The 144179-nt window shown below is 41.1% G+C and overlaps 1 non-coding gene across 1 annotated transcript; it reads right to left on the bottom strand.

Annotated features, from left to right (window-relative positions):
• Window positions 1-70844: 70844 nt before the first annotated feature.
• TRNAS-GGA lies at window positions 70845-70917 on the bottom strand. The gene has a single exon. It is a non-coding gene; the product is annotated as a tRNA-Ser (tRNA).
• Window positions 70918-144179: the final 73262 nt, after the last annotated feature.

Below are 144179 nucleotides of genomic sequence, written 5' to 3'. Positions count from 1 at the left end.
ATTCCTAGGTTGGGAAGATCTGCTGGAGAAGGGATAGGGTACCTACTCCAGTATTCGGGGGCTTCCCTTGTAGCTCAGCTCGTAAAGAGTCAGCCTGCAATGTGGGAGACCTGGGTTTGATCCCTGGATTGGGAAGATCCCTTTGAGAAGGGAAAGGCTACCCACTCCAGTATTCTGGGCTGGAGAATTCCATGGACTGTATAGTCCATGGGTTCACAAAGTGTCAGACACAACTAAGAGACTTTCACTTCACAGTGGAGAGGAGGGTGGTGGGAGAATTGGTTTTGATTTAGGAAAGTGTTAGATATGCTATCTTGTTAGATTTTTAGCCTAAAAGTTGATTAAAAGAGAAACCAACATTTCAAAAATTTAAGGCAATTTTTGTGCTGTGCTTAGTCACTCAGTTGTGTCAGACTCTTTGTGGCCCCATGTAGCTCATAAGGCTCCTCTATCCATGGGGATTCTCCAGGCAAGAATCCTGGAGTGGGTTGCCATGTTCTCCTCCAGGGGATCTTCCCAACCCAGGGATTGAACCCAGGTCTCCCACATTGCAGGTGGATTATTTGCTGCATGGTAAAAAATACTGCTAGGTAGTGATAAGTGAACATCTGGAGGTTACTCTGGAGGTGACAGACTGAAAAACTAAGCAGAGAACAACCAACTTATACAGATTTTTAAGCCTGCTAGACATTAAATATGAGCCAGGAACAAAAATACAAAATCAGGTGGAAACGTCAAACCAGAAGGTGAGAGATCAGATTGCATGGAACTGGGACACTTCACAGATGGGTGAGATGTTGGTTGCTGAACCATCATGACTAGAAACTCAATTTCTTCAGTTTAATCATGCATGTGAGATGAGAAGGAATTCATAATCCACCTTTGAACGTGAACCTCTGGAAAGTGAGTAATAGTGAAGAGAAATAATGATTAAGATGAATGCTAAACTGGGATGGAGCAGGTAGACAGAGAAGAAGTCAGCACAGCTCCACACAAGAGAATTCATAGCTCCTTCTACCACTCCTTGGATTTTCCACTGTTCCTGCCAATTCTCACTGTAGCGCTTCCGCTATACTGATCAACAATGACTGTCCCAGGAAAGGATTATCACCAAAAAATGGATTGAGGAAAGAGAACTGACTCTGAGTGAATAAGAACAAAGAAAAACTTGTGGGGTAGCACTGCATCTGCATCATTGGACACAGACACCCTGAGAAAGAGTGCCCCAAGCTACAGGGAGTGGGCAAAGCAGCCAGAGAGTGAGTAAAGGGGGAGACAGAGCCCAGAAAAACCCCAGAGATGCGGTCGAGGTGACACCAGAGACTGCCCAGACCTCCTTCAAGCATCTACCCAAAAAGCACACCTGGGATCCCTTGAAGTCCAGCTGCACCATGCATCTTCTACATCAAGGCATTTCTATGAGGTTGTCCTTTCTACAGCTGTGGAACCTCACAAAAGTCTCAGGAATTAGAGCACCAGAAACAACTTAAAGGTAGAGGAGGGTGAAGGCTTGAGAAACCTCTGGTTGAAAATTTGTATGAGAAGCAGTCAGACACTTAGATGCAACTGATAAAGTGCCTGATGTGCAGAGATGGGTTCTTAGAAATCTAAAAAAGCTAAAAAGTTTAAGAAAATGGTATGGGGAGGGAGGAGGGAGGAGGGTTCAGGATGGGGAACACGTATATACCTGTGGTGGATTCCTGTTGATATATGGCAAAAGCAATACAATATTGTAAAGTTAAAAAATAAAATAAAGGAAAAAAAAAAGAAAAGCAAAATTTTGTACAAGAATGTCTTTTTGGTAATTGATGTGGCTCAGTTCAGTTCAGTTCAATTCAGTCGCTCAGTCGTGTCCGACTCTTTGCAACCCCATGAATCGCAGCACGCCAGGCCTCCCTGTCCATCACCAACTGCCGGAGTTCACTCAGACTCACGTCCATCGAGTCAGTGATACCATCCAGCCATCTCATCCTCTGTCGTCCCCTTTTCCTCCTGCCCCCAATCCCTCCCAGTATCAGAGTCTTTTCCAATGAGTCAACTCTTCACATGAGGTGGCCAAAGTACTGGAGTTTCAGCTTTAACACCATTCCTTCCAAAGAAATCCCAGGGCTGATCTCCTTTAGAATGGACTGGTTGGATCTCCTTGCAGTCCAAGGGACTCTCAAGAGTCTTCTCCAACACCACAGTTCAAAAGCATCAATTCTTCAGTGCTCAGCTTTCTTCACAGTCCAACTCCCACATCCATACAATAGTAAGTGGCAGAAATTATGGTATGTCACTTTCACCATAACGTAATAAAAGACCGCAGTTTCTGTCTTGGGTTCTCCCTTGCTCTCTCCCACAAAATAAAAAAAAGTTGAAAGTGATTGCCTCTGAAAGATAGAAAGCATGAGGCAGAGATTGTTAGATTTCTTTTTTCTGTGGGAGAAGGGTGGTTATATTTGGCTCTTTAAGCCACACATCTATACTACACACACACACACACACATATATATATATATATATATATATATATATACTACAAATAAACTTTAAAAAGTGAAAGATATTTGTGTGTCAGCTAAATGATTGAATTAGTAATTAATCAAGAAGAACTTAGCTATAAGAGAATCTATGATTTGCAATGAATATGTAAGAAGCCCCCAGAACAGTGCCTGGAGTATAGGAGGTGCTTAGCTATTGTTAGTTCCCCAAATCTAGAAGATTCAAATATATCCTGCTTCTACTGGGAGTGTTTTTTGTTGAGGATGTGCTTTCAATTTTGACGTGAATATTTGCTTTAGTTTTCTGCTTTGCTTTTGTGTTTGTATGCATATGTGTATCAGTGTGTTACACCACTGTCAATCAAAAAAAGACTTAATTTTGTTATTGAAGCATGACATACATAACATACATACTGTAAAGTACACAAATCTTAGGTGCACAACTTGATGAACTTTTGCGAAGTGAACACACTCACATAATCAGTACTCTGATCAAGAAACAACATTACCCGGAGCCCTACCAAATAACTGTTCCCTCATCTTCTCCAAGGCAACTAGGGTTCTAAATCTCGAACCGAATACATATGTGTTCTTTTGTGTCTAGACTTCCCCTCCCTCAGTTATTTACTTACCTGGTTCATCAATTGCCAGTTACCGCAATTTATTTATCTATTCTACTGTTGATGGATTAAAAGCACTGCTGTGAATATGCTTGTCCGTATCTTTTGGTACATTTCTGTTGGACAGTTACCTGTGTGGAAAGCTACTATGCCATAGGCAATATACTTCATAGTCAGCATTCATAGATATCACCAAGTAGTCTTTCAAAGAGATTTTCCCCAATAGGTAGTCCCAAGAGCTCTATATGAAAGTGGATATGCACCTCAGTTTTTACTATCATCAGCTTAAAAATAGCATGGACCTTGTTGAATTGTAGCTTACCATAGTTTAATTTGCATTTTCTTTTTGACTAATAAGTAGAGAAAATTTTCTTAAATTTTATGGTATTATTTTTTGATTTGGCATTCATAGTTCTTCTTGAATCCATGATTTAGTATCTTTATTTACATTTGGAAAATTCTCAAACCCTCCCATTTCAAATAATACTTTTATAATTCTCTTTTTTCTTTCCTCCTGGAACTTCAATTCTTAGAAGTTAAAAATTTCTACCTTGTCTCATGTCTCACTCTCTTTCGTGTATTTTCTATTCTCTTTGTCTCCTTGTGCTTCATTTTCAGTATTTTTTTTCTGATTTAACTTATTCACTTTCTCTTAAGATGTTAAGCCCATTTGATGAGCTCTTGATATCAGTTATTGTATTTTTTGGTTTTAGGAATTCCATGTTTAAAATATTTTCCAGTTTACAGAAAATATTTCATCTCATTTCATCTCTAGAACATATTCAGCATCATATTTTTCAAGTCTATAGCTAGCAATTTCAGTTTCTGCTTACATTTTCTCGTTTCCAGTCAATTGATTTTCAATATATAATTGTATCCTTATATGCCTATTCTTTTAAATAATATTTTTACTTTGGAATACGTATAGGTGCACAGAGAAGTTTTACAGGTAATACAGAGAATTCTCATATATTCCTTATTCAGTTTCAGCTTCTCCCAATGTTTTCATCTTAGATCTTCATGGTATAAAATTGTCAAAGCTAAGACACCAATGTGGTACATTATTATCAGCTGAATTCTAGACTTTATCTGGCTATTTTTGGTAGCATGCCAGGCCTTTTAAATGATAAATTGTAAAGATATTTAAAACTCTGAATGTTACTATCTTTCTTCTGTGAAAACTTACTTTTCCTTCTCCTAGAAGGCTGCTAGGCTAGGGGAAGGTCATTCCATTCCATGCAGGAGTGGAAATAATCAGAATATGGATTTCAATTCTCTTAAGGGATGACTTATTTTTGCTTTGCTTTATTTGTTGGAATAGCCTTTTGGAGACCCAAGTAAAGCTTTAGGCATAGCTCTATCAAAGCTATGCCCCCTTAATGGTTCATGAACTTCATTTTCTTTCCCTCCATATATGTGAGACTCAAAAGTTCTGTCCTGCTTCTCAGCCTTTCAGCTGCCACTTTCACTTTCAGAATTAGTGGTCAACTTGAGGGGAAAAGTGGCCCCATATACGCACGTCTTACCTGCCTTGGCATCTTTCATTTGGATCTTGAATTTGCAAGTTCTCACTGTCTTGGTTACTTTTTGATGCTTTCAAGTGGAAAAAAAAAATATATATATATATATATATTTATATATAACATTTTTAATCCAACTTTTCTCACTGTTGTGGAGGGAAGATCTGCTCAAAATAACTTACTCTGTCATTGCTAGAAGTTAAATTGTAAAAACATATTTTTAATTAAAAAAGTTTCTGGTAAAATACACATACCATAAAATTTACCATTTTAACCCTGTTTAAATGTATAGTTCAGTAGCACTAAGTACATTCATGTTGTTACGCTATCATCACTATCATCCATCCACAGAACTCTTGTTACTTTGCAAAACTAAAACTCTGAATCCATCAGTTTGCAATCCCCATTCCCCCTTCCCCCTTTCTCCCACCCCCCACCCCCCAACAACCCTTCTACTTGGTGTCTCGATGAGTCTGACTACTCCAAGTACTTTCTGTTCTAGTCTTTTGGTGGCTGGCTTATTTCACTTAGTGGAATGTTCTCAAGATTCATCCATGTTGTATCATATGTCAAAATTTCCTTCTTTCTTAAAGGCTGAATAATATTCTATTGTATGTACTTGCCTTATTTTGTTTATTCTTTTATCTGTCAATGGTCACTTGGTTTGCTTCCAACTTTTGGCTCTTATGAATAATGCTACTAAGAACATGGGGGTACAAATATCTGCTCGAGTGTCTGCTCTCAGTTCTTTTGGGTACATACCCAGAACTGAAATTGCCACATCATATGGTAAATCTCTCTTTACTTTTGTGAGGAACTACTATATTGTTTTCCACTGTGACTGTACCAGTTTATATGCCCACCAACATTGCACAAAGATTCCATTTTCTCCACAGTGTTTCTAACACTTATTTCCTTTCCTCTTCTTTCTTTCTTCCTTCCTTTCTAAATATAGATTAGCCATCCTAATGGATGTGAGATGGTATCTTATTGCGGTTTGAGCAAAATGTGACTCAATCCAAGCTTGTTCCACTCGCTGCATGACAGCCCAATAATTCAGGAGATGAGTTGTTAGGGCAAGGAATGATGACTTTATTCTGAAAGCCAGCACACCAAGAAGATGGTGTACCAGTATCCCAAGAAATTACCTTGCTGGGATTAGAATTCAGGTCTCTTTCATACTAAAAAGAATTGGACCATAAAGAAAGCTGAGCTCCAAGGAATTGATGCTTTTGAACTGTGGTGTTGGAGAAGACTCTTGAGAGCCTCTTGGACTCCAAGGAGATCAAACCTATCAATCCTAAAGGAAATTAATCCTGAATATTCATTGGAAGGACTGATGCTGAAGCTGAAGCTCCAATACTTTGGCCAACTGATGCAAAGAGCTGACTCATTGGAAAAGACCCTCATGCTGGGAAAGACTGAAGGCAGGAGGAGAAGGGAATGACAGAGGATGAGATGGTTGATTGGCATTGCCAACTCGATGGACACGAGTTTGAGCAAGCTCCAGGAGTTGATGATGGACAGGGAACCCTGGTGTGCTGCAGTCCATGGGGTCACAAAGAGTCAGACGTGACTGAGCGACTAAACTTATACTAAAAGGGGAGGGAGTGTGGTTGGTTGTTGCAAACTTCTTGGTGTCAGAATCATTTGTTCCTACAGGTATACAGGTAGGTCAGGGCTCGATGTTCCTATAAACCTCCAACAAGACAAATGTTATTCTCTGTTCTGCAATTTTTTATCTCTGTGTGAATGGATAAGTGTTATACCTTTAAATGTCAGAGCCTTGAGAATGGGCTATCGTGTATATTTCAGGTCAGGAGCAACATTCTTAATTTGAAGCAAAAATAATAGAATACAAAGGTTAAAGTAAAAGAGACAGATCCAATATGAAGTCAGATTTGTTTTTACCTTTTACAAAACCACTGTTGATGTTTTATTTTTTTATATTTCCAGTTTGGACTTTATATCTATAGATTAACTTTAAATGGAACATATATGTGTTTCCATAAACAGTGTGCAGCAGAGTCTTAGCTTGAGCTGGGCTGGGAATTTTACTTGTCAGTGTCTTCCAGGTGAACAAATGTGACAATTTTGCTAGAAGTCTCCTTGTCTCAATGATATGAAGCCTCAGTTGAGGTTTCAGGTTGGCCCAATGCTGTCTGTCTCTCATTTCAGCTCCAGGCCCAGCCTCTTGGACTCCCATCTAGATCCTAAGAAAAAACTCACATTAAGTACAAACTAAAAAAGTGATTTTGATTAAGATCTGTTTATAACATTGCTTTGTGTCCTCTTTGAAGAGTAAATGAACACATCCAGCAAGAAAGGAAGTCACCTGGCTCTGAGAGCAGCTTTCAATACAGGAGCAACTCTGATTGTGAGACACAGAACACATGGTCAGAGACTGAGGGGACCCTGCCCATGTGCTTCCTCTCCTTGCAAGGAAGCTGCCTGGCTTTCACAGGGCAGTGGGTCTGGTAGGAACTGCCCTTTATGACGCAGGTGACAGCAAGGCCTGGGAGCTGTCAAGAAAGATCTGACTAACTTGTTAATAAGCTCATTCGAGCCACCCTGGATTATCTCAGAAATATTTAGGGGAACTTTTTTTATGGAAAATAAATACAGAGTGAGGAACAGAGAACTGTTGGGTAAAATTGTTGTTAACGTGACTTCATTTGTGCCCCAAAGCTGGTTAAGTATCAGGAAACTTAAGATTCATACAGGTAAAAGTGTTTGGATCTCATTGCTAAATGCTTGCTAACTGGAGTCTGCTGGGTTTAGCAACTATTTGAGAAAATCTATGTTCTCTCCTTTGCACACATTTCTGAGATATAAATCAACTGCATTTCTGGAGGCCATTTCTTCCACAGCATTTCATACTTTGTTATACTAAAACAACAACAACAATCCCCCAATGTTCATATATTTTCAGGAAGTGATGTCATATGCACATGATGGTAAAATTAGCCTCAGGGTTTTACTTTATTGAAACAAAACAAAAGAAAGCTTTGTCACAAATTACTTACAAACTTATGTTGTTGTCATGTAACTGTATAGGCAACAATTTCAGCAGAAAAACAATAATTGTATGTAGTTATGCCTGAGTACCAGCACAAGCCCTGTATTATCAATAATAATGGTAATCAAACTAGCTTACTGTTAGGCCCTTAAAAGTTCTTGGTTTAGAGGTAATGCCTACGCTAACTATCTAAACACACTTTGAAACAAGCCAAACTTTAATGACCTGTGAATAGTGGGGAAAATGGTGATGTTGGTTGTGGTGATGGTGGAGGTGGTGGTATGAGTGTATGTATGTATTCAAGTTACAAGAAATACTTTTTAATATTGGACAAAAGCATGTAACTATAGACATGCACACACTTTTATTAAGAACTTAGAATATGGATGTGTTCAGTTCAGTTCAGTTCAGTTGCTCAGTAGTGTCTGACTCTTTGTGACCCCATGAATTGCAGCATGCCAGGCCTCCCTGTCCATCACCAACTCCCGGAGTTCACTCAAACTCTTGTCCATCGAGTCAGTGATGCCATCCAGCCGTCTCATCCTCTGTCGTCCCCTTCTCCTCCTGTCCCCAATCCCTCCCGGCATCAGGGTCTTATCCAATGAGTCAACTCTTTGCATGAGGTAGCCAAAGTATTAGAGTTTCAGCTTTAGCATCAGTCCTTCCAAAGAACACCCAGGATTGATCTCCATTAGAATGGACTGGTTGGATCTCCTTGCAGTCCAAGGGACTCTCAAGAGTTTTCTCCAACACCACAGTTCAAAAGCATCAATTCTTTGGCACTCAGTCTTCTTCACAGTCCAACTTTCACATCCATACATGACCACTGGAAAAACCATAGCCTTGACTAGATGGACCTTTGTTGGCAGAGTAATGTCTCTGCTTTTGTAGGGTACAGTTTTTGCCCTCAGTGAATATAGAATCTAGTTAGATCTGGCACAGTGGGAAAATAGACCTGCCTAAGACTGGGAAAAAAAGGTGGATTATAATTTGAAGTACTGGATGAGATGGGGCTCCGCTAACCCTCAGGAACAGTTAGCAAGAATGCCAGCACCAAAGATCAAAGCAACAAAGTGGAAAACTAAACCTGGTTATGTTGAGATGCTCCCAGAAAGCCAGAGGAAGAATCTGTGAGAAAAATCTCCAGTTGCCTTGGCAAGTAAATGGCCAGAAGATTTCTCAGGGAAAAGTAGAGAGATGACCTTTAAAAGTAGGACAACTGGGTTGAAATTTATGCATTAAGTCTCCTCTGTACCAAAAATTATAGCTTTTAAAATTTCCTATTACTGGATTCGTCTTTCTCTTGGAGTCTTCTGACTAATATAAACTTACCAAATTGAAAGTAACCCAATCTCTATTGGTTTAACTCAAGTTCAATTCAAGGTCACAATCTCTATCAGGACAGTGCCCTTCCTTTTTCTCCCTACTATGAATTCCCAAACTGGAGGTTCTGTGCAGGTGGGGAAGGGGTCTTCCCACTGCTTCCTGGCGATAAGAGCTAGAAAAACCAGATGTTTGAATGCTATCTGCTTGATCACAGCTTTCTAATACCTGGGGGCTAGAGGATGAGGAAATGGTGCCATCTGGTTCTAATGGGCACTGGCATAGGTAGTTGAAGCCTGTATGATTAGGATAAGCTGTGGTCTCTTCTCTTATCATGAATGAGGTGGCACAATTGATTGCTCTGGGGAACTTGTTCATCTCCTCAAGTTGATTAGGCCCAAGTTGGCTCTTTCTTATTCTGTAGATTCAGCAAGGACTTGCCAAGTCTACAACATAGTCCCAAGTGTGGACATACCACCAAAGAGTCCCAGTGGTCTGCACACACCAAAGAGTCCCGATGTTCTCTTTGTTCCATTTGTGATAGTTCACCTTGGGAAGCTATCTGGCCTTTCTCCTCAGCCGCCTTTTGTGCACCATGAGAAATGGAGTATTTCCTGTCATATCAGTAAAGAAGGATGTCATAGTGTCACAGTGATCAGCTATTGCAGTCCTCCAGTGTGAGTTCCTGAGCCCTAAAGACACTCCAGAAGAATACCTGTGATCTGGCAGCCACTGGCATCTCCCTACAGTGAGCCCAAGGGAGCTCAGGATGTGTAAAACACAGGATACTGGCCCCAGATAGCTGAGATGCATACAAAAGGAATGATTTCAGTGAACCCAGACTCTTGCATCTTTCCAACACAGAAAAACATTTTTTTTTGAGGGGGGAGGGGATACATTCCATTGATGTTCACCCTTTCTTTCTTTCTTCAAGCAGTGGTACAGATGAGATAGAATATCAACGAGGCTCTATTTCCCAAGGGCTCTTCCCAAGTAATTATTTTTCTAACTGAAAAATTTTTTAAGAAATATAAATAATTTCTAGGCATGAATGAATAGTTTTTGTTTTAAAAATGAGTCTAAACCCCAGAATACTGTTGCCTGAAAATCTTCCTACACACTGAGTTATATTTTCTTTTTAAGTACAAGCCAAACAGAAGACAACTGGAATTCCTGAAATCTGTCCATAAATAACAACAGTTCCTCTGAAATTTATGTCTCAGTCCTGAGTATTTCCACGCTATCCATCATCACAGGCATGAATAGAATGTTGTGGAGGTAAAAGATGGTATTATAATGAATTGAGAATGGTAATCAGATTGTAGGGCCCTGATGTGCCTTATAGCCAACAATTTAAATATATTCAAGAAATATTTATTATATGCCACACATTGAGCAAGGAGGATATGCAAAGGTGACTTTATAATATTTTGAAATGATTAAGTGTTAAAACCATCACTTACTAATACACAAATATTTGGACCTGTGTTACATTAACTTTGTTTTTTAAAATTGTACAATAGAAAGAAGAAGATAGAAATTCTTCTAATCTTGGTGAGGGAAGAGACCGCACGCATTGTATTAATAATAACCCACCAAAAACATTTGTATAGATCTTTTTATTTCACAAAGTGTATTTACATGTACTTTAAAAAATTAACCTCAAAATAAAGAACTCTGGCAATATTAAATACATTTCAAATAGAAAGTGGACCATTGGTATGGTACCATCAAAGTCACAGATTCAGAGTAGGGAATCAATTTCCAATTCTAAGGAATAAAGTCTCCCTTTGATTTTTTTTTCCCATGTCATGCTGGCCTTTTTAGTGTGTATGCCTTGTTCTTATTTCAGTCATTGGAATATGTACTCTTTGAACCCATTCATAAGAGCAGTTAAAGAAAAGGGGATTTGACCCAATAAATCATAAGTATGTGAACTTCCAAACCAAGGAGAATTTTCTTCCCATGAACCAGAGAATACATTTTAATACTCCTCCATCAACAGCAAGATGTTACTACCGATTCATAGGACTTTATTATAGAACTGTACTTACTGCATTGTACTGTAGTACCAGGTTGTAAAGAGGTTTGAAAGAGTGTAAGTAACAGAGGAGGCAAAGGAAAAAAGGGAAGAAGGAACAGAAGCGGAGGCCAAAATTCCATACTGAAGAATGGGAGAAAAACAAATCAAGTGTGTGAGTGAAGGAAAGGCCAGATCAGGGATAAAGGTCAAAGGACATTCAGCTTTTTTTAGAAAGGATTCAATAATTTTTTCAAATGAAAAATGTATAATCATGTAGCTTGTAAATTTAAAAATTATCTAAATAGAAAACTTTAGACACAAATATGCTAAATATTAATGATTAACTCAAAATCATTAAAATATGAGCTATTATTATTAATATTATTTGACTTTTTGCACTTTCCCTACCAGACCAAACTGAAAAAGAGCAGGACCCTATATGGTCCTTTCTCCTCCATGCCCCCATGCTCTCTTCCTGCCTTTGGTCAAATAATAAGCTTAATCAGAGAAGTGAGAAAATGCAGAAGCAAACCATCAAAAGAGACCAAATAATAATAGTTTAGTCAGTAAATATAGTCAAGGACCTTTAGTTCCTTTGCAAGGGCCATAGATAATATTTTGAGCTATATGCTGTGGGCTGTCTTACTGAAACCCCCTCCAGGTGGAGAAATTAACTACATGATGACCAGACTGTAGCCATGGTATGCATTTGTGTGCTCAGTCGCTCAGTTGAGTCTGACTCTTTGCAACCCCACTGACTATAACCCACCAGAGTCCTCTGTCCATGGAATTTTGTAGGCAATAATACTAGACTGGGTTGCCATTTCCTACTGCAGGGGATCTTCCTGGCCAAGGATCAAACCTACATCTCTTGCATCAGCAGGCAGATTCTTTACCACATACCACCTGGGAAGCCATGCCATAAGCTGCTATAATTCCGAGAACTGGCCTCAAGAAAATGGGAACAAACCAACCCTGGAACTGAAGATTTGTGTGTGTGTGTGTGTATGTGTGTTAGTCACTCAGTCATGTCTGACTCTTTTCGACCCCATGAACTGTAGCTGGCCAGGCTCATCTGTCCATAGAATTCTCCAGGCAACAATACTGGGATAGGTTGCCATTCTCTTCTCCAAGGGATCGTTCCAACCCAGGGATTGAACCTGGGTCTCCCACATTGCAGACAGATTCTTTACCATCTGAGCCACCAGGGAAGCTTGGAACTGAAGATTAACTAAACTTAAAATAATGAAAATGATGCTGGTCAAACTACCAATGACCAATTACAAAATAACTATCAGAGGTGACTGTGCTGTTTCTGCATGTAGCCCCCTCCTTCCATCTATACATCTCTGACACTCCCCTTTTAAAGCTCTTGCTCACTGATTGCTGGAAGAGGTGGAGTCGGCCTTAGGACAGGCATCCACTCCCATCCCCCTTTGCAGGATCCAAAATAAGGCAAACTTGCCTTTTCACCAACCTGGCCTCTTTACTGGCTTTTTGACTGGTGAGCAGCTGGACCCTACTTGTGGTTACAAAATGAAGCCAAACCAAAATAAGACCAAATGGAATCTGATGAACTTCTTTCTGGCTCTATTAGTGACAGCTGCCAACATCATCCCTTCTTGGGAAAAATCATTGTATTTAGTTAATACTCAAAGTAATCACTCACAGCCATGTCTGTATCATAAGTCAACAAAATTTGTTGAATACCCACTGTGTGTAACTTGTGCTGAATCAAGAAGATTTAGGAAGTTCTTTGCAAAGCTCTTTGAAATTTCTAATCTTTAAAACAAAGCTATTTTTTCCTTTTGTTGGGAAGTGCTTGAATGCCTTTGGTTCATTTCTGGTCTTTGGAAAGTAGAACATAGTATTAGTGAATGTAGGAAAACACATTCATGCACCCTGCAAAGTTAGTGTTGAAGCTGGTCGTTTTCCAAATAAACAACTGAACTGAACTTTATTAAGATGAAAGACTTATTACAGTTAACTCCAAGAATTATTTGATTCTGTCTAGGTTCATGTTTTAATTGATTTAAATACTATGTGATATCAAATTCCTGTTTCTCAAGTTCAAAGAGAAGTGGATGATCCAGAGAGATAAATGTTAATGATAAGAAAAGGACAAATTCAATACTCCAAGACTATCCAAATAAAAACACAATGTATTTTGATCTTTTGCCTACTCATGAAGGAATTTAATCTCTAATAACATAAAGTTTTTGGCCCAGGACTTTTAGAGAGGCGGAGTTGATCATTTACAGAAGATGGTTGTGAATGATTTATACTTGTAAAAATAACTTGTAGCTCATTATTTATTCTTAAATAATAAACTCATATTTATTTAAGACCAAGTCAGATGGATGATAGTGGCACAAGATTTACTTGCTTACTTAAAAGTAGTTGAAAACCTTTTGTTTTTTGGCCTTTTTATGCATTTTGCAAGCTGAGAGAGCCTATTTCAGTGCCTCTAGTCATTATGGTACCCCACTCCAGTGCTTTTGCCTGGAGAATCCCATGGACGGGAGAGCCTGGTGGGCTGCAGTCCATGGGGTCACTAAGAGTCAGACATGACTGAGCAACTTCACTTTCACTTTTCACTTTCATGCATTGGAGAAGGAAATGGCACCCCACTCCAGTGTTCTTGCCTAGAGAATCCCAGGGACCAGGGAGCCTGGTGGGCTGCCGTCTATGGGGTCACACAGAGTTGGACACGACTGAAGCAACTTAACAGCAGCAGCAGCAGTCATTATTTTGTGTTTTTATATGGGAGAAGATTAACTTTTGAAAAAAAAAAACAGTTGAATACGGATCATTCTATTGCCATTGACTATCAATACAGTATGGGCATGACCCCATCCTAGAAGCAGAGTGTTGAAGAATGAGGGCATTGGAGTTAGACCCACTTAGTCCTACTTGGGCAAAGCTCTTTCCTCTCTGAGCCTATTTCTTGCCTCTGTAAAATGGAAATTGAAGTAGCCACTTCATAAACTAATTGTAAGAATTAAATGAGATGATGTAAGCCAGTTCCATAATGCACATTTAGTTCTCAATGAAGGGCTTAGATGTTTCATTACTGACACAAGTAACTTATTCAAAGCTGATCAATTCCCCCAGTGTCCTTGCTGAGAGTGTATCTAAAGCCACCTCCCATGTCTCCTTCATGTGCTCATTCAAAGCACACTGCTCAAATCTCTTATTGTGGATGTCATCATCCACAGTTTCACTCATCACTCTTTTCTTTCATCTCTACCAGATTTTTATCCCTTTTAAAACAACCCCTTCATTATAAAGATATTTGAGAAAGAGTGTATACTATTAGTGATTAATCTTTTCTTTTATAGATTACGCTTTTGGTGTTGTACCTAAGAAATATTTGCCTGGCCCAAAGTTACAAATGATTTCTTTTAGAAGTTTTATAGTTCTAGATTTTACATTTAGGTCTATAATTCACTTTGAGTTAATTTTTGAATATGGTGAAGTATGGATCAACATTAATTTTTATACACGTGCTAGCCATTTGTTCTAGCACTGCTACTGCCACTGCTAAGTCGCTTCAGTCGTGTCCAACTCTGTGTGACCCCATAGACGGCAGCCCACTAGGCTCCTCTGCCCCTGGGATTCTCCAGGCAAGAATACTGGAGTGGGGTGCCATTGCCTTCTTCGGTTCCAGCACTAGATAGTGCTATGTAAAAGACTATTGCTTTTCCTCTGAATTATCCTTGTACTTTTCAAAAATCAGTTGTCCATATATGTATATGTCTATTTCTAGATTATCTGTTCTATTCCATCATTCTACTTGTCTATCTTGACAACAGTACTATAGCTTCTTGATTATTATAACTTTACCCTAGGTCTTGAAGTCAGGTAGTAAAAGTTCTTTAACTTTATTCCCTTTTTTTCAAAGTTGTTTTGGCTATTTTAGGTCCTTTTTATTTTTCATTTGAATTTTAGAATCAACTGGTCAATTTCCATAAATAAAATTCTGCTCAGATTTTGACTGGGAATGCTTTGACTATTCAGATCAATTTTGGAAAGAATTGCTATCCTAACGCCAAGTGTGCCAATCCATAAACATGGTATATCTCTCCATTTATTTAAATCATCTTCAATTTCTCTCAGTAATGTTTGCTAGATTGAAGAATTCAGATCTTGCATGTCTTTTGTCATAATTATCCCTAAGTATTTTAATCTTTTTGATGCCATTGTAAATTAAATTTTTTAAATTTTCATTTTCAGATTGCTTTCACTGTAAAGAAATAAAACAGATTCTTACACATTGATCTTTTGTCCTATCACATTGCTAAATGCAACTGTTTAGTTCAGATAATTTTTTTTTTTGTTTTTTGAATTCTGTAAGATTTTCTGTACAGATGTGGTCTGTGAAAGTTATATTTCTTTCTTTCCATTCTGGAACCAATGCATTTGCTAAACCCTCTGTACTACAATATTGAATAGAAATGTTTAGACTAGACATACTTGCCTTGCTCCTTGCATTTAAAGTAGGTTTTGCAAAGTCAGCATATATAGTTGGCTCTTACTTTTTCCCAATATGATAAGCTCTAGATTTTAATGGGAGAAGGCAATGGCACCCCACTCCAGTACTGTTGCCTGGAAAATCCCATGGATGGAGGAGCCTGGTAGGCTGCAGTCCATGGGGTCGCTAAGAGTCAGACACGACTGAGCAACTTCACTTTCACTTTCCACTTTCATGCATTGGAGAAGGAAATGGCAACCCACTCCAGTGTTCTTGCCTGGAGAATCCCATGGACGGAGAAGCCTGGTAGGCTGCAGTCCATGGGGTCGCACAGAGTCGGACATGATTGAAGCGACTTAGCAGCAGCAGCAGCAGATTTTAATGAGGATGTCTAGACCACTTCCAGTAAATGCTATCATTGATATATTTGGATTTAAAGCAAAACTCTTTCTATTTGCTTTATGTTGTGCTATATGTTATTTGTTTTCTTTTCACTTTCTTTTGGATTCAGTATTTTTATGATTTCATTTTATCTCCTGTATTAGTTTTATTTTTTATTTTGTATATTTTTGGATGACTGGTATCTTAAGGAGGCAAAGCAAAAAAATCTACTTTCAATGGCATAAGTCTATCCATGAAATCACCCCTATAAATTAAAATCCTGTAACTATAAAAGAGATATCCCCTTTGTTTACTTAGCTATAATTCTTTGTTGTCATATTTTAGTGTTTGACTTAAGGTTTATAGTACATCTTTAACTTACTATAGTCTACCTTCAAGTGATATATAATATTACATATAGTACAACCACTTTACAAGAGTATACTAACATTTATCCCCTCCTAGCCATTGTACTACTATTTTCATACATTTTTATTTTACATATATTATAAACCACATAATATGTTATTTTTATCTTTCTTTAGTCAATTATATTTTAAAGATATTTAAGTAATTTAAAAAATCTCATATATACCCACATAATTACCCACATATATACATAATTCTGAGTATAGTTTTGTTAGAAATACCACTTCTAGTATTATTTTCCTAGTTATTAAAGGATTTCCTACAAAATTTCTCATAATACAGGTTTACTGGCAAAAATTCTCTTAGCTTTTGTGTTCTAAAAATGTTTTGCCCTCATTTTGAACATATATTTTCATTGAATATAAATTCTAGATTGGCAGTTTTTTCCTTTTGGCGCTTTAACAGTGTTACTCTACTGTGTTTTGTCTTTTGTTGTTTCTAGTGAGAAATTTGCTGTCATCATTTTGTCCCTGGCTATTTTTAATATTTATTCTATATTTCTAATTTAAGCAGTTAATGCTGATGTGTCTAGGTGGTTTTCTTCATGTTTCCTGTGCTTGGGGTTCGTTGAACTTCTTGGATTTGCGAATTCATATTTTTTAAAAAATCAAATTTGGAATATTTTTGGATTTATTTACTCAACTATTTTTCCTGTCATCCATCCTTTAGAATACTCCAATTACATATACACAGACTAAGTGAACTTTTTCCATAGCTCACTGATGCTCTGTTAATTTTTTTAGTGTCTTTTTCTTTGTTTTTACTTTGGGTAGTTTCAAGTTTACCAGTCTTTTTTTTTTTTTTTTTCCTGTATCCAATCTGATATAAAATCTAACCTGTGTATTTTTCATTCATCTCAAATATTTCAGTTTTATTTCTACATATTTGAATTGGATTTTCCTTATATTTCTTTGTCTATATTTAATATTTTCAACCTTTGCCTAGTTCTTAAATATATGGAATACAGTTTTAATAATTATTTTAATATCCTTGATATCTTTGTCTACAAATTCTGTTATTTCTGGGTCTGTTTCGATTATCTATTTTTTCTCCTCAATATATGTTATATTTTCCTGTCTCTTTGCATGCTTGGTGATTTTTTATGGTATGTAAGACATTGCAAATTGTACCTTATTGGGTCCTAGAAGTTTTTCTGTTCTTGTGAACATTCTCAAGCTTATTCTGGGATTCAGTCAAGTTACTCACAAACAGCTTGGTCCTTTTAGGTCTTGTTTTAAGCTTTGCTAAATCAAGTCTAATCAGTCTATGGTTAATTTTGTTCTTCCACTGAGATAGGACCTGTCTAAGTCCTCTCCACAATGCTCCATGAGTTATTAGGGTTTTTCTTTGTTTGTCTGTTGTTTTACTCTGTTTAGCAGAAACAGAAATTTCTCCCCATCTATGAACTCTGGATTTTTCTTTCTGATTTTTTCAATTGAGTACTTCTCTGATTTCAGATAGTTTTCTTGTACACATGCATAATCAGTACTGAGCTGAAAAGTCAAAGGAACTATTGAAAGTAATCAGGAGCTCTTTCTCTATGAAGTTCCCTCCTCGCTGGTATTTTCTTTCTGTGAACTCCAGACAACTTGGCCTCACTAGATCCCTGCCTAATATCTTCTCAACTCAGAGCCTTGGATTCTTTTCCATGCACCACAACAAGAAACTCTCCAGACAGTAAGCAGGGGCCATCAAAGAAATCATCTTTGCTTCCCAGCTCTTAGATTACTGTCTTTTTTTTGCCTAAAAGTCCTGAAAACAATTTTTACATATGTTTTAAAATACATTTTTTATGCTTCAGGTTGATGGGTAAATTCTATCCTTGTGTTTCATCACTCGCTATGGCCTTGGGTTTCCTGCTTTGGGATAAGTTGGTACTTTCAAGGATATCGGGGGGGAAAAAAAAAAAACTTCCACATTTTTCACTTCCTTCCTCAACTCATAAAGTCTTCATGTAAATTTATGTTTATCTAATAAATTAATAAAGAGTTTAGCTTTATGATATTTACTATGTGGATTAATACATTTTTATCAGGAGCAGGAGGCAAAAGATTCACTATGGTGCCTCCATTCATTTATCCTCTTTAAATGGTGGATAAATTACAGCTTACAATCTAGTTATGCAGATTGATGCACTATCATATCTAATTTTAACTAAATGATACCTTTGAAAATGGATAATTAATTCAACAAAGTTTTGCAAAGGCACCATGGAGGAGATAATACTAAAAGTAAAAGCGTAAGAAAATATTTTAAAAAGAAGGAAGTTACTACACTTCTTCTGTTTCTCCTTTGAGTGTTACATATACATAACAATAAAAAATTTGAGTTGCCTAATGCAAATGTTCCCAAAGGAGATGGACAGAGGCGAGGCTCTGCCTTCTTGTTTCAGATTTCATACTGTGAACAAGTTTCCTTTCAGTGGATTATCTACTGCCATGTTTTTCTTATTTTTGTGCATTTGTTGCTGATTTTACTATGCTGAACTGCTATCAGCTGGTCCTAAGTGCAAGAAGACTGTTATGTGACTTCCAGAGAAAACAAGTGTGAGATAAGCTTTGTTAAGGCATAAATTACGGTGCTGTTTAAACAGTGTTCAGTGTGCTCAGTCGTGTCTGACTAGTTGTGGCCCCATGGACTGCAGCTCGAGAGGCTCCTGGGTTCATGGAATTTTCTAGGCAAGAATATTGGAGTAGGGTGCCATTTACTCCTACAGGGGACTTCCTAACCCAGGGATTGAACCTATGTCTTTTGCATCTTCTGCATTTGCGGGCAGATTCTATACTACTAGGGCCACCTGGGAAGCCCTGTTTAAACAGAAACACACATACAATAGGTTGATAAAAATATTGTGACTAAAGGCTCATAAGAATCTAACTGTGTATTTCTCCTAGGTGCTAGAGTTTAATATTTGCTAGTTTAGTGTTTTGTGACTTAATAGAATATAATTACTGCAAATAATGTGAACTGACCTCATATAAAAGGAAAATCTCACAAATGTAACAAGATTTTATGAAAACCTTAAATATTATCAAGAAGTTTATTGAAAATTAGATTGAGTGCACTAAAGTTACCAAATGATCTGCTTACAAGAATATAAGCTCTCAAGAACAATTGACTCACGATTTGGCAATCTTCATAGTAATAACTGATTCAGAAAAAAATCATCAATGGATGCTAATACTATGGATGACTATCTCCTGAGGAACAGAATTTTGACTTAGTTTCTAAGTCTCTCTCCACACAATGTTATTAAACACAAAAGGAAAAGTAAAGAGTAAGTTTACAGTAGTGAGACATGGCAGACACCACCTTAATCAAGTGATCAAAGCTAATATCATCAAATGGAACAAAATAACATCATGCTCCTCTTGATAGGATGTATTGAAAAGGACAAAGAATCACTTTAATGATATTTCTCCTAAAAATGTATATCCCTGATCCTAATCAGGAAGAAACAAATTCAAATTGTTTGAATTTTTCAAAAATATCAAGGTCACAAGGAAGAAAGTAAGACTAAGGAACTGGCCCACAGTAGAAGAGACAGAGACATGTGAAGTCACTGCAGTGTATGACTCTGAATGAGATCCTGGGTAGAATTATTATTTTATTTTATTTTTTGCTAAAAAAAGGGACATTATTGTTATGAAAGTGAAAGTCACTCAGCCATGACTCTTTGTGAGCCCATGAACTGTAGCCCACCAGACTCCTCTGTCCATGGAATTCTCCAGGCCAGAATACTGGAGTGGGTAGCCTTTCCCTCCTCCAGGGGATTTTCCCAACCCAGGGATGGAATCCAGGTTTCCCACACTGCAGGCAGATTCTTTACTGTCTGAGCCATCAGGGAACCCAACAAAGGCAGGCTCCTCTGGGATAATTGGTGAAATTTGAATAAGGCTTGCAGGTTAGGTAATACTGTTCTATCAGTATTAAGTTCCTGGTTTTGAGCATTGCACTATGACTTTGGAAGAGAATGGTCTAGTTCATTGGGAATATGCACTGAAGAATTTAGATGTATTTAGTTTTAGTTTAGTGTCTAACTCTGCGAATCCATGGACTGTGGCCCACCAGGCTCTTCTGCCCATGAGATTTTCCAGGCAAGATTACTGGAGTGATTCCCTTCTCCAGGGGAACTTTGGGAGCCTCATATCTGCAATTTACTCTTGGACAGTTCATAAAAAAACAATGTAAGGGTATTTAGAAAGACTGATAAAGCAAACATGTAAAATGATAATAATTGGGAGAAATCTATATGAAGATTATACAAGAGTTCTTTGTATTGTTCTCACAACTATTTCACAATAAAAATTAAAAAATAAATAAATAAATGGACCTTAACATGTCACTTAACCGATAGTTTAGGGGAAATTTTTGTATTTACTCTGGTCCTATGAAGGTAAGTGGCATTTTAAACAATAAGTGGTTAGAGATGCTTTTTAAATTAAAACTTTTGTCACAGAAAGAGACTTTGGGAATAGATACTTGAAAATATTTCTTAGTATCATGACTCTTTAAAAACTTTGTGAGTATCCCCCATAAAAAACACTGTATTTGCACATTTGAATGAAAACGTGGTAATAAAATTTTCTATCCTGTTGAAAAGTCTTCCAAATAGGGTGTTCCAATAGAATTCTGCTCTAGATAATATTTTTGCATAACAAATGGCTTCAAAACTAAGTAGCTTAAAATAACTTATGAGTATTTCCGACAGTTCTTCATGTAGACAGCCTCAACTGGTTGGTTATCACTTGGAGGTTTCACACACAACTGAAAGTCCATGCTGAGCAGGACTGAAGTCACCTGAAGATTTCTTATTCACATGTTTGGTATCTGGGCTAGGTTGGCTAGAATATTTGGGGGCCAGCCAGGCATCTCTTTCCTTCTCTGTCCATGCAGATTGTTTGGGCTTCCTCAACCTGGGAGTCTCTGGGTAGTCAAAACTTCACATATGATGGCTGGTTGTCCCTAGAGCCAGTGTTCTAAGAGATGCAGATAAAATCCAAGAGGCTTATGATGGCCAAGTCTCATAAGCCAAGTAGCTTTACTTTTACTGTATTTTGCTGGCTAAAGCAGTCACAAACCAGCCAAGATTCAAGGGAATGAAAGCATAGATTCCTTATCACAACAGGGCAATGACTTGCATCTACAAGAAGGGAAGGATTTGATGGTGCCCATATCTTGGAGAGAAGCTACCAAACTTTTGAGTCTAATTTGTTAAAATACAGAAACTGTGACCAGTTCTGATTACTTCAAAAGTAAAACATATTGATATAAGGGGAATAGCTGACATTTAAGCATTTATTTCAGAAATAGCTGATAATGTTTTTTGAGATAGTGAAGAAGAATTGCTGTGTTGGTATGCAATTATGTCCATAATGAGATGCAAAAATGCAAATATGGAGGTGCGTGCCAGTTCTTCAAAGTGCCTTTCGTCAGAATTGCAGGCACCTTGAGACATTGATAGATACCATGTCACTACGCAGAGTTGGAGGGCTGATAGCTTTTAAAGAAGCATCTATAATATGATATCTCTAGATGCTAATTAGCAGGAACCTTTAGTGATGATAAATGTAGGGGTCATTTGTTTTGTGTTGGTAAATTTTGAAAACTTCATTGAACCAATTGTATCAATAGGATTTGTCGGTAGAAGCGGCAAACATCTTTATTCTCCTTAACATGCCATATCAAGTGCATTGTATATTCATAAGTGTATCCATTAGAAGGCTACCTTGCAGGATTGATTTTTCAAAGTTCATTTAAAATGTAAATAAGAGTATAACCCATTAACTGACTCCATCAAGTACTTAAAAACTATTTGATATCTTTTCATTATATTATTTCCATCTTTGTATTCCATGCTTTTGTAAATAAGAAAAATCAAAGAGATTATGGCTATGAAAAAAAAAAAAAACAAAAGTAAAACATATTGATATAAGGGGAAATGGACATTTTCCAGTTAAGCTTTAAGGAAAGACTATGATCAGTTGGTGGATGACATTTAAAAATGAATATCATTTTTCAGTCAGTACAGCCGACTATATACTACTTCCCTTTGAGTCCACCTTTGTGGCCTAACATCTTCATCTAGAACCAGAGTTTTTAACATTATGAAAGTGAAAGCCACTCAGTCCTGTCTGACTCTTCTATACAGTCCATGGAATTCTCCAGGCCAGAATACTGGAGTGGGTAGCCTTTCCCTTCTCCAGGGGATCTTCACAACCCAGGTATCAAACCCAGCTCTCCCACATTGCAGGCGGACTCTTTACCACCTGAGCCACCAGGGAAGCCCAAGAATACTGGAATGGGTAGCCTATCCATTCTCCAGGGGATCTTCCAGCCCAGGAATTGAACCAGGATGTCCTGCGTAGCAGGCAGATTCCTTACCAGGTGAGCTACCAGGGAAGTCCTTGAAGTGTTGTATCATAAGTCAAAATTTTAAAAAGGAATGTACTTGATCCCTTTCTTCTCACTAAATACGGCTATTAACAATAGTTTTATTGGAAAAAAACCTTTTAATTGGCTTGTAATATTTAGCTATAACTATTTAGCAGTAGCTTTTAAAATTAAAAACATGCAAACTGCTTGACCTAACAATTCTACATCTAGGTATGACTATAGAGAAACACACATATGCATCAGAGGCTTTGTACAGGACGTCCATTGAGGCATCATTTGTAGCAGGGAAAGAAGTGAAAACCATCTAAATGTATAGGGAAAAATTATAGTAAGTCATGGTAAATAGATACAGTGGATAGTTCACAGTAGTTTCAAAGAAGGAGGTAAATTTACATGTACTGATATGGAAACATCATTAAAGTTATTTAAATTAAAAATCAAAGAGTATGATACAATGCCATATATGCAAAAGAATATAATACAATTAAGTCATGTCTTTTTATAGCTATAATTGTTGTTTATTGTTTAGTCTTTGTGACCCCATGGACTGTAGCCCTCCAGGCTCCTCTGTCCATGGGATTTCCAAGGCAAGAATACTAGAATGGGTTGCCATTTCCTTCTCCAATTTATAGTTGTATATAACTATAAATAGTTGTATTTGTTTATAAATATTTGCATTGCTACATAAGTGAAGTCCCTCAGTCATGTCCGACTCTTTGCAACCCTATGGACTGTAGCCTACCAGGCTCCTCTGTCCATGGGATTTTCCAGGCAAGAGTACTAGAGTGGGTTGCCGTTTTCTTCTCCAGGTATTATATAAGCATAGAAAAATACCTAGAAGGATATATGCCACACTTAATTCACAGGAGAGTGGATCAAACAGGACTGTGGAATTTTCTGTACTTTACAAATATTTTGTAAGAATGCATGAATATAAAGAATGCATAATTTGATATATATAAAATACTTGTAAAAAGACTGTGAGTCACTTATCTGGATTTTTGAAGGAAGGGTGCATTGAAATTGACACATTCACAATTAGTCATGTAATTGTGGTCAGAAGGAGGAAACAGAGAAGTGAGCTTTTCATTGTTTTTTCTCAGACTACATTTCACCCATTACCTTCAGTGTAGTAAGGAGAACTTCTTTTTTATTTTTTTGGTTAACAAATGGTGGGGAGAGATTTTCTGAAAACATTTACTGTAGTCAGCAGCACAAATAGAAAATCGAAGAACTCATGCATTTTGTTCCTTTCAAAACTCACCATCAATAAGTGTTTATACAATTTAAAAAAATTATCAATTAATCTCAATCATGAAAGAGAGTTTCCTTTTTGCTACTGTAATTTCCTTGAGAAAAAAAAAGGAGAAGTAGTATGGCAGATTATTAAATTCGTATCGTATATTACTCCTAAGTGAGAATCACTTTTCAAAAGTACTGCATGTAATTGTGTCTTGATATATAACTTCACTACATGCCTTGAAGTCATTGGCAGTTCTCCAAAGAGACCAAACAGAACTTCAAATGTTATTTCAGAACACTGAGGGAAAGAGGAGAAGTGAGATTGATTTCGTTTTAAATGACTGGAGCCAGATTCTGCATAGGCTAGTCTTCCCATGCTTTTCTTTGCCAATTAGGGAGCATCACCTGGATGGAAGAGTGTGCCCCTCTAACAAAGGGTGGGAGAAGGGGTGCTTCTCCAACAGCTGCTTGTGTGTCAGCCCAAGTTACAGACAGGAGCAGCTGTGCTGAGTGAGAAAGCCCTGCTCAGATCTAACAGGAAGGCAAGTGACCCCTGAGATTGCAGAAAAGCAATTTGATCCCCCTCTGTAAAGTGATGGTCTTTGCAGTTTTTACAAGCCTGAAGAAAGACCCCATTCTCAAAATCTGCCCTTCAGGGGTGCTGTATGGCTCTGACACAAACTAGATGAAAATCCTGAGTCACAGAAGGAATCCCTTCCACATGGCAGGTGCTTAAGGGTTTGTGGCTGTGGGGTTTGGCTTTTGGTGCCTGGAAGATGAGAGGGAAGAGGCAAAACGTGCTTGCTCTGCCCAGTTTCCATACAAAACCAGAAATACAGACCCAGAGAGCTGGGAGCTGGGTGAGTGGTCATCCATCAGCCTGATGGTATTTCCACAAGAAAATCTTTCCCAAACCACAGGGTGACCCTATGTAATGAGCAGAAAGCAGTGAAGAGCTGGGAGGGAGGAGAAGGCAGGTTTCAAGCCCCTAGCAGTCCAGGCCATAGAGAAAAAGGATTCCTAATGAAAATGCTTTCATCCTAACCAGTTATCCTGGTGATTCAGGGCCTCTGCTCCAAGGGAGGAGGCAGGCATGTGGCTAAGAGCCCGTGATGAAACAGTATCCCTACTAATACAGAAGCCACGTTCATGGAAACGCTGGATAGGTTTACCTCATCCAGACATAAAGGGATCACTATGATACAGCCACCGGGCAGGCACTCCCTGTTAACTGTCCCTTTAGATTTTCTTTAGGCAGATACAAACACGTGTGAATGTAGACCATTGTCTCTCTTTTTATTTACTCAATGGTAGGAATTTATGGGTTTGTAGATTGTGCTAGTGGTAAAGAACCCACCTGCCAACGCAGGTGACAGAGGTGCAGGTTTGATCCCTGGTGGGAAAGATCCTCTGGAGGAGAGAACACAGTAATCCACTCTAGTGTTCTTGCCTAGAGAATCCCATGGACAGAGGAGCTAGGTAGGCTGCAGTCCAAGCGATCACAAAGAGTCGGACACGACTGAAGTGACTTAGCATGCACAGGAAATTATAGACAGCTTCATTTCTTTTTCTTGTTAATTTCATAACTTTCCATTGTATGGATGTGTAAGTCAGTTCAGTTGCTCACTTGTGTCCAACTCTTTGTGACCCCATGAACCGCAGGACACCAGGCCTCCCTGTCCATCACCAACTCCTGGAGTCCACCCAAACCCATGTCCATTGAGTCAGGGATGCCATCCAACATCTCATCCTCCATCGTCTCCTTCTCCTCCTGCCCTCAATCTTTCCTAGCATCAGGGTCTTTTCAAATGTCAGCTCTTTGCATCAGGTAGCCAAAGTGTTGGAGTTTCAGCTTCAACATAAGTCATTCCAATAAACACCCAGGACTGATCTCCTTTAGAATGGACTGATTGGATCTCCTTGCAATCCAAGGGATTCTCAAGAGTCTTCTCCAACACCACAGTTCAAAAGCATCAATTCTTCAGCACTCAGCTTTCTTTATAGTCCAACTCTCACATCCATACATGACTACTGGAAAAACCATAGCTTTGACTAGATGGACCTTTGTTGGCAAAGTAATGTCTCTGCTTTTAAATATACTGTTTAGGTTGGTCATAGCTTTTCTTCCAAGGAGCAGGCATCTTTTAATTTCATGGCTGGAGTTACCATCTGCAGTGATTTTGGAGCCCAAGAAAAGAAAGTCTGTTCCTGTTTCCAATGTTTCCCCATCTATTTGCCACCAAGTGATGGGACCAGATGCCATGACCTTAGTTTTTTGAATGCTGAGTTTTAAGCCAGCTTTTTCACTCTCCTCTTTCACTTTCATCAAGAGGCTCTTTATTGCCTGTTCACTTTCTGCCATAAGGGTGGTGTCATCTGCATATCTGAGGTTATTGATATTTCTCCCAGCAATCTTGATTCCAGCTTGTGCTTCATCCAGTCTGGCATTTCGCATGATGTACTCTGCGTATGTTAAATAAGCAAGGTGATATTCAGCCTTGATGTACTCCTTTTCCTATTTGAAACCAGTCTGTTGTTCCATGTCCAGTTCTAACTGTTGCTTCTTGACCTGCAGACAGATTTCTCAGGAGGCAGGTAGGGTGGTTTGGTGTTCCCATCTTTTTAAGAATTTTCCACAGTTTGTTGTGGTCTATGCAGTTAAAGACTTTGGTGTAATCAATAAAGCAGATGTTTCTCTGGAATTCTCTTGTTTTTTTTTCTATGATCCATCAGATGTTGGCAATTTGATCTCTGGTTCCTCTGCCTTTTCTAAATCCAGCTTGAACATCTGGAATTTCACAGTTCATGTACTGTTGAAGCCTGGCTTGGAGAATTTTGAGCATTACTTTCTAGTGTGTGAGATGAGTGCAATTGTGTGGTAGTTTGAACATTCTTTGGCATGGTCCTTCTTTAAGATTGGAATGAAAACTGACCTTTTCCAGTCCTGTGGCCACTGCTGAGTTTTCCAAATTTGCTGCCATATTGAGTGCAGCACTTTAATAGGATCATCTTTTAGGATTTGAAATAGCTCAACTGGAATTTCATCACCTCCACTAGCTTTGTTCGTAGTGATACTTCCTAAGGCCCACTTGACTTCACATTCCAGGATGTCTGGCTCTAGGTGAGTGATCTTGCCACCTCTTCTGAATATCCTGCTTCTGCTAGGTCCATACCATTTCTGTGCTTTTTTTGAGCCCATCTTTGCATGAAATGTTCCCTTGGTATCTCTAATTTCTTGAAGAGATCTCTAGTCTTTCCCATTCTATTGTTTCCCTCCATTTCTTTGCATTGATCGCTGAGGAAGGCTTTCTTATCTCTCCTTGCTATTCTTTGGAACTCTGCATTCAAATGGGTATATCTTTTCTTTTCTCCTTTGTTTTTCACTTCTCTTCTTTTCACAGCTATCTGTAAGGCCTCTCCAGACAGCCATTTTGCTTTTTTGCATTTCTTTTTCTTGGGGATGATCTTGAGACCTGTCTCCTGTACAATGTCGCAAACCTCTGTCCATAGTTCATCAGGCACTCTGTCTCAGATCTAGTCCCTTAAATCTATTTCTCACTCCCACTGTATAGTCATAGGGATTTGATTTAGGTCATACCTGAATGGTCTAGTGGTTTTCCCCACTTTCTTCAATTTAAGTCTGAATTTGGCAATAAGGTGTTCATGATCTGAGCCACAGTCTGTTCCCGGTCTTGTTTTTGGTCACTGTGTAGAGCTTCTCCATCTTTGGCTGCAAAGAATACAATCAAGCTGATTTCAGTGTTGACCATCTGATGATATCCATGTGGAGAGTCTTCTCTTGTGTTGTTGGAAGAGAGTGTTTGCTATGACCAGTGCATTCTCTTGGCAAAACTTTATTAACCTTTGCCTTGCTTCATTCTGTACTCCAAGGCCAAATTTGCCTGCTACTCCAGGTGTTTCTTGACTTCCTACTTTTGCATTCCAGTCCCCTATAATGAAAAGGACATCTTTTGGGGGTGTTAGTTCCAAAAGGTCTTGTAGGTCTGCATAGAACCATTCAACTTCACCTTCTTCAGCGTTACTTGTCGGGGCATAGACTTGGATTACCGTGATAGTGAATGGTTTGCCTTGGAAATGAACAGACATCATTCTGTCATTTTTGAGACTCATACAAGTACTGCATTTTGGACTCTTTTGTTGACTATGATGGATACTCCATTTCTTCTAAGGGATTCCTGCCCACAGTAGTAGATATAGTGGTCATCTGAGTTAAGCATTAGTTTAAATAGCAGGCTGTTGATGGACATTAAATTGTTCCTCGTCTTTTGTGATTATCAACAATGCAGCCAAAAATAACACTGTACATATGTCAATTCAATTCATTCTTACACAAGTTTTATATATAATAGATTTCCAAAAGTGGAGTTATAGGGCCAAAAGGTGGATTCTGGAGATGTGGCTAAATTATTTTAGATGCCCATAAGCTATCTAAGAGAACTTCCCATATTCTCACCAACAGTGTATTTTTTGTGGTTTTGCCTTTTTATAGGTGAAAACTAGTATCTCATTGTAGTTTTAATTTTATTTTCCTTGTTAGAACTGAGGTTGAATATCTTTTTATATGTTTAAGAGCTATTTGTACCTCCTTTTCTATAAATGATCCAGTGCATAAAATCCTATCCATATCCTTTGCCCATATTTCTTTTGAATTGTTTTTTCCTTATAAATGTTGGCTATTGAATCCACCCAGTGATTTAGTTTTAATTTTTGGTTATTATATTTTTCATTTTTAGAATTTTCCCATTTATTTCTTCATTGCATCTTCTATTTTATGTGACTTTCTATTTTTCATTCATTTCAAGCATTCATAATTACTTTAAAACTGAAACATTTTTGTAATAGCTGTTTTAGAATTCTCACAAGATAATTCCAATATCTGTCATCTCAATGCTGATGTCCGTTGAGTGCCATTTTTTCTCTTAAGCTGAGATTTTCATGGTTCTCAATGTGAAAAGATTTGGATTGGGTCCTAGACATTTGGGGGCTTCCCTGATGGCTCAGTGGGTAAAGAATCTGCCTGCAATGCAGAAGACACAGGAAATGCAGGTTTGATCCCTCAGTCAGGAAGATGCCCTGGAGGAGGAAATGGCAACCCACTCCAGTATTCTTGCCTGAAAAATCCGATGGACAGAGGAGCCTGTTAGGTTACAGTCCATGGGGGTCTCAAAGAGTTGGATATGACTGAGCATGTTCATTGGCTAAACATTTTGAGCATTATGCTATGTGACTCTGGTTTCTACTTGAATCTTAACAGGCAGTCAACTTGTTTAGGTTCCCTATGTATATCCTGGTCTACTTTGTGAGTTGTAGTTCAAATATCAGTTTCATGTTCAAAGGCTTGGCAGTGCTACTCTGGGCTGCCCACTGGGTCCTCCCCTGAGATCAAACTGAACCCGAATCATGTTTCAGACCAGTGTTCAGTTTTTCTGATCTTTTAAACCTTTGTTGTGTTGCTTCTTATCTGTTTTCTGTACAGGTCACTGAGGGTTCTGCCCAAGATTCTAGATTCAGAAAATTACTTTCCCTAGTTCTCTATTTTTCATAATCTTCCAGTGTGTTCTAGTTAGGAGTGGGGTTGGGAGTGCCTACTAATTGTATTAATAGAAGCAGGGATGGTTAAGTGGGCTTCACCCATGGCTTCCACCTGTAGCACCTGACGCGGAGGGGGAATGGCAAGTCTTTGGGGGAATTGTTTGCCTACAGAAGGGCAGGTATGGCCAAAGTGTTTTTGCCCTGCTGGAAATACTCGTTCTACATCTAAAACAGGATGGACTAACCTGGGTGAGTTGAAGGCTTTCAAGCCTTTATGAACCACAATACCATCATAAACCACAGTTATCTAGATAGTAATTCTTGGATTAGTCCCCACATTTATCTCCTGTGGACAAATATTAATGCTCAGAAGCAGCTGGTTAAGTCCCTAAGAAGGAAATACTTAAATAAGCACCTCATAATATTCAAGGTCCTCTCCCACTACATCCTAAAATTTCACATTATTATGCCTCTTCTAATATCCTGCTTCTAAATTACCCTCCTTCAAGCCTGCCAGTCAAGAAAAGGGACCTGTTGTTGAGCCAGCTGAGTCTCAGACCTTAACCTCCCTGCTAGTGCTTGACGTCTACCCCTGCAGGACTTAATTATGTTCTCAGTCAAGGCCTTCACTTGGAACCCTTTCTTTTTTCCCTCTGTCTAGGTTCTCTTGTCTCATACTCACATCTCTTCCCTTTTAACAAACAAACAACACCATGTAAACAATAGGCAACAGGAACAGCAAACAAAACTATCCTTCTCTTTACTGCTCTCCTCTGGTTATCACCAGCTTTTCTTTCCAGTCCAGTTTGTTTTTTTTTTTTTTCCCAAAAATTTAACTCATGTATTAAAATTTTTATTTTAATTTTTCCCATTTTATTGAGCTGTAGTTGATATATACCATTGCATAGTTTAAGCTGTACACTTAATGATTTTAATTATATACATTGTGAAATGATGACCTCTATAAATTTTAGTTAGCCTTAGCACCTGTCATCTCATATAGATAAAAAAGCAAGCAAAAATTGTATTTTCCTTGTGATGACAACTCAAGGTTTACTCTCTTAACTACTTTTCTATATATCACACAGCAGTTTTAACTAAAGTCATCATGTTGTACATTACATCTCTAGTACTTATTTTTTTAACTGGAAGTTTGTATCTTTTGGCCACTTACTTTCCTCCAATTTCTCTCCTTCTCCCACACTCTGCTCCCTTGCCTCTGGTAGCCACAAATTGAATCTCCAATCCTTTTCTAGTATGAGTGTTTTTTTGTTTGTTTGTTTGTTTTTGTTGTTAGATTCCATGTATAAGTGACATCACACGGTATTTGTTTTTTTCTATCAGACTTAATTTCACTGAGAATAATGCCCTCAAGGTCCTTTATTGTTACAAATGGTAAGTTTGTTTTTTTTTAATGTCCATCCAAGTTTCTTAAGAAAATAATCTGGGTCCTTATATCCCATTTCCCAGCTTTGATAAACTCCCCCACATCATTAAAAATTCCTTATCAAGATCCTCAGCAACCTGAACATTGTCACATCCAGAGAGAACATTCTGGTCCCATGAGACTTCTTGCTCTTTCTTAAAACTCTCAAACCTTTGGCTCGTGACAGTCCTGTATTTTTCCTCCTATCTTTGTAATGGTCCTTGATCTCCATCAAATTTTCTGCAAACCATCCCTTTAACATGAATGATGGTAGAATAATGGCACTATTTTTGTAATAATAACCAACTCCAATCTTTATTGAGCTCTTGTACTAGGATCTAGGCCAGGTACTCAGAATGTATTATCACATCAAATATCACATATTCTCACATAAAAATCCATATAAAACCCCATTGTGGAAATGCAGACCCTGAGAGATGTTAGGTTATTTGCCCAGGTTCATGCAGCTATTTCATGGAAAAAAGATTTGCATATTGATTGCTCAAGGGGTGCCTCTTCAGCCAGTTTCTCTATTCACTTTCTATCTTCTCCTTAAATTATTTTGTCCATTTTCATGGTCTTTAATGAGTGATATATGAAAAGTTTTTCTCATACTAAGCTTCCAACTCCTATACTAAGGTTCCTCCCACACTTTGCTTAGAAACCTCTAACTCACAGTGTATCTATCTGAATTACTGTATTCCTCCTTCCATCGTATTCCTCCTTGTATTTTAGGTCTTTGGAAGTGAGATAGCCAGCTGCTACCTGACTGTACAAGAGACACAGAGACCATTTTTGATTCCTCCTCTTTCCTTTATCCTTCATTTATCATGAAGTCTACTAAATTTGCTTCCTGTTGCTAGAATCCAGCTTTTCTTCTTTACCCCAATGAGTACTCTCAGATTCTGTCTGTTGTCTTTTAATTATGGCAATCTATTCCTACCAGGTCTCTTCCCTCCCATTTTCTCTCTTTTAAGTCAATAAGCTGTACTCCAAGAGTCTTTCCCCCAACACTGAACTATAAAAATGACAATTCTGGCATCTGCTGCTATATAACAACCACATGAAATCTTAGAGGTCTAAGACAAAACTTATTATTGCTTAAATTCTGTAAGTTGATGAGAGCAATTCTCATCTGGGGTCTCTCATGAAGTTGATTCTAATGGTGGCTGGGACTCTAACAGAGTCTTCTAAAGGCTTGACCTGGCTGGATATTCATGATGGCAGTCCATGTGTTGCATTTTGGCAAGAATCTCGGCTGGGCTGATGACCAGATCGACCTACAAATGCCACCTCCTTGTGGACTGGGCTTCTGACAGCATGGGTTTGCTTTCGAGAAGAGATGTCGGGTCAAGAGAGTACCAAGAGATTAGGCAGAAGCTGTCAGACTTCTTAAGACTTACCCTTGGAATGTTGCTGCCATTACCTTTTCTTAGTCAAAAAGTTGCTTTGACTAGCCCAAGATTCAAGAGGAGGGGAATTAGACCCTCCCTTTGAATATGGGGTCTCACTGGCAGCTCAACTGGTAAAGAATCTGCCTGCAATGCAGGAGACCTCGGTTCAATTCCTGGGTCTGGAAGATCCACTGGAGAAGAGATAAGCTACCCACTCCAGTATTCTTGGGTTTCCCTGGGGGCTCAGCTGGTAAAGAATCCACCTGCAAGTGGGAGACCTGGATTCTATCCCTGGGTTGGGAAAATCCCATGGAGAAGGGAATGGATACCCACTCCAGTATTCTGACCTGGAGAACTCCATGAACTGTATAGTCCATGGGGTCACAAAGAGTCGGATACAACTCAGTGACTTTCACTTTCACTTTGAAAATGGGGAGTTGGGCACAGAGAGATAACTCACTGAGGTGGTTATTATGGAGACTATTTTGCTCGATAATCATATCATTTTCATGTGTTGAACTCTTTCATTATTTCCAGTGAGTAGGAGATGAAGTTCAAGCTTTCTTAAATACCATTCATAGACTTTTCAGGGTTTACAAACATCCATTTCTCCAACATTTTTTCCTTGCACTCTCAGCCTCTCACAATTATTTGCAAATCTCTTCACCCTACTTGTTCCATAGACCTAAATGGCTATTCTGTCCTGTGATCCACCTTAAAATCCTTACCTACCCTTACCATTTGGCCTAGACTGACCTATGTTTCCCAGAATTCCTTTTGCTTTATGTTTCAGGTTAGGGTTGGCCACAGAGAGTCTCTTGTAGCATATTTGGAGGGAGGAAGTGAAGGAGCTGCCATGATGTAGGTCACAGGTTGGTGCTTCTCTGCTAGCTTGTCTTGTTGCTTTAGGGGCAGCAGAGTCAGGCCTGAAATCATTCCTCTTTTTCTGTATCCTCCTTCATCCTCTCTGCCTCTTGGGGTGGTTTTGTGATGGAGGGCACCACCTCGTCCCCCAGGACAGCAACACCATTAAAGTCAGAGGCAACAAGCGTTGACATGGATTTGTCTGTCCCCTTGGGTTCCAGCTTATCTGCACTTCTCTGCTATCTTCCCTGAGACAGTACTCCTTTATAGAGACTGACTGCCCAGCTCCCACAATTTTGTAAGGTAAAAATTCTGTTAAAAAAAAAAACACAACTATACACATATGCATACATGTATATATATACATATATGTGTGTATATATATATATGCACACACACATATACATTAACATACATATGTATACCAAAAACATATATCACCACCTAGTGATTCTGTTTATCTGATCACACTATGACTGATGTGGGTGAAAGAAGGTTTTGGGGCAAAATTTAAGACATGTCAAAAACAATGGCAAGCCACCTGGCTTTCCTAAAAACTGTTGCTGTGATAAAAATATAACCCATGAGAGCACCATGATAGCTTATCTCACAGGAGAGCATAAGAGTTCACAGTGAGCCTTTGAAGGCTGAGAGTCTGGATTTCAAGGTTGTTTCCTCACTTTCTAGCTATGTTCATTAGGCAAACTTGAAACCTCAGTTTACTCATGAGTGAAATAAAGGGAGGGCTTCCCTGGTGGCTCAGCAGTAAAGAAACCGCTTGCCAGTGCAGGAGACACGGGTTTGATCCCTGGGTTGGGAAGATCCCTGAAGAAGGAAATGGCAATATTCTTGCCTGGGAAATCCCATGGACAGAGAAGCCAGGTGGGCTACACTCCATGGGGTCACAAAACAGTCATACACTACTTAGCAACCAAACAACAACAATATCTACTTCATGAGTTTATGAAGGATTAAGAGATAATCCACATAAAGTTCTCAGTATGTGACTACTATGTAATTAGCACTTACACCAAGTTAGCTAACTTTAATTATGTAAAATATGTAAATACTTGAAGATATCACATTTGACCTTAATTTATATTCCACTGATTTACATTTATGCCCATAATTCATAAACTGCATGATACTCCACAAACTGAAGATTAGAGATTATAGTGCAATGTAGAGATAATGAATATAAATATTTTGAGACCATCCCTAGTCATTGATGAGGTAAACAGTTTATAGTAATAAATATATTTATAGATAAAAATACAAAGAAGAGAAATAATGTCAGAAATGCTAAGATGATACAATGGATAATTACTATGATGTAGTCAGCTTGTGCTCATAATGTAAACTCAGTTATGTGACCTCTTCATTCTTTTTGTTCTTTCAGAAATTTCCCTTTAGCCCTAGAGTTTTAAATTCTTCCTACTTTAAAACTTGAATCAATCCATGAATTTAAAACTGCTTTGTACATTATAAACTTTATGTTTTGTCTCTTCTCTCTGTATTAACTTTTTAGGAAATCATTTAAGAAGGCAGACAAAGCCATGGATGGCATGCAGAGCCAGCTGAAATATCGATCCTTCTAGAAGGCATCTATGATCTACCAAAAACTTGGAAAAATGAGGAAATGAACACACACCCTAGAAGCCCCATAGGCTCTCTGCAATGCTATTTGCAGGGAGTGTGCAAAACAATGAGAGATGGTTTTGGAATGATTTGACTTTTCTATTCTTCTTCCCTTTTAGAATATTTGATTTTTTTCTTTTTTGAGTTCTCCTTGTTTATGAATTGAAAATGCTTTTGTTTATTAAGCTAATTAAATTATTTTAAGAACATAAACAATGTGAGATAAGGGACTCAAACATTGTGAGTCTCTCTGTCTCTCTCTGTGCTAACAAACGGTCCATGTCATAATAAAACAAGTCTATTTCTAAATAAGGCAAAAATGACTGGGTCTTGTCTGGTGAAGCAGGACACCAAACACAGCATCCCACTGTTTCTGCTGCCCTGGCTGCACCCTGGGAACTTCATGAAACCCAGTATTATGCATCGGAGACCAAAGGTCAGTTCCCAGACAACAAAAGACAATGCCCTTGATATGTGCTTATCACCCTTCAGTGAACGGGGAAGGCTCTAACTTGTGAGAATTTAAAGCAGGCCCTTCCCCATATCTGCCTAAGACTGTGATGATCTTGTACCTGTTCTTACCTTATGAGCCTATACACACCTTGGGAGAACTCCACAGTTTGCGTTCCCAACATGCATATAAGAGGCATTCAACATTAACTGTATTCTATGAAACAGAGAAACAATTTTGCAATTTTTGTTTTGGAAATGAAACTTCAGTTTAAATATAATCTCACACAAAACTCCAGTTTATGAGATAAAGCAAAGCCAGCCCTAGCCGGGGCCACATCACTTTCTTCCCTCTAGAGGGGGAAGTCCTTAGGAAACCCTAGAACAGTGACCTGAAGATCAAAGAAGAGATGAAAATTCTTGCAGTTCTAAATGCTGCTTTCTGAAAAACCCAATGTAATATTCTTCAAGCCCAAGAGAAGATGAGGGAATGTACGTACCTTAGGCAGAGACAGAAAATGTTCATTCCGCTTGGTGCATCTCTGAGGGTGACTGATGGTGCTGAGCCTGTTGCCTGACAGATTCTGCACCCCACCCAGCACAAATGGCAGCTCCGAGGCTACCTCCTGAGGATGCAAATCTCCAAGCACAGGGCTCAGGGACCTGAAACACTCCTGTCCCATCCTGCCTGCATCTATCATCCCTTCTTAGACACAGCCTCTGACCATGGCCTGATTCACCCCAGCTCCAGGGAAGTCCCAGGAAGAATTTTGTTTACCTAGACTCTAGGAGCACAGTGGAAACTGGGTAAATCAACATTTTTTAGGGACGTGAAGGGAACTAGTGTTCAAGTTGCTACCTTGGGGCACATACCCTCAGATTAAAAATAAAGTAGGTACACCTTAGAATATAGTCGCTCCTCAAGGAACTCATGGTGTCATTGGAAAGGCTTGTGGTATCCTGTGCTCCAGGCTTGTCTTGAGGGCCAATGGTGTCACGCCCATTGAAGTATTATTTGGTGCAAGAATGAGCTTCTAACTATGCCTGAGATGACTGATCATTGTGAGCATGTGGTCATGATGTATAAGGCATGATCTAGCCTGTTTGTCTTAGTATTTAAAGTAAATTTCTGGAATTCAAGGAAAATTCTGTGTCATAATCTTAAAAATGAAATTCAGGGAGGAAGGATAATATTCTCTTGCTGTTAAGGGAGGACGAGGTTCCAGGAAGCAATGTCTCTGGAGGCGGAGTCCCTCTTCTGTGGAGTCCAGTTGCTGTCCTTTGCTCCCTGTTGTCCTGGGTGATGTGTCAGTGAGAGGGTGAGAGGGAGTGTGCTTGACTGGGTCTGAGCCACAAAGCTGAGTTCGTGAAGGAGATGCATCGTTCCTGACTTTTGGCTCTCACCCATTCCTTTCCTGGAGTTCACTGGTAACTACTGAAAGTTAAATATCCATGAGCAGACACAATCTCTGGTGAGTTCAGCTGTAGCTAGGGGGATTAGCTTCCAGATGTCTGGCATGGTACCCATAACTTCCTGTTTGGATGATAGATTATGTGAACACCCAGATCACGTCCCTTATACAGCTAGAGAGCTGACCTGTTGCATGGATAGTTGAGTGACTTTTTTTAATAATGAATATTTACAATTTATATGAGGCAAAATAACGTCTATTGCTTTGCATTCTAGCTCAAAACTGTGTCTACTGTGCTTTCTCAATTCTTCAAGAACCCTCATGTTGGAAAATACAGAACATGTTGGTCATTTTTTTTTTTTTTAAGAAACTCTTTAAGCAGGCACTCATTTGCAAAGATCCTTCAGATAAGAGAGAACAGAGGCTCTGGAAAGGGCCACTTTCCAGAACTTTCTCTTGCATCATCTTAGCCATCATGCAGAACTATTGTCTTCTTTGTGATGTTGGCAGAGAAGCATTTCAACAGGTGTCCCCTGTGCTCACCTCAGGTATGGAAAGCAGGGCTCTCCCAGGACAGGGAGAGAGGAGGAAGGGAATGGGTGACCCTGGTCATTCTGACCTGTCCCCAGCTCTCCTTTCTGGTTCCACGTTGGTCTCCTCAGCACCATCACCCCTTCTCATCCTGTCTTTTCCCCTCTTTCTGTCTTCTTGTTCCAGACTTAGCCACCATGTTGGGCCAGGAGAAGATGGTCTCAGTGTGCTTCCACTGTCTTCCACAACTAAATATTGGTTTCTTCTTTTGTTTTCTTTATGAATCAAGGTTCTAGAGAGGTTGGTTGGAGGGGAACACAAAGTTCCAGATTCATGAAGGCAAGGAGTGCTGGTGGGTGCAGGGCCGAAGTTCCCTGGGGATGGAAAGACTCCTCTTCATTCTCAGTGCCCGCTTTCAAGAAGACTGAGAGGCAAAGCTGTGAAACTTCATCTTGCTTCTCAGAGAGCTGAGAGGGCTGGCAGCAGCTGTGGTCAGAAATCTGCCGGTTGATGCTAAGGGAAAGGAGGGAGAGCCGTAACAGTGAGGGTAGGGGTGGAGGGCGCATGGTAAAGTGTCTGGGGAAATTGCTGAATTCTTAATTTTAGCCCTTGGAACACCCCGTCGGGCTTCCTGGCTATTTTACAGCATCTTATTCCACGCCCAATCCCTGCCTTCCCTCCCTCTGCTGCTGCTGCTGCTAAGTCGCTTCAGTCGTGTCCGACTCTGTGCGGCCCCATAGACGGCAGCCCACCAGGCTCCACCATCCCTGGGATTCTCCAGGCAACAACACTGGAGTGGGTTGCCATTTCCTTCTCCAATGCATGAAAGTGAAAAGTGAAAGTGAAGTCGCTCAGTCATGTCCAACTCCTAGCGACCCCATGGACTGCAGCCCACCAGGCTCCTCCGTCCATTGTATTTTCCAGGCAAGAGTACTGTTGCCATTCCCTCCCTCTACCTTTCCCTAGAACAAAGGACACTTAGGGCTATTTTAACGGTGAAGTCCTACCTGCTCCTTCCAACCCCACCGTTTCTGGTCATCAAGTAGAAGCGGCTCTTGCGATAGCATCAGGCCAAAGTGTCTCAGGTTAAAGCTGACCCCAAACCATCATATAGCACAACCCAGGCCGAGATAAGTGGGGAAGCCGTTTAAACCGGAGAAAGCACTACTACAAGTCCTCAGCCCTCTCTGAATTTTCGGTGCTGCCACCTGCTTGCTCCAGAGGCCTGGGTGCTCCCCGGGCAGAGAGGCCCAGGGGCTCATGTTCACAGCTGCTGCCGCAGTGATGCAGAAACCCAGGTCCTGCCAGGCGTGCTGGGAGCAATAGCTCACAAAACAGATTGTAAAGCCCTGGGCTGGGACTCGCTCTCCTGCGACTTGGCACTTACGTAGCTTTTTCCACTGGCAGGGACGGAGCAGGAGGCAAGGCTGCCCCCTCAGATGATCACCGCCCTCCCCAAACCAGGCTTGTGAGGCCCCAGTCCTGTGCCCCTCATTCTTCAATCCTGCCCAGGCCGCGGCGGGGGATGGGGTGGGGGCGGTGAACTGAGGGTGGGGGAAGGGGTTTGAGTAGAACTGCGCTTGACACCGAGGCAGCCGGTTGGAGGCCATCCTTGGGACTCCTTCCAAGTGTGAAATGACTTAAATCTGGGGGTCCGTCCCAGGAGGCCCAGAAGCACGATGCTGGTGCCCAGCCAGCGGCCGTCCTGCACCGGGTGTGAATCTGTCCCCTTCCCCCACCCCGGGCCGCCTGGTCAATATCAGGCTGTCTGAGGCTGGAATTGCCTCGTGTCCCCTGGGCGTCTGACTTGCAGCGAGTGCACGTTTCCGGCCTGCGGGGGATGGGCCGCGAGCCAGCGCGCGCGGAGGTTGGTGGGGGTGGTTCCCCCGGCCCCCCGAAGCAGCAGCTGTGATGACTTCATGACTCTCAAATGGCCCTGGGGCCCGGGGAACAGGGCCGGGATTGTCTTTGCAGGCTGCAAGCGCACGTGTGAAAGAACTGCGTCAGACTGGACCCCCTGCCGCAGGAGTTTTTGAAAATTGCTCTCATCTTTAGCAAAAACTCCCCGAATGCCCCTGCCATGCTCCTCCAAGCCCTTGCAATACGCTGAGTCCGGTGAGGTCCTTCTCAGCCAGGAGCCACGAGGAGGGAATGATCAGCACCAAACCACCTTTATGTGGGTTTTCAGGTTTTAGGGGAAGTAATGACAGTGGGCACCCACTCCAGTGTTGTTGCCTGGAGAATCCCAGGGACGGGGAAGCCTGGTGGGCTGCCGTCTATGGGGTCGCACAGAGTCGGACACGACTGAAGCGACTTAGCAGCAGCAGCAGCAGCAGCAGCAATGATAGTTGGCGGGCTTCCTTAGTAGCTCAGCTGGTCAAGAATTTGCCTGTGATGCAGCAGACCCCGGTTTGATTCTTGGGTCAGGAAGATCCCTTGGAGAAGGCATAGGCTACCAACTCTAGAATTCTTGGGCTTCCTTGGTGGCTCACACGGGAAAGAATCCGCCTGCAATGCAGGAGAACTGGGTTCGATCCCTGGGTTAGGAAGATCCCCTGGAGGATGGCATGGCAACCCACTCCATTATTCTTGCCTAGAGAATCCCCATGGACAAAGGAGCCTGGTGGGCTACAGTCCATGGGGTCACAAAGAGCTGGACACGACCAAGCAACTAAGCACAGCACAGCACAATAATAGTTTTCATTTGAATCTGCCAGTGAACCTGTCTGTATTAGAGCAATCCTGAGAAAGAGAATCAAGCAGCTCTGTTTTTCTTAGTCACTTGTCTGCCCTGCCCACTGGAAGAGTCAGGGTGAGTGACGTGACCACAAGACCCCCTGAATCCTAGTTCACCGATGTGGAGATGGTGAGAAAATTGATACTGAGACCTCATGTGGTGTGATTGTCAAGCTACCTGTCATTTCCGTGTGGTGACGGTGGTCCTGGCCATGAGTGGATGGAGGAGCTTGTGCCCACAGATCACCAGGTATGATTATGTTCATTGCAGAATTGTTTGTGATGGCGACAGGCTGAATTTCTAAGTGTCTGTCAAAGAGAATGGAGAAACAAGATGTGGTGTGTTTAGATAACAGCATTTTATACAACGGTTAAATCACCAGTCTGGGACAGAGCTCAAAAAGGAGGAAAAAAAAAAAAAACCCAACAAATTGCAGAATGATAACTACAGTATGAAACCATTTATGTAAACAGCTAGAGAGAAAGCAGGAAAACCCTCATGAGGCCAGAATGTGCTTTCTGTTCTGTGCTGAGTAGAGACCTGGAAGCCTGGACCCCCCCCAAAAACCCTATATGTCTATGCAAGGGTGAGTGGGACTGAAATCTGGAAAGGTGGTCAAAGATTCCTTTAAGTAAATGTTCTAATGTTTAAGGGCAGAATGATTTCATTTATTTCTTATCTAATTAAAAATTAATTATAAAATAGGGGAAAATGAGGTGTTAGTGGTTTACAAACTTAATCCGTCCAGATTTAGCAGATGTGGAGCTTTGCGTTTTTGACCTATTTGTGGGTAATTAGTGGTCAGTTCTTTTTTTCTTTCTTTTTGCTGAGATGTAGCAAATTGATATAATTAACAGGTGCTGTGGGTTGTGTTTTCATACATCATCAGGCGACTGTGTCAAGTGACACTCAAGGACATCCTTTCTAAGTAGTTTGTCTGCAGACTGTGGCCTTGCTGAACCACAGAGGCATCATCCCGGCATGATAGGCACCGGTGCAGCACCAACTGCTCTAACTTGGCCGGGAGAAGGGGAGGGGCAAGGTAACCTGGTAACCTGCATATTGCACGTAGTCCCAACATTTCCCTTTGCACCTTTCACTTGGAAAATCTTGCAAGCAGATATAAGTCAGCAGTGCCAACACCATGTTGGATAGTCACTTTACTCAGGGGGTTAAGTGAATAATTTAGTTAAGAATAAACCCATATAAACCCACAGGTGGTGATTACTCTAAATCACGGATATTCGAATACAAGATACAGTTGTGTGAGTGCATAAATTAATAGTATACAAATTTAAAGATAATAAAAGGAAAACATGCTTTTGTCAGAAAACAACCTTCAAAGTTAGGAAAGAAATTATGAACTTATTAGGAAATACTTACTGTGTATTATAATAGAATCAATCATATTAGTTGTGTTCAAAGATACTGTTTTCCTTAATTATAGTAGTTTAATTCACTTAGTAGAAAATTTAGCAGTTAAAGAAAAATATAAACAAAATTACAAACAGACAAAAATTAAGCAGTCGATAATTGGATTTGGTTATGGATGTTTTCTTCTAGATTTTTCTATTATTAATATGAATAATAAAAATAAAATAATAAAATAAAGAAAGAAAGAAAATAAATAAAATAAATTAAAAAAATAATAAAAATCTTCATCCTCTTGGTGATATTGTTTTGCAGACCATTTTTAGCTTGCTGTTACTAATAGTTGAAAGTCCATCACCAAGAGGAGTTGCCTTAATACACATTTCTGCCTTGGTGACCACTGATCTGATTTGTCACTACAATTTTCCTTTTTCAAAATGTCATATAATGGCATGCATGCTCAGTTACTTAGTTCTGTCCGACTCTTTTTTGACCCCATAGATTGTAGCCCACAAGGGTCCTCTGTCCATGGGATTTCCCCAGGCAAGAATACTGGAGTGGTTGGTTACCATTACCTCCTCCAGGGGATCTTCCCAACCCAGGGATTGAACCTGCATCTCCTATAGCTCCTGCATTGGCAGGCAGATTCTTTACCACTGAGCCACCTGGGAATTAGCCTTTGTGCCCACCTTCTTTTACTTATCATTATAATTTTGAGTTCTTCCATGTTGTTGCATATATCAGAAATTTCTTTCTTTTTTAATTTATTTTTTAGATTTAGTTTTTCTTAAATTTAGTTTTAATTGGATGATAAGTGCTTTACAATGTTGTGTTGGTTTCTGCCACACGTCAGTGTGAATCAGCCATAATTATACATATATCCCCTCCCTCTTGATTTATTTCTTTTTATTGCTGCATAAAATTTCCCTGTATGAGTCTACCACAACTTGTTTATCCAAATATCATTTTGGGGATTTGCTGAGCTTTTGAAATCTGTCTTTTGAACTCTTTCATCCATTTTGGAATGTTCTTGGAGACTATTTTTTTCAAAATTGCTTCTGTCCAAATCTCAGTCTCCCCTCTCCTGCTGGTACGAAAGTTGCAGTGGTTTCTATGCTTGCTTTGGTTCCCACACCTTTAATGCTCTGTTCTGTTTTTTCCATTCTTTTTCACTCTGTGCTTCAATTTGAATCTTTTTCTATTGACTTTTAGCTATGCTACTTTTTTTAGATCCTTGAATACTCATGATGATATTGCCATAAAGCTTGTGCAAATAAAACCTGAAAATTTATTCCTATTCCATGACAAACGATGTCACATCAGTTTCGTGTGTATATCATACTGATTTGATATGTATCAATATATACAGTTTTAAGTGATCACCACAGAAAGTCTAGCTACCTACCACCTGTCACTTTATAAAGTTTTTACAATGGTATTGACTATATTCCCCATGGTCCATATACATCTTCATGACTCATTTATTAATGAGATTTGTACCTCTTAATACCCTTTACCCTTTTCACCCCCTACACTTTCTCTGATGATCATCAGTTTGTTCTCTGTCCTATTTGTGCATTTATTTTGTTTCCTTTTTATTTTCACTGGCTTGTTCCTTTTTATTGATAGAATCCCATTGTATGGGATATGCCACATTATGTTTATTCATTCTCCAATCAAAAGGCATTAGATTGCTTCCATTGTTGAAATTCTATAAACAATTTTGCTAGGAACATTCATGTATATACACATTTTTTTAAAAATATGTTTTAAAAATTGTACAATGTTGTATTGGTTTCTCCCATACAACAATGTAAATCAGCCGTAATTATACATATATCCCCTCCCTCCCTAGCATCCCTTCCCTCCCCCCATCCCATCCCTCCAGGTCATTCTTAGATTCCCCATATAATGAGATCATACAGTAACTGTCTTTCTCTGTGTGACTTATTTTACTTAGCATAGTGCCTTTATATATATATAAAAGCATCATATGCCTTGCCTTCTGAGTGCTAACCTAAGTCATTATTTTGCTGGCATTTTACTTAACTGTGGAATTGTTTGTCTGTCTTCTGTAGATCATAAGCTTCACAGGGCAGGGGTTGTATCTTTTTGTTTATTATTGTTTCTCCTGTAGTCTGTATTTCTGAAACATCTGTAGCCTGATTCCTGAAACGTCATAGGATCTTGCTGCTGCTGCTGCTAAGTCGCTTCAGTCGTGTCCGACTCTGTGCGACCCCAGAGACGGCAGCCCACCAGGTTCCCCCATCCCTGGGACTCTCCAGGCAAGAACACTGGAGTGGGTTGCCATTTCCTTCTTCAATGCATGAAAGTGAAAAGTGAAAGTGAAGTTGCTCAGTCGTGTCCGACCCTCAGCGAACCCATGGACTGCAGCCCTCCAGGCTCCTCCGTCCATGGGATTTTCCAGGCAAGAGTACTGGAGTGGGGTGCCATTGCCTTTTCCGTCATAGGATCTTAATATTTTTGAAATCAATATGGAATTTGTACCTTCCTGGTTACTTGAAGTCCTGTCTCCTGAGATCGTGGAGGTCTCCTTGTCATTGCTTGGAGTACATCATCAATGCATGGACACCAGGCCTCCCACCCTCAGTGATGGTCTTTATGGTAGCATTTACTATGGACTGCTTTAGTTGACTTCAGAGGTGAAGAGCTCTTACCCAAGGGCATGTCAGAATCTGTGATAGCATGGATGGATGGAAAACCAAGTTGAAAGCAGAAAAACAGTTTGAACATAACTGTTGTAGACAGCTTTTGGACTCATGGGAAACTGCTGGCTCTCTTGGCTGAATTCTTGGGTATAGACTCTAATTTTGTGGGTTGACCTAACAATTCTCATTTCTGGGAAAACAACAGAGCCCACTGTCTGTTCTCCTAGATTGCAAAGGATCTTCTGCCATTTGTGACTCCCATTAAGTTGCCACTATGCCTTACTTTCACTACTGTGCTCTGGGAGAAGGAGATTCATTTGGCCTTCCTTCCTTTCTTTCTTTCTTTCTCTTTGTCTCTTTTTCTTTCCCCTCTCTTTGTATATCTTCTTTCCTGGCAAAGACAAAAATACATAACTCCAAACAGTGAAATTAGTATTTCAGTCTGGGGAGCTTCACAAATACATTCCAGAGGGCATCAGTTTGGACTGGCCAAGAAAGTTGAAGTAGGATTTTCTTTTTTTTTCTTTCTTTCCTTTTCTTTCCTTCTTCTTTTCTTTCTTTCATTCTGCCTGTGCTAGATCCTCGTTGCTGTGCATGGGCTTTCTCTAGTTGCTGCGAGTAGGGGCTACTCTGCATTGCAGCATGCAGGCGTCTTATTGTGGTGGCTTCTTTTGTTGTGGAGCACAGGTTCCAGGGCTCATGGGCTTCAGTATTTATGGCATGTGGGCTCAGGAGTTGCAGCTCAGGGGCTCTAGAGCTTGGGCTCAGTAGTTGTGGTACATGGGCTTAGTAGACCCAAGGAATGTGAAATCTTCCAGGACCAGGGGTCAAACCTGTGTCCCCTGCATTTGCAGGCAGACTCCTAATCACTGGACCACTACGAAAGTCCCTGAAGCAGAATTTTCTACATAATATATCTAACTGCACAGAAAAGTGGGAAATTTTCCATTTTTTTCATATCCATATACATGGACATTTATGAATCTGCAGATATTAAATAATAAAAATAAGGAGAAAAAGAGATGAATAAGCATAGCTGACATTTACTTACCACATGCATTATCCCATTTAATATTCCTACAAATCTGAACAGGAAGGTGTTGCTATTATTCATTTATAGAGAAGGGAACTAGATCCTCAATGGGAAACATCTCTGTAACTCTGAGAGGAACATCTTGGAAGGTACAGCTGATACTTCTTTAATTTATATTAACCCTTATTTTTATGGAAATGGCATGTTAGCAAATTTAACTTGCCAATGCATTTCTCTGACCATTTCGTCTATTTTGAAAACCTCCCATGATCCCCTATTTTCTAACCAAAGCCAGCAACTTCCCAGGCACATGCTGTTCTAGTGCACACTGAGAATCCAACTTATTTTCCCATGGAATGCGTCTTCTCCTGGACCATCTTTCGGTTTTTCAGTGACCTTGGATGGTGCTGTGCTGTGCTCAGTCGCTCAGTCGTGTCTGACTCTTTGCGACCTTATGGACTACAGGCTGCCAGGCTCCTCTGTCCATGGAATTTTCAGGCAAGAATACTGGAGTGGATTGCCATTTCCTCTTCTAGGAGATCTTCCTGACTTAGGGATTGAACCTGCATCTTCTGCATTGGTAGGTGGATTCTTCACCACTGAGCCACCATATGCTCACCTATAAAATAGAATTTAAGTACCTAAGTCTTGTTCCTCGGACCTTAGTTTATGCATTCCTGGCTATTTGAAAGTTTGATGGAACCAGGCAGGAAACGGAAATGAAAGAAGCCAGAAGCAGTGAAGTGACAGGTGATAACTGACCTTCCACAGAGAAGGGAGGGCAGGAGCACAACCCACTGAACAGTGTGCATGTGGCCAAAGAAGAGAGCAGATTCCAGCTCCAGCTGAATGTTGTGAAATGTAGGCTCCCCATGATGGAGGTTGTGCTATCCCAGGAGAATTTTGAAGCCTGGATTTTCATTTCAATTATTTTTATTTTTAAAGAATGGCAACTAATGCATATTTAAAACTCTGTGTGGGTGAACACTGTGTGAGCCAAGCAAAACACACTCACAAACTGAATTTGGCCCATGGAACAGCTGGTTTGTGACTTTTACTCTGTATAAGATCTCTGCTCCCTTTTTCTGCAATAAAATGACACAAAATTATTGACTATAAACTTCTTATTTTAGGGAGTAGTATACCAGTTCTTTTTATTCATTTTTAGGATCTAATATAAACAAATACTACATACATACCCACACATTTGCATGTATACATATATACAAATATAAACTGCGGCCATGCCCACATTTGGCCATTTCTAGATTCATCCCTGTGTGACCAGCCTTCTGACTGCTTTTCTTTTCCACCTTCTCTCAAGAACCACATGCAGTGAGACAGTGATCAGCACTCTTCAATCCCAGGCTACCCACACCAGTGGTGATTGATTTAAACTATTTTTTATGGAGTCTGCTTGCATGTGGTATACCTGGTGGTGGTTTCTAGGTATCCGTGTGTTTGCTCCTAGTATGGTTAAAAATATCTGCAGAGAAAGATGAAAATTCTATCATAGGGTGAGCTCATTTGCAGCCACATGGGTAAGAAACTGACAAGGCTGGAAAACTGGGTAGAGGAAAAAATGTTGATATCCTCTGTAATGACATCTATAACCTTAATCTTGTTATAAATAGAGCTCTGATTGAATCTGGTAAAGTGCTCATTCTGTAGGTGTGGGAATTGCTATTGGAGTGTACACTTTTTGGGAAATGGACAACTAAGAGTCTGATGTGGCTCTTACCACAGCTGAGTTCGTGTTGAATCCCTCTCACCCACCCACTCTCACTTCATACCTCCTGTGAAGCCCCCTCTGAGTGTCTCACCCTTCCTACCTGTGGAGGGTTACTCACTCCCGTTTCTGTAGTGCACACCTGGTGTGATGGCAGCACCCTGTGGAAATGCTACAGGAGCATAAAGTCTGCTTGTCCATCCCACTCTTGGGCATGCAACCATGTGAGATCTAGGGGTGGTGTTATCTGTGAATTCCAGTTCCTTGCAATAGTGCTCAGGAGACATTGATAAACTGGAGTGAACCGTATGTGAACACATCCTGGAAACTGAGATACTGGGTAGAATAACAACTAGAATCATCTATCCATGGGATGGGCAAGCTTTGACACCTGAGCTCTGCATCACTGGGAGTGTTCAGATAGAAATTAGATGACTGTTCTAGAAAGTATTTCTGTATGGAGTTAGGAGGGCTGACTGACAGCCTCACCCAGTTCCCTTTTAACTGTGAGATTTAACAAGGCTTTTAGATTTCCCAGCTATTTGTTCTAGTTCCTGGGATGGTGGAGTTAGTGGAGCAGATACTGTGGATGCTTTGCTCTGATTCTGCTCCCCACCCCCAGCTTTACACACAGGCAGGACTGCCACCTGCCAGTACCTGCATTTCACTCTCTAGGGAGTTTGTCTGGCCTCTGCGGCCCACAGACACTGCAGACCTGCAGACACTCAGGTTAAATACCCCAGCTCCCTTGCCTTTCAGATGGGATACTGCTACCCTGGCTCTTCACCAGGGATGTCAAGTTCCAGTGTCCATATTGGAAATGAACCTGATGACACATGCTTTACTGCCTTTCTTCCTTCCTGTCTCCTTTCCTGGTGATTCCCAGGGTCACCTCCCAAATACATGCCTTGCAGTTGAATTCTTGCCATGGTGTCTTCTTTTGAGTAAAACCAAAATGATAGTTGGAATCTCAGCACGTTCCTTCTATGGGCTAATTCAAGAGACACCCACATTTTTTTCCCAAAGTGGAATTCAGTGCAACAAGAAGCAGCTCCCAGGCAAATGCCTCAGAAGTCACAGGGACTTGGGCTGTGGCTAGAAACGCAGAGGCTGGACTACAACTGTGTTGTTTCAGATGCTAATTTACAGCTCCCACACCTCAAAGCTGAGGCAAAGTCTAGCACCAAAGCAAACAGTGTGATTGAAACTCCCCACGGTGCCTGACAAGGTTGGCCAGCAGTTCTGTGTGGGCCACCTTTGCTAGCGGCTCTCATGATGTGACATGGTATGATTTCCAAATGGCTCATGGCTGAACAACAGCAACAAGGTTCAGGAGTCTCCAGGGATAATTATGTGGGAACTAGGTAGGAAGACATGTGAGAGGTAAATTAAAATCCTCATGGATCGTCTTGAACTCGGAGGCAATTAATATGCTGTGGCAGATTTTATGGTTACGAAACACCCACATAACAGCAGGGGGTGGGGTTTTACAGGATCCCTCATAATGACCACGCTATTAAACATCCTCAAGCAGGAACTGGATCCCCTCAAAACTGCAACCCCCCCTTCCCCACTGCCCCACTTGAGATTTCTCCAGGCAAAAAGTGTAACTACAGGCAAGTACATGATGCCATCCTCAAAGCAAATCCATCCCGGAGACTGGCAAGTCTCATAAGTAATACTGACCCCGCATACCCCCAGCCTGAGGATGACCACATGAGCAGCTGAGCCAGGGAACACAGCAATGAGGAAAGCCGGTCCACAGGCGGCAGTGAGCCGCAAAGCTTGACCAGCGTGAAAGTTCTAGCTTGGCCTGTTTTCTGCTGACAAAATCTGTGATCAGAACGGAGAAGAATATGTGAGTGGTAGAATGAGAGGGGTTCCTTTCAATCCCCTCAGCTAAAGAGGGTCTGCTGCTCTTCTGAAAGCAGAACTCCAAGAGATTCCAACGAAAGCCTCGATGCCACAAGCTGAGCATGAGGTCAATGGCACAGTGCCTGCTTCAACTTGACCAGAGGACTTTCCAAGTCAAACCATGCTTTTACATACATTGGAAAAGGGGTCTCTGTCTACCTGGTTATGGGAGTTGAGACAATTGTGGAATAAAAATCAGTAGGCGAAAATAGTTTCAGTGGTTCCATGTCTACATGTGCAACCTGGGAAAGAGTCCATTTGTTAAGGGAGGAAAAAAAAAACAAAAAAACTTTCATTTTATTGCTGCTGCTGCTGTGTCATTTCAGTTGTGTCCGACTCTTTGTGACCCTATGGACTGCAGCCAGCCAGGTTCCTCTGTCTGTGGGGATTCTCCAGGCAAGAATACTGGAATAGGTTGCCATACCCTCCTCCAGAGGATCTTCCTGACCCAGGGATCAAACCCAGGTCTGCATTGGCAGGCAGCTTCTTTATCACAGGCACCACCAGAGTACCACTGAGCTAGGTCAAGATTAACTCAGTGTCTGGGCTGAGTCTTTGGCTGACACCTCTTATTTCATGGTATATAAGAATCCAGATGGCAAATAGGCATAAACCTAATTGTTAACCTTGTTAACAATTGTTAAGGTAATTCTGTACCTTATCCCATCAGATTTAGGGACCCATCTGCTCTCCACTCTCCCCAAAATCCTGTGTGCCAGGTCTTTTCAATTCCAAGCCTGTCTAAATAAATCTCATGCTTGGAAAGGATTTGCAGGTATTATGACCTTTTTCAAGGTCACTAGAAGAATCTAAAACTCCTACCACATGGCCCCCAGAAGACATCTGGATAGAAGTTAAGTCAGTGCTTTGATGATCACATCAACCAGCCAGTCTTATCTCCTCAGATCCAAGCCCATTCACCTCAGACAGTTCAATTCAAAACTTCAGGGCTGTGTACAAAGCAGGACCCTCTCTTACCATCAGGTTTCAGAAGCATGCTCATTAACTTTGAACTCGGCTAACCCACTGAGTGGGCTTCCCTGGTAGCTCAGCTGGTGAAGAATCTGCCTGCAATGCAGGAGACCCTGGTTCAATTCCTGGGTTGGGAGGATCCCCTGGAGAAGAGATAGGCTACCCACTCCAGTATTCTCAAACTTCCCTGGTGGTTCAGATGGTAAAGAATTCTCCTGCAATTAGAGAGACCTGCGTTTGATTCCTGGGTTGGGAAGATTCCCCTGGAGCAGGGCATGGCAACTCACTCCAGTATTCTTGCCTGGAGAATCCCCATGGGCAGAGGAGCCTGGCGGGCTACAATCCATGGGGTTGCAAAGAGTCAGACATGACTGAGTGACTAAGCCCAGCATCTGCTGAGCATTAACTCAAGGTCACATTCATAACCTTCTCATCCCCACTGCAATGCAGCACTTAATAATCACTTGTTTCAGGGGAAAAAAAAAACAACCCTGTGAGGGCCACAGTCAGTTGTCCCAGTTCCATCATCTATCCAGGAACAGATTTAGAAAGAGTAAAGCTGGAAACCCTGCTCTGAGCCCCTAGTTCTTTCCATTACACATGTCTGAGCAATAATTAAATTGGAATGACAGCAGAGAGGAAAAAATCTAATGTACCGATAACTTCATTTTCCTGGCTGCTGTTAAAAAGCAAACGAGTATAATTTGAGCAATAAATCATTTTTTTAATATATGAACATCTGACTTTTTTCCTTCTCGCCTACGACAGACTCCTATCTCTTTCTTGATGAGGCTGCGCTCCTTTCTCTGCTAGACTTCTTTTCTCCTAATGCATTTCAAGTCTCACAGCCATGTGTGCTGAAGTGGAGGAAAAGATAGGCAGTATTGCTTCTCAGATGTCCCCAGAAACCCAATATCTTGTATTCACTGCTCACTGCACTGAAATGGAACTTCTAGCTGCAACAGAGCACCCACCAGAAACTCATCAGACTCAGACATCTGCAACCTTTCACATTCAAAGTGTCTAATTTTTCTTGCTTTCCGTTAGGTACTTTTATTTTTTTCTGTAAGCATTAGGAGGGTTTGAATAAGATGGTCCTAGCTGACAAGGTCAGGGATGAAGGAATATTTGATGCTGATTTAAAACAAATGATAACACAGTGAGGAAATATGAACTATTAAAAAAAAGTTTATTATCCACTTAGGAGATATAGGAAATTTAGATTTCTATTCTCAGTATGATGATTTTGTTATAGGATTTGAAACTCAGAGCCTTAACTCAGCTTATGATCACTGAAATTTCAAAGGGACGACCCTTCATCTGAGCCACACTAGATATTTTACGGCAAAGCTGTTCAAAACAGAATGCATGTGAGCTGAAAGGGAAAGTAAGAAAAAGTGTTAGTCACTCTGTCGTGTTTGACTCTTTGCAACTCCATGGACTGTAGCCCGCCAGGTGCCAAGCTTTATTCAATGGAATTCTCCAGGAAAGAATCCTCGAATGGATAGCCATTCCCTTCTCCAGGGGATTTTTCCCAACCCAGGGATCAAATCCAGGTTTCCTGCATTTCAGGAAGATTCTTTACCATCTGAGCCACCAGGGAGATCTCAAAGCAGGGTGTCGTCAAATCCTGGACAGTGAGCTACAGGGAAAGAAGATATGCTTAAGAAAGACTTTGGAAGGGTATGTTTCCTCAGCTCCTTCTACTCTGGGGGGAGACGTTATAGGAGTAATTCTCACACAACATTAAATTCTTATTTGGAATATCCCACAAACTCCCAACATTTGCCTATGTGGTTCGTTGATTTGTGCATAAAGCCAGGTCACATTTTTAAATCCCTCAAGAAGCATTTCTCAGGCTGCAAATCCAGGACATGCTAAGTAGTAAGTAATTTTCATCATACAAATGGATGGGTTCTGTTATCTGAACAAATAGACTATACATTCTAGAGATTTATATTTTTGCTAAATGTCTTAACCAATAATGTTATTTCTTGCATTAGTATTATTTTAAAATAAAAGCAAGTTTGACACGAATGAATTCTGTAACCAGTTCAGGAAATGCCTGAATAGGGGAACTCACTGCTTCCCCAGAAAGAGGCAAACACCTACCTCACCCGGATCCTGGGTACTGCCCCTGGGTTGAATCTGGACCAACCCTGATTGACAGGCTGTCCCTGTGGCTTCTTGTGACTTCTTCACTCTTCCTGGATTATAATCCATCTGCAAACCTGATTATATAGATTCTTACACAAAGGTAAGAGATATCAAATGAAAGTTTTATAACTTTAGCATTTTGATGCCTTTTTCCTTTTAAGATTTTTGTTCAAATACTGCAGAAATACTGCAAAAGCCAGGAGAGGATAGCAAGTTAGGGCAGCATTCTCTTACTGTCGTCTGGTTTTTGTCCCAGGAACCAGGTCAGCTTCCGTTTGGTATCACTCTGCTCAGCTAACACTGTCTAGACCAAAGCCCAGGCCAAGCGTTCCCCTCACAAGGTTCCTGCTGTATTTCCTCCACCTAATGCAGTTAGTCAATAAGTGCCCAGTTGTAGCGAATCTCTTATTACTCCCACTTACTCCTTTTCACGTGGGCTTTTACATCCACAGACATTTCATGAAAGATAAATCATAGAGAACAGCACAGTGACACAGCTATCAGCCAAAATGCTCAGCAGCCTTTCTCATTCTGTGGCTGACCTGGATTCTTAGGTGACTCAGCATCAGTGTAGCCTAGGGGGCCTGGGGACTGACCAAAAGGTAAATGTATGCCTTCAAAACCAACTACAAATGTGGTTTATTTATACCCCAGACATTTAAAAGTCCCCAGAGTTCCAAAAAAATCACACTTTTAATTAAGGACATTTCCTTTTATGAGTTCCTGAAGGTAATGGCATCGTGCACAGAGATTTAATAGTTTGGGGGATTTTGTTTAAGTGCTGATCGTTCACTTACACAGTTGAAGCCTATTTCATGGATAAATGTCTTCAGTTTTCAGATAGTTTTCATCATGACTGCCTTTCTTCTAAAGCAACAATTAAAGAAAAATCTGCTGATGTGAATTTAAGGATTTATAGGTGTCTGATGAGAGTTCCAATAATTATCAATATGCATTTAGTGAAAACCTGGTTATGCTGTCCAGCTTGGGAACTACTGGCCATATGGGGCTATTTGAAATGAACTTTGAGCACACACACACATACACATACGTAATGAACTTAAATTGAAATAAATGAAATGAAAGTCTCTTTTGTCACACCAGCTTCATTTCAAGTGCTCAGTAGCCACATATGGCTCGGAGAAGGCAATGGCACCCCACTCCAGTACTCTTGCTTGGAAAATCCCGTGGACAGTGGAGCCTGGTAGGCTGCAGTCCATGGGGTTGCTAAGAGTCAGACACGACTGAGCAACTTCCTTTTCACTTTTCACTTTCATGCATTGGAGAAGGAAATGGCAACCCACTCCAATGTTCTTGCCTGGAGAGTCCCAGGGACAGGGGAGCCTGGTGGCCTGCTATCTATGGGGTCACACAGAGTCGGACACAACTGAAGTGACTTAGCAGCAGCAGCAGCAGCCACCTATGGCTAGTGGCTGCAATATTGGATATACAGATAGACCATATCCACCATTATAAAAAGTTCTGTTGGGTGGCACTGAGTCCTAAAGCATGAGTGCAGATGGACTGCACAGTGGATACTCTACAGATACAGAAAGTTGTCAGCCTCTGGAAGGTGGGCACCATCTTGTTAAAGAGATGAACTGTGAAAAGTGATGTTCTGTATGACCATACTATCAAGGTGGAACAGGGGTGATAAGTCAATGCCAAAGTGAGGCATGACATTCAAAGCTGAACAGTCCTGGTCAGGATGGTAGAACTTTGTCCATATACAACAAGCAAATCAAGGCTAAGAAATGAGTGATGCCAAGGTCTGTGGGAGCAAGAGAATGAAAGAGAAAATGTGCACATGTGCTCAGTCACTCAGTCTTGTCCAACTCTTTGTGACCTCATGGACTGCAGCCCGCCAGGCTCCTCTGTCCATAGAATTTTCCAGGCAAGAATACCAGAGTGGGTTGCTATTTCTTACTCCAGGAGATTTTCCTGACCCAGGGATTGAACTCAGATCTCCTGCATGGGCAGGAGGATTCTTTACCACTAAGCCACCTGAGGAGTCATAAAGAGGAAACATATAAGCACAATTGTGAGGGGATCTAGAATTCTCAAGGAGTGTTCATTTATTGATACTGTAGCAAATTACTACAAACTTTCTCACTTAAAACAATACAAATTTATTGTTACAGTTCTGGAGGTCAGAAGTCTCACTGGGCTATAATGAAGCTGTTTCTTATGGAGCCTTTAGCTTTCTTGCCTTTCCTAGCTTCTAGAGGCCACTTGCATTGCTTGACTGCTTGGCCCCTTCCTCCATCTTCAAAGCCAGCAGCACAGCATGACTCTTATCCTTATTTCCATCATCAAATCTCCTTCTCTGATGCTTACTTATAAGGACTCTTCTGATTACATTGCACCCACCAGATAATCTGGGATCACTCCCCATCTGAAGCTCCATGGCCTTAATCACATCTGCAAAGTCCTTTTTGCCATGTGAGGTAACATATCCACAGCTTTGAGGAGAGCATTATTCTGCCCACCGTAAGTGTGAAAACACCAAAGGGTCTGCATGGAGCCCTGTGACCTCACACATATTTATAATTCAGAGGTTGCCAAGTTTCAAACCACAAGAAGCAATTTATTAATTTATATTCCACCTACTTCCAGAAATGAGTTAAATTTATAAAAACATATACATACAAGATAGAGCTTCAAATGTAAATAAGATGAAAAGAAAGAGATGGACTAAGTAACTATGATGGAAAGAATGAGATTAAGAAATATGCTCTGTATTGACCTCATTTCCTCCCTTGTGGGAATCTTAAAGGCAGAAGACTTTGAATGTAGCCTCTAAGAGTATGTTCTAAATGTTACCAAGTGATTCAGACAAGGGGTATAACCAGAAATTCCAAATAATCACACCCTGAAGGTAAAAATATAGAGACGGGAACTGTGGGCATAGAGCAGGCTATGTCTTCAATGTAGCAGAATGGAATGACACCTCCTTTTCCTTTAAGATTTGGGAAGGTAGAGCCTCAGTAAGAAGTGATACAACCTGTAGGGCTTCTGACAGTTCAATTCTATTTCAGACGCTGACCTCAAGGATATGTAGAACTTAGAGTTCATCAAGCTTTTATACCTTAAAAAGTTGTTTATTAATTTATGTCCCCAGCTCCAAAACTGAGTTAGCTGATTATGACAATGTGTATAATATAAGGTATGGCATTAAATATAATTTGACTAAAGGAGAATCAGGAAAAAGAATACAATAAGGGAAGGAATGAGGCTTAAAACAACATGCTGTATGGTGACTTAAACCTATTTTGAGGATTGAAGATACGGTCCTAACCCAATCATTTATACAATTGGCAATGTTTTTGAGACGGAAAACAAAAGATGTCACTGAGAAAAGCTCTAGTTAGTTTTGCTACTAAAGCAAGACAGAAAATTCCTCCTGGAGTTTTCACAAACAGGACATACTGAATGATGTCCTCAATAACATCCTATACTTGGATGTTAGAGTTTTTAAAGACTTTTTCTAATAATGACCCTTTATTTAGGCTTTTGAAATCCTCAAAGCATAATTCATTAAAAAACCAATTTTTCACAGATTCCATAAAGTGAAATCTGTGTGCTTGGTTTCTTTCTGATGTTCCTGAGTCAGGAGGATAGTTAAGAATACCTAGAAAAACAAATTAACACTGAGCCTTCAAACAGTTTTGAATGTTTCTTTCTATTGGACTTTTGAGTAAGTGCTGGACCCACATGGATGTGATATCATATTCTCCAGCTAATACCTGGGGTGTATTATTTCATGTTACCAACTCAATATAAAGACAATCTCGCCAGGCCTGAATAATGCATTCCACTTCTGTCTGCAAGAAAGCTGGGACAGTCCCATTGACACAGCTTCTCAGAATGTAACTAAAACTCTTCTCCAGGCCATGGGAAACCATCAGACAACTGAGAACTTAAAAAGTATAGCATGTCAAAGAGATCTGCCCTGCCGGACACCCCTTAGTGCCCTTGAGACAGACTGTATCAGTCAACACACTTGCGTCTATTTTGCACTGGAGTCAATGGATAATCCAGATGGTTAAGATAGGTAATGAATGACAGGAGCAGTGCTTTGAGATGTGGATATCCCAGATCCCCCTGTGAAGCCGCTCAACCCCTCAGCACCTCATGTTGGATGATAGTTTAGAGTCAATTGCATATTGCTGAAAACAAACCCATCTTTCCACTCAATATAAAGAGAGCCTCACCAGTATAAAGACAGCTTCCTCTCTCTTCTCATTCCCATCCTGTTTCCTCTCCTCCCCCACTTCTCTTTCTTCTTCTCTTGGCCCTCCCTTTTTCCATTTGCTCAGCACACTGACAATCAATGAACACTTAGGAGTCCTGAAGGCCAAGACATTTTTCCAAATAGTTTTCAAAGGGAACTGCTTTAAAAAGTGCTGCTTCAGGAGTACACTTCAAGGTGGGCTGTGGTGTGCCGTATACAGTCAGAGCAAATTTTTAACTCAAGTATATCAATAACCTCAGATATGCAGATGACACCACCCTTATGGCAGAAAGTGAAGAGGAACTAAATAGCCTCTTGATGAAGGTGAAAGAGGAGAGTGAAAAAGTTGGCTTAAAACTCAACATTCAGAAAACAAAGATCATGGCATCTGGGCCCATCACTTCATGGGAAATAGATGGGGAAACAGTGGAAACAGTGTCAGACTTTATTTTTTTTGGCTCCAAAATCACCGCAGATGGTGACTGCAGCCATGAAATTCAAAGACGCTTACTCCTTGGAAGGAAAGTTATGACCAACCTAGATAGCATATTCAAAAGCAGAGACATTACTTTGCCAACAAAGGTCCATCTAGTCAAGGCTATGGTTTTTCCTGTGGTCATGTATGGATGTGAGAGTTGGACTGTGAAGAAAGCTGAGCACCAACGAATTGATGCTTATCAACTGTGGTGTTGGAGAAGACTCTTGAGAGTCCCTTGGACTGCAAGGAGATCCAACCAGTCCATTCTGAAGGAGATCAGCCCTGGGATTTCTTTGGAAAGAATGATGCTAAAGCTGAAACTCCAGTACTTTGGCCACCACATGCAAAGAGTTGACTCATTGGAAAAGACTCTGATGCTGGGTTGGATTGGGGGCAGGAGGAGAAGGGGACGACAGAGGATGAGATGGCTGGATGGCATCACTGACTCAATGGACGTGAGTCTGAGTAAACTCCCGGAGTTGGTGATGGACAAGGAGGCCTGGCGTGCTGCGATTCATGGGGTCGCAAAGAGTCGGACACGACTGAGCGACTGAACTGAACTGAACTGAACTGATATAAGGTAACACATCGCATCCCATATTTTATCTCCCTAGTGATCTATACATGAAATGCAAGGAAGAGCAGCCAGATTATGAAGCTCAGCAATGGCTCAGTGAATGAACATGTCCTTGTTCTGAAATATTTCGCTACTGTAACAAAAGGGCAGCACAGTAGAGCTACCTGGATGGGGTTCGTACCAGGCTAGATATCAGATGCCTTCAATTGCCCACAAACACCAGTGCTTCGAACACCGACCTATGTGGCCAAGGACACCGATCTGTGTCCCCTTATTCAGGCCAGCTAATGACCTTTAATGAGGTCATGAGCCTGCCTTTATCCCCAACCTCCAGAGCCTGGAAACAGTGTAAACACCGCACTGACCTTGGCTCGTAGAATGCTGCAGGGGGCCTGTAAAATCTTGGAGTGCATATTTGGTTATCTTTCTTGATTCACAGGCCAGATAATATGATTTGTGAGCTCAGAGAATCATGGAAAGAGAAAACTGGGGAAGTGCAGAGGTGAGTCTGTCAGGAGAAGTGAGTAGTCTTTGTTATGCATCAAGTGCGAGAAACACCTCAAGTTCTGAGTGCGAACGACAGACCTTGCTGGCAAGGGGGCCTAAGGCAGCCCAACACTTGCGGGATCTTTTCAGAAAGTTTCAGCCTTCCCTATAGTCCCTGGGAGAATCTTTTCTACTACTTCTCCTCTCCTGAGCAATTTAAGAACAACATATTCACTTGATTTATAATGTGAGGGCCTGGTGAAACTGGGGATGAAGTGTCTTGAGGGAAAGAAAATAATGTTTTTCAAGTGCCTTGACTAATATGTTCAGACTTGGTTTAGACGGGTGTGTGTAATTTGTTTGCTTCCATCCCGAGATCACAATAGTGTCTCTGTCTTGTGGGCAGTACAGCGGGGCAGGAGGAGAGCCCGTGCATAAAGCACGCAATGCTGATTCCTCAGAACAGACATTCTCAACTGGGGAAGAAGCAGTGGCTGGGTTGGGTCCATCTGCTGTGTGGATGGCACTCGGTGGCCTTGCAGCCCTGGCCAGGACACACACGTGCAATCCCAGTGCACTATTGGGTTGCTTGTTCTGGCAGGGGGCAAAGGGGTGTTTGTATTTTATGACCACTGAGATAAGTCATTACTCAGTTCACCCTAAAGGGGAGAAAAGTCCCTTCATTCCTTCTGGAGAAATGAGGTTCTTAGACACTATTAATGGGAATGTAGATTTATACAAGTATTTTGTAAAATAATTTGGAAATAAGGAGCACTGAGCTAATTAAAGTGGCTTCCCTCTGGAGAAGGTGAGAGGAGATGGGATGGGAAAAAGTCATACACCATAAACTTTGCATGTATTTGTAATATATTTGAAAATTAAAAAATGACATAATATTGGGATTTGCTAAACTGAGCCACCAGGGATATCAATTCATTCTGTTTTTGTTCAACTGCTAAGTCATCAGACTCTTTGAGACCCAGTGGACTGCAGCACTTGGATGTGGGGTGTCCCCTTTTGGTGGGATCCAACATTCTCCTGTCGATGGTTGTTTAGCAGCGAGTTGTAAGCCTGGAGTTCTCACAAGAGAAGATGAGTGCACGTCCTTCTACTCCACCGTCATTCCTTCAAGGTTCAACTCAAAAGGCACCTCCTCCAGGCAGCTTCTCCAAAAGGCATCTCCCCCCAAACACACACTGAACACAGACTGTATAGTGAGATGGTTGCACAAGACTTATTCATGAAACCAGTGCTTTCTGCTGTTCCCGAGCTTGCAGCCAGAGCTAGGCCATGCAGGATGGGTTTCCAAGTTTGGGGAAGTGACCAAGCACAAGGCTCAGCATGGACATCACCAGATGGTTAACATCAAAATCAGGTTGATTATATTCTTTGCAGCCAAAGATGGAGAGCTATATACAGTCAGCAAAAACAAGATCAGAAGCGTACTGTGTCTCAGATGATGAACTCCTTATTGCCAAATTCAGACTTAAATTGAAGAAAGTAGGGAAAAACACTAGACCATTCAGTTCAGTTCAGTCACTCGGTCATGTCCGACTCTGTGACCCCGTGGACTGCAGCAGACCAGGCCTCCCTGTCCATCACCAACTCCCGGAGTTTACTGAAACTCATGGCCATTGAGTCTGTGATGCCATCCAACCATCTTATTCTCTGTCATCCCCTTCTTCTCTTGCCTTCAATCGTTCCCAGCATCAGGGTCTTTTCAAATCAGTCAGTTCTTCACATCAGGTGGCCAAAGTATTGGAGTTTCAGCTTCAACATCAGTCCTTCCAATGAACACTCAGGACTGATCTCCCTTAGGATGCACTGGTTTGATCTCCTTGCAGTCCAAGGGACTCTCAAAAGTCTTCTCCAACACCACAGTTCAAAAGCATCAATTCTTTGGTGTTCAGCTTTCTTTATAGTCCAACTTTCCCATCCATACAGGACTATTGGAAAAACCAGAGCCTTGACTAGATGGATCTTTGTTGGCAAAGTAATGTCTCTGCATTTTAATATGCTATGATCTAAATCAAGTCTGTTACGATTATACAGTGGAAATGACAAGTAAATTCAAAGGATTAGATATAATAGAGTGCCTGAAGAACTATGGATGGAGGTTCATGACATTGTAAAGGAGGCAGTGATCAAGACCATCCCTAAGGAAAAGATATGCAAAAAGGCAAAATGGTTGTCTGAGGAGGCCTTAAAAATAGCTGAGAAAAGAAGAGAATGAAAGGCAAAGGAGAAAAGAAAAGATATACCCATTTGGGTGCAGAATTCCAAAGAATCGCAAGGAGAGATAAGAAAGCCTTCTTCAGTGATCAGTGCAAAGAAATAGAGGAAAACAATAGAATGGGAAAGACTAGAGACCTCTTCAAGAAAATTAGAGATACCACGGGAACATTTTGTGCAAAGATGGGCACAATAAAGGACAGAAATGGTATGGACCTAACAGAAGCAGAAGACATTAAGAAGAGGTGGCAAGAATACACAGAAGAACTATACAAAAAAGATCTTCATGACCCAGATAGCCACAATGGTGTGATCACTCACCTAGAGTCAGACATCCTGGAATGCAAAGTCAAGTGGAACTTAGGAAGCATCACTATAAATAAAGCTAGTGGAGGTAATGTAATTCCAGTTGATCTGTTTAAAATCCTAAAAGATGATGCTATTGAAGTGCTGCACTCAACATGTCAGCAAATTTGGAAAATTCAGCAATGGCCACAGGACCGGAAAAGTCAGTTTTCATTCCAATTCCAAAGAAAGGCAATGCCAAAGAATGTTCAAACTACAACACAATTGCAGTCATCTCACATACTAGCAAAGTAATGCTCAAAATTCTCCAAGCCAGGTTTCAACAGTACGTGAACCATGAACTTTCAGATATTCAAGCTGGATTTAGAAAAGGCAGAGGAACCAGAGATCAAATTGCCAACATCTGATGGATTAGAAAAAACAAAAGAATTCCAGAAAAACATCTATTTCTGCTTTATTGACTATGCCAAAGCCTTTGACTGTGTAGGTCACAACAAACTGTGGAAAATCCTTCAAGAGATGGGAATACTGGACTACCTTACCTGCCTCCTAAGAAGTCTGTATTCAGATCAAGAAGCAGCAGTTAGAACTGGGCATGAAACAACAGACTGGTTCCAAATTGGGAAAGGAGTACATCAAGATTGTATATTGTCACCCTGCTTATTTAAATTATATGCAGAGTACATCATACAAAATGCCATGCTGGATGAAGCACAAGCTGGAAGCAAGATTTCCAGGAGAAATATCAATAACCTCAGATATGCAGATAACACCACCCTTGTGGCAGAAAGCAAAGAAGAACTGAAGAGCCTCTTGATGAAAGTGAAAGAGGAGAGTGAAAAAGCTGGCTTAAAACTCAGCATTCAAAAAACTGAGATCATGGCATCCAGTCCCATTACTTCATGGCAAATAGATGGGGAAACAATGGAAACAGGGACAGACTTTCTTTTTTGGGGCTCCAAAATCACTGCAGATGGTGACTTCAGCCATGAAATTAAAAGACACTTGCTCCTTGGAAGAAAAGCTATGACCAACCTAGACAGCATATTAAAAAGCATTACTTTGCCAACATTGAGACATTTACTTTGAGACATTACTTTGCCAACAAAGGTCCATCTAATCAAAGCTATGATTTTTCCAGTAGTCATGTATGGATGTGAGAGTTGGACTATAAATAAAGCTGAGCACTGAAGAATTGATGCTTTTAAACTGTGGTGTTGGAGAAGACTCTTCAGAGTCCCTTAGACTGCTAGGAGATCAAACCAGTCAATGCTAAAGGAAATCAGTCCTGAATATTCATTGGAAGGACTGATGCTAAAGCTGAAACTCCAAATGCTTTGGTCACCTGATGTGAAGAAATGACTCACTGGAAAAGACCCTGATGCTGGGAAAGATTGAAGGTGAGGAGGGAAGGGGACGACAGAGGATGAGATGGTTGGATGGCATCACCAACTCAATGGGCGTGAGTTTGAGTAAACTCCAGGAGTTAGTAGTGGACAGGGAAGCCTGGTGTGCTGCAGTCCATGGGGTCACAAAGAATTGGACACGAGTAAGCGACTAAACTGAAGTGAACTGGATTGCAGCACACCACGCTCTTCTGTCCTCTACCATCTCCTGGAGTTTGCTCAAATTCATGTCCATTGAGTTGGTGATGCTATCTAACCATCTCATCCTCCGCCTCCTCTTTCTCCTTTTGCCTTTGATCTTTCCCAGCATCCTGCTCTTTTCCAGTTAGTTGTCTCTTCACATCAGGGCCAAAGTATTGAAGCTTCAGAAACAGACCTTCCAATGAATATTCAGGGTTAGTTTCCTTTAGGAGTGACAATTTATTCATTGTATTACTTTCTATTCTCATTTCTATATGTGAAATACTTGTGTTATTTAAATAGCTAAAAAAATTAAATACGAAGTTAAAAAGAGGCCTCAGAGATCATATGGTACAGTGGTCCTCAAACTCTGGTGAACATTCAGGCACCTGCAGGGCTGCTAAACCACAGATCTTGGGGACCCACCTCAGAGTCTCTGACATGGTTGGTATGGAGTTGGACCTGGGAATCTGCATTCCTAACAAGCTCCCAGGAAGCGTTGGTCCTGCTGATCCACTTTGAGAACCACTGATCTAGCCCAGGTCTTTCATTCTGGAGATAAGGACCTCATGATGAGAAAAGAGGAGTCATTTCATTTTTTTTTTTTCTCCAGAAAATCCTTATAGGATACATGCTGTGTGCCAGCAACAGCACCAGGACTGATGATCAGATCTCAGCAAGATAGCCACGCTCTCTGCAATCCTGATGATTTTGCTCAGTTGAGAGGGAGGGAGAGGTGGTGATCAAAAAGTAAACAAATAAGTATACAAGATAACTTCAGACAACAGCAAGTTCTGAGAAGAAAATCAAGTAGGGTGATATCAAAGGGAGAGTTGAGAGGGCAGGGGTATTGTTGTGTGAATAGTCATCTCAGGTCTCTTTGAGGAGGTGACATTTAAGCTGAGTTGGAAGGATTAGAAAGAAGATCTGGGGGAAGTAAGCTCCAAGCAGAAGATAGAGAAAGTTCGAAGAGTGAGGCAAGACAGAAATAATGAAACCCCAGGGATTAGCAAACATGTGAAAAGAAGTTTAACACCTTTAGTTATTAGAGAAATAACTCATGGCTTATTAGTAAATAACCACTTAACTGATATTAGAGAAATCTCGCTGTGGTCATATCATAGCAACCAAAAGGCAGAGTAGACTGTGAAGTCAGAGAGGTAGGTGAGGAACAAGGAAAGGGGTGTTGATTTTCTTCTCCATGGTGGCCCTGGAAAATCTGACTTCCAAGGTTATAGGTTTGCCTCTCAATCAATCATGGTGCCCAGTTCCTCTCACCAACCCACACTGCATGGCAAAAAACACAAATTAAATGCAGACCAAAAAAAAAAAAAAAACAACACAGCAACCCCTTCTCCAAACTTAATGTCACTGTATTGTTCTTCTTGTGATCTGATACAGTAAATCAAATACATTTTTAAAGAGAATCCCTTAGTGCTTATTCACTCAGTCATGTTCAACTCTTTGTGACTTCATGGACTGTAGCTCTCCAGGTTCCTCTGTCCGTGGAATTTTTCAGGCAAGAATATTGGAGTTTGGGGTTGCAATTTCCGCCTCCAGGGGATCTTCCCACTCCAGGGATTGAACCTGCATCTCCTGTGTCTCCTGCATTGCTGGCAGATTCTTTACCCACTGAGCTATCCCTTCTGTATCTAAAACATTTTCAGGAGAGTGTCAGAACAATGGCCAGAGATATTAAATTGAAAATAAAATATATGTTTCTCCTGTGTAGGGGTGTTTTCTCTCTCTTGAGAACTAAGGAAACAAATTGTATCTCTTGTTAGTCAAAAATAACAGGTGTACAATGACTCAGTCTTCTATAGATCATCAAAATGTCAAATGTGAATTTTATTGAAAAATTTCTACTTACCTTCATGCATGTATTAAGCCTCTACTTTCCTTAGGATTTGCATCTTTAACTGACAGATATGTGTCATACTCAGTTTTCTCCCGAGAATATGAAGATATGATTCAAACCACAGTCTTAGCCAATTAGATATTTTAAAATGGTTATCAATGTCTTTCATGAGCAAATTTCTCTTTGATTTCTATGTTTTTATTTTGCAACTAATATTGTTGACCCAAAGAAGATGCTTGAAAAGTGCTTAATGGTTATATCAGTTGTTGAATCTGTTTCAGGGGTTATATTTTTATTAATTGTTCTTATTAAAATTTAAGTTTTCAGTCAACATTCTTGTTTACTGGTCATCAACTGTATCTCAAATCTATTGGAATACAGCAGCAAAATGAATAAAACCATTGTTATGGAGTTCACTTTCTAGCTAAGATAGCATAATGAACAAATAAATCTATTATATCAGGTGGTGGTGAGTATGAAAGGAAAATAAAGCAGACAGAAAATAAAGTAGACAAAAATATAAGGGTGTGTGTGTGATGAATCACAAGCTGGAATCAAGATAGCTGGAAGAAATAACAGCTTCAGATATGCAGATGATATAGTCTAATGGCAGAAAATGAAGAGGAACTAAAAAGCCTCTTGATGAGGGTGAAAGAGGAGAGTGAAAAAGCTAGCTTGAAAGTCAACATTCAGAAAACTAAAATCATGGCATCCAGTCACATTGCTTCATGGCAAATAGAAGGAGAAAAAGTAGAAGAAGTGACAGATTTTATTTTCTTGGACTCCAAAATCACTATGGACAGCGACTGCAGCCATGAAATTAAAGGATGTTTGCTTCTTGGAAGGAAAGCTATGACAAACTTAGACAGCATGTTAAAAAGCAGAAATAGCACTTTGTCAGCAAAGGACAACATAGTCAAAGCTATGGTTTTTCCAGTAGTCAAGTACGATGTGAGAGCTGGACTATATAGAAGGCTGAACCTGAAGAATTGTTTTCTTCAAGGTTGAAGAATTGATGCTTTCAAATTGTGGCACTGGAGAAGACTCTTGAGAGTCCCTTGGACAGCAAGGAGATCAAACCAGTCGTAAGGAAAATCAATCCTGAATATTCATTGGAAGGACTGTTGCTGAAGTTGAAGCTCCAATGCTTTGGCTACCTGATGCTAAGAGCTAATTCATTGTAGAAGACAATGAATTTGGGAAAGATTGATGGCAAAAGTAGAAAGGAGTGGCAGAGGATGAGATGATTAGTTAGCATCACCAACTCAATGGACATGAATTTGAGGCAATTCCAGGAGATAGTAGAGGACAGAGGAGCCTGGCATGCTGTAGTCTACAGGGTTGCAAAGAGTCGGACACAACTTAGTGACTGAACAACAACACCATGCAACTACTTTCAGTAGCACAGAGAGGAAAGTTCTTGTTCTTGACTAATTTGACATTTAAGCAAGGTTCTGAATGAAGTTATATGGACAGATATCTGGGAGAAGCAAGAATGAATGTCCCAAGGCTAGCCAGATTAGCTGGAGGTGAGTGAGTGAGGGGAGAGCCATGGGGAACCAGATAGAGAAGCAGTAGGGAAGTCAGATCAGGTAGGGCTGTATACACTATGGTGAAAAGTTTGGATTTTATTCTGAGACAGATAGAGCTCTTAGTAGATTTTGGTCAAAGAAATAATATGTCCAACTTAGATCTTTTAAAAATTATCTTTCTATGTATTTTTTAAATTTACTTTTTAATCAATATATGGTATTATAAGTTATAGGTGTTATAATGTTTCACAATTTTTAAAGGTTATGCTTCATTTATAGTTGTTATACCATATTGGTTATATTCCCCACGTTGTACAATGTATCCTTGGGGCTTATTTTATGCACAATAGTTTTTTCCTCTAATCTCCTGACCCTGGATTGCCCCACCCTCCAACCCACTCATTGGTAACCACTAGTTTGTTCTCTGTACCTGTGAGCCTGCTTCTTTTTTGTTATACTTACTAGTTTGTTGTATTTTTTAGATTTTACACAGAAGTGATGTCATACATTGTTTCTCTTTCCCTGTCTGACGTATTTGACCTAGCATAATAGCCAAGTCCATCCATGTTCCTGTCAATAATGAAATTTCCTTCTTTTTATGGCTGAGTAATATTCCACTGTATATACACACCACATCTTCTTTACCCATTCATCTGTTGATGGACAGTTAGGTTGCTTCCATATATTGGCAATTGCAAATAATGCAGCTATGAACACTGGGGTGCATGTATCTTATCAAATTCATGTGTTTTTTCAGGTATATTCCCAGGAGTGAAATCGCTGCAGCCACTGTGGAAAATGGACATTTCTCAAAACTAAAAGTAGAATTACTTAAAAGCACTTTCTTATCTGTGTTAAAAAAAGACACACATATTGGAAGGGAAGCAAAAGGATAAAGTCAGGGAGAAGATTGGGATAAAGTCAGGGATAAAGTCATTAGAAGGTTGCTGCAATTATCTTGGCAAGAGATGAAAGAAGCAGAAGAGCAGGGTTGAGAGGTGGCCAAATTCTGGATGCATTCTAAAGATGGAGCCATGAGTATTGGATAATATATTGGATGATGAATCTGAGAGAAAATCATCAAGGAAAGAAAACTTCAAGGATTTGCTTTTCGGCAATTAGAAAGATCGAATTTCACTTATCTAGATGAAGAAGCAAGGGAAATGGGGAAAATAGCAAGTTTGGGTGCATAATCAAGAGTTAGATAGACATCTAAGAAGGCAGGAAAATAAGTCCGGAGCTCAGGGTAATGATGCAGGCTGCAGATAGATATTTAAGAGCCATCAGGGTATAAATGGTGTTCACTAGAAGACATTATGTAGTGAGTGTAGAGTAGAGGCAGTTTGAGGGCTGGACTCTGGAACACTCCAACATTTGCTTTAGGGAAATGAGAAGAACTCAGTAAACAATATAAGAAGGAGGAGGCAGTGATGTAAGAAGAAAACTAGATGTAAATGGTGCTCAAGTGGGCCTTAGGAAGCATCACTATGAACAAAGCTAGTGGAGGTGATGGAATTCCAGTTGAGCTATTTCAAATCCTGAGAGATGATGCTGTGAAAGTGCTGCACTCAATAGGCCAGCAAATTTGGAAAACTCAGCAGTGGCCACAGGACTGGAAAAGGTCAGTTTTCATTCCAATTCCAAAGAAGGACAATACCAAAGAATGTTCAAACTACCACACAATTGCACTCATCTCACACACTAGAAAGTAATGCTCAAAATTCTCCAAGCCAGCTGCAACAGTACGTGTACCGTGAACTTCCAGATGTTCAAGCTGGATTTAGAAAAGGCAGAGGAACCAGAGATCAAATTGCCAACATCTGATGAATCATAGAAAAAACAAGAGAATTCCAGAAAAACATCTACTTCTGCTTTATTGATTACACCAAAGCCTTGGACTGTGTAGATGACAACAAACTGTGGAAAATTCTTAAAGAGATGGGAACACCAAACCACCCTACCTGCCTCATGAGAAATCTGTCTGCAGATCAAGAAGCAACAGTTAGAACTGGACATGAAACAACAGACTGGTTCCAAATAGGGAAGGGAGTATGTCAAAGCTGTATATTGTCACCTTGCTTATTTAACTTACATGCAGAGTACATCATGCGAAATGCCAGGCTGGATGAAGCACAGGCTGGAATCAAGATTGCCAGGAAAAATATCAATAACCTTAGATATGCAGATGACACCACCCCTATGGCAGAAAGTGAACAGGAAATAAAGAGCCTTTTGATGAAAGTGAAAAAGGACAGTGAAAAAGCTGGCTTAAAACTCAGCATTCAAAAAACTAAGGTCATGGCATCTGGTCCCATCACTTGGTGGCAAATAGATGGGGAAACATTGGAAATAGGAACAGACTTTCTTTTCTTGGGCTCCAAAATCACTGCAGATGGTGACTCCAGCCATGAAATTAAAAGGCACTTGCTCCTTGGAAGAAAAGCTATGACCAATCTAAACAGTATATTTAAAAGCAGAGACATTTCTTTGCCAACAAAGATTTATCTAGTCTAAGCTATGGTTTTTCCAGTAGTCATGTATGGATGTGAGAGTTGGACTATAAAGAAAGCTGAGCACCGAAGAGCTGATGCTTTTGAACTGTGGTGTTGGAGAAGACTCTTGAAAGTCCCTTGGACTGCAAGGAGATCAAACCAGTCAATCCTAAAGGAAATCAGTCCTGAATATTCATTGGAAGGACTGATGCTGAAGCTGAAACTCCAATGCTTTGGTCACCTGATGTAAAGAACTGACTCATTGGAAAAGACCCTAATGATGGAAAATATTGAAGGTGGGAGGAGAAGGGGATGACAGAGGATGATGAGATGGTTGGATGGCATCACTGACTCCATGGACATGGGTTTGAGCAAGCTCCAGGATTTAGTGAAGGACAGGGAAGCCTGGCATGCTGTAGTCCACGGGGTTGGAAAGAGTCAGACATGACTGAGCAGCTGGACTGAAATGGTGCCCTGGAAGCCAAGTGAAAAAAAAAATTGCTTCCAGAAGAGAATGATCAACTGGAATAAATTCTGCTGATGGAACAAGAAAGAAGACTAAGAAATCAACATTGGATTGAATTAATAGGCATTTTCATGGAGTGGATAGAGACAAAAACATGATTAGAAAGTGTTCAAGAGAGAGTTATGGAGTCAATGAATTTAGAAAATTATTTGGAGAATTTTTGCTGAAATGGGGTAGAGAAATGTGGCAAGTAGTGGGTGGGGGAGGTGATGTCAGGAATTAATTACATGATGCTCCTTGGAATAATCAAAGTGATAAAGCAATGGACAGTTTTGAGACAGGAGGGCAAAACTGTAGGAGCAAAGCCTTTGATGACTTTGGAGAGGATGAATTCAAGTGTCTGAGGGAGGAGCAGCCTTAAGAAGGTGCAGGGACAGTCACTTATAGGAACAGGAGGGGGATCAGGTATATGGGTCCAGATGCAAGCAAGTTGGCAGATTTGGAGGTGGGAACTTTTTGAGTTTTTCTATTACTGATTCTAGGTTTTCTTGAAATAAGAAGGTCTTTACCTAAGGGAAAGGAATGGGGAATACACTTTGGTGGTTTAAGGACAGAAAAAATGAACGTGAAAGTGATGTCACTCAGTCGTGTCCGACTCTTTGCAACCCCATGGACTGTAGCCTACCAGGCTCCTCTGCCCATGGGATTTTCCAGGCAAGGGTACTGGAGTGGGTTGCCATTTCCTTCTCCAGGGGATCTTCCCAACCCAGGGATCGAACCCAGGTCTCCCACATCGCAGGGAGATGCTTTACCATGTGAGCCACCAGGGAAGCCTAAGGATAGAAAAGAAATTATAAAATAATAGATTTGAAGACTGATAGTGAGAATTGACCAGGGAAATGTGTAGAATTTCTGGTCAGCACTCGGGGTCCATTGAGATTTGGTTGAGAATTTAGATCATGATCAGACAGTAGGCACAACATATCTGGATTCAATCAGAGGGTGTGTAGATGAGGGTGGGGATGGAGGGAGAGCTCATAGGAGGTAGGAAGGAGGGAGACTAAGAAATGAAATTATTGAAAAATTCTCTGTGTGGATATTAAAATCCTCAAGAATTGTATTAGAAGTAGCAGCAAAGAGAATGACAGTAAAACAAGAGAAAACTAAACTCTTAAAGAAATGAAGGAGAGTGATCAGGGGGTGTGAAGATGTACATAGTCTTATGGCCTGAACTTCAGAGAGGCTGAGATGGTGGTAGGAGTTAGGATGGAAGGAGGATAAATGGCCCAGAAGACAAGGAACAAGGAGGACACAGGTGTTACCCCTCCCTCATCCAGTGGTACACGGAGGATGGAGGGGTGGGGAATTTAAAAATTAATAAGTCAATAAAAAAAATCACCCCCTGAGAAGGTTGTGAGGGATGCAGTATCTTCAGAGGAGAACCATGTATCCATCATGTAAAGTCAATTCTCATTTTACTTGGTAGTGATGGCCTATAAAGTTGCTGTGAACACTGAATTAGCAAATACCATTGCTCTTAGAAAAAATGCAAGTCCCTGGCTGCAAGTTTTTTTTTATCAACTGCTCAATATATAACTGTGTTTTCTGTGTGTTTCTGTTTAAAGACACTGTATTTAATACATATTGTGGTTTCATTCACATTAAAGTCATGGCCAACCACTGTGAACCTCATGCTGATTGAAGTTGATCTAATGCACATATATTCTCTGTAGGGCATGTAACAACCTCCTTGCTCTTAGGAACACCAGAAAGCACTTCATTGCTATGCTGGAACCATTTTAAACAATAGAATTATTGATACAAACCATAAAAATGTGAAAGACAGTGGCACTAAATGGACCACAAAACACTTGCTTATAGTATGAAAGCTGAAGCAAGAAGGCAGGATATTGCCTTGTTTGACTCTGACCTCACTATCTCTGTCATTTCCTGTGGTCTGGCCACCTGGCCTCCTTGCTGTTTCTCAAACTCTCTAGTCCATTCCTACCTCAGGGGCTTTGCACTGGTCATCTTCCACATGAAACTCTATTTCCTGGGATATTCACACAGCTAACGCCCTCGCATTCTTAAGTCTGTGCTCCACCTTCTCAGGGAAGCCTACTGTGACCACCCTGTTTAATATTGTAACTAGTCCTTACCACTTTGTAGCCTTGTAGGATGCTTGGTCCTGCCCCAAAGTTAATAAGATGTTTGGTCCACACCAAATTGTCCTGGATATTTGGCTCTTTTCAAAATGTCTGTAAGACATTTGATCCGTACCAGACAGTCCTTGATATTTGTCCCGTCCAAACCCATTTGTTGCTGTTTAGTTGCTAAGTCATGTCCAACTCTTTGTGACACCATGGACTGTAGCCTGCCAGGCCTCTATCAGATTTCCCAGGCAAGAATACTGGGGTAGGTTGCATTTCCATCCCCAGGGGATCTTCCTGACTCAGGGATTGAACCCATGTCCCCTGCATTGGCAGGTGGATTCCTTATCCCTGATATGCCTGGAAAGCCCCTGGAACCATTTGGTATGGACACAATACATTCATGGACATCCATACATTTGGCATGGGCCAGAAGTCTTATTGATATCTTGGATAGGATAGAACAGAAATGCCTGTTAACGCTTCCTGGTAGTTCTGATCTCTTTTGCCTTGTTACACTTTTTCTTACAGTGCTTAAATGTTCTAACATACTCTGAGTGAGTGAAGTCACTCAGTCGTGTCCGACTCTTTTCGACCCCATGGACTGTAGCCTACCAGGCTCCTCCCTCCATGGGATTCTCCAGGCAAGGGTACTGGAGTGGGTTGCCATTTCCTTCTCCAGGGGATCTTCCTGACTCAGGGATTGAACCTGGGTTTCCTGCATTCCAGGCAGAAGCTTTAACCTCTGAGCCACCAGGGAAGCCTAACATACTAACAGACATAGTATGTCTAACATACTCTATAATTTACTAAATTGGGTTGGCCAAAAAAGTCTAGGGTTTTTCTGTAAATGTTACCTGAACAAAGTTTTTGGCCAATCCAGTATTAATTGTTTATTGTTAATCTACCCCCAGTAGCCTATAACATCCATGGGGGGCAGAGATTGTATTTATTCTGTACACTGATCTCCCTCAAGTATCTAAACTAGTGACTGCCACTGTGCTCACTGAATATCTGTTGAGTAAATACTTTAATTGCTGTGTGACAGTAATCCATTCTGGAGTTATAGAAAGTACAAATGGCCTACACATTTCAGAAATCTTTGTTCCTATCTTGGTGTTGTACAAATGAAATTTACCGCCTGGTAGGGACCTCTGTGAGGAGCAGTTTGACTGGGATGGGCATGTGGGGAATATCTGAGATGACAGCAATGTTTTCTGTTTTGATATGGGTGATATTTGGAAGAAAATTCATTGAGCTGTAAGATCCGTGTATTTTAATATATTTAATACAACGTGAACAACAGATTGGTTCCAAATAGGAAAAGGAGTACGTCAAGGCTATATATTATCACCCTGCTTATTTAACTTATATGCAGAGTACATCATGAGAAATGCTGGACTGGAGGAAACAAAAGCTGGAATCAAGATTGCCGGGAGAAATATCAATAACCTCAGATATGCACATGATACCACCCTTATGGCAGAAAGTGAGGAGGAACTAAAAAGCCTCTTGATGAAAGTGAAAGTGGATAGTGAAAAAGTTGGCTTAAAGCTCAACATTCAGAAAATGAAGATCATGGCATCTGGGCCCATCACTTCATGGGAAATAGATGGGGAAACAGGGGAAACAGTGTCAGACTTTTTTTGGGGGGGCTCCAAAATCACTGCAGATGGTGACTGCAGCCATGAAATTAAAAGACATTTACTCCTTGGAAGGAAAGTTATGACCAACCTAGATAGCATATTCAAAAGCAGAGACATTACTTTGCCAACAAAATTTCGTCTAGTCAAGGCTATGGTTTTTTCTGTGGTCGTGTATGGATGTGAGAGTTGGACTGTGAAGAAGGCTGAGCGCCAAAGAATTGATGCCTTTGAACTGTTGTGTTGGAGAAGACTATTGAGAGTCCCTTGGACTGCAAGGAGATCCAACCAGTCCATTCTGAAAGAGATCAGCCCTGGGATTTCTTTGGAGGGAATGATGCTGAAGCTGAAACTCCAGTACTTTGGCCACCTCATGTGAAGAGTTGACTCATTGGAAAAGGCTCTGATGCTGGAAGGGATTGGGGGCAGGAGGAGAAGGGGACGACAGAGGATGAGATGGCTGGATGGCATCACTGACTCGATGGACGTGAGTCTGAGTGAACTCTGGGAGTTGGTGATGGACAGGGAGGCCTGGAATGCTGCGATTCATGGGGTCTCGAAGAGTCGGACACGACTGAGCGACTGAACTGAACTGATACTTCAATAAAAGAAAATAAAATCCACGTAAAATTGAGGAACACTAAGGAGACCTCCCTATGAATAATTCTCATTTTGTCATCTTATGGGAGACAGATATGGGAGGCTTCCTAAATCCACATAAGGAGGAAGATAAAAAAATCCTTGATCACAGCATTTTTTTTTTTTACTGGCCTTGGTACTTAAGACCTGATTATATTTTCTCTTTTTGTCCAATTCCAAGTAAAACTAATGGTCTTCCAAGTCATTAAGTAAGCTCTTATATTTTGTTCTGACTTTGGCTCAATGAGATCTGTGCGTGTCTTTGTGTATGTGTACAGGAGCCTTTATACGTGCTCAGTAGTATGGACAGCAAGCCAGTTATTTTATGCTATTGTCATTTCCCTGGCCTTAAAAGAAATGAGTTTATTTAGATTTCTAGAAATGAAACTGCCTCTTTGACATGTTATAGCTGTTTAAAGTCCTTTGGGATTTAAGTTTTTCACAAATGTTTGCCCTGTATGTGAAAACTGCAGGGAAGAGAAAAGCAAAAACAGCTTTAAAAGAAGGAAACACATATAAAGGTTAGATTTTTAAATTCATTTCCATCTATTTCTGGGAGTCCTGTATGTTCTCCATCATCCTTATCTGTGAACATTTTCTAGGCTTAAAAATTTCTACTTTTTAAAATTTTCTTTTAACCCATTCAATGTAAAAGTAAAATAACATCTAGTTACAGCCACCACATTCTTTCCATTGTTCAACACTATGGCCCAAAATTCCATAAGAGCTTTTCATTGTTGAAGATCATTTTCAGTTTTCTTACCTGTAGACTCAGATGCAGTAAGTGTTGGGAAAAAGGAACTTCAGAGAGACCCATGACCAAGCAGTCACTTGGCAATTCTCCTTACTCCGTGTTTGGTGCCTAGAAAATGTGGTTAAGGCAGAGAACAGAGGCTGGAGGCAGGAATAAATTTCTCAGCTGAACTTACACTTGGAATGCACTTTAATTAAAACACTAGAGTGATCTAGGTTAGATTTCCCTTTCTAGAGGAAAACTTATGTGCTCTTGTCCTCATCTGCTTTTGAGAATATTGTGTTAGTCAAATAGGGAGCAATATTGTTGTTCAGTCATGTCCAACTCTTTGCAACCCTATGGACTGCAGCTCACCAGGCTTCCCTATCCTTCACTGTCTCCCAGAGCTTGCTCAAACTCACGTTCATTGAGCTAGTGATGCCATCCAACCATCTCATCCTCTGTCGTCCCCTTCTCCTTCTGCCCTCAATCTTTCTCACCATCAGGGTCTTTTCCAATGAGTCAGTTCTTTGCATCTGATGTCCAAAGCTTCAGCATGTTGGAGCTTCAGCTTCAGCTTCAGATGTTGGAGCTTCAGCTTCAGCATCAGTCCTTCCAATGCTTTTGAGAATATTGTGTTAGTCCAATAGGGAGCAATGAGTGTGGGAAAACTTGGATGTGCCTCTCATCAATCATTTTGCGTTAATCTCCTCTGAACTTGACCATACTCCTCTTTGGCCCATTTATGAATAAAAATAAATTCTACTTCTCTCTTGATAATTCATGGTAGTCTTCCAGAAGCCTTGATTAGGGCTGGGGCAGCAAGATGACGAATTGTTTCCTTCACGTGGTAGCAGCAGGGAAATGAGGTCCATGCTGTCACCGCCTCCCTCGGGCTGTTCTCAGCACATGGATCTACAGTTCACACACAGAACTGTTCCAAAAAAGAGGTTGATGCCTGCTTTCCATGCTCTCGCTCCTCAAAAAAAGAGGAAGGGGGAAAAAAAGAAAACTAGAATCTTATTATCTAAAGGCTCTTTTTTTTTTTTTTTTCACTCACTCTGCTTTATTTTGAGGTACTTCACTAGCTCCCACTAATATTTCTGTGTTGAGCTCACTTACTTAATAAAAACACCTTCGCAGAAGTATGTTCAGTGCCATAGAGGTAGTAGAAGGACCTGCACTTCTCCCAGAGAGTTCCAGAAAATTTTTGCCTGGAGGGTGATAAACATGCACAGCCTTCCTGGGGTCCAGGAGCCAATAGATCCCCAGCAGTGAATTACTACCCAAGTCCCATGGAAGGGGCAGCCCCATGGGCAGAGATGCTCACACGCTGACATTTTATAGGCTTTTGTGGAGGGAAAATGATTTGCAAGTGTTTGACAGCAAAAGCTCTGTGTAACCCTTTTGAAAGTCTGCTTTAGACTCCTAAAACCTCCATGTCTATGAGAACGCACAACCTTTATGCAGCCGATGCTTACCAAGAGCTCTGTGGTGCTCTGCGTGTACAGGTTGAGCCCAAAGACTGAGAATCGGGGTTTTATATTCTGTAGCCATGAACCTTGGCTGGAGCCTTAGAGAACTGGGGTCAAATCCAGAGAAAAGCAGGCAGAGCCTCTTAAAGATGAATTTACTAGGTTTCTTTCTGTTGCCTTGGGCTGGTCACCACACATGCACAGTGGGGAGGTCAGTGGACGATGGCTCAGGTGTGTTCTCCCAGAGTGAACAGTCTTTGAGAACAGGTGGCTATTTTAAGCAGGTTCAGGCTCAAAGTGAATATGTTCCATCAATTGTTTAACACAAGATGATGGAAATAAGCTAAGTACAAAGATCACTCAGGTCTCCACGCCTATGGGAATCCTGGTAATGACTGCAAGACTTTAACCAGAGCACACTTGTCCTGCTCAGCAGCCAGAGTCCAGGGTTAGAGCTGGAGAAGCTAGTAGAAACTCACACCGATACATCACTACTAAGTTAGATAATAGGGAAATTTAAAAGAAAAACTGATTTCACAGACTGATAATGTAGATTAAAAATATTTAGTAAACCAGTTCCTTCATTATAGAAAGGGGGACACTGGGTCAGTGACTTAGGTTTTCCTACCTGACAGTTGCCCAGCTCTTCCGGGGACAGAGATGAGACCAGCACCTGGGTCTTCCAGACTCTTGTTAAAGGGGCTTTACCCCCATCAATCATTTGATCCAAACATCCTGCAGAGACTTCCTGATCCCCAGAAGCTAGCATCCCTGATGAATAGAAATATGTCCTGTCCATTTTGCCTTCACCTTGACCTTCAGGCTGCCTTTGTAACCTCTTTTCCCCTTCAAATGTTCTTTAAATTTGGGAGGTTGCAGGTGGGGAGGTGTAGAGGGGCAAGGAGAAAAGAGTTTAGAGCATTTTTGAGCTGTAAAGGAGGGTCTAGAATATGCCGCTTGTTTCTTGGCCTCCTTTATAGATGAGCAAAAAAGAGGAATCTTTCTAAAAAGAACTTTCAAATGTCAGTCAGTCAGTTCAGTCGCTCAGTCGTGTCTGACTCTTTGCGACCCCATGAATCGCAGCACGCCAGGCCTCCCTGTCTATCACCAGCTCCCAGAGTTCACTCAGACTCACGTCCATCAAGTCAGTGATGCCATCCAGCCATCTCATCCTCTGTCGTCCCCTTCTCCTCCTGCCCCCAATACCTCCCAGCATCAGAGTCTTTTCCAATGAGTCAACTCTTCGCATGAGGTGGCCAAAGTACTGGAGTTTCAGCTTTAGCATCAGTCCTTCCAAAGAAATCCCAGGCTGATCTCCTTCAGAATGGACTGGTTGGATCTCCTTGCTGTCCAAGGGACTCTCAAGAGTCTTCTCCAACACCACAGTTCAAAAGCATCAATTCTTCGGTGCTCAGCTTTCTTCACAGTCCAATTCTCACATCCATACATGACCACTGGAAAAACCATAGCCTTGACTAGATGGACCTTTGTTAGGAAAGTAATGTCTCTGCTTTTCAACATGCTATCTAGGTTGGTCATAACTTTCCTTCCAAGGAGTAAGCGTCTTTTAATTTCATGGCTTTCAAATGTAGGTTCTGATTTAGTAAGGTCTGGGGTAGGGCCTGAGAGTCTGCCCTTCTACCAAGGTCCAGGGTGATTCTGACCCACAGAGCACTCTTTTGAGCCTTTAGGGAATGGAGAAAGTGGTCAGCTTCACTATGTAACTTGTTAGTGGTTACTCCAGTGACTGTGTTGCTAAGTTGCTTCAGTCATTTCTGACTCTGTGCGACCCCATAGACTGCAGCCCACCAGGCTCCCCCATCCCTGGGGTTCTCCAGGCAAGAACACTGGAGTGGGTTGTCATTTCCTTTTGCAGATGGTTCAGACCAATGCCACTTTAAGCATGCTTCTTATAGTCACACTATTATTTTTCTCATCTATAAAAATTACAGTTTTATGCAATTCATGATTCTTTTGGCTAGCCAGTGGGGATAACAGAGTCTTCATAGAGGCCTATATCCCCAAAGTAGAGCAGTATATGGGAGAAATGTAGAATTGTAAGCCCGGAGACCCTTGATGAGCCAGCTTTGTGACCAAAGGAAACACCTCAGGACTCAGTTGTCTTTCCCAAAATGAGAAATGGCCCAGATCATCTTTAAGATTGCTTCCTTTTTAAGACACCTTTCTTCTGGGCACACATGAAAAAACAGTAAAAGTAATACCACGTGCCAGGAACTATTTTGAAATCTTTACATGTAGTAATTCATTTCACCTTTACTACAACCTCTGTTGTCATCCCCACTTAACAGATAAAGAAGCTGAGGCCTGGAGAGGCTCATGGTTGTACAGTTACAAGGGGAAGACCCAGGTAACATGGCTTCAGTCTGTGCTCTCACTGAGCCAGCTAACAGTGATGGTTCAACCCTCAGGAGTTTCTAGTTATAGATCACCTTCATGTGTATTATTTGAACCAAGTAGCCATATTGAAAGTTGTCATAATTACCATCATTATCTCCATCTTACACGTGAAAAAAACCAAGATTCACATGAGTAGCAAATGGAGAAGCCAGGATTTAAAAGGAGTTTATCAGAGTCTGTCCTTTGCAAAGGATGTGCAAAGCAGCCTCTCAAACCTGCAGCTCTATGACCACCAAACTCATTCTGAGACATGGGAAAGCTCAGTCTCTTCAGCTGATCAGCCTGGCAGCGATGGAGTTCAGCAAGAATTTCTAACAATTGGTGGCTTGTATTAAAAACTAAATTGATTGTCTGAATAGATTTATCATGCACTAAACCTGCTTCCCTGGAGGCTCAGATGGTAAAGCATCTACCTGCAATGCCAGAGACCTGGGTTCAATCCCTGGATCAGGAAGATCCCCTGGAGAAGGAAATGGCAACCCACTCCAGTACTCTTGCCTGAAAAATCCCATGGATGGAGAAGCCTGGTAGGTTACAGTCCATGGGGTCACAAAGAGTCCCACAAGACTGAGCGACTTCACTTTCACTTTCACAAACCTGCTAATATAGATGTAATTACTTAGGGGCTCCCTACTTAGGCAATATCATTTATAAATAATGTTTTTTTTATCTCCATAGAAGAGATCCCTTCTAGTTCTAACAGTCCACCACTAGGAACATAATGTCCCTAGTTTAAATAAGTATAGTGATTTGAAGTTGTGATGTTTTATTTCTGTCGTATATCAATGGTCTGTTTGAAGCCAAGTTCTTGAATGGGAAGAGACCCCATAATTACATGCATTTCTATGGGAGTATTTGTCCAGCTTCCTCATTTCTCTCGAGGTTGTATTCTTCCAAGACATATGGGATGAGGGAGAAAATGCTGGAATTTGTAGGCTCACCCTGTTTATTTAACTTCTATGCAGAGTACATCATGAGAAACGCTGGACTGGAAGAAACACAAGCTGGAATCAAGATTGCCGGGAGAAATATCAATAACCTCAGATAGGCAGATGACACCACCCTTAAGGCAGAAAGTGAAGAGGAACTCAAAAGCCTCTTGATGAAAGTGAAAGTGGATAGTGAAAAAGTTGGCTTAAAGCTCAACATTCAGAAAACAAAGATCATGGCATCTGGTCCCATCTCTTCATGGGAAATAGATGGGGAAACAGTGGAAACAGTGTCAAACTTTATTTTTCTGGGCTCCAAAATCACTACAGATAGTGACTGCAGCCATGAAATTCAAAGACACTTACTCCTTGGAAGGAAAGTTATGACCAACCTAGATAGCATATTCAAAAGCAGAGACATTACTTTGACAACAAAGGTTCATCTAGTCAAGGCTATGGTTTTTCCTGTTGTCATGTATGGATGTGAGAGTTGGACTGTGAAGAAGGCTGAGCACCGAAGAATTGATGTTTTTGAACTGTGGTGTTGGAGAAGACTCTTGAGCGTCCCTTGGACTGCAAGGACATCCAACCAGTCCATTCTGAAGGAGATCAGCCCTGGGATTTCTTTGGAAGGAATGATGCTAAAGCTGAAACTCCAGTACTTTGGCCACCTCATGCGAAGAGTTGACTCATTGGAAAAGACTCTGATACTGCGAGGGATTGGGGGCAGGAGGAGAAGGGGACGACAGAGGATGAGATGGCTGGATGGCATCACTGACTCAATGGACGTGAGTCTGAGTGAACTCTGGGAGTTGGTGATGGACAGGGAGGCCTGGCGTGCTGCGATTCATGGGGTCGCAAAGAGTCGGACACGACTGAGCGACTGATCTGATCTGAGCATTCCAATGACTGGAAATATTCTGAAGTTACACATTTTTAGTTCTGTAACCCAAGTTGCACACCCTAATTTGGGGAAATAATCCCATGAGAGCACCACTGGTCCCTTAACTGTGAATTATTCCAGTAATGATCTGCAGTCATTACAGTCTCTGGTTGGGCCACAGCAAATGGACATCTCAAGGGGACGACTCTCACAATTAAGTTGTTTCTTCAAAAAAGGAAAAAAAACTTTGAATGTCAACACTTTCCTACTTGGAAACCTTCCAAGAATGTTTGGATGTCCCTTTCAGGAAAATGCCTCGTGAGATCTTTCTTAATGATATTTTGCATATATATGACTGAGAGCGTCTTTACAACTGATGTATATTTCAGTCAACCTCATTTTGTCCTCGCGGGAACTGAGAAAAGTGGGTACCCCCTCCCTTCTGTAGTGGGGGAATTAAGGCTCCTGGCAACCAGGGATCGCTTGCAGTGTGACACCATCAGAACTGCAGACCAGGCCTCCTGGTTTCTTGTCCAGGCCTTTCTTCACTCCACTGAAGCCATGAGTCTAACTTCCTGCAAATGTCCTGTGAAAATGTCCATATGAAATACATGCTTTTTTCTAGGTCTGTTTACTTCTGACCCTGTGGAAAGAGTTGAGAGACATTAGTAACTTCTTTTTGTGTTTTCTCAAGTCCCTGGGAAGAAATGACTGTATGTGCAGTGCTTCTTGTCTGGGCCCTGGAAGAAATCCAGAGCTGTCACTGTGTTTTCCATTTGGCATGTTTTCAAGAATCTCTTTGCTGCTTCCTGGAGGTGGTCCCACAGAACTCCATAGAGCGCCCCTGACAGGTTGACCGAGGCAGGAATGCAGACATCGGAGAGCCTCAAAATAGAAAAGGCTGGTGGGGTGTGCAGGTGCACCCCACTATGTACAACTCACTCGAGGACGGGGAAGGGGCCTGGAGACAGACAACATTCTCAAAGCAGATAACTGCCTGCTGCTTTGTCACGCAGCTTTTACTTACTTATTTACTTTGAAAACTTTAAAAAAAATTGAAGTATAACTGATTTACAATATTATGTTAGTTTCAGGTGTACAGCACAAAGTGATTCATATATATATAATCTATGTATATATGGATCTTTTGTCATGAAACTTTTAAATAATGAATGAATCCAGTGAATTTTTAAAATATAATTCAACTTTTGGAGAAAAATTTACCTTGACTTTCTTGAAACAGTCATAGGCCATAGGTTTGAAAAGCAACACTAATAAGAAGCAAGAAGACTTCTGAAAGAAGACTAACGGTGAATGAGCCTCTGTAGGGCAGAGTTTGAGCTGCCTCACATGTCCCCAAGGACTTCGCTGGTGGCTCAGATGGTAAAGAATCTGCCTGAAATACGGGAGACCTGGCTTCCATTCCTAGGTTGGGAAGATCCCCTGGAGAAGGGCATGGCAACCCATTCCAATATTCTTGCCTGGAGAATCCCCATGGACAGCATGCCTGGTGCACTACAGTCTATGGGGTCACAAAGAGTCAGGCACCACTGAGTGACTGAGCACAGCACAGCACAGCACAGCACATGCCCCCACATTCACAGTACTTCTAAGACCCAGTCAGAAAAGATCAAGATGATGATAGGAGTCCCAGCTTTGCAGAAGCTTCAGAAAAACCTACATTTACAAAGGGGTTTGCAATAGAGGCTGCTGTTTATGGTCTTTCTGAAGCAAGCCAAGGAATTGAAACTTCGGAAGGCAATTAATGGGTGAGTTCTAAATAGACAAGGATGATTCAATCACTGTTAACTCAATTTTAAAATGCACCTAGAGTCTGTACAATTCTCCCAACTTTAAGTCAATCAAAATGAAAAAGAAAAGGCCTCTCCTAGGCATTTGTACTCAGAAGAGCCTAAGTTTGAATAAATGTTGTGTATGAACCATGTTGCTGATAATTTGAGCACATGCTTGGTCCCTCCCCTATTTTCCCTCTTTATGTGTGTGTGTTAGTTGCCTAGCTGTGTCCAACTCTTTGTGACCTCATGGACGGCAACTCGCCAGACTCTTCTGTCCATGGGATTATTCAGGCAGGATTACTGGAGTGGGTTGCCATGTCCTTCTCTGGGGGATGTTCTCGACCCAGGGATCAAACCCGGGTCTTCTGCATTGCAGGCAGATTCTTTTTTGCTTCATATGTTGACAATCTTTTAAAAGCCATTGGGAGGCCTTGTCATTGAAGGATTCCTGTAGGCAACCCCAGAACTGTGGAGCTGGAAGGGAATCTAGCAACCACAGAATGCCTTTCACAAATGAGGAAAACTGGTGGTAGGCAGACAGGGCCCAGTCTTCAGGGGCTAGGGCCTTCTTAGCTGACCCTCCCCTCTATTCTGCCCTCAGGAAGAAGATGGTCTTCAGAATCCCCTATATAAGAGTAAGCCCCCAAGGAGAGCCCTTGGCCAACTGCAAATGCAGGCGCCCAGGTGACAAGGAAGTTCCTTCCATGTGTCTCTTCCATTAAGCCAGATGGTCTCTGTATTACTTCCCTATGGTTGTCCTAACAAAGTATGGCTAACTGGGTGGCTTCAGACAGCAGAAATTTACTCTCTCACAGTTGGAAAGGCCAGAAGTAGAAAATCAAAGTATCAGCAGAGAAGCACTCCCTCCAAAGACTCTGAAGGGGAACCTTTTCTTGCTTCTAAAACTTCCAGTGGCTCCAGGAGTTTCCTGGCTTGTGGCTGCATAAATCCAGTCTCTGTCTCCACGGTAACATGGCCTTCTCCTCTGTGACTGTACCTTCTCCTATTCTTTCCCTTACAGGAACATTTGTCATTGGATTTCAGGCCAACTCACCTAATCCAAGGTGATTTTCTCATCTTAAGATCTTTAGCTGAATTACAATCAGCAAATATCCTTTTTCCAATTAAAGTCACTTTCTCAGATTCCAGGGTTAGGACATGGGAATATTTTTGAGGGCCACCATTTAACTCACTAGAGTATTCATGTAAATACACTCTCAGGAATAGCCTTATGTCCTCAGTGTAAATATGATAATGTCTATATTTGTCTTTCCCAGGGTGAGTTTCTTGTACCTGGTTTTAAAGACTTATTTTCTAAAATTAGTTTCATGAGGAGCTGATTTTGGTAATTTGGTAATTTGGCAGAGCAAAGTTAAGCAGTAAGCAGCTTTTGTTTCTTTGTTTACATATGGGACTTCTCAAGACCTTTAAGAAGTCTGATGGACATCATGACTTTCCGCTGGGATGTGATGCGTGGCATTTCCCAGGTGAGTATGTTTTGTCTGACTTTCCCAGAAAGCAAAGCTTAACCCAAGGCTCAAGTGCAAGCTTTCCACTGGGGACTGTTTTCCAAAGAGGCAGAGTGAAGGAGAGGGCTTGTCACAGACAATGGGCAGTGCCAGGGGTGTCCTGGATCTTGGCCATCTCTGAAACTGTTGGTGGCCTGACCCCAGGAGACAGCTCAAAGAGCTGGAGGAAATGTATCTGGGTCCTTCTACTAGGGAAAGGGAGTGGGCAGCAGTTATCCACTGGCTTCTACCACCATTAGTCAAGGTGTCCCTCTCCCAGGCTCTGCTTTTCTAAATGCCTAGGAGGTCCTCGCTGCGTTCCCTGTCTTTGGGTAAGTGCAGCAGCAGCCCTGCAGGAAGTGGGTCAGAACCAGAAGGGAACACATCACAGTCACTGGCTTGGGATCAGCTAAAGCCAAGAGAATCTGAAGGTGCACTTGAGACGTGTCTGATTTCCTTCTGAACCTGTTAATAGGAGAATATCCCACAAAACAACTGCTTCATGGAAGGCTCTTTGAGAAACAAACTTCAGTGTTAAATTGCTCTGAAATGTTATTTTATTAGTGAATTTGCTTAATGCTACTTTATGCTTCCTGGCATCATCATGTATTTCCTCAATTCTGTATTTGGGGGTCTCTGTCAATCATCAGGCTTGACAAAATACATTACCATGCCTTTTAAAACGCTAAGTCAAGAGAGAATTCATTCTTGAAAGAAACGGTTTAAGCATACTGGAAAGCACATTCCTGGAGCTGATTTAATTTTAACTTAATTTGTATTCATATCTGCTGACTGCATGCTGTGAAAACTGGAAGATTTCTTAGGGTATGGGGTATTTCCATTCTAGCTTATTTGGCTGATGCGGTAAATACCAATAGAGAAGGGAAAAGAATACACAGCAGTTTCTTATCTAGCTCCGTGGCAGGGAAAAAGAGAAGAGAAGCAAAAGAGCACTGCCATGTGCAAACTTGGGGACAGTTTCATTAAACAAAAGGGTTAGAGAATAGAAGTGTGTTCCTTTGAAATGACTGTAATCTGCTGAATGTTGAGGCCAAGAGGGAAGTAATGATGGAGAACCAGTGGCAAAGGTATTCATTTTCTCTGATGATGGAGGGTGTATAGTCACCTTTGCAAGAAGAGATTCAGACATTTCAGAGGAGCTGCTTTTCAAGAGACCCACTCCACTTACTGGAGTTTGTTTTATGGATGGTTTGTTGGCATGAAGGAGCTGTGGATCACAGTGAGCCTGTGCCCACACCATGGCAGCACACAAGAAGCATGCCATCCAAACAAAGCCAGCAAAGGAAGAATTATTGGGAAACCCCAAGATGGCAATATCAGTTCAATCTGGCTTTGAAACAAGCTGAAACCATGGGCATAGAGAGGGGAAGAAGCAGGATGGGCTGGTGGAGGATGGGGCAAAATTATGTGGGCCTAAGTGTGGAAAAAAGCCTCTTATTTTTCAGATTCCAGAAATGTTCTTTTGGAAGCAGTATGGCAAAAACAAAAGAAACCAGATTTTTCATGCAGTTGACTTAAACTGAATTTCTGGATCCTTTGCTTCTGAGCCTTGAGATATTCATTTAACTTCTATGCCTCAGTTTTCTAATCTGTAAGGACAGAATAATGTTGTGTCATTTAGTAGCAAATAACAGAATACCTTATTCAATCTAGTTTATACAGTACAGGAGTACTTCCAGGCAAGAAGGCTCTGGACATTCCTCTAAACATATAGCAAATAATGGATAAGAAAAAGTCATAGTTGAGGCTCAAAACCAAATAAATCTACCTAAAGACCACAAATGAAAAAATGATACAAAGTGCTTCAGGCCCAGAAAAAGGCAGTATTGGCCAGGAGTTTGGCCTGGGTAGCATTACTACATGGAAAAAAAAAAGAAAGAAAGAAAATATAGAAGTCATAAAATTGTATGCATCTAACTATATAGCCTCAAAATACAAAAAGCAAAAACTGATATAATTATAAGGGAAATTTGACTAATCCCCTAAAACCCACTGGGTCATTTTAATGTGTATAAAAAAATGATGATTGATTGAGCAACTTCAAATGGATATGAATATAGAAAATATGGGTAGGAAAATAAAAAGAATGTATGCTATTTTCAATTACACATAAGATGTTTATAAAAAGTTGCTATGTATGTGTCACAAGGAAATTGTCTGCAAATTTCAAATAGAAAATATCATATGAATAATGTTTTTCTAATTTAAAGTAATTAAAGTAAAAATTAACAAAAAAGAGAATAAAAATAAATACGTGCATTGGGAAACTTAAAAATGTGCTGCCAAATGATTCATGGCTGTATTAGATTCTTATACAGTAATTAACAAACACACTGTAACAAATTATCACAAACCTGGTGGCACAACCCAACAGAAATATATTTTATCACTGTTCTGGAGACCAGAAGTTTGAAATTTGCATCATTGGACTGAAATCAATTTTGTTTGGACCGTGTTTCCTTTAGAAGCTATATGGGAGAATTCGTTTCTTGAATCTTCCAGTTTCTGGTGGCTCTGGACATTCCAAGGCTTTTGGTTACAGCACTCCAATCATTGCCTTTGTAGTCACATTACCTCCTCTCTTTCTGCCACTGTGAAATCTCCACTTCCATCTTGGAAAGATATATGTGATGGCATTTAGGGTCCACCTGATGTCTTTGAGGGGCTATTATTCAGTCTACTACATGGATGAAAGAGAAAAATTATAGTGAGAATTGTGAATGACAAATCATGTGTATCAAGACTAGTGGAATGCAGCAAAAATCATACCTACAGGCAAACTTATAGCCTAATGCAGATTCTTTATCGACTAAGCTGCCAGGGAAGCCCAAGAATACTGGAGTGGGTAGCTTATCCCTTCTCCAGGGGATCTTCCCAAGCTAGGAATCAAACTGGGGTCTCCTGCATTACAGGCAGATTCTTTACCAACTGAGCTACCAGGGAAGCCCATGTGAATATATTTTTTTTAAAAAGAATGTTTTAAAACAACTTGATTCAATTCAACAAGTTGAATCAGGAATCAAAATAATTCCTGCCAAAAGCAATGAGCCCAGACAGTTTTACTGGCAAGATTTTGGAAATGTCAAGAAGCAAGCATGTCCCATCTTGTACAGATCTTTTCAGAGCCTAGATCTAAAAGGGTCATCTACCCACATAATTTTATCAGGCCAGTAGTACTTTGATATACTAGATAGAATAGTACAAGAAAAAACAATTATAGACCAATCTCACTTATAATCATGAATGCAAAAATCCCAAATAAAATACAACAAATTGAATTCAGTAATTATTAAAAATATACAATGACAAAGTAAGGTTTATCCCAATAATTATGTCTGGATCAATACTAGAAGATCTCTTAGTGCAATACATATCATTCATAGATTAAAGGAGAAAAATTGTATGATCATCTCAATAGATGCCCCAAAAGCATGAAGTAGAAATTCTTCTTCATTCCTGATTAAAAAATTAAAAGCATTTAGCAAAGAAGGACTGAAAAGAAGCCCCCTTTATCTGATAAGGGTGCCCATCAAGCACTAACAGGAAACATCATCTACATTAATAGAATTTTAGAAGTTTCCCAACTCAGATTGAGGAGAGACTTGCACTGTTGCTTCTTTGGCATGTCCACATTTGGGTGGCTTATGTCAGTTTCCCATTTTCCTTTAGAGTGTTTAGGTATGCATATGCAGATGGTGAAGCTCCCCAGGTGGCTCAGTGGGCAAAGAATCCTCTGCTTGCAGTGAAGGAGATGCAGAAGACATGGGTTCAATCCCTGAATTGGGAAGATCCCTAGAGAAGGGAATGACAACCCACTCCAGTATTCTTGCCTGTAGAATCCCATGGACAGAGGAACCTGGTACATTCCACAGGATCGCAGAGTCTACACGACTAAAGCGACTGAGCATGTGCACATGCATGCAGATGGTAAATAGGCTTGTCTTCCTCCATTGTCATAGAGTCTCAGCCAAGGATTTGGTAGTCCAGCTAGCTCATATTTCTCCACAGTCCCACATTATGCTGTGTCTTCATGTGACTAGGTTCTCTGCAATGGACCACAAAACGAAGGGATATGTATTTTATGTCAGTCTGCATCTTAAGACTTGGGTGTGCCCCTTCCAAACTCTCTGTCCCCTCCCAATGGCTGGCACCAGGAAGTGACAGTGACCTAGCTTCAGCCTTATAGATGATGATTGTCCTAGCAATGATGGAGATATAGGAAGGAATGAACTATGTTCTCTGATAGATCTTGTGGAACAGAACTTCCCCTCCTGTCTGGAATGCTCACCTCAGAGTTAAGTGATAAAAAAAATAAATAACAGTATATATTCTTGAAACTGCTGAAGCTTTGTGTATTTTTGTTCCAGCAGTTTGGCCTTACCATAACCAGCAACATGGGAACAATAAACACCACATCTGGATGGCAGTCAAGGATATTGTATCTCATGGTGCTACAGGTCTTCAACAATGTCTTTACATTTGTTTTTCTTTTAAAAAAGCTGAAGGAAGTATGTCTCTTTAAGATGCTGGGCTGTTGATCTTCTGATCTACTGATATTTGTTATGTAACTTCCTATTCTTTCCCAAGGATGAGAAATGCTGGGCTGGATGAGTTACAAGCTGGAATCAAGATAGGTGGGAGAAACATCAGCAACCTCAGATATGTGGATGATACCACTCTAATGGAAGAAAGTGAAGAGGATCTGAGGAGCTTCTTGATGAGGGTGAAGGAGGAGAATGAAAGAGCTGGCTTAAAACTAAATATTAAAAAAAATAAGATGATGGCATCTGGCCCCATAGCTTCATGGCAAATAGAAGGGGAAAATGCAGAAGTAGTGACAGATTTCTTCTTCTTGGGCTCTAAAATCACAGTGGATGAAATCAGAAGGTGATTGCTTCTTGGCAAGAAAGCTATGACAAACCTAGACAGTGTGTTGAAAAGCAGAGACATTACTCTGCTGACAAAGGTCCATATAGTCAAGGCTATGGTCTTCCCAATGGTCACATACAGTTGTGAGAGCTGGACTGTGAAGAAGGCAGAGTGCCAAAGAATTTATGCCTTTGAACTGTGGTGCTTAAGAAGACTCCTGAAAGTCCCTTGGACAACAAGGAGATCAGTTCAGTTCAGTTCAGTAGCTCATTCATGTCCGACTCTTTGCAACCCCATGAACCGCAGCACACCAGGCCTCCCTGTCCATCACCAACTCCCAGAGTCCACCCAAACCCATGGCCATTGTGTCGGTGATGCCATCCAACCATCTCATCCTCTGTCATCCCCTTCTCCTCCTGCCCTCAATCTTTCCGAGCATCAGGGTCATTTCAAATGAGTCAGCTCTCCACATCAGGTGGCCAAAGTATTGGAGTTTCAGCTTCAACATCAGTCCCTCCAATGAACACTCAGGACTGATCTCCTTTAGGATGGACTGGTTGGATCTCCTTGTAGTCCAAGGGACTTTGAAGAGTCTTCTCCAACACCACAGTTCAAAAGCATCAGTTCTTCTGTGCGTAGCTTTCTTTATAGTCCAACTCTCACATCCATACATGACTGCTGGAAAAACCATAGCCTTGGCTAGATGGACCTTTGTTGGCAAAGTAATGTCTCTGCTTTTTAATATGCTGTCTAGGTTGGTAATAACTTTCCTTCCAAGGAGCAAGTGTCTTTTAATTTCATGGCTGCAATTACCATCTGCAGTGATTTTGGAGCCTAGAAAAATAAAGTCAGCCACTGTTTCTCCATCTATTTGCCATGAAATGATGGGACCAGATTCCATGATCTTAGTTTTCTGAATGTTGAGCTTCAAGCCAATTTTTTAACTCCCCTCTTTCACTTTCATTAAGAGGCTCTTTAGTTCTTCTTCACTTTCTGCCATAAGGGTGGTGTCATCTGCATATCTGAGGTTATTGATATTTCTCCCGGCAATCTTGTTTCCAGCTTGTGTTTCTTCCAGTCCAGCGTTTCTCATGATGTACTCTGCATAGAAGTTAAATAAACGGGGTGACAATATACAGCCTTGACGTACTCCTTTTCCTATTTGGAACCAGTCTGTTGCTCCATGTCAAGTTCTAATTGTTGCTTCCTGACCTGCATAGAGGTTTCTCAAGAGGCAGGTCAGGTGGTTTGGTATTCCCATCTCTTTCAGAATTTTCCAGTTTATTGTGATCCACACAGTCAAAGGCTTTGACATAGTCAATAAAGCAGAAATGGATGTTTTTCTGGAACTCTCTTGCTTTTTCAGTGATCCAGCGGATGTTGGCAATTTGATCTCTGGTTCCTCTGCCTTTTCTAAAACTTGCTTGAACACCTGGAAGTTCACGGTTCACATATTGCTGAAGCCTGGCTTGGAGAATTTTGAGCATTACTTTACTAGCGTGTGAAATGAGTGCAATTGTGCAGTAGTTTGAGCATTCTTTCAAACCAGTCAATTTTAAGGGAAATCAATCCTGAATATCCGTTGGAAGGACTGATGCTGAAGCTGAAGCTCCAGTATTTTGGTCATCTGATGCAAACGCTGAAGAAGTTTGATGCTGGGAAAGACTGAAGGCAGAAGGAGAAGAGGGGATCAGAGGAGAAGACAGTTGGATGGCATCACTAATGCAACGGGCACGAACTTGGGCAAATTTTGGGAGATGGTGAGGGACAGGGAGGCCTGGTGTGCTGCACTCCATGGGGTCGCAAAGAGTCAGACACGACTGGGCAACTGAACAACAAATTCTTTTCTGAGAAGGTTTGAAATATGCAATAATAAAATTGAAAGAAAGAAAGCCATTAAGGGAATTTATTTGCTACATGTATATCTTGACTTTAGGATAATCCCAGTTTAATCACTCAGTAATATAACCAGGAATGGTTTAATCTTCAGCTTTGGTCTGCCCTACTCTGCATTTTGGCTTCTTCTAAAATGCCTCTCCTGGACCCAAAATAATGACTCTTTTTTTCTCAAATTCATACAGCCCCATTCATTACAAGCAGAAAAGACCATCTTTACCCCCAAGTGGTAAACATCCATCAAACATTTGTTGAGATTTTATTCTTTGCCAAGTAGCAATGCCAACCCACTCCAGTACTCTTGCCTGGAAAATCCCATGGACGGAGGAGCCTGGTGGGCTGCAGTCCATGGGGTTGCGAAGAGTCAGACACGACTGAGTGACTTCACTTTCACTTTTCACTTTCATTCATTGAAGAAGGAAATGGCAACCCACTCCAGTGTTCTTGCCTGGAGAATCCCAGGAACAGGGGAGCCTGGTGGGCTGCCGTCTCTGGGGTCACACAGAGTCGGACACGACTGAAGCGACTTAGCAGCAGCAGCAGTGACACAGAAATGACTCAGACATAATGGCTTAAGTGAAAAAGTTTGAAACAATCATCTGTACATCCAAAAAGTATTTGCACTTCTTTGGGCATAAAGATTGTCTTTTAAAATGCTCATATTATGTAATTTTTAACATGTATTTGATAGTTGACATAGACATGGCTTCCACTCTTCCTTACCTAGGTACTTATGTCCACGAACATGAGATGTTCACACTTTTTTTAGTCATCCCTATGCTTTGAAAAGCCTTTCATTTCTTTACTAGGCCAAGTATTACTGTTTTTCAAAGTCCTCCAGTACATCTTTCTAGGGAGTATCAAGAAATAAGATCCACAGCAAGTGCCTGGGATGGTTTATCCCCAGCTACAATGTCATTATGAATTAGATCAGTGGATATCACCTCAAGCAAGTTCACTTTCCCCTCCTTTGTGTTCCCATAGCATTCTCTTTATGTCATCAGTACACTACTCAGGGGCATAGACACAACTAACTGTAACACGGCATGATTTCTCATACACTGGATTTGTGTATTGAGGTTACGTCCTCTTAAGTATTCACCTCAAGTTTCAGTCTTCTTGCTCCTAACAGACACCTGTGGCAGAGAGTGGTAATTGCCTACTCAATATTAATTCTCTTCTTCAACAATAGACTTATGTTGAATATGTCATTATGCTTTATTAATACAACTATGTGTCCTATTCCTTCCTTCTACATAAAAGTGGTAAATGTGCAAGTGGATTTTTTTGGATAGGATTTTCAGGAAAAAATTTTTAAAAGGAGCCCACTCACCTGTGAGGCAAACACCCTTCTCCCCCTTCCTTTGTCTTTCTGTTCAGAATTTGAATATGACGGTTGAAGTACCAGCAGCCATCTTGTGACCAGGAGTCAACCTTGAAGATATAAGTCATGTGTTAAGGGTAGTGAACAGAAACATAGAAAGTGCAGAAAGATAGAATAACCACACAACCACCATTTTATTGCTGGGCCATCTACTCCTAGACTTTTTATGTGAAAGAAAAACACACCTCTATCATTTTTAAGCCACTGCCATTTTAGGTTTATATTACTAGTAGCTGAACTTCATCCTAACTGTTATAATGTTTGATAAATGTTTACAATTACAGTAACAAAGTATAATTTTCAGAAACGTATTCAACACAGGCAGCCTAAACCAGAGGTAGCAAATCATCAGGTTGCAGGCTGAATCCAAAAACAAGTCAGGCTTTTTGGTTTTTTTTTAAGATGCATTAATTGCCAACATCAGAAAGCTGAGTAATTTCATATAAACATTTGGATTTCTTCTTATTTAAAATTTAGAAGGTTTAACAACATGGGTCCCACATTCCTACCTGGCATCAATCAATGACTGATGACTGCTCCCTTGGAATGGGGCCAAGGGTCTTTATTTCAGCTTCATCTCCACCTACCTAGCTCCTCTCACCTAGGGGAGCTGCCTAGCCCCTACAGGCAAGAAAATGTGTGACTCCAGATCCTAGCTAATGTCAAGTTTCAGGCTAGATTCAGCCTCTGATCAAAGGCATCCTGTATCATTAGAAATCTACCTTTCTTTCCATAAACAGAATCTATGTGAAGCCTGGCAGTGGGCACTCCTCCCGTCATGCAGGTGAAGGGCTAGGATTATATTTGATAAAAAGCTTTTTAGTGCTCACATTAGTAAGGTCAGTGCAAAGCTAGTTGTGAATCAGAATCTTCCAGGAAAAAAAATTTTTTTGAAATGAAGCTTCCGAACTCCACCAGGGATTTTCTGAGCCAAAATTTCCAGGGGTGCGACTAAGAACCTAAAAGGTCAGTGGACCTGCAGACCACGGTGTGGCAGCAATGGAACCATTTGGTGCGCAGTTGACATCTTCAGTGTATCACAAGCACCAGCACCAGAGCCTCATGACTAATAGGGCCATTGGGGTCATTCCTGAGTGGTCTATCATTCAGCTATCTATCTATCTAGTTCTTTCTCATAGAAGAAGAATAAAGAGAAGAGGAAAAGTGAATTTTAAAAAAAAAAGGTAAGAGAAGAGGAAGGTGAAAATAGAAGCAGGAAAGAGAAGAAGCAATCAGCAGAAAATAATCAACCAGATGGGGAGGAGACACTAAACAAGGTCCCAGAACTGTCAGAGAACCCTTTGATGATTACACCAAAAGGAGGGAAAAGACACGGAGATCACAAGCAGTCGTTCCCTACAGCTGAAGCCCTCTGAAATCAGCAGAGGTTGATTTCAAAGATTTCAACATCTCAGGGTCCTTTCCACCGATGTTTATTGAGTGACTAATGTAGGTGATGGGCTAGATCAATGAACAGCATGAGTCACTCTGTTCATGTCTCACTTAGGGCCCCAAGGACAGACTGACAATAATCTCATCAACAGGTAAACTTGTGATGTTGAATGGAGTTAAACTTATTCTTTAAGAATCTGAGATCAGATCGATGTTAAGTTTATAGAATCCAAGAAAAATGATTCCTTCATCGTATTGCAGTTTAACTGCCACACAATGCTTCAGAAGGGTAGAGAGTTTTTGTGCTTAAGTGTCAGCTTTCAGGCAAAACCAGGCATGTTGTAGACAGATGCAAGTTTTGGACCGGACTAAACAATTTTGTCAAGACTGCCAGTCTTAAAACTCAGTCATGTCTTGTTTTCATGCATGTGTTTTTCAGCCTCCCCTTTTACAATATCCCATTTCTTCACAGAACTTTCTGGAATTAGTGAGAGTTGACTCCATGATATAAAAGACTGGATGGTAAATAAGGGATTTACTAAATAGTCTTGCAGTAGAATAGCCAAAGTGGACTATTAGGTAAGTGATCACTTCTCTCCATGCATATCTCATCATTTTCTAGGTCTTTGGATAAAAAAAGATTTAAGAGATAACGTATTTAAGACATAAGAGCACTGGGAAAAATGGGTATGGAGTGTGTGAATATTCAATACAATAAGCATTTCAGCACCCGGATGTTTAAAACAAAATGATAGTTCCAAGTCAGCCATCTAGCACGTTGCTTCAGTGATCACAAGAGAAACAGAGAAAGAAAGGGTAAAAACTCCATTTAAGGTCAAAAGCGGTGAGGAGAAAACATTTTAGAATGAAAAACAAATATCCAGTCTTCTGTGCATCTTTGTATGACTTACTATTTAAGCAACAGTGGGAAAATTTTAAACCACTTATGTGGAGATCTTTGGTCAGTAATGAACTTTATGTTCACAAGGGAAATCTCTTTTCCCCAACCTGATGTTTTATGGCCTAAGTCATGATAACTCATTTTTTTCCCCCTAGAAATGTTAGTTTCAAAAGTATATGGGATTCTATCTGTGTTTCCCTAAAATATGGGACCTCCACAAAATCCAGAATTTTATATTTCTCAACAATCTGACATGAAAACTAAATGCATAAAAAGTTTGACCTTGTACAAGGACAATCTCTCTTAAAGGACCTCTCTTATAGATGAGGGAAAAAAATAAAAACTGAAACACAGTAAGGAAAAAAACTTTCCTCTGGATATTATCACTTTTCAAAGTGCTGAAATTCCCAAACACTGATGGTTTATCTGTCATCTTTCTCCCCCAAAAATATTTCTCTTCTAGCTTGAAACCAAATATGAGAAATTAAAGGAGATCATCCTCTCTCTTCCTCTTAGTGTGTGTGTATGTGTGTGCGTGTATACTTGAGAGAGTTCAAGAAGTCTGCCATTAAAGATAGGTCAATGGCACTTCTCTTTAAACCAAGTGTCATTATTCTAAGGAGAAGTCTTGCCAGTCTAGTAAGACCGACACCCGAGCTCAGCACCTCACCTGGACAAAGATGATCCTTCTGCCTTGGTCTCAGTCCAAACTCTCCATCTACAATGGCCCATTTGAGTCCTTGTGCCTTCATGGTTGTACCGAATTTCTCCACACAGGACACAGGTAGTTCAAATCAGAGAAGAAAGGATCCCTTCTGTGAGCTCAGAATTTTTCCTTATTTCAAACTTTATGGGATGCCAAAGCCCCAGGTCGCATACTCCAGGGTAGCCAGAGAGAGTGTTTTTTTGTTGTTGTTCTGCAGGCAGCAAGACAATGCCTGTAATTTCAGTAAATCACTCATTTTCCCTTCTCAAAGGGGAAACTGAGTTTAAAGTCTTATGTATTTCAGGTCTCACAGGCAAAAGCTGCACCCGGGAATAAAGGAACCTATTTTGGGAGGCTCCCATGAACTCTCTGGGGTCACAAGCATGCTTTAGGAAGTGATTGTTCCCTGGACAGTAGCCAAAGGCAGGGCTCCCAAAGTGTCCAAGAGCTCTCGAGGCTGGGAACGGGGGAGAGGACAATCTAAGAGGGCTGGACAACATGCATCTGGGGAGACTGAGCTATATGGGGGTCACCTGGGGGTCAGAGCACATCATGTGGCTGTCGGGGGAATGGAAGGGGTTTCTGGAACAGAATTTGAATTTTAGATGCTTGACTGCTACAGGGAAGATCTCTGTTCAATCTCATGTAATAAGAAAGAAGCAGTATGTTTATAAGTACTTTGTTGTATAAGTATTCTTTACTTACCTGGGCACTGTAATTTAGATTTTGATTTGTAAAAATTAAAAGAAATGTGTATATTGTGTCCAAATCTTTTGGAAAATTTCTTCCATTATGGAAGCTGGTTTCCTTGGATGGAAAAAAAAAAGCCATGTCTGAGGAGCTCAGGGAACTTTCGCAGCATGTGTTGCAGGCCCCGACAGTACAGAGCAGGGCAAGACACGGAGAGCAAGACATGCGCACATCCCTTAGCAGCAAGGAAGGTGGCCTTAGGGACTTCTGGCATCTTTGTTTTAGTTGCTGCCTACCTGTCACTCACTTTCTCCTTTCTTTCCCTATGCTTGTACTCAATTTTCATTTCATTTAAAATAAAAATTAGAAATATGATGGCCAATATGATCAATAGTCCTAAGGAATTAAAGTTCCTTGGGAACAACTGTCAACTGATGACTAGCTAGAGTTGATGTATAATGCTCCAGCTTCCCAGTCCCTCAAGCGGTGGTTCCACACTGGCTCCTGGAGTTTCCCCAGCAGGATTAAGCTCCAGGGGCCCCCAGTGTAAACATTTAATAACACTCTCTGTGCTTCCCCTCCCTGTGTCAATTCTCTGCTCCCTTTCTAGTGTATCATGTTTTCACCTCCCAAACAAACTGCACTTGAATTTTTATCTCAGCATCATCATCTGGAGGGACCCAGGGTAAAATGCATATATTCTGGGCCCTGAAACATCGACACAAATCCTCAGGTAATAACCATTCCACCCGGGTTTGCTTGTTCACGAGTGCCTAATGCAGTTCTGCATTGTCTTCACAAAGATCTGAGTTACGGGCTTTGCTGAGTACAGTCTGATCTAGATTTTGGAATGGTAACTATCACCATTTTGCTAGAATTTAGCTTCAGCATAACCATGTAAACAAGAAAATGGCTCTGTGAAGGGAAATCAAGATGGGAGACTCTTTTCATGAAAGAATTGGTGAGAAGGCCAGGAGTCTAAGAGAACCATCTTTTCACCTACCATGGGTTCATTTTCCTCTTCCTTGTCCTGGTCAACCCTGCTCTTCTGGGTATCTCTCACATTCTTGCCCTGCTCTGGATTTTCATACTTTGTTTCAGGATCTGAAAAAGTCCCCATCACTCCCCGTGGCCATTTTTGATGTTACTAGCTGCAGCAGCCCACAGGATGGCCAACACCCTGACTATTTATTCAATACTATTCATTGACGCTGTTTATGAGCACCTTGGAGCTGTGTTATTCAATGATTATTTTTAATCCTTACAATATCCTGTGAGGTTTTGACTTGCATGCTCACTCACTCTCTGCCTCTCCCAAGGCCATCTCTTGGAAGATGAGGTTCTTGCAGAGGACAATGGAAAGTCATGGAACCATTGCTCAAAAACATGTGAGTCACATGATGAAGGAGCCAGGAGGAAATCCACCCCTTAGAGGCAAAGACCAACTTACCAATTGCCAATGTCACTCAGATCATCCTCACAGGAAGTGCAACAGAGGGGTAACTTTGATGATGACCAGAGACAAAAAGCAATTGTATGTTTTCAGAAAGGGGTGACAGTTGTGTATTTCAGGTATGATAATCTAGCCAGTGGTCACTCTGCAACCCCATGAACTCTGGCCCACCAGGTTCCTCTGTCCATGGGAATTCTCCAGGCAAGAATACTGGAGTGGGTTGCCATGCCCTCCTCCAGGGGATCTTCCCAACCCAGGGATCAAACCCAGGTCTCCTGCATTACAGGTGGATTCTTTACCATTGAGCCACCAGGGAAGTCCAAGAATACTGGAATGGGTAGCCTATCCCTTAACCAAGGGATCTTCCCAACCCAGGAATTGAATTGAACCAGGTCTCCTGCATTGCAGGCAGATCCTTTACCAGCTGAGCTACCGGGGAAGCCCTAATGATAATTACCAATTTCTGAATATCCACTTTGTGCCAAGGCCCATACCAGATATTCTTATGTTGTCTCTAACCCATGTTTTCACCACCAACTGGGAAAGAAGGACATTTCCTTCTCCCTCCCACCTCTCTCTTTTCCAGTTTGTTTCTCCCCTCTCCCCCTTTCTTCTTTTCTCCTTTCCTCCTGTCCTTTCTATTCCTTCTTTCCCTCTTACTTTCTTTTGCTCTCCCTTCTCCCTTCCCTCCTGCTTCCTTCCTTCTTTCTTTTTTCTTCCACAGCTGAGACTACCAAGACTCTGAGAGGTTGAGTTATTTGATCATGGTCACAGCTACACCATAACTGAGCTGTGACTTGAGCCCAGATGTGTCTGATTCCAAAATCCATACACTCTCCCTTGTATTCCTTGGAAGATATAAAGCTTTTAAAAATATGCACAGATGTCTGGAAAATGCTTTAAAGAAGGTGAACATCTAAGCATAGGCTGTTCTAAAACAGAAAGTTACAGAAGTTCTTTAATGGTTAAGTATTAAAAACATCAATTACTGGCATTTCTGCATTTGAAGTTTTAGGTAATGAATTACAATAGTTGTTGAGAACTTATTGAAGCGATGAAATTTAAAAAATGACATTTTCTCTTCATTTATGGACCACTTATAAATTCACCCACTCACGAAGTATTATAGATCAAATACTACATGTTAGTTTTCTTATAATAATTGACTGTTGTTTTACATCTGAAATATTCCGAGTTGAACTTCCAACAATGTATCCAAAAAAGTAGTCATTTCTCAAAGAATTATAGCCACATGAGGAGTAGTTGGCTGAGAATTTCATCCCTTGCCATCATGGGTTTGACATTCCTAACTCAGGACTGTACAAATACAGATTTGTTTGAAGCTTTCCGGGTACAGCACTGCTATTCATTTTTCTTTGTTGGTCACCATCTACAGGTAGCGGGCAACTCAATAGCTTAGAGATAGCTGGTCACTCTTTAGTCTTTTATACTGTAAAACTTAGTCCAGTGCAGTTTAAATCCTAAGACTCAGAACTCCCTTCCAGCTGGCACCGAGGAGACTTGAAAGCAGCTCGTAGACCTTACGTGTGGCAAGCAGGGCAAGACCTCTCCCTCCCTCTCTTCCTCCCTCTCTGCCTCCCACCTCCTCTCTCAATTCCACACTCCCTCCACGATGGTCCCACTAAGAGAGCAGAGAGGGTCTGTTTCTCGTCTTTGTGTCCTGGGGACCTCTCCTTCTTCCCTACCCTTTAATTTGTTTGTTCCAAGTAGTACCTGGATCTCCTTTCTAAAACTCTGAGCCTTCAGGCTGAATGGAGGAATGGGTTGCAGGGGAGGAAAACGCATAAACAAAACAAAGCAGACTACCCAGAGGGAAAATTCACTGGAAGGTATTTCAAAACCACAGTGCCCAGGACATTTATTTTTCCACATCTTCCCTCTTCTCCTTGAATTTAAGAAGCTTGTCTGTGTTTCTCACCACCCTCCTCTGGCACAGAGCTTAGCTTCAAGCAGGCACTCAATGAATGTTTGTTAAATGAATGAAAATCAGTGTGAAATACCAGTGTGGTCTCAGGTCTTTGATGAAAGTGTACAGTCAAGGGAAAATGGTCAATGAACAAGGCAAAACTTCCTGCTTTCAATGAAAAAGTACTGAGCATCAACGATGCACCAGGTAACGCTGCTCAGGTTCAGTTAGACACAGTGAAGTATCAGGAATGTTTTCTGTCCTGAGTGGGTCATACATTATTGGGAGAGGCAATGTAATGAATCTTAGTGGGTTTTTTTTTTTTTTTTTTTACTTGCACAAATCCTAACATAGAGATAAGGTATGAAAAATGTTATAATAAAGATAATGAGATGGTTACATGGGGCAGGTACCAGATTTTGTGAGCAAGAGTAGAAATTCCATCAGTAACGTGGGGAATGCATGGGGATGCCTTGTCCCCAGTCACGATGGAGGTGAGGAAAGCCATGATGGGTGGTGTTGCCTTAAACATTCACATGTCAGGAACGAATAGGGTATGTTGTTTTCCTCACCTGGAAAATTCTACCTAGTAAGTGGGCTTGTATCAGTTTGCAAGGTGGCTATACAATCATGGTGTCGTGAAGAGTCAGACACAACTGAGCAGCTAAGCATAGCATGGCATACAATTATGGAAGGGCTATGCATATTTAGAAACATTGCAAAAGACAGTATACAATTTTTTCATTGTTGGGTAATGAGTGGTGATATTTCTCATTGGAATAATTTAATTTTTCAGAGGTTTAAAGCTCAAGTTGGTGATGGACAGGGAAGCCTGGAGTGCTGCAGTCCATGGGGTTACAGAGTCAGACACGACTGAACGACTGAACTGAACTGAAATGAGAGAAATTAAGTAGTTTTGCTTGACATTCTCTGCTTACTCTCTACACCAATGGTCGTTCTGCTGGAGCAGGAAGAAGTGGAGTAACTAGAAATAGCTGCTGCTTGAGCAAATTTTATACCTCATGGGAACTGCTCTGATAGGTCCCCATTTGACAAAAGACTTGGATTCTAAATGGTTTCTCTGCTTGAAAACACAACAGTAAATGGAAATGAAAGAAAAATTAGTTGTCAGCATACTAAAAAGAATCTGTACACCAACGATGCTCCATGTAGTAGCTACTATGCACTTAACGGCTGTTGAGTACCTGAAACGTATCCAGTGCAAGCTGAGATGTGCTGTGGGTGCAAAATACTCCTTGCATTTTGAAGACATAATTCTACCAAAAATGTAAAATATCTCATTACTGATTTTCAATATTGATTACATGTTAAAATAATAATATTTTTATTATATTGGGTTAAATAAATATATCACTAAATTAAATTTCCCTGTTTTTCTTTTTAAAAATATGGATACTAGAAAATTTAAAGTTACATATGTAGCTTTGTGTTATTATCTATTTTTCTGTGCTACCTTAGACTGTTATGTTTGGAACACTCCTCCCTTTTCTTTTTTAACAGGAATTGGGAAAGTTTTTATTCAAAGTAACTGACCTGCTTAAAAAGAAAATCATAACCACGTGGGATTAGAAAAGTAACTTAACTCCATTTTCTTCTGTTTTGTTTTGGTGAGAGAAAGATATCTGAAATGTCATGCTCAACTGATTTTAAAATTACAAACAAGGAATATAAAAAGCTTTTCCAAAAAAATCAAATAAAGACTCAAAATCCACTTCAATTTATGCAATGGCCAATTAGAGGAAGAGAGAGGAGAGAGACAGGGAGGGTGGAGAGAAGAAGGCTGACGAGGAGGAAGAAGCTTGGACTCTTCCCTTGAACTATTAATTCTACACTCATATTTCCAAAAACCTGAAGGAGACAAGATATAGATATGAGACAACGAAGTATCTTCTTTGTTCATAAGCTGATCATCCATGTTAATTACGGTCATTCAGATGAATTATCCTAACTGACGTACAGTGACCGAACCAGAGTCTGTTCGGGCTTTGTCCTGTTCTGTTTCTCCTCTGAGCTCAGTGGATTTCTCCAGTCAGGCACACAGAGTGCCTGGGTCCATTCAGCTTTCCCTCAGCATAGCAGGTTTGATCTGAGAGTCTCTCCAGCTGCAGGGACTCCCACAGAAAGCAGGCACAATAGAAATGAACTGCTAGCCTGCCCCCTCCTTGCTGTCTCGGCCCAGGGAAGAGGGCAAAAGGACTTGCCAGGTTTCACTTCCCTGTGCCAGGGAAGCCCCTGGCGCCCAGCCTTGGAAGGAGGCCTCCTGAGGCTTGATGGTGCTCACACTGCAGCTCAAAATGAGAGAGGGAAGTCAGGGGTCTTCAACTTCAGGATTTCTTCCTCCATCAGAAGGCAGGTCAGGGGTGATGCTGGGAACTGGGCAGGCACTGCTGGCTCTCCCTTGGCATCTCCTTTGCCAGAGATCGCCAGCCTATGTCCCCATTGCTATAATGCATGCATTCTAAGTCGCTTCAGTCGTGTCTGCCTCTGTGAGACCCTATGGACTGTAGCCCGCCAGGCTCCTCTGCCCATGGGATTCTCCAGGCAAGAATACTGGAGTGGGTTGCCGTGCCCTCCTCTAGGAGATCTTTCCCATCCAGGGATCGAACCTGTGTCTCTTACGTCTCTTGCATTGGCAGGTGGGTTCTTTACCACTAGCACCACCTGGGAAGCCCATTTATGCAATATCCAAAAGCAACTGATAAAATCTCTTGTCAGAGGCCCCGAGCAATGGTTTCCACTCCAGAGGCCAGGAAGTGAATTATAAAGCATCCACTTAATTTCAACACTGTTATTGCGGCTGTATATAAACAATGCTTTAATTTTTGGTATCCTACAAAGCAAACTGAAACAAACAATAGCTTGAGCAAATAAACAAAGAAATCATTGACTTTGAGATGAAATGGATCCATGTGGTTTTCTTTTGATTCAAACTTCACTTTTTGCAGATGAGAAAGCTGCAGTAGCCAAGGTGTGAGTGGTGCTCCCAAGCCACATGGTCAGCTGACATGGTGTTTCCTCCTGTTGCTCCCTTCAACCCTCAGGGCTTCCCAGCTGCTCACAGGCACTGCAGGGTAGTTTGGGTGGGGTGGGAAGGGTGGGAAATTCTGGAAATCCAGGTCTCTTAGCTTTCTGATCTCCATATGCCAGTAAGGTTTATTCTACCCTGGAGTTGAACTTATACCTGACTCTTCCTGACCAACCTAACTTACCATGGTCAATCCATTTTCATTTTCTTTTCTAGGCATATTAACTGCTGTCCACAGCATGCTAAATATTTGCCATGTTGGATGTTACTGAACCATCCTGTAGATGATTCCTTTACCACATGAGATAGATGCATAGAGGCTTGGATCCCAAACCTGTGTATGTCAGTTGTCTTTATTATTATAACTGTCTAATTATATCAGAGGTAATCTAAATAAGTGAAAGATGAATTTAGTAAGAGAATTTTCTCTATGAAAATTAAATGCTTTGAATAATTATAGGAGAACTATAAAGTTTAAGGGAAAAAAATCCTAAAAATCTCAAAGGATTTTGTGTGCTGATTGTGTCATTGGTTTTAATTTAGGACAGTGCTCCCTTTTAAAAGAAATGAAAACTGGTAAGGATAGAATATGTTTAATTGCTATGACTCATGTATGAAAGATAATGGAAAATAGTGAAAGTTGCTCAATCGTGTCCGACATTTTGTGACCCCATGGACTATACAGTCCATGGAATTCTCCAAGTCAGAATACTAGAGTGGGTAGCCTTTCCCTTCTCCAGGGGATCTTCCCAACCCAAGGATCGAACCGGGGTTTCCCGCATTGCATCTGGATTCTTTACCAGCTTAGCACAAGGGAAGCATGAAAGATAATGCAGAATTTCAATTAGATGTCCCCAATTCAAAGAATAACCCTTGGTCCTATATCAAATGTTGGCCAATAAATGTAATGCACACATTTTGATTTAAAATAAATTATTCAAAGCATGTATCACTTTTTAGTGAGTCTCCATCTTAATCGACTTTTCTGATTGATCTACCATATATCTGCCATATCAAGAAATTAGAGAATACTTCATTGTAGAAATGAGGAAGAGAGAAGGACATATATGTATGTCAAATGATAAAAAGTTAAGATCCTTTGCATGTCCTACATGAATAAAGCAACCATTTTCATTCTCAGAAGTCCTAATAAAGTACTTTCCCAAATGTACTTTGCCTTAGGCTTTTTGCTGTGCTCAATCTCTCAGTCATGTCCTACTCTTTGCTACCCCAAGACTGCAGCCCACCAGACTCCTCTGTCCATAGGATTTTTCAGGCAGGAATACTGGAGTGGGTTGCCATTTCCTACTTCAAAGGATCTTCCCGACCCAAGGGATTGAACCCATGTCTCTTATGTCTCCTGCATTGCAGATGGTTGGGTTGGGAAGAACCCCTGGAGAAGGGAACGGCTACCCACTCCAGTATTCTTGCCTGAAAAATCCCATGGACAGAGGAGCCCGGTGGGCTACAGTCCGTGGGGTCGCAAAGAGTCAGACATGACTGAGCAACTTTCATTTCTTTAACACTGTGCCACCTTAAGCTAAGATATTTTAAGAACTAGTAATAGAGAATAAGTTTTGCTCCACATATTAAGTGCTTGTTGTTTTGTTTCTTTTTGTCTAAGACCAGCCTAAGTGCCTGTAACATATAAAATCTCTGCTACCTGCCAGACCAACCCTCCTGCTATTGCAGCCAATAAAGTTTTCTTTCTTCTCATCTATTTTCTGCTGAGCTTATTCTACGACCCTTGACAAAAAAGTAGTAAATAATAATAACAGCTGATCAAGTGATGTCTTGAAGAGTTAGTGGCCAACATCTTATCATTTAGCCAGATTTTAAGTCCTGGACCAGAGTTCCCTTATCTCTCCTTATAAGGATCTTCCACTAATAGGAAAGTGATAACCCCCACCCAGACAAAACCAGGCCCCTTCAGTCTTTTAGCAAGATGCTGCACTTAAAAAAAAAAAAAAGTCCAGCATTCCTTAAATGTATTTTGGAGCTTTACTGAAGTCTTTCAAACTCAGCAGAATACAAAACCTCTCTCTCATTTTCTCAAAGCCCCTCTCATCATAATAGGAAAAGCTGCCCATCTGCCCCCTTCTCCCTTCTCACGACTCCCAGTCAAGCACGAGCACTGAACCTGGGCTTCTCGGGTTCTGTGCTCCACTACTTTCACTAGCTCTGAGTAAGAATCCATTGTTTTCTTGTCTTCCAGCAACTTTCTACTCTTCCTATTTTAAATCAAGCAAGTCAAGATTGATACCTTCAACAACCCCCCCACCCCCCACAACTAATGTGCCCACTTCCATGATCTGCATAACAAAGCTCAGGTACAGACATTATTCTTTTAAATGCCAAAAAGTGGGAGAGTTTTTTAGTCCCTGTGGTGTTTGGGATTGAGTTCAGTATAATTTACATGAAGGGCAACGAATCTGATATTATTTAAAGTCCTACCTCTTAACTCTTGGCAACCGTCAAACTAAGGTTTTCTGCGTGTGTGATCTTGAGCAGGTCATAGAAGCTCCCTGAGTGTGAATTTCCTCAGCCTTAAATAGAACAATAGCTCCTCACAGGCTGTCATGATTAAATAAGATACTCATTCACAGATAAATAGATTGTAAAAGCACTTTCTTACATCATGAATCCGTAGAATAGCAGATACAAGACTCCCCAAAAGGAATTATAACTCATTGAAGGTAATGTTCTGAAGTGTTCTCTGAGAAGGTGGGCTCATAGAATTATATAAAACTACCCTAGTTGAAGATGATAATTCAGTCTCAACTATTTTTCAAATGTTAAGGAATAAAAAATGTCAAAGGTAAAACCGCAACTCATATAAAGTTAAAAAGAATGCATGGCTAAAACTTTCATGTAACTATTAATTAATGAGGGAACCAGTCAGATGGGAAAACCAGTTTAAAGGAAAATCTAAAGTGTGGAACATGTGGCATTATCAGAATAATGAAACACAAGGATATTAGACTGAGATGTCTCTCCTACCTCTGCACCTATGTAAGCAAACTAGACCCTAAGCCAAAGTCAATTCCTAGAAATGCCTCAAAGTTAAGAAATTGAAACTTAAGAACAAATATTTAGGAAAGCCCAAATAAGGCAACCACTTAAGTTATAGCCAATCAAATGATGTTCCTTGCTTTGATTCCATGTCTTCTTCATAAAAGTCTTTCCCCTAGCTCCAGCTGGTGAAGTGCCTCAAACCACTTTTGGTGGGAAGTGCTGTTTGCTCAAATAAACTCTTGTAAATTTTAATGTGTTTATTTTTTAGTAGTTCATAGGTGGTCAGAAATGGTCAAAATAAATCTGCATCATTGTTGCAAAACTGGTTTCTTGTTGGAAAAGTGGGGAGATAAATCAATTCTATATCCACTGGACACCATACAGTCCATTCTCAGTATTTGCTGATTTGTTGTTTAGTCGTTAAGTCGTGTCCAACTCTTTGCAACCCTGTGGACTGCAGCATGCCAGGCTTCCCTGTCCTTCACTATCTCCCTGAGTTTGCTCAAACTCACATCCATTGAGTTGGTGGTGACATCCAACCATCTCATCCTTTGTTGCCTCTTCTCCTGCCCTCAATCTTTGCCAGCATCAGGGTCTTTCCAATTAGTCAGCTCTTTTAGGCATGAGCTATAATACTGTGGACTTTTAATTCAATGTTAACAAAATAACAACTATATTAAAGAAGCTGCCTTTAACAGAAACACACAGAAGTCAAGGTTATGTGTTGATTGGTTGATGAAAATATTGTGATCAGAATGTCGCAGGAGCCTAACCTTGTATTTTCCCGGAAAGCCATGGCTCTGTATTCACTAATTCAGTGTTCATGGCCACTTTATAGAACACAACTACCGTGACTAATGAGACTTGACTGTATTTGTTTTTCGAGAAGAATCATTTGCATTAGCATTAATTGTCTGCAGATTACAAGTTGTAGGATAGCTCCAAGACAATAAAAGACATAGCTAACCCAGAGGGTTACCTATACAGAACACCCAGTGATATTTTTCACCATTTCAAAGTCTTTCACGTTTTTTGGGGGGACATAGGAAAAAATTGGCTACTTCAATTTTTTCAATTAAACAAGATAAACAGTGGTCATCAGACTAAAATATAAGTTCTTTTAACATTTCCACTTATGTAATAAAGTTAAAGTTTATTAATAAAATTAATAAAGACTTTATTCTCTAACATTTAAAAATAATGTGACCCCACTCATAATACCATTTGTATATGTCAGTCATAAGAGATGGATGGAGTCATTGCAGGTAAAGGTGAAGGAAGGTAGAAGGGGGACAAATTCAACCCTGGAACTTCTCGAGGAAGCAAATAGAAGACAGGCATTTTGCAGAAGAGGAAACATAAATGCTAATAAGTTAAATAATACTAAAGAGGGCACAGACAGATAAATGGGCTGAATCCAGTTCTTCTAGATCCAAAACCCAGAATTATTTCTACCCCCAAACACCCTCTGTATTTTATCAAATATTTGGAAACCACTTGTCTCACCTCTTTCCCTGGGTTGAGGTAAAGCTGGAAAGTTTATTATCTCAACATATTTACAAAGCTGTATTTGTTTGTTGATTTTCCCCCATAGTCTTAATTTTGTTTGTTTTTTCGCTTGAAAGCAAAAGCAGAGGAAAGGAGCATTGCTGGGCTTGACTCTGAGAAGTAAAACAAGCTACAAGGCTAAAGAATCTGAGAAGTACATAGAGGAACAGAAGCTGAAAGTCTGAGAGCATGGCAAGTTCTCAAAAATCATATGTGGTTAGACATTTTTTAAACTGTTTCTGCATTTCCTATCTGTATCTTAGAAGCCAAACTAAAATAGAACTATCTCAAGAAGCCAAAGTGAAGAAACAGTTTACATAACTGTCAGTTCTTTTGACTTCTGGATTAGTGACAGGTGGTCAGTAGTTGAAACAATCACTCATAAGTTACAATACCAGCATTTCAGTCTCAGCTCTCAGTTTTTAGCATATCTGTCTGTGTACTCATCAAAATTATTCTTAAGTCTCTATAGCACTACCTGGTTAGACAGATGGATAGATAGATGTGTGCTCAGTTGCTAAGTTGTGTCTAACTCTTTGCAACCCCATAGACTGTAGCCCACCAGACTCAGACTCTGTCCACGGGATTTCCTAGGCAAGAATACTGGAGTGGGTTGCCATTTTCTTCTCCATGGAGATTGGTAGATAGATAGATCAAATACAAATATACTACCCAGATACATAAATACATAAGCACACAGATGCAGAGACAATAGTGCCAAATGGATCTTGAAGTTTATCTAACCCTCATTTACATGACATACATCACATTAGAGGACCTGCTGTTGCTGCAAGGGTAATCAATAGATCCAAATTTTCATATATATATAATATACAAATATTACTTATTACAATAATTTTAATTCATTTCAAAAAGTACATGGCAAGAAAATAAACCAAAATGACTGGGTACTCAAGGCAGAGGAAAATCACTCATTCCATAAAGGAAACCATAGAAACTTCCTAAATTCAAATTCTCTTGTATATTTGAATTATTCTGCATTTGGTGTCATAAAGAAAATCAAAGGCATCTGCAACTATATTGCCAGGCTCTAATGCGCTATGGTGGCTTTTTGCTTACTTAGGCTTTTTACTTCTCTATTAATAATCTAGGTTAGATAGAGTTGACTGCAAAACACATTTCTGTGTGATTTGGAAGGCAGGAGTGAAGCGAGGGCCATTACACCCACAAGGCCACAGCAGGGGACCCAACTGTAGCTCCACCTGTGGGTGCAGATCTGCTTGTTCCCCACAGTGTCAGAGGCCGCAGCTGGGCCTCCGATGCCTCGGCTCGTGCTCCTCTCCTCCTCCCTGCTCTGTGGCCTCAGCCAAGTACGTGTGTAGTTTGGCATAGAAGGTGCCAACTTCTTCCTACATGTCGCCCACATTGTTGAGGTTGGAAGTGGGGAGAGAGAGGCAGGTCAGAGTTGTCCTCATGAATTCCAGTTTGCCCTTGGTCTTCTGCACTTGACACCCAGTTTTTCCATCCCAACTTCAAGTCATCCTGACCTGCAGCCCTTTTAGGTCCATATTGGACACAGAGCAACGTCCTCTTAAAGACTCCTTCAGCAGCTCACACTATTGTGGAAGGCCTGAACCTTAGTCCATATCACTCATAGTGGCTCTGCTTCCCTAACTGCACCCTGATAGAGACACATCGTTTAAGAGCAAGAATAACTGTAAGTCAGGGGACTGGATGCTCACCCTGGCTTCACAGCCACCTGGTTGTACACTTGGCACATCACCCAACTTCTCTGTAACTCTGTTTTGTTGGATCAGATGACTGTTAGCGTCAGCCTCAGCTCAAGCTTTGAGGCAATCAGTAAAACGCCACCATAGCATTTACAACTTACTGAGACATTATACTCACTCATAGTCTTACACATAGTAAAAACCTCGGAGATTGCTTCAGGCAAATGAGCCCATCTAAGATGCCTTTTTAAACTTGACTTTGTTTACTGACATTGGAGTAGACTTTTGTCATAATTTTTTCAAATATTCATCAAGATGCGGTAAGGGCAAACGATAGCATGTCATATGACTAATTTCAAAAATTCCCACCGCATATGTGTCTGTAACACGGCCAAGAACATTAGTTGTCCTGAGAGTTGGGTTGTCTTGAATACCTATAAATGTCTGATTTGCAGGAATCCTGGGACTGTGATGCAGGACACATATATGCTGAATTAGTGGTGGATGGGAGCAACAGAATGACGATGAGTCATTGGGTAGCCCTCCTTTCTTTGCCCTGCACATTTCTGATAGTTTCCTAGGACATCTGTCTTATCAGAGTCATCAGGAGCAAGCATTTCCCAGGAGCTCTTTCATTTTTATGCATCAAACAGCAGAGAAGAAACACAAAGTTGGAGTAAAAAGCATATTGAAATGACTGCAGGATGGAATAGGGGCCCTCTGACAACTCTTTTCAATAGGGTGAATTCTAGCAAGAGTTCCCTTCATCCCTTAGTAAAAGGTGGCATGGTGAAAACATGGTGTTGAGAGACTAGATTTCTTACCACTATCTCTGTACCATGATACATCATCAAAGAAACAACGATCATGTTGATAAGAGCTATTAGAATAATGTTATCTTGCATTTCCAAGGAGCCTGTTTCTGAGCTGCTTTTGTGCTCTTTCTCTCCCTTACCCCATTTAATAACACAAATGTCTATAATCCAAATGCACCTGTGTTTAGAAACATAAGGTTCATTATGAGAACAGAGCATTGATCTCCTCCAGATCGTTCCTCCATCATGGACAATGGCCACATACATAGCTGCAGAGCCAGCAGCCCCAGAAATAACCTCTTCGATGGCAGATGCATTCTTGGGCTTCAAAATCCTATACCAGTAGGAGCAAATTATAGGCTTAAGGGATTTATTTCTTATTACATGAGGAATGCAGGCACACTGTTTCTTTTCTACTAGTGATAGGTCAACAATGGATTTCATTTAAAACACAAATATCTCATTTAATAGAAAGGATGAGAAAAGGGGGCAGGGAACAGGGTATTTAGTTGACTCTGCAAGGGGTTGGAGGAGTCTAGGAAGCATCTCTTAAGGGTCTGATTTGGTATAAAGCAAGAATGAAATACTTTTTACTTCCCAGGTATTTAGTTCAAGAGTTAGGCAAATATATTGTACATTGTCCTCAGTCATGTCCAGCTCTTTGCAACCCCATGGACTGTAGCACCTCCACACTCCTCTGTTTATGGAATTTTCCAGGCAAGAATACTGGAGCAGGTGTTATTTCCTACTCCAGGGGATCTTCCTGACTCAGGGATTGAACCACCTACATTGACAGGCAGATTCTTTACCACTGAGCCACGTGGGAAGCCCCAGGCAAATATATTAGAGACATTTAATTAGTAGCAGTCACTGGAGCCGTTCTTGAGGAACTTTTAGCCTGGTGAAGAACGGTTTCCTCATCCATTTCACTTATCTCTCTCTGCCATCCTTAGCTTATAGCTAAGTCTTTAGGGTGGCCTTTCGTGTTACCAGAAAAGGTTCCTAATTTTGATGGGACAATTCCCAACACAGTCTGTTGGCAAGATACAGAGGGCTCAGAAACTAGGCATGGGTCGTAGAGAGTGAATGGTAAGGTATGTATTTCAAGACACTTGGGTTCAGTGTGTTACCTCATCCATTCAACAGTAATTGAGTGCCTACTAGATAGACAGTCCATCCTAAAGAAAATCAGTCCTGAATATTCTCTGGAAGGACTGATGCTGAAGGTGAAGCTCCAATACTGTGGGTACCTGATGCAAAGAACTGACTCATTGGGAAAGACCCTGATGCTAGGAAAGATTGAAGGCAGAAGGAAAATGGGGTGACAGAGGATGAGATGGTTGATGGCATCACCGACCTGATGGACATGAGTTTGAGCAAGCTCCGGAAGTTGGTGGTGGACAGGGAAGCTAGAGTGCTGCAGTCCATGGGGTCACAAAGAGTCAGACACGACTGAGCGACTGAACTGACTGACTGAGAGAGATGGACCTGCTTATACTCCAGGAAGGCAAACAGACAGCCCACAAATAAAGTAGAAAATAGCAAACAGTTATAAGTACGATGAGCAGCATAAGTACGATGAAGCAAATATAACAAGGGAAGTGACCAGATGAATGAAGGCCGATTTAGCTAGGATGGTCTAGGAAGCCTTCTTTGGGGAAATAAAGCTGAAAACTGAATGGCAAATAGAATTTGGACATATTAAGATCTCAGGGAAGGTCCTCCAGGTAGAGGGAGTTGAGTGTTTGAAGGCCCAAAGAGGAGAAGCCATTTGGCCTGTTGATGACACAGAGAAGAGGTAGTGTGTCTGGGATACGAATTGGCATCAGAGAGAGAAAAAAAGTTGTGTAAAGTCTAATAGACCTGCTACTATGGAATTGTCCTTTTAATTTATTTCTGTATTTCTTATACTTTTGTACATAAAAGTCACCTGGAGTACTTGTTAAAACACAGATTGCTGGGATTCATAACAAGATTCTTTAGTGCATCTGGAGAGGAAATGAGAGTCTTCATTTCTCCAAATTCCCAGATAGCTCAATGGTGCCTGCCCACTGACCATACTTAAAAAAAAAAAAAAAAAATTGTTGATATATAATTCTTATACCATACAATTTACTCAATTTTAGCACAGAATTCATTTTTAGTATATTGATAGATATGCACAAACCACAGTCAAGTCTAGAACATTTTCATTTACACAGTGGGGAACCTTGTCTTCTTCAACTATCACTTCCCTCTTCTCCACACATCATCCACACCTCCTCAGCTCTATGCAATCACTAATGTATTTTCTGTATCAATTCTGAACATTTCATATAAATCAGTTCAGTTCAGTCGCTCAGTCATGTCCGACTCTGCAACCCCATGAACCACAGCACTCCAGGCCTCCCTGTCCATCACCAACTCCCGAAGTTCACCCAAACCCATGTCCATCGAGTTGGTGATGTCATCCAACCATCCCATCCGCTGTTGTCCCCTTCTCCTCCTGCCCTCAATCTTTCCCAGCATCAGGGTCTTTTCAAATGAGTCAGCTCTTCACATTAGGTGGCCAAAATATTGGAGATGCAGCTTCAACATCAATCCTTCCAATGAACACCTAGGACTGATCTCCTTTAGGATGGACTGGTTGGATCTCCTTGCAGTCCAAGGGGCTCTCAAGAGTCTTCTCTAACACCACAGTTCAAAGCATCAATTCTTTGGTGCTCAGTTTTCTTCAGAGTCCAACTCTCACATCCATACACGACCACTGGAAAAACCAAAGCCTTGACTAGATGGACCTTTAATGTGTGGTCTTTTGTGACTAGCTTCTTTCACTTGACAGAAACTCTTCAAAATTCATCTATATCGTAGCATATGTCAGAGCTTCTTTTCTTTTTATGGCCAAAAAACATTCCAGCTGTACTAGCTGGGTTTCGAAGAGGCAGAGGAACCAGAGATCAAATTGTCAACAGTCATTGGGTCATAGCGAAAGCAAGAGAATTCCGGAAAAACATCTATTTCTGCTTTATTGACAGCACTAAAGCCTTTGATTGTGTGGATCATAACAAACAGTGGAAAATTCTTACAGAGATAGGAATACCAGACCACCTTATCTGTCTCCTGAGAAACCTGTATGCAGGTCAAGAAGCAACAGTTAGAACTGGAAGTGGAACAACTGACTGGTTCAACATTGGGAAAGGAGTACAACAAGGCTGTATATTGTCACCCTGCTTATTTAACTTATATGCAGAATACATCACGAGAAATGCTGGGCTGGATAAATCATAAGCTGGAATCAAGATTGCTGGGAGAAATATCAGTAACCTCAGATATGCAGATGATACCACCGTAATGGCAGAAAGTAAAGAGGAACTAAAGAGCCTCTTGATGAGGGTGAAAGAGGAGAGTAAAAAAGCTGGCTTGAAACCAACATCCAAAAAACTAAGATCATGGCATCCAGTCCCATCACTTCATGGAAAATAAAAGAGGGAAAAGTGGAGGAAGTGAAGGATTTTATTTCCTTGGGCTCCAAAATCACATGGACGGTGACTGCAGCCATGAAATTAAAGGATGCTTGCTCCTTAGAAGGAAAGCTATGACAAATTTAGACAGCATATTAAAAGCAGAGATATCACTTTGCCAACAAAGGATGACATAGTCAAAGCTATGGTTTTTCCAGTAGTCAGGTACAGATGTGAGAGATGGACTATATTGAAGGCTGAGTGCTGAAGAATTGGTGCTTTCAAATTGTGGTACTAGAGAAGACTCTTTAGAGTCCCTTGGACAGCAAGGAGATCAAACCAGTCAATTCTAAGGAAAATCAGTCCTGAATATTCATTGGAATGACTGTTCCAATGCTTTGGCTCAAATGGTGCCTGCCCACCGTTACTGGGAAAGATTGAAGGCAGAAGGAGAAGAAGATGATAGTGGATGAGATGGTTGGATGGCATCACCGACTCGATGGAGATGAATTTGCTGCTGCTGCTAAGTCGCTTCAGTCATGTCTGACTCTGTGCAACCCCATAGATGGCAGCCCACCAGGCTCCCCCGTCCCTGGGATTCTCCAGGCAAGAACACCGGAGTGGGTTGCCGTTTCCTTCTCCAATGCATGAAAATGAAAAGAGAAAGTGAAGTCGCTCAGTCATGTCTGACTCTTAGCGACCCCATGGACTGTAGCCTACCAGGCTCCTCCATCCATGGAATTTTCCAGGCAAGAGTACTGGAGTGGGGTGCCATTGCCTTCTCTGGGAGATGAATTTGAGCAAAACCCAAAGATAGTGGGAGAACGTGGAGGACAGGGAAGCCTGGTGTGCTGCAGTCCATGGGGTCCCAAGGTGACGGACAAAACTTAGCAACTGAGCAACAACCACAATTTGGGATTTGAGCCTCTGGGAAAATAATAGTGCTATTAATTGAAATGAGAGAATTGTTTTCAGAGATTTCTGGGATTCCATTGTTTCTGTGGAAAATAGGAAGGTGTTTATCCAAAAATATATTTCCTACCAATAAATGTTTTGTTGAATGTCTATTAATTCTATTAATTCTGTTTTTTCCTACTACACCGTTCAACCAATTCTGAATGTTGCTGTAATTTGTGTTTGCTATGGTATTTGAGAATATTTGATTTTGCTAAATGTCTCCCTCTTCACTGAACCCACAGTAGGCAAGCTGGAAGAAGATGCTAGAAGCTGTAGAAACTGCAAACATTTATTCTCTTCTGGCTGGTGCAGCAGCAAGGTAGCAGCAGCAGATATGCTACATTCTCTTGTAGTTGACCCCACAGACACAGCTATAGGGGTTTTTCAGGTGGTGCATATATAGGTCATGAGCCACACGTGCAGTGCTATAAATGATCTCAGCTGTTACATCATTATTTACAAAATGTGGGGAGAGAGCAAGAGGATATGAGGTGAGAGAGCCTGACCACCACCATCTTGGCTAATTTGTTCTTTCCCTACACTATAGGGCTTCCCTCATAGCTCAGTTGGTAAAGAATCCACCTGCAATGCGGAAGACCCCAGTTCAATTCCTGGTAGGGAAGATCCCCTGGAGAAGGGAAAGGCTACCCACTCCTGTATTCTGGCCTGGAGAATTCTATGGACTGTACAGTCCATGGGGTTGCAAAGAGTCGGACACGACTGAGTGACTCTCACTACACTATAGAAGACAAGAAAATCAATGGGATGGATGTATGGGCTCATGAGGAATATATGGAACTCATGAAATGTGTTAAATATAGGTAAGGTGGCAATCTGGGATATATATACAATGAGAAGAGTGTATGTGTACTAAATAAAGATAGAAAGGAGGGATAGGACTAAGAGACATCAAATAAATTCATGAGATATATAAGGTTTTGCATAATTACAATATACTAAATATACATGAAACATACAGGCACTCGTCTTGCATCAGCCACCTATTAGTGACATCCAACATGACCCCATATGTCCTGTCCCCAAGAAAGGTAGATAAAATTCAAAGTCACTTATCAGGCTAACTGCATAGCTTGCATCTCTCCAATAAATCAAGAGATATTTTTGGCTCTGGGCCTTTCCATTCATTGGGCCCCCTCACTGAAGCCTTAACTCTGGTCTTTATAACTAATTCTGGTCTTTATAACATGGTTGTCATGGGAAGGCTGATGCAGCAAAGTGGAAGAGAGAGACAGGATGTACAAGCACTGCATAACAGAAGATTCTGGAGGTGTGGTCCTTCTGCCCTTACCATAAGTATGTTAAATTCTTACCCCATCTCTTGTTTCTGGCTGTATATTTTAAATTGATTTAATGTATTGTATGATTCAAAGATGTTAATTTGGTCTGTGAGCCTTTTCCTTATGTGATCACCAGAATAACTGCCTGGTAATCTATATGACAGAGAAGGCAATGACACCCCACTCGAGTACCCTTGCCTGGAAAATCCCATGGACGGAGGAGCCTGGTGGGCTGCAGTCCATGGGGTCGTGAAGAGTCAGAGACGACTGAGTGACTTCACTTTCACTTTTCACTTTCATGCACTGGAGAAGGAAATGGCAACCCACTGCAGTGTTGTTGCTTGGAGAATCCCAGGGACGAGGGAACCTGGTGGGCTGCCGTCTCTGGGGTGGCACAGAGTGGGACACGACTGAAGCAACTTAGCAGCAGCAGCAGCAATCTATATGAAGATCACCATTTCATCCATATAATTCCCCCTGGGAAGTCACAAATGGTCATATATCAGAGCCCACGAGAGATCATCTCCCAGGGGTCTAAGGATTAGTTTGGCATGGATATTCTTTTCAGTGTATCAACCTTGTGAGTTGGAGACCAGTGCTAACTTTAAAGATTTCCTGTTTCTCTCATATTTACATAGCCATGCCCTTTTGTGTGAGGCTAGCTAATTTGAAACCAGATGCATATATAATGTTCAGCTGCATGAATTATCCCATAAACACATCCATTAACTACACAAGATAGCTACAACTTGAACTCCAATGTGAAGTGTTCAGCACAACTGTGACTACTTACTGTAAATACTGAATTTAAGACACAAAATGACCGGCAAATCAAACCTAGTTGAAAAGTGGAAAAGAAAATGTCCGAGGCCCCAAACCCCAGAAGAGGAGAATGTCCTGAAGCATTAGAGCTGACCAGAATCAGAACTGGGGCCAGCCTTCCTTTCTCTACCACCAACCTTGAGGGTGGTGGTAAATTCTTCTTGTGGAATGTATGGATAAATTTTACAAAGTACAAGATTTAACCTTATTTTACTCACACAAACACACACACAAAAACCTGTAAAAATTCCAAACCAAAATGTGTCCATTACAATAGATAAATATTAGTAAGCTGGCTGGAAATAGTTCATCAAAGGAAAGGAAGAAGTCAGAGAATTCAAGAAAGAAAAAACAAAACATTATCCTAGAGACGAGAAGCTCTTGGCATTTAAAATAACATTTTCCATTTGAAATCCTGCTCTCCCACAGTGGAATTTCAAGAGCTCTCTAACACTTCTCAGCAGAATTCAGGTTGGAAAGCAAGGAAAGGGAAAAATTTTCCATTCAAAGTTCCCACCTTTCAAATCTATTTCCATTTATTCATTTGGCACAGTCAATATTGGATCTGCCTCTTGGTTCCATGTCCATCTGGGCGAACCATTTGGCTGAAAAAAGGGTATTAGCAAATACATCCCAGATTAGTTATGTTATATTACATTATATATGGCAACTTGTCCACGTTTTGCAGAAAAATAAAAAGAGACCAGTAAAATAAAGACAAGTACTTATAACAGTGGCCACACTGACTTTCACTGATAAATAAGTTTCTGTGTGCTTTTACATGTCATCTTATTATTCCATCTTCACCACAGCCCTGTTTGGAAGGTGAAGTGAGATTAGGTATCTTGCCAGGACTCATTTTGGAGTGATGCTTTTATCTTAGAGAAAAGCTCGTCTTGCCTGCTCCTGTCTTCCTCCACGGTCTGCTGAACTTTGTGGGCACACTGCATGGGTACACTGATGTCATCTGACACAGCGCAGAGATGGCCAACAGCACACACTCCTTACCCCATTCAGGGACCACAGTGCCACTATGTATGAGTCTCAGCACCGGACCTAGAGACTGACATACGGAGTGAAGTAAGTCAGTCAGAGAAGGAGAAATATTATATGACATCCCTCGTATGTGGAATCTAAAAAGAAATGATACAAGTGAACTTACTTACACAACAGAAAAAGACTCACAGACTTAGAGAATGAACTTATGGTTGTTGGGGGGAAGGATGGTGAGGAAAGGATAGTTGGGGAGTTTGGGATAGACAGGTATACACTGCTATATTTAAAATGGATAGCCAACAGGGACCTACTGTATAGCATATGGAACTCTGCTCAATGTCATGTGGCAGCCTGGATGGGAGGGTAGTTTGGGGGAGAATGGATACATGTATATGTATAACTTGGTCCCTTTGATGTTCACCTTAAACTATTACAACATTGTTAATCTGCTATACCCTAATACAATATAAAAAGTTAAAAAAAAAAAACAGTAAATGCTGAATTCAAGACACAAAGCAACCTGAAAGTCAAACCTAGCTGAAAAGTTGAAAAGAAACTGTCCAGGGATGACTGGCTCCTTGCTGCTGCTAAGTCACTTCAGTCGTGTCCGACTCTGTGCAACCCCAGAGACGGCAGCCCACCAGGCTCCCCCGTCCCTGGGACTCTCCAGGCAAGAACACTGGAGTGGGTTGCCATTTCCTTCTCCAATGCATAAAAGTGAAAAGTGAAAGTGAAGTCGCTCAGTCGTGTCCGACTCTTAGTGACCCCATGGACTGCAGCCTACCAGGCTCCTCCGTCCATGGGATTTTCCAGGCAAGAGTACTGGAGTGGGGTGCCATTCCCTTCTCCTGACTTGCTCCTTACTAAGGTCCAAAACCCCAGAAGGGTGGAGGTGGGGAGAGGGAGGCTAGCCATGGCTCTGGTTCTGATCAGCTAAAATGCTTCAGGACATGGTGCTACTATTTGGTACAATATAGCTGTCCTAGACCTCAACTGAGAAAGGAAGACAACAGTTTCTTCTTCTTGAGTGAGACATTAGGGTCCTTACCATATACTAGGGTGAGTGCTGATGTTAAAGGTGGAAAGAAGTGGCCATGCCACATGGCACAGAAAATCTCATTTGAAGAAATTATGGATTTCACCCACAAGAGAGACAAGAGATCTGGGAGTACGACTCAAGCATATTCTGGGTAGGATGGGACTCTATAGTGATAAATGAAAGATTACCAAACTGGTAATGAAAAATGCAGGTTTCTTTAGTGACTTCATACTGCTGAATTGGGTGGAGGAAAAGGGCTGATGGAAGTATGTTTCTCATTCAAATGCATATAGCTTTCTCTCTCCTTTCACAGTTTCTCCAGTCCCTGGGAACCAAACTTGGCACAGTGACCAGAGCTGCAAGTTCATCCAACACCAAGGGTGCTGTCAACACTTTGAAGATAGCCTGATAATCATATTTGTTTTGGCCTCAGCCTCAAGGGCAGATGGTTGTCATGCTGATTGGAAGGGAGTTGTGACAGGAGGAAGGGCATGAGCCAGAGATAGCCAGAACAGGACCCTGGAATATTTCCATACAAAGCAACTATTTCTAGAAATGTTCAAGGGACTTCTAGATACTCCCTAGAGATTCCTAGAAAGAAATGAGGCAGCACCAAGAGGACCAGAAGTCATCTCAAATTCACAGTGCAGTATGACTCAGGTTGGGTAGAGGCCAATGAGAAATGACCCTGGTAGGTACACCCTTGAGGCAGGGGGGCTTCAGACCACATCACCATAGTAACTTGACCCCCATTCATTTCTGTCCTGTGGGTTCATCAGGCCAATTTGTCTTTGGCCTCCAACCAGAAACTCCTCTTGTCAGGAGCTACAGGGAAACATTTACAGAGGACTCACTGTGCCTCTCGGATGACCCTGAAGTCCCTGGACCTGGTTTAGGTCTTTTCTGAGAATTCAGTAGCTTCCAAAAGAAATGGGGGACTGGGATCCTATTGAGTCACTTCTTCTGGTCTTGGCAATATGACTTCTCTGCATTCCCAAGGAGTTCCTCACTGGATGAATTACTTCCTCGTATGTGATACAGATTAGAAAATATTTGTTGGGCACCGATCTGGCACCCAGTTCTACCGCAGGGGGTGGCAACAGGAGGTGATAAGAATCCTTAAGGATTTTACCACCTGATCATGAATTTAAAATTGATTGGATTGGGGCTCACATGCTGATAATCATTCTGTGATGTGGGGATGTCTCTGGACAACTTAATGGCACTAATAAAGGTATATGCTGTAATCTCTACCAATACTTATGCTTTATAGATTAGTCTATAAGCTTACGTGTTATAGCTTCCTAAAGCTGTCATACCAAATTACCATAAACTGAGTGGCTTAAAACAATAGAACTGTATTCTTATAGAGTTCTGGAGTCCAGAGGACCAAAATCAAGGTGTTGGTAAGGCTACACTTACTCCGGAGCTCAGGGAGAGGTTTTATTCTTTGACTTCCAGCTTCTGGAGACTGCCGGCATTCCTTGACTTGTGGTCGCGTCACTCCAGTCTCTGCCTCTGTGGTCACATAGCCACAACCTCCTCTTTGGTTGGGTGTCTTCTTCTCTGTGTGTTTATCTTACAAGGACATGCGATGGCCTTTAGGATTCACCTGTATAATTCCAGGTGAGCTTCTCTTATCAAGATCCTTAATTTAATCACCTCGGCAAAAAAAAAAAAAGTTTTGAAATAAACATGCAAAAGTTCCAGGGATGAGGACATGGATAAACCTTTTTGGAGAGCTACCATCCAGCTCATTGCACCCTGTACTGTATAACCTTCAAAGAGGTTTCAAATGCATCTTATTTGGTCATCTTAAATTTATAATCCTAGAGCTCGAACAAAAGTAATCTGACTTTGATTCCCTCCTCCCAACTTTGATTCCCTCCTCCAAACTTTGATTTTAAGATATAATTTTCACAACTCTGTGACTGTCCAGATTTGCATTTGTCCTAAGTGGTCAGAGATAACTCCTCTCACACTGACCTTCAGCATCTTCTTCTGCTCCGAGTCAGTAAATAAACACCCAGGTTGTTTCTCCCAATCTCCGCCCTCTTCTACATACTTTTATCACTGAACAGAATGAGACTAGAAGGCAGAATCACAGAACACACAATTTAATGCTTGCTCCTCAGTGTCCACTACCGACTCCCACTGCTTGGTAGACAAGCAGACTACCAACTTTCTTTGGCCTCTGGTCACTAGTTCTTTTCAAGAGTTGTTAGAGAATATATTCGTTTTCTACAGCTGCCATAACAAATGACCACACATTTAGAGACTTAACACAAATTTGAAGTTTGACAGGGGTCTCAACAGGGTGAAATCAAGGTTTGGGGAGGACCGCTTTCTTTTCTGTGAGCTCTGACGGAGGGGGTATGGACTCAGTTTCTTGCCTTTTTTCAGCTTCTAGAGGCTGTCCACAGTCCTCAGCTTGTGGCCTCTCCCACTGTCTTCAAAGTCTGAAACATGGCATCTGATTGTTCTGTTGTCACATCTGTCTCTCTGACCCAGCTAGGAAAGGCTTTCACGTGATTAAATTGGGCTTATCTGGATAAGCCAGAATCACCATGCTTGTGTCACGTATACATGCTTAGTCCCTTCAGCTGTGTCTGACTTTTGCAGCCCTATGGACTGTACCCCCACCCCCCAGGCTCCTCAGTCCATGGGGTTCTCCAGGCAAGAATACTGGAGTGTGTTGCTATGCCTTCATCCAGGGGATCTTCCTGACCCAGGGATTGAAATTGTTTCATGTCTCCTGCATCTTCTGCATTGCAGGCAAATTCTTTACCTCTGAGCCACCAGGGAAGCCCCCCTTGTGCCATATAAGGTATACATATATTCACAGGTATAATGGTTAATTTTATATGTCAACTTGACTGTCAGAAAGTTGGTAAAAAATGATGTGTGGATGTGTCTGTGAGGTTACTTCCAGAAGAGATTACATATGAATCAGTAGACCGAGCAAGAAAATCTTCCTCCCCAAGATGGGTGGGCACCATCCAACCTGCTGTGGGCTCAGACAATGGCAGAGGAGGAGCGAATTCTGTCTTCTGGGACATCCGTGTTCTGCCCTTGGACATCCGAGTTCCTTATTCTCAGGCCTTTGGATTCAGACTGAACTATAAATAAGAACAGATTGCTTGTTTCTCCAGCTTGCAAATGGCAGATTGTAGAATTTCTCATCTCCCATAACCAATTTAATAATGAATCTCCTCTGATATAAAAAAAAGAATTAATAAAAGCTCTGGTGAACTGTGTAATACAGCAGGCTTCAGGAATTAGGGTGGGGACAATCACAGATTGTCCTAGATCACAGATGTGCCCTAGGTCAAGCTGACAGAAAGTGGCAATCTTATTTTTACACTAAGCATGGAGCTTAGCGAATACAGTTCAGCACATCTTCATAGGGTCCTTCACCTCTATGCAATGGAAAATGGTCCCAGCTATGGCCCAGGACAGTGGGAATTGGCATCAGAGAGCCTATGAGAGGAGGGGCAAAGCTACCCAGAGCACTGGTTCTGACTCATGGCAATGCTTATTCATGTCCTCTCCTTTTCCTTCCCTTCCCTTACCTCTCCTGAGATAAAAGATGCAGGAAAATATTTACTTTGAAGATTTGTCTTTTCTCATCATTTAGGTACAAAATTGGCATCTCTTAGCTCAGGCAGCTATTTATGGATTCTTGCTAATACCCACAATCCCCTGCCAAGACCAGGCTTTGATGAGCCCTCAGGTTCTCTTTTTCCATCTTTCACTCTTTCATCATATGAGTCAACAGTGACTTACTTAAGGGCCGTGAAATGTTCCTGTAAGAAGAGGCCATTGTGTGTTATCAATGGAGGCTTCAGAAACCTCTTGGTCAGGGCTGCCTTTTTTTTTTTTTTTTTTAATAGAGAGGTGGGGAGTTTCTGTCTCAATCAGACAATGAGGACATTATCTTTAAGAGAGAAAGAAAGATCACAATAAAATCTGAGACACTGCTCACAGTTTCATCCTCATATCAGCCATATGTTGGATACTGGTTTTATATAAAGCCCCAAACAATGGGAAAAGGAAAGAAAAATGAGACAAAGAATAAATTCTACTTCTAAAATTAGTTTTCACTTATAATTTGTTTTTTAGCCTGTTTTTTCCCTTTAAATACACATATGCACACATGAAAAAGGCAGGTAAGTTCTTGATGTAACTAAGTTATCATAATACCTCTATTCTGAAATAAATTTATAAGTACCTTATATTCAAAAGTTATGCTTTAGATTAACATAGTAAGATTTATAAAACAGATAAATGGTTCCAGAAATATTCATGCTACTGATCATTTTTGATTACTAAATTTCTTACTTAATGATATAAATGAAAAAGTAGATCTCAATATCCCATGAATATCCTCTGGGAAGGTGAGTTTAGTTCACAGCTGGATAAGTGGACTATATTCCTTTCTTCATTTATCTGCCTATTTCCTCCAGGTGGAAGGACCACGCTCAATGTTGGGGATGAAGTGATGATGATGTCTACCCTTGCTTTGAGGGATTTCATGGGTTTTGATAACATAATTAATGACTCACCACTTTGGGCATTCTTATAGCATAACATCACAGAAGCAATCCTAAGGGTTTTGTTCAGGTCTGTAGTGGACTTCTGGTTTGTCTGTTTGTCTGTCTGTCCAACATCTCCCCTCTCTACTCTGGTAACAGCATCTTGATTGTCCTCTACAGAAATGCTCCTTCTTCATTCTACATCTGTGTAGTTTGGGGCAGGGCTCTATTTAACCCATAGCCCCAAAGATGTATGTATGACCCAGGCTTAGCCGGTCAGAATATCCCATCCTTTCTGACAACAGTAATATGTTCATGAACAAGCACATACCCAGTGGATTAAATGGGACAAGAATCACTAACTTTTGTACCAAACATCCTGAAATCTCAGTGTTTGATTTCTCGCTCACAAAAAACTCAACACAAGCATTCATTATCAAGTGTCTCATCAGGATGGTTTCTTCCGCCCCTGGTGACCCAGAGATCCAGGCTCCTTCCAACAATGGCTCTGTCATATCCTGGGACCTCAGAATCCTCTGGGACCCTGGAGCTATCTGCTAAGTCATCTGTTCCAGCCAGTCAATGAGTGGAGACAGAGGGTATGTGGAGATCACTCTACATGACCCAACCGAGATGCAAGCGACCTGGGGAATGTAGGTTAGCTAACTTGTATGTCCAGAAAGAAAAGGAAATAATTGGGGGACCACATAGTATTAAATGGTTCTGCCACACCCAGGTTAACCAGAGCCAAATTCTCGAATTGTTCTTTCTTGAACTTACAAGAAAAATGCTTTGAAGGAGGCATAAGTGGAAAGGGAAAAGTTTATTAAAATGATAAAATCATGCCTGAACCTTTTGGTCATTGCAAGGGAAGAACTCACATGAAAAAGAAGTTAATGTGAAAATAAGAGCTGAGAGGTGAAAATGTCCCAGGGCCTTGACAGGTGACACCAGCAAGATGCCTAAGGTGCAAACATAAGAAGGCAAATCCCAGTAAGCAGGCTCTGGCTCTCAAGGTCAGCACTTACACAGATCAGTTGTCTCCAAACCTGCACCCTAAATGCTGAGCTTCCCTCCCTGCTGCCCCTGCCCTGAGAAAGATGAATTCTTGGCAGTATCATTTGAACTCCTGGATCCTTCTGGAAGCTGTCCCGTACCTTGGGATTTTTAGCCACATAAGCCAATAGACATACTTTTTACCTAAACCGTTTTAAGTTAGGTTTTTGTGCCTTGCTACCAATAGAATCCTGATGACTATTCATTAATGTCAAAGAGAACCAGTGCAAGGTTTTAAACAGGAGACTGGCACAGTCAGATTTATATTTCAGAGAGGCCACTGTAATTGCCCAATTGTGCAGCACATGCTGGCCATTCTCTCTGAAAACAGGCAGAGTTATCTCACCTCCATGGAGATCTTTCTCTATGTAATTAATGTTAATCCTGCCAGCAGAATTCACATGCAAACACAAGTGCAAAAGATTTGTCTTAATCAAAAGAGCGTTTGTATTTGATGCTTTTGAGTCTCCTGCTTTGAGCACAACATTTTTGAAGCTGGTACTGCAAGCAAGGGTTCTTCTGTACCTTTCCTGACACCTCCAAACCAGTAAAAGTTTAAAATCTTACAGCAGCAAAACATGTTGGAATTTTTAGCCCAGAGTCTTAGGAAAGTGAGGAAGTGAAATGAGTGTTTTTCTTTGGGGATTAAATTTGACGTTGGGAAAGAACCAAAAAGTTTACATAAAATGTGGAGCACTGCCAATGTCATTCCCATAGGCAGCCCCAGTGGGGGCAGCTGGGGACATTACCCGAAAGTCCAGAAAGTGGAAGAGATCCGCTGTCATTGTTACCTATATCCCTAGGTACTGAGAGTCACCACCAACGTTTCTTTCCCTTGCTGTACTTGGAGTTGGAGCAAATGTCAGAGAAGTGCATGTCTTTACAAGGTAACAATAGCCCCAGTGGACACAAACAGGGCAGTGGGCCCTTGACCTAATAGTACTGCAGCTCTGGGTAGACAGAGGAGCCAAGCTGCAGGTGGCTAAGGCAAGAGCTGGCAGGCAGTCGTGGTTCCGTGAGTCTCAGTTGCTATGCAGATCGATTTCTATTTGCACTGAGCATGTATGCCCTAGAATGTCGTGGTACATGCTGCCTTCTTATTATCAAATACCAAAACTTCTTCCTGCCAGTGGTTTCTTAATTTTCAAGAGATAGAAAGCAGACATTTCCCTTGAAGCTATTTCTACTGATAAGTATCCCAGATCATCTTAGGAATTTCAATTTATCTTATCTCCCAGCAATACTGCCAAGGGAAACATCAGACCTCTCATTTAGAGCAGCCAGAAGGTCGCTTGAGTTCATATAGGAAATGAGCAGTATGTATATACTTTTCCATTTCACCATTAATTTTGGTTGCAGACTGTCCTAGAACATTAATAGGTGATTTCTCCTTCGATCTGTCTCTCCATAGATTTGAGGATGGTATTAGGAGGCTTGGATCTGCTATCCTAGGGAAAATCCCTTAAGTGCTCTGGGGCTGACTTGCCCCAGTAGTAAAATAGAAATAAATACCTTGTCAGAATCTCTGGAACACATTGCTACATAGCCTTATAGTTTTAATTAAAACTGAATCTTGAATTCATATTCTTGTATTTTCTACTCTAAAAACTCCCTATTATAGACTTCTCTTTGTCTTAGATTGTTTTATGAGAATTCTAGAATCAAGCCACCATCTCCTTCTAAGAAGAGTCTTTATGTTCTGAGAGGTAGATCCAAAAAGCTCTTTGCTTTGCATTATTTTTAATCATTATAATTCACCCCGGGATCCCTTGAAACTCTTTAATGAAGACATAATGAGCAGTTATATGCTTACGGACAATCAAAACATAAGTCTATGCTAAACATATGGATCTGTTGTCATTAATCTGGGTATTTACCTCGGCTTATCTCTACTCTACCCAAAATACTACTTTGCTGATGGAGTCTATCTGCATTCTAGAATCAGGAAGAATTCCTTCCCCTTCACTAAAGTGATCAGGGCTTGGTAGAGGAGACAAGCCTGGATAATGAACCCATTTTGGAAATGTGTGAAGTGTTCAGTCATACAAATCCCTAAACATTTCAAAGTGATTTAGCAAAGTGGGGTTTACCCCACCCGAAATGACTTTCCTTTGGATTCTCAAAAGCCCTCTCATCATAAAAGGCATTCATTCATTTATTCATTCATTCATTTGTCAAATATTAAGTTCCTACTATGAGCCAGGTTCTATTCTAGGCACCTGGGATGCACTGTTGAATAAAATCAACCAAGTTTTCAGCCTTCATGGTGCTGAAATTCCTGTCTGCAGCCTTCATTGGTCTCTCTTTCTTTCAAAGTACTTCAAATTTATAGCTGAAACACTGAATTTAAATTTTACCCATGTACTCTCAGGTATGATGCCCTAATTATTTTATGATCTAGACTTACAGCATTGAGTTAAATGCATAGACTTTTTGTCAGCTGGCCTGGGTCACATCTCACTCAATGGGGCTTTAGCTTGAGCTAAGTCACAGACTCTCTCAGCCTCATTTTCCTCATCTGTGCAATGGGGGAAGCAAAATCATCAAACCCACTGAGCTGCTGGGAAGATTGTATGAGATATTCATACAAAGTACTTAACTCTGCTTGTAGAACACTGAAATGCACATTAGATATTAGCTGTTATTCAGTGCTGAGTATGAAACACCTAACAAATTCAAGCAGTAAAAAATTTCTTTAAAACTGCCCTCACCCTCATCCTACTGAGCAGCATCATTTTTAGATGCTACTGTGACTTCTCTCCAGATTTTTTAAGAATCTGAGACACTTGTGTTTGAAATTTGGGGGGAAGAAAGGGTCTCTCATATCCCTTGCGTTGCAATCACTGTGATACAGCACAGTGGCTCTGAGTTTTGGGACCACACATGAGGCTCAGAATCTTTTCTGAGGCTGAGATTAGTTCCTGAGACCCTACAGGTGCCTGTTTCCCCAAGAACTCAACACCTCAACTTGCTTCCTGGTTGGTGGGGAGTACCTCTCTGCTTCTCTCCTTTTGCTCTTAAAGATACACCCCTTTCAGTCCTTTGTCTCAAGGATACCCTGGAAAATTTCTTTATCAATTTAGGATTTATAAAGGCCAGAAGAGGCAGACTACTTGTTTCCAGAAGCGTAAGTTTTCTGCTCTGACACAAAACCCCCCTGAGGCAAAGGAGCCCCTCTGGAAGCATGGAGGGGTTGGGAAAGGGATTGTAGTCAGCACACTCTCAAGAGAATATCGCAATACATTTCCTGCAATAGCGGGTTGTTCTTTGCAGTTGGGGCCGTTTGTTGTGCCTTTTTGTCATGTCATCTGACAAATAGCACTGAACACAGGAAACAGATGTGAAATGCATGAGCTAGGCCCATTCTGAGCATGTCTGAGTCAGGTTGAAATGTGTGATTTAGTTCCAGGACTTTGATCCATGAGTCATAGACCCATGGAGTCTCTATGTCACATGACTCCAGATGGTGTTCACTAAAAGGCATGTCAGCCTTGTTCCTAGAGAGGGAGACCCTAGGAAGCCCAGGAGGACCACTTTGTCTCCCAATCAAGGCCATCACCTGGACTCTGAGCCTTTCTCCATTTTACTTTTATGCAACTGTTGTAAGTAAATCAGATCAGATCAGTCGCTCAGTCATGTCCGACTCTTTGCGACCCCATGAATCGCAGCACGCCAGGCCTCCCTGTCCATCACCAACTCCCAGAGTTCACTCAAACTCACGTCCATCGAGTCAGTGATGCCATCCAGCCATCTCATCCTCTGTCGTCCCCTTCTCCTCCTGCCCCCAATCCCTCCCAGCATCAGAGTCTTTTCCAATGAGTCAACTCTTCACATGAGGTGGCCAAAGTACTGGAGTTTCAGCTTTAGCATCATTCCTTCCAAAGAAATCCCAGGGCTGATCTCCTTCAGAATGGACTGGTTGGATCTCCTTGCAGTCCAAGGGACTCTCAAGAGTCTTCTCCAACACCACAGTTCAAAAGCAGCAATTCTTCGGCGCTCAGCCTTCTTCACAGTCAGTTTTCATTCCAATCCCAAAGAAAGGCAATGCCAAAGAATGCTCAAACTACCGCACAATTGCACTCATCTCACACGCTAGTAAAGTAATGCTCAAAATTCTCCAAGCCAGGCTTCAGCAATATGTGAACCGTGAACTTCCTGATGTTCAAGCTGGTTTTAGAAAAGGCAGAGGAACCAGAGATCAAATTGCCAACATCTGCTGGATCATGGAAAAAGCAAGGGAGTTCCAGAAAAGCATCTATTTCTGCTTTATTGACTATGCCAAAGCCTTTGTGTGGATCACAGAAGTAAATAGTACAACTTATATTTTGTGAGCTACTCAGTCCCATCCCCTGATCCTTGGGACATATAACTCCACCCTTGACTGTAACATCATTTCTATCTCTCTTAAAGAGTTACTGTTGTTTCCTTTTAGATAATTTGCCTTCATTCTTAATAGAAAAGTTGCAGACTTTATCTTGGAGAGTCATCCAAGAACCATCCAAGAAAAAGGAGAAGCACATTCAGAAATATTTGTTCAGAGGTGATAGAAATGGAAAGAATATATTATCATCAACAGATTTCTTCTTCACCAAATTAGAAAATATGCATTGTTAAGACCTCTTTATGATTTGAAGTGGAATATTTTAGGGAAAAATACCCAGAGGGATAAAATTAATTTTGATTCCCTTTATAGTACTGAAGAAGGCAGACTATGGCCAAACCAAGGGATAGGATCCCAGCTTCTGCACTCACTGCCTCTAGGACCTGGGGGCAATGCGCCTAACCACCCTGGATCTCCATTTCCTCTCTGTCAAATGTGTGTAATAACAGTATTGCTCCAAGTATGGCAGCAGATGCTGGTGGCCCCTTTAAGGCCCCTGGGCATGCCGCCTCCTAAACAACAACCTCTTATTGCAGCCTCCTGGGCCTCTCTGGAAGGGGTTCTCTGACCACTTAGCCACCTGTGAGGCAGGCCAGAAGTGCCATGGAGCTAATGGCACCTGGGAGCTGCCCCTTTAACTACTGAAGGAAGAGATGGGTAGGAAATACTCCAGCTTCCTTGCCCCTGTGGGGAGACTCTGAGGTGTTCTCCATCCTCTCTCAGAGAGCCCCAACAGAATCAAACCCACCTTCCCACAGTGGTAACTGCTTCTGAATGCTCCCACCTGGCTTCTTTCCCATCCCCATCCCATTCTCCAACCTGACAAAAACTCCCTGGAGTCACCTCCCAAACAAACTACTTCTTTTCAATTCTCGTCACAGGGAAATTCAACTTAAAGCAACTATGAAGTAATTCATATTATAAAATGCTTTAGAACTCTTTTTTACTCACAGTAAGCACCAAGTAACTTTTCGACAAACTGGAAAAATACCAGTAATAATGAAGTAAATATATAAGCAATTTTCCCACCCTTAGATATATTGGAGTTGGTAAGGAACCCACAACCAAGGGAAAACTAATGCCTAAGAAAGAGAGCATCTGGTAACATAAGATTCAGTACTGGTTTCTTGTGTATCTCTTATGTGCTGAAGAATTGATGCCTTTGAACTGTGGCGCTAGAGAAGACTCATGAGAGTCCCTTGGACAGCAAGGAGATCAAACCAGTCAATCCTAAAGGAAATCAATCCTGAATATTCATTCGAAGGACTTATGCTGAAGCTGAAGATCCAAAGCTTTGGCCACATGATGCAAACAGACAACTCATTGGAAAAGACTGTGATGCCAGTAAAGATTGAAGGCAGGAGGAGAAGGGGATGACAGAGGATCAGATGGTTGGGTGGCATCACTCACTCAATGGACCTGAGTTTGAGCAAACTCTGGGAGATGATGAGGGACAGGGAGGCCTGGCATGCTGGGGTCTCAGAGTCAGCATGACTGAACAAAAACATTATATGCAGATAATGCAACATTATATGCAAATATCTTCAGTAACAAGGATAAAATATGAGGCTTCATATTTTCCCTCCAGGCTCAGAAATTTCCTGACATGTACATATACACATATTCACAAACATATATTTATAGATCTGTATGTATGTACTCAACACACACAATCCCACACACTATAGGAACATAAGCAACCATATTTATATGCTTTTTTTTGATAAGCAATGATTGGGAAGGCCATGGCCAAGGGCAGAGTAAGCTTCTGTAATAGTCATGGCTAATACTGAGCTAGTATGGTGCAACCATAACCAGATGTTAAAATATTGAAATAGCTCCATACCTATGGGTTAGTAGCCATTGTCATTTCCATTCAACTATTTACAATGTTTCATTAGCAGAAAGTGTAGTGCTTAATGTGCAATAAAGTGTTCTAATTCCTAGTCCAGAAATAATTGGAACAGATTTCTTAATATTGTCATGATAAATTTATCTTTAAATGAACAGTATGATTTTATGTGACCAAACAACTCACCAGCAAGAGTAGTGATTTTTAAACATAAAGGTCGGATAACCTTCAACTGGAAATACAGTAATAATAATGAAATAAAATAAAACAAAATAATAAAAACACCTTTGAATTATTAATATGATTTTATACTATATGCTTTTGTGTTCAAGAATTCCCTATGATGGATAATTAAAGTCAAATTTAGAAATTAAATATGGAATAAGCCATGAACATACAGCTTTCCACAATTAAATTCAATAATAATGAATTCAAATTTAATTTGAATTTAATTAGCTTTGAGCAAAACACCATCTATTACATTACTGTTGCTAGTTCAAATTTAATTGATTGTGTAGTTTCCTTTGTATTTCACCTAAGAACTTTATACTAAAGCTAAAAAGTTAATACCTAGGTTTAGGTTCTTACACGTTTAAGTGACATCATAATAAGGATGATTTGAGTTGAGGTCCATGGCAGTTTTCTCCTTTTACAATAACTTTGTATCCGGGTCTGGGAACACAGAGCTTGCGGGCTTTTGCACCCAGCAACCCAGGTTTGCATTCTGACCCTGCATCAGACCCAACTCAGTTTCTTAGGCAAGTCAGTTAACTTTTCTGAGCCTTTGTTCCTTCATCTTGAATATGAAGCTAATCCCTCCCCCAGCCCCTCCCCACCGGATTCTCTGCGGGGATTTCAAGGATGGTGTCAGTAAAGCATCAGCCTCATTCCAGCCTGGGAAGGGCATTAGTAAATGTAACTTTCCCTCTGTTTTCCCTTTCCCCTTCAATGGGGAGATGGGTCCTTTTGGTTAGCTCTCTGTTTTGTTTTTTGTTTTAATCTGTGACTGTTAAAAAGTGAGTCAGCCTTTACCCTTGGAATCTGAGCTTCCCAGCAGGGCCCCTCCATAGTTTAAGGCCGCCCAGCACAAAACGAAAGTACAAAGCTCTGTTGCAAACAAGGCTGTGGAAGGTGTTAAAATAGAAAATGTTTCCTTTCTTTTTGGCTTCTTTCGATCTGCCTTGGTGTTAATTTCCTAGTTAACAGCACGCCCCCTGGGCACCTGAATGCCCTGAATTGGGCTCAGACTCTCATGGACCCCCAGGGACCTGCCCGCAGAGCAGGCATATGCACGTGCGCCAGCCTACTGCCTGCAGAATTCCTCCTGTCCTTCACCTCCGGGAGCCCTCTGCCTGCCTTGGCCATCATGTGACACCCCAGCTGTCCCCATTCTTGTACCCAGTTCCCCGCCTGAGGCACTTGGTGGGTGGGAGCTGAAGGAGGCCGAGGAAGACCCAGTGCTCCAGAGAGTGGAGAGGAGAAGGCTAAGAGTGTGTTGCAAAGTAGATGCAGGAAGCTTCCTTGTGTGAAAAAGCTTTCAAGATTCAACACAAGCCCCATTGTCCCATCAGACTTCTTGTATAAAACAAAGTCGAGGATCATGTTGTTATGAATTGCAAGATGGCATCCTCAGAGTATTGAACTCTTAAGAGCAACCCTCCTGAGAGCAGGCCCCTGTTTCCAATTAAGTTGGCCAACCTACATGTTTATGGTGGTGGTTATCTTCCCATGAACTTCACAGAAATTAGAAAACTCATCTAGCACATAAAAAGGTGTGCCTCTGAATGGGAGGAAATAGAAGGGTTTCAGAAGGGCTATGGGTGGCAGAAGTTAACACCTTCCATGGGGCAAGCCTATGCCTGCCCCTGTCCCTCCACCGCCCCATAAACACCAGGCACTAGGACCAACTCATGGAGGGCAGAACCATCTGGGCCGTATAGCACTGGGACGGAGCTCAGGTAGGGTAATGTTTCCCTCCTATTATCACAGAGCAACCGTGCTGCTGTCATGGGAATTGCAGCTCTCTTGACAGCCAAGATCTCCTGTGATGTGCCCCCCATCCAGGCTGGGCTCCATTCATTCCTCTTAGGTTGCTTGGTTTTCTGTTTTAGTTTCCACACATTCTGCGGCCAAATATAAGGTGAGAGATCCAGAACTTTCCAAAATATTCAATTCTGTTTATATTAATACATACTGAGCCCTAGAAAGAAATCCAACAAAGTTCATGCTATTAACCCCACAAGCCAAACTGAGTTTCAGTTCAGAATATCCCTCCCTCAGAGTGAAGACTTTGTAGCCCCAAGACATAGCATGGTGCCCACCCAGGGTACACACTCAGTGAAATTATTTGTTATGTGAATGGCTGAGTGACTGGCACATTGATCTAAGCCTTGGTGTTTGCTATTGCTGGAATTTCTTTCCCCTCTTAGTTACTAAAGGAAAATCAGCAGAACAAGTATTATTCCCCATTGCACATATGAATAAATGAGGCTGAGGCTCCGGAGGGATAAGTTCCCAAAGTTAGAGGGCTAGAATCAGAATATAGGTATCCGGAGCCCAAATGCAGGGATTTTGGCTTCTAAATTTTTACAGCAAAATTAAGCTATCAACTTGAGTGTATTTGATTGTGTTGACAGCCCTACTTACTTTTCTTAGCAAGGCATATTTGCCATTGTCTTATATGTTGTGTCTTATAAGTTATCCCTTTGGTGAGCCAGAGAGACAAAACACATTTTGAGGGGAGTCATGTTTTATTAGCTAGAGATGATGATGAACCAACAAAAGTAAAAGCTTTAGCTAGATCGTTGTCACTGTCCAAAGAGAATCGTCTCTCCAGTGTCCTTTTGGTACATCTATTAGACAAGCCCCCATTTCTGAGCAATACATGCTTAGAAAGACAAGGCAGTGCAAAATCATGATTATAGACCCAAGTTCTGGAACTCAACACACCAAAATTTCTGCTTTAGCACTTAATAAGTGGGTGACCTTGGGAGAAATTAATCTCTCTTGGCATTAATGTCTCATTTGTAAAATTGAGATCATAAAAATAGAAAACTTGGAAGGTGGTTGTGAGACATTACTGGTAAAGTGCTTAGCAAGTCCCTGGCATGTGGTTAAGAGTATCATGTGTATTATCTACACTAGTGAAGGCAGATGACCACAGGAAGGAAGGGGAATGTTGCCTTCAGACGTGAATTAATCGGTGAAATATTCCCCTTGCACGTAGGTCATGGCACATCCCTGCGTGAGCGCATAAACAGATTAAATTCCCTTGTCCAGATGGCTAAATAAATTAAATACACCAACCCAACTGAAATAAAGGTGCAAAGTTCTATATTTTCAGCCCACCATTAGTGGCTTCTCTGTGTTTTACGGGACTCAGCCAGTAGGCACTAAACTTGTCTCAAGACACAAGTCCTTCAGTGTTTTATTTCTTTCTGTATGTGAAAAAAATCACATATAGAGCTTTCTGACCTTTCGGAAGACAGTGTCAGAAAGTAAAGCTGAGACTGAAAAAAACAAAACAGAATGAAACTAAACTAAAACTTATGTTTGTTGCTAAATTCATACAGAACTGTGGGGATTTCATTGACAATAAAAGGATTCAAGATCATTCCTAGTGAAAAATTAATTACTTCAGGCTTATGTTTCCTTAAATGTATGAGATAGAGTCTCTTTCTACAATTTGGAAATGCACAGTTGCCTTGTGATCCTATTTCTCATACTCAACAACAGAAAGCTATTACTCCTTGCTTAGTTTTCCTCCTTCAAGACAGATCAGCTCAAAGGGAGGATTAAAGGGGATGGCGGGGCCATGCCAGCAATCTTCAGACAAGCGGAATCCAACCAACACTTTCAGAGTCTCTCCTCCCATAAGGCCAGCTGTAGCTGTGTGAGCCTGGTATCACCATAGTAATGACATCTCCATGCAAACTCAAGTCTCATGGAAACTTTAGAATATATACACCAATTTCCTCATTCCTGCAGTGCAGAGAGCAAGCAAAACTATCCAAACTTTTGTTTATATTGCTTTTCATTAGAGATAAAACCTGTTAATGGGTATCTAGGTATAAGGACCCATTTGATGAATACTAAACCTCCAAATAGTAGGAAAAACTGAAGTAGCTAGGAAGAGGACAAATTGATTTTAAAAGACATTTTGTGATACACCTATTCAACAGATATTGAGAACCTTCTGTTTTCTAGACACTGTCCTAGGCTTTGGGCATGGAGGCCTGAGCAAGACAGACATAGTCCCCTCCTTTTGGGGTACTTATGTTAATGGGGAAGACAGACAGTAAACAGATCATTTAGGAAATACATTTTAAGAACTAGATGCCAAAAAAGGCAAACAAAACAGCAGCACCTTAGACTTCTTATGAAGGAGAAATGTGCATTGTCCTCCTAGGATAATTGAGAATTAAATCTAAGACTCAGTTTCTTCATCAGTAAAATAGGAATGATTCAACTCATAGGTTTATGGTGAGGCTCAGGTAATGAGCATTAAGTTTGGTTTTGAAATTTGGATATGAGTCTTTATTAAGTTATAATTTTGTAAAAAGCAATACTCAGAGCACTTCAACAGAAAACTCCCCATGCACACTTCACAGGACAGCCCTTGGAAATTGGAAATAACACCAAATGAAGGAATTTCACACCAGGAACTGGTTTCACATGGACTTGTTGCCTTGGTTGGAATATAAGATTCAGTTCAGTTCAGTCGCTCAGTATTGTCCGACTCTTTGCAACCCCATGAGTCACAGCACGCCAGGCCTCCCTGTCCATCACCAACTCCCAGAGTTCACTCCGACTCATGTCCATCGAGTTGGTGATGCCATCCAGCCATCTCATCCTCTGTTGTCCCCTTCTCCTCCTGCCCCCAATCCCTCCCAGCATCAGAGTCTTTTCCAATGAGTCAACTCTTCGCATGAGGTGGCCAAAGTACTGCAGTTTCAGCTTTAGCATCATTCCTTCCAAAGAACACCCAGGGCTGAACATCCAAAGGACTCTCAAGAGTCTTCTCCAACACCACAGTTCAAAAGCATCAATTCTTCGGTGCTCAGCTTTCTTCACAGTCCAACTCTCACATCCATACATGACCACTGGAAAAACCATAGCCTTGACTAGACAGACCTTTGTTGGCAAAGTAATGTCTCTGCTTTTGAATATGCTATCTAGGTTGGTCATAACTTTCCTTCCAAGGAGTAAGTGTCTTTTAATTTCATGGCTGCAGTCACCATCTGCAGTGATTTTGGAGCCCAAAAAAATAAAGTCTGACACTGTTTCCACTCTTTCCCCATCTATTTCCCATGAAGTGATGGGACCAGATGCCATGATCTTCATTTTCTAAATGTTGAGTTTTAAGCCAACTTTTTCACTCTCCTCTTTCACCTTCATCAAGAGGCTTTTTAGTTCCTCTTCACTTTCTGCCATAAGGGTGGTGTCATCTGCATATCTGAGGTTATTGATATTTCTCCCGGCAATCTTAATTCCAGCTTGTGTTTCTTCCAGTCCAGCGTTTCTCATGATGTACTCTGCATATAAGTTAAATAAGCAGGGTGACAATATACAGCCTTGATGTACTCCTTTTCCTATTTGGAACCAGTCTGTTGTTCCATGTCCAGTTCTAACTGTTGCTTCCTGACCTGCATACAAATTTCTCAAGAGGCAGATCAGGTGGTCTGGTATTCCCATCTCTTTCAGAATTTTCCACAGTTTATTGTGTTCCACACAGTCAAAGGCTTTGGCATAGTCAATAAAGCAGAAATAGATGTTTTTCTGGAACTCTCTTGCTTTTTCTATGATCCAGCAGATGTTGGCAATTTGATCTCTGGTTCCTCTGCCTTTTCTAAAACCAGCTTGAACATCTGGAAGTTCACGGTTCACATATTGCTGAAGCCTGGCTTGGAGAATTTTGAGCATTACTTTATTAGCGTGTGAGATGAGTGCAATTGTGCGGTAGTTTGAGCATTCTTTGGCATTGCCTTTCTTTGGGATTGGCATGAAAACTGACCTTTTCCAGTCCTGTGGTCACTGCTGAGTTTTCCAAATTTGCTGGCATATTGAGTGCAAATAAGCCAATTTGGAATCAACCTCAAGCTGTTAATTTTTTATCCTCACATTCAGTGATACTCCTTATTTATTTCTAACTCTCTTTAATTTGCCGAATCATGTTGAAATTAAACCAGTTCTGATTTGAGGATTTCTTTTTTTAAGGAAAATGGCGATCCTCTTGCTTCATGCTTGCATATGTAGGAGTCAGCCAAGATTAGAAAAATCAATTTGAAGGTGATATAGAGAAGCCTTAATTAATGGCTCATCTTTTAAAGCTTATGAATCCCTTTGAAGGTCAGTGAGTCACTGATCATTTTAATTAACTTGGGGAAGAGACACATCGGAATTTAAAATGTGGCTATGGTTAAGAATTGGCCCATGTAAAAAATGACATTGACTTAATGTATGTTTGGGCTTCCCTGGTGGCTCAGCTGGTAAAGAATCCTCCTGAAATGCAGGAGACCTGGGTTCAATTCCTGGGTTGGGAAGATCCTCTGGAAAAGGGAATGGCTACCCACTGCAGTATTTTGGCCTGGAGAATTCCATGGGCTGTATAGTCCATGGGGTCGCAGAGAGTTGGACACGACTGTGCAACTTTCACTCAGGTAACATATTTTTTACACTGTGCGCCTGATTCTTGGCCATTACAGTCATAGATATAAACAAGTTTCTGCTGTTCAGCATTAGATTAGCAGTTTACTCACCCTTAAACAACTGATGGTGCTCCATCTCATGCAACATCAGCAAAATTTTGATTATGTTACTTGACTTCCACAAGAGAAGTGTCAGAGAAAGGAAGAAAAAAAAAGCTGCAATCTTTGGATTGTAATTAAGCTCCTCCGTGGTCTCCCCAAGTACTCTATCTCTCCACCACTTTTATATTCTTAAAAAATTACATTGTGAACACACACAAACATAATATCTCTCTCAAAGTGCTCCAAATTTAGCCTCATAATTACGTGTTCACACTAGAGTATGCAGCTTCCTACTCCGGAGGTCCTTCTGTCCATGTCTTTCCCATCTCAGAACATTATTTTCCAAGTTTCAGCTCAAAAGTCACACCTTGCAAAGTGTGTATCTTGAATCTCCCCAAGTCAGGGTGAAGTTGCTTCAGATTCTCTACTCCTCTGCTCATAGGCTTTCTGTTGACCAGGGTGCTGGGTGAATGGGGTGGTGGCCACAGATGCCCTGCATTATGGTTCAGACAGAAAACGTAACCGCTGCCCCTTATCCAGAAGTGGATGGACTGCAGTGAAGTACATGCCACGAGGCAATGGCAGAACAGCTTTGATTAGAGGGACCTCACTGAATAATCCACATATGATTAACTCAGCCCCAGGTAATCAAGAATCCACAGAATTTAATATCCTTTCTGATTGGGCTTTCATGAATTTAAGACCACAGTTTTAAACCCATAAGCAATCTTAAGATGAGGCCCAACAATCTCACATAAGTGGCAGCATCTGTCTCTTGCCAAGCCTTGTCATCCTTGTACCAACTCTAGGGCATGGGCCCCATATTCATTCTTGTTCTCCAGACCCTTGCATATCTACCATTGATTTCTTAGGTTTCTGGTAGTACTTGTACCAGTGACTCCAGAGTTTGCTTAATTTTGAGTCCTGCAGCCACATCATCTACAGATTTCCACTAATTTGGGCAGTAACAACATCCACCTTCTCTTGACTTTGGTAAAAACACTGACCTATTAGAGAATAGTTTCTTTGTTTTTTTTAATATTTACTTATTTATTTGTTTGGCTGTGCCAGGTCTTAGTTGAGGCATGTGGGATCTATTAATAGTTCTATGACCAGGGAGCAAACCCAGGTCCCCTGCATTGGGAGTGCAGAGATTAACCACTGCACCACCAGGGAATTCCCTGTCCTTATAGTTTTGTCTAGTCCAAGTGTTGGATAAATGAGATCCTACAGCACATAGCCTCTGTTGTCTGGCTTCATTCACCTAGCATAATGCATGTGAGCTTTATGCATGTTGTTGTGTATATTGGAAGTTCATTCATTTTTTTTAATATAAATGTATTTATTATAATTGGAGGTTAATTACTTTAAAATATTGTATTGGTTTTGCCATACATCAACATGAATCCTCCATGGGTGTACATGTGTTCCCCATCCTGAACCTTCCTCCCTCCTCCCTCCCCGTACCATCCCTCTGGGTCGTCCCAGTGCACCAGCCCCAAGCTTCCTGTATCCTGCATCAAACCTGGACTGGTGATTCATTTCATATATGATATTATACATGTTTCAATTCCATTCTCCCAAATCATCCCACCCTCTTCCTCTCCCACTGAGTCCAAAAGACTGTTCTATATATCTGTGTCTCTTTTGCTGTCTTGTATATAGGGTTATTTTTATCATCTTTCTAAATTCCATATATATGCGTTAGTATACTGTATTGGTGTTTTTCTTTCTGGCTTACTTCACTCTGTATAATAGGCTCCAGTTTCATCCACCTCATTAGAACTGATTCAAATGTATTCTTTTTAATGGCTGAGTAATTCTCCATTGTGTATATGTACCACAGCTTTCTTATCCATTCATCTGCTGATGGACATCTAGGTTGCTTCCATGTCCTGGCTATTATAAACAGTGCTGCGATGAACATTAGGGTACACGTGTTTCTTTCAATTCTGGTTTCCTTGGTGTCTATGCCTAGCAGTGGGATTGCTGGGTCATAAGGCAGTTCTATTTCCAGTTTTTGAAGGAATCTCCGCACTGTTCTCCCTAGTGGCTGTACTAGTTTGCATTCCCACCAACAGTGTAAGAGGGTTCCCTTTTCTCCACACCCTCTCCAGCATTTATTGCTTGTAGACTTCTGGATCGCAGCCATTCTGACTGGCATGAAATGGTACCTCATTGTGGCTTTGATTTGCATTTCTCATAATGAGTGATGTTGAGCATCTTTTCATGTGTTTGTTAGCCATCTGTATGTCTTCTTTGGAGAAATGTCTATTTAGTTCTTTGGCCCATTTTTTGATTGGGTCATTTATTTTTCTGGAATTGAGCTGCAGGAGTTGCTTGTATATTTTTGAGATTAGTTGTTTGTCAGTTGCTTTATTTGCTATTATTTTCTCCCATTCTGAAGGCTGTCTTTTCACCTTGCTTATAGTTTCCTTTGTTGTGCAGAAGCTTTTGATTTTAATTAGGTCCCATTTGTTTATTTTTGCTTTTATTTTCAATATTCTGGGAGGTGGGTCATAGAGGATCCTGCTGTGATGTATGTCGGAGAGTGTTTTGCCTATGTTCTCCTCTAGGAGTTTTATAGTTTCTGGTCTAATGTTTAGATCTTTGATCCATTTTGAGTTTATCATTTTTATAAGTGAGGATGTTTTCAAGTACAGCTCTTTAGATCACCTCTTAACCTGAATTATGCCTGATCTATAAAAATATGTGTTCTTTTTCCTGTCCCCCATGCTTGCTCCAAAGTCACACAACCTTGTACTTTTCACTGCAGTGACCACCACTTATCCTCCATGCTAAGCTCTTTGGTTTAATTATATCTTAACATGACCCCAGAGCAGGAAAAATGTTATTAAGACTTTTGAATACCTGAGAAGCAAAACTTTTAAGATGTTTTCTGCACTCTTCCAAGAATATTCATGATGTCTTTCTGGGTCCAAGGTGTCCTCTGAGATTCGTTTAGAAGGACTTGAACAAGGCTACACATTAAAGTATTTTCTCCAATTATATTTCTTCTCTCTTCTTTCCTTTCTTCCTTCCTTCTTTCCTTTTCTATTCTTCCCTCAATTTTTTTCTTTCTCTCCTGGTAAAAAGTATCTTCCCACCTGGAGCAAATCAAATAGGAAACTGGTGGGGGTTTTTAATTTGAATAGCATCAGAGTTTGTAAAGAATTTTTTTCTGGATCAACTGCTGGCAATCAACAAGCACATTTCCACAGAGCGCATTAAGTGGCAATAATGCTCTGAAAAAGAATAAGTCAAGAAAGAGAATGGGAAACACCTGGGGAAAGACCGTCAGTGAGTGTCCCTGGAGGTAGCCATGTACAATAGGTGTCTGTGCAAAGCAGATTTCCAGTAGTTGGGAGAACGAGGACCAAACCCCTGAGGTGGAAGCACGTTGATATATTTCTTTAGACTCCAGTTTGCTGATTCTTTAAAAGATAATCTTTTAGAAATTTCTGATGATAGTAACTGTAAATACAGTTGATCTTGAACAGCACGTGTTTGAACTGTGCGGGTCTACCCCTTACATGTGGTTTTTTTCAATAGTAAATAATACACTATTACAAGGTCCCAGGTTGGTTGAATCCGGGAATGGGGAACTGTGGATATGGAGGGCTGAATATAAGTTACACAAGGATTTTCAACCAAGTGAAGGGCTGGTACCCTTACACGCTGCCAATCCCTACCCCCCCAAGTCCCCCATGTTGTTTAAGGGTCAACTGTATTAAATATCCTTTGGGTTAAGAAAAAACCTAACACAATAGGAATACCAAAGGCCAGAGAAAGCCCTGCATTTTATTTCTACTGAGGCATCTGCATTCCTGAGATGATGACCTGGTCAGTTTCCTTTGACAGCAGCTCTGACCACTAATCACAAGCTCCAGCCCCAGCCTCTCAGGCTGCCTGGTGAGACTGTTAACTCTGACCCCACTTTATTTTTAGTTGAACCAAGCTTATAACAGACACACACACACTGTGAATGACCCACAAACCCTCAAATCAAAAAGTCAACTGGAAAGAATGTCTGTGGGTGTGCTGTTGCAAAATGGAATAAATTGTTTTCAGGATTTACGACTACCTTTTAGAAAGACAGTCCATGATATACTTTCTTTTTTTTTCCCTCATGCTGTTGTCTCTCTGAAATCTTTTTCTGTTCCTCCCTAGTCACATCAATGATCTGGAGGGAAGATCTTCAACTGCAGCCTGTAGTTTGCCTACCGAGTTATTTTGTTTGAGTTTGGTAAGTAATTCCTCAGCGGATCATTTGTAAGTGACTACCACACTTGAAATGTTTTTGAAATAAAGCATTCCTGAAAACTTTACATTCTGCAAAATCGTGCTCTTAAAATAACCGGGCTTATGAGTTAAAGGAGAAGGGCACTGATGCCACGGCATGTCTATGGCCTTAACAAAGCAATGACTTGAACCTGGAGAAGAAGGTGTCATGAACTTTCTTGGCAGCAGACATTAAAAGAGAATAAAGCCACTAGAGTGAATATGGCAACAAGCCATTGGATTGGATCACAGCTGCAGGAACTGAGACCAGACTGATGGAAGGGCCCTGTTGCTAAGGTGGGAGGCAGGGGAACCTGCCCTGAGCCAAGAGAGGCCTCACAGCAGGGAGCTGTATCTTGGGGGAGAGTAGAGGAGGGGCAGGAAAAACAGAATGCAGGAATTTGTGTTGAACTTTCTTAAAATGTAGCTAAAGGGGCTCCTTCCTCAGGTACAGCGCCAGATTGAGGGGTCTTCCTTCTCTGTGAAAGGTTATAATTCTGTTCTTCCTTGCTCGCTTCCCATTGGATAGGAAGATTCGTGTGTGAGCCAGCACAAATGTCCTGTTACATTTACAGCATTTCCCTATTTACCATCTGTTGGTGGACTTCTTCACATTACAGAAGCCATACCTTGCAGGAAAACTGACTGTACTTGACCCATTAAAAACTGGATTCTCTTAAACTAGGAAAAACACTTAAGGATGTTGCAATGGTTGCTGAATAAGAATGGTGACAATGTTAGATCCTATTTATTTAGTGCTTTCCATGGGCTACACACTTTGCTAAATATTTTGTAGATAATATCATATTCAATCATCACAATGATCCTATGTCAGAGGAATTTCTATCCCTTTTTTACCCGTGACAGAATGGGGATTAAGAGAAGTGCGGTAAATTGACTGATGTCACCTCGCCAAGAACTCAGAACTCATTTCCAAGCCTCATGCACTTAGCCATCTCTTGATTGATTCTGTGAACTTAGACCTAAGTCTTAAAATGATTATTCATTCAAAGATGGATTTAATACCAGGAGAACATTATAAAGTAGGTTCCAGGCTACAGAACTCTTCTCTGGATAATAAAAAAATGCATCATTTCATACTATTTTTAATTTTTTTTCCTGAAGTGTAGTTGATTCACAACATTGTATTAGTTTCAAGAATACAACAAAGCAATTCAGACATATATAGAGATACAGATATATTCTTTTTCAGATTTCTTTTCCTTATAGATTATTACAAAATATTGAGTATAGTTCCCTAAAGCACCATTTCTGTGCTCCTTTATCTCAGGTTTCCACTGTCTGTGTACCAAAGCAACAGCTACCCAACCTTAGTGTCGTGAGCACACCATCAAATCAGGTGGGCTCAACACATTGTTCTGTGCTGTATTTTGCTAAATGTACTGCAAACATTATGCTGAGAAGGGCTCTAGGAAGTTGGGAGACCAGAATGAGAATGTAAGACTAAGATGCCAGGTAGATATGGACAAAGAATGGGAAGGTTTAAAATAGCAAATAATTACTCTCTGCCTCTGCTCTTTTTTTTTTTTTTTTGGCTTCAAACAAAAGAAATTTATTGTCTCACAGTTCTGGGAGCCAAAGAGCAGAAATCAAGGTGTCAGCAGGGCCTTGCCCCCTCTAAAAGAGTTCAGGGATTCCTTCCTGGTATCACCTGGCTTCTGGTGGTTTGCTGTCAATCCTTAGTCCTCCTGATTTGCAGCTGCATCATGCCAGTCTCTTCCTGGGAATCACCTGGCATTCACCCCGTGTCTCTCTTTTTATAAGGACACCAGTCCTATTGGATTAGGGGCTACTTTTTATCACCTACTGCTATTGTGACCTCATTTGAACTTTACTAATTGTATCTACAATGCCTCTACTTCAAAATCAGGTCACAACATGATACCCTGGGTGTTAGGACTACAACAGATATCTTTGAGGGATACAATTCAACCCATCATATAATCAATTCTTTTTTTTTTTTTTTCATTTTTCACTAAGTATATTGCTTAACCTTTCATGGCTTGGAATATTGCCTCTGAAAAATATCTCCTTTATTGTATTTACGCCTCCATTGAGCTTCCATGGTGGCTCAGATGGTAAAGAATCCACCTGCAATGCAAGATACCTGGGTTTGATCCCTGGATTGGGAAGATCCCCTGGAGAAGGGAATGGCTATGCACTACAGTATTCTTGCCTGGAGAATTCCACGGACAGAGGAGCCTGGCAGGCTACAGTCCATGGGGTCACATTACGAGCCCCTGAGTAATATTTGACAGTGCTTTTAGAAATGTTTAAAAATTTATATGTTGTTCAGACATTTAGTCACTAAGTTGTGTTCACCTCTTCATGACCCCATGAACTGCAGTAAACCAGGCTTCCCTGTCCTTCACTATCTCCCAGAGTTTGTTCTAACTCATGTCCATTGAGTCCATGATGCCAACCAACCATCTTATCCTCTGTTGTCCCCTTCTCCTCTTGCCCTCAATCTTTCCCAGCATCAGGGTCCTTTCCAGTGAATTGGCTCTTTACATCAGGTGGCCAAAGTATTGAAGCTTCAGCTTCACCATCAATCCTTCCAGTGAATATTCAGTGTTAGTTTCCCCTAGGATTCCCTGGTTTGAAATCCTTGCATACCAAGGGACTTTAAGAGTCTTCTCCAGCACCACAATTTGAAAGCATCAATTCTTTGGTCCTCAGTCTTCTTTATGGTCTCACATCCTTACTTGACTACTGGAAAAACCATAACTTTGACTATACAGGCCTTTGTTGGCAAAGTAATGTCTCTGCCTTTTAATATGCTGTCTAGGTTTGTCAGAGCTTTTCTTCCAAGGATCAAACATCTTTTACTTCTGGGGCTGCAGTCATCGTCTGCAGTGATTTGGAGCCCAAGAAAAGAAAATTTGTCTCTGTTTCCACTTTTCCCCCTTCTATTTGTCATAAAGTGATGGGACTGGATGTCATAATCTTAGTTTTTTGAATGTTGAGTTTTAAGCCAGTTTTTTTCACTCTCTTTTTCACCCTCATCAAGAGGCTCTGTATTTCCTCTTCACTTTTTACCATTAGAGTGATAACATTTGCGTATTTGAGATTGTTGATATTTCTCCCAGCAATCTTGATTCCAGCTTGTGATTCATCCAGCCTGGTATCTCATATGATGTACTGTGCTCAGAAGTTATATAAGCAGAGTAACAGTGTACAGCCTTGACATACTCTTTTCCTAATTGTGAACCAGTGTGTTGCTCCATGTCCAGTTCTAACTGTTGCTTCTTGACATGCATACAGGTTTCTCAGAAAACAGATAAGGTGGTCTGGTATTTCCATCTCTTTAAGAATTTCCCACAGTTTGTTGTGATCCACACAGTCAAAGGTTTTAGCATAGTCAATAAAGGAGATGTTTTTCTCGAATTCCCCTGCTTTTTCTATGATCCAGTGGATGTTGGCAATCTGATCTCTGGCTCCTCTCCCTTTTATAAATCCAACTTCGACATCTGGAATTTCTCAGTTCATGTCCTGATGAAGCCTAGCTTGAAGGATTTTGAGCATTATCTTGCTAGGATGTGAAATGAGTGCAATTGTATGGTAGTTTGAACATAACTACAAAAAGAGATGGGCTTCCCAGGTGGCTCAGTGGTAAAGAACATGCCTGCTAATGCAAGAGATGTAAGAGACAAAGGTTTGATCCCTGGGTCATGAAGATCCCCTGGAGAAGGGCATGGCAACCCATTCCATTATTCTTGCCTGGAGAATCTCATGGACAGAGGAGCCTGGCAGGCTATATATAGTCCATGAGGTTGCAAAGAGTCAGACACTTCTGAAGCAATTTAGCATGCACATACACATAAAAAGAGGTCTGATTTCAAATCATGAAGAATCTGGAAATAAATACCAGAGATCTAGAGTTTCAAACATTAACAAAAATTAAAAATTGGCAGTTCATTTCAGTTCAGTGGCTCAGTCGTGTCCGACTCTTCAAGACCCCATGAATCGCAGCACGCCAGGCCTCCCTGTCCATCACCAACTCCCAGAGTTCACTCAGACTCATGTCCATCGAGTCAGTGATGCCATCCAGCCATCTCATCCTCTGTCATCCCCTTCTCCTCTTGCTCCCAATCCCTCGCAGCATCAGAGTCTTTTCCAATGAGTCAACTCTTCGCATGAGGTGGCCAAAGTACTGGAGTTTCAGCTTCAGCATAATTCCCTCCAAAGAAATCCCAGGGCTGATCTCCTTCAGAATGGACTGGTTGGATCTCCTTGCAGTCCAAGGGACTCTCAAGAGTCTTCTCCAACACCACAGTTCAAAAGCATCAATTCTTCCATGCTCAGCCTTCTTTACAGTCCAACTCTCTCATCCATACATGACCACAGGAAAAACCATAGCCTTGACTAGACGAACCTTTGTTGGCAAAGTAATGTCTCAGCTTTTCAATATGCTATCTAGCTTGGTCATAACTTTCCTTCCAAGGAGTAAGCGTCTTTAAATTTCATGACTGCAGTCACCATCTGCAGTGATTTTGGAGACCAGAAAAATAAAGTCTGACACTGTTTCCACTGTTTCCCCATCTATTTCCCATGAAGTGGTGGGACCAGATGCCATGATCTTCGTTTTCTGAATGTTGAGCTTTAAGCCAACTTTTTCACTCTCCACTTTCACTTTCATCAAGAGGCTTTTTAGTTCCTCTTCCCTTTCTGTCATAAGGGTGGTGTCATCTGCATATCTGAGGTTATTGATATTTTTCCCGGCAATCTTGATTCCAGCTTGTGTTTCTTCCAGTCCAGCGTTTCTCACGGTGTACTCTGCATATAAGTTAAATAAGCAGGGTGATAATATACAGCCTTGACGTACTCCTTTTCCTATTTGGAACCAGTCTAAAAATTGGCAGTAGCATGCAGAATAATGAAAATGTTACCAATGAGAACACTAAAGGGTTAACCTTATTTTCTTCTTTGAACTTATAAGCTGACTCTTCTTCAGAATCAGCTACCTTTACATAACCTATTCCTCTTGTAACTCTTGGCTTCCTTCTGACGTCAAAAATGACAGAATCATAAAAAACTGCAAAAAGGAGAAAGAGAAATTTGAAGTAATGGCAGGAAATAACTGTACCATATCAATTATTTTTTTATATTTAGTAATGTACAACATGGATTAAAAATGAAAATACATTTTATAATTCTCTACTATTTCAAACTCTAAATCAGTGGAAGTGGCTCTAAAGCTATTCAAGTCTTTAGAAA

The sequence above is a fragment of the Bubalus bubalis genome, chromosome 3, assembly GCF_019923935.1.
Source record: "Bubalus bubalis isolate 160015118507 breed Murrah chromosome 3, NDDB_SH_1, whole genome shotgun sequence".
Taxonomy (NCBI): Eukaryota; Metazoa; Chordata; class Mammalia; order Artiodactyla; family Bovidae; genus Bubalus; species Bubalus bubalis.
This window is presented reverse-complemented; position numbering and strand designations above follow the sequence as displayed.